Source organism: Trifolium pratense, linkage group LG3, assembly GCF_020283565.1.
Source record: "Trifolium pratense cultivar HEN17-A07 linkage group LG3, ARS_RC_1.1, whole genome shotgun sequence".
Classification (NCBI taxonomy): Eukaryota; Viridiplantae; Streptophyta; class Magnoliopsida; order Fabales; family Fabaceae; genus Trifolium; species Trifolium pratense.
Genome location: NC_060061.1, coordinates 48624339 through 48749014, shown reverse-complemented (window position 1 = coordinate 48749014; position 124676 = coordinate 48624339). Strand labels below are relative to the sequence as shown.

The 124676-nt window shown below is 32.9% G+C and overlaps 20 protein-coding genes across 21 annotated transcripts in view; 12 read left to right on the top strand and 8 right to left on the bottom strand.

Annotated features, from left to right (window-relative positions):
• Positions 1-4560: 4560 nt before the first annotated feature.
• Positions 4561-14157, top strand: LOC123916481. Its single transcript, XM_045967950.1, has 18 exons — positions 4561-5145; positions 5524-5663; positions 6605-6702; positions 6834-7018; positions 7373-8038; positions 8129-8277; positions 8388-8603; positions 8744-8893; positions 9065-9998; positions 10462-10610; positions 10707-10925; positions 11332-11481; positions 11580-11700; positions 11807-12454; positions 12567-12715; positions 12834-13052; positions 13270-13419; positions 13716-14157. Exons 1-18 carry the CDS (start codon positions 4995-4997, stop codon positions 14064-14066), a joined length of 4845 nt encoding a protein of 1614 aa, XP_045823906.1. The 5' UTR covers positions 4561-4994; the 3' UTR covers positions 14067-14157.
• Positions 14158-14417: 260 nt separating this feature from the next.
• Positions 14418-21430, top strand: LOC123918979. The gene is made up of 11 exons (XM_045971192.1): positions 14418-14811; positions 15946-16920; positions 17304-17531; positions 17941-18170; positions 18273-18566; positions 18705-18809; positions 18988-19113; positions 19195-19431; positions 19753-19933; positions 20015-20134; positions 20653-21430. Exons 1-11 carry the CDS (start codon positions 14794-14796, stop codon positions 21139-21141), a joined length of 3003 nt encoding a protein of 1000 aa, XP_045827148.1. The 5' UTR covers positions 14418-14793; the 3' UTR covers positions 21142-21430.
• Positions 21431-22339: 909 nt separating this feature from the next.
• On the bottom strand, positions 22340-25293 carry LOC123916931 (protein FAR1-RELATED SEQUENCE 5-like). The gene is made up of 2 exons (XM_045968522.1): positions 24388-25293; positions 22340-23941 (listed from the first exon to the last, which is right to left on the bottom strand). The coding sequence occupies exons 1-2, from the start codon at positions 25271-25273 to the stop codon at positions 22368-22370; spliced, it is 2460 nt and encodes an 819-aa protein (XP_045824478.1). The 5' UTR covers positions 25274-25293; the 3' UTR covers positions 22340-22367.
• Positions 25294-29481: 4188 nt separating this feature from the next.
• Positions 29482-30345, top strand: LOC123915298. Its single transcript, XM_045966435.1, has one exon. The coding sequence runs from the start codon at positions 29482-29484 to the stop codon at positions 30343-30345; it is 864 nt and encodes a 287-aa protein (XP_045822391.1).
• Positions 30346-32866: 2521 nt separating this feature from the next.
• On the bottom strand, positions 32867-38012 carry LOC123914090 (cyclin-dependent kinase C-2-like). Its single transcript, XM_045965084.1, has 12 exons — positions 37653-38012; positions 37043-37124; positions 35941-36031; positions 35809-35838; positions 35524-35633; positions 35366-35438; positions 35141-35261; positions 34900-35017; positions 34670-34809; positions 34467-34524; positions 33988-34058; positions 32867-33869 (listed from the first exon to the last, which is right to left on the bottom strand). Exons 1-12 carry the CDS (start codon positions 37760-37762, stop codon positions 33308-33310), a joined length of 1566 nt encoding a protein of 521 aa, XP_045821040.1. The 5' UTR covers positions 37763-38012; the 3' UTR covers positions 32867-33307.
• A 2960-nt stretch (positions 38013-40972) lies between these two features.
• LOC123916857 (RINT1-like protein MAG2L) lies at positions 40973-46039 on the bottom strand. 2 transcript variants are annotated; one of them, XM_045968425.1, is made up of 4 exons: positions 45576-46039; positions 45376-45474; positions 43313-43437; positions 40973-43214 (listed from the first exon to the last, which is right to left on the bottom strand). In XM_045968425.1, the coding sequence occupies exons 1-4, from the start codon at positions 45850-45852 to the stop codon at positions 41247-41249; spliced, it is 2469 nt and encodes an 822-aa protein (XP_045824381.1). In that variant the 5' UTR covers positions 45853-46039; the 3' UTR covers positions 40973-41246. The 2 variants fall into 2 exon arrangements, with proteins under 2 accessions (XP_045824381.1, XP_045824382.1); XM_045968426.1 differs by having other exon boundaries at positions 40973-43210; positions 43312-43437; positions 45576-45977.
• A 1334-nt stretch (positions 46040-47373) lies between these two features.
• Positions 47374-53989, bottom strand: LOC123917587 (protein AATF). Its single transcript, XM_045969349.1, has 13 exons — positions 53744-53989; positions 53389-53636; positions 51497-51569; positions 51190-51264; positions 50989-51099; positions 50378-50420; positions 50000-50093; positions 49655-49757; positions 49479-49574; positions 49356-49388; positions 48970-49069; positions 47858-47942; positions 47374-47760 (listed from the first exon to the last, which is right to left on the bottom strand). The coding sequence occupies exons 1-13, from the start codon at positions 53831-53833 to the stop codon at positions 47628-47630; spliced, it is 1284 nt and encodes a 427-aa protein (XP_045825305.1). The 5' UTR covers positions 53834-53989; the 3' UTR covers positions 47374-47627.
• Positions 53990-55866: 1877 nt separating this feature from the next.
• Positions 55867-58099, top strand: LOC123915297 (cyclin-dependent kinase C-2-like). The gene is made up of 8 exons (XM_045966434.1): positions 55867-56013; positions 56114-56186; positions 56267-56387; positions 56504-56627; positions 57056-57195; positions 57330-57387; positions 57481-57551; positions 57881-58099. The coding sequence occupies exons 1-8, from the start codon at positions 55867-55869 to the stop codon at positions 58029-58031; spliced, it is 885 nt and encodes a 294-aa protein (XP_045822390.1). The 3' UTR covers positions 58032-58099.
• Positions 58100-58431: 332 nt separating this feature from the next.
• LOC123916662 (probable serine/threonine-protein kinase PBL2) lies at positions 58432-61841 on the bottom strand. The gene is made up of 6 exons (XM_045968183.1): positions 61589-61841; positions 60316-60626; positions 60035-60170; positions 59670-59806; positions 59443-59566; positions 58432-59303 (listed from the first exon to the last, which is right to left on the bottom strand). The coding sequence occupies exons 1-6, from the start codon at positions 61641-61643 to the stop codon at positions 58921-58923; spliced, it is 1146 nt and encodes a 381-aa protein (XP_045824139.1). The 5' UTR covers positions 61644-61841; the 3' UTR covers positions 58432-58920.
• Positions 61842-65410: 3569 nt separating this feature from the next.
• On the top strand, positions 65411-72846 carry LOC123917886 (vacuolar protein sorting-associated protein 26A-like). The gene is made up of 11 exons (XM_045969767.1): positions 65411-65787; positions 65924-65998; positions 67489-67560; positions 67662-67734; positions 68088-68132; positions 68521-68632; positions 69259-69325; positions 70898-70942; positions 71170-71225; positions 71317-71492; positions 72471-72846. The coding sequence occupies exons 1-11, from the start codon at positions 65785-65787 to the stop codon at positions 72647-72649; spliced, it is 903 nt and encodes a 300-aa protein (XP_045825723.1). The 5' UTR covers positions 65411-65784; the 3' UTR covers positions 72650-72846.
• A 2229-nt stretch (positions 72847-75075) lies between these two features.
• On the top strand, positions 75076-77160 carry LOC123916152 (calmodulin-1). The gene is made up of 2 exons (XM_045967533.1): positions 75076-75278; positions 76389-77160. The coding sequence occupies exons 1-2, from the start codon at positions 75203-75205 to the stop codon at positions 76760-76762; spliced, it is 450 nt and encodes a 149-aa protein (XP_045823489.1). The 5' UTR covers positions 75076-75202; the 3' UTR covers positions 76763-77160.
• Positions 77161-80693: 3533 nt separating this feature from the next.
• LOC123916455 lies at positions 80694-83711 on the top strand. The gene is made up of 4 exons (XM_045967917.1): positions 80694-81176; positions 81944-82057; positions 82147-82437; positions 83316-83711. The coding sequence occupies exons 1-4, from the start codon at positions 80784-80786 to the stop codon at positions 83514-83516; spliced, it is 999 nt and encodes a 332-aa protein (XP_045823873.1). The 5' UTR covers positions 80694-80783; the 3' UTR covers positions 83517-83711.
• A 919-nt stretch (positions 83712-84630) lies between these two features.
• Positions 84631-87678, top strand: LOC123916454 (probable myosin-binding protein 5). The gene is made up of 3 exons (XM_045967916.1): positions 84631-85698; positions 85895-86668; positions 87271-87678. Exons 1-3 carry the CDS (start codon positions 84933-84935, stop codon positions 87291-87293), a joined length of 1563 nt encoding a protein of 520 aa, XP_045823872.1. The 5' UTR covers positions 84631-84932; the 3' UTR covers positions 87294-87678.
• A 2614-nt stretch (positions 87679-90292) lies between these two features.
• On the top strand, positions 90293-92712 carry LOC123916373. The gene is made up of 3 exons (XM_045967823.1): positions 90293-90380; positions 90650-91593; positions 92264-92712. The coding sequence occupies exon 2, from the start codon at positions 90652-90654 to the stop codon at positions 91591-91593; it is 942 nt and encodes a 313-aa protein (XP_045823779.1). The 5' UTR covers positions 90293-90380; positions 90650-90651; the 3' UTR covers positions 92264-92712.
• A 551-nt stretch (positions 92713-93263) lies between these two features.
• Positions 93264-95297, top strand: LOC123917867 (F-box/kelch-repeat protein At5g26960). The gene has a single exon (XM_045969744.1). The coding sequence runs from the start codon at positions 93576-93578 to the stop codon at positions 94836-94838; it is 1263 nt and encodes a 420-aa protein (XP_045825700.1). The 5' UTR covers positions 93264-93575; the 3' UTR covers positions 94839-95297.
• Positions 95298-95819: 522 nt separating this feature from the next.
• On the bottom strand, positions 95820-98057 carry LOC123915296 (cation/H(+) antiporter 4-like). Its single transcript, XM_045966433.1, has 2 exons — positions 97101-98057; positions 95820-96929 (listed from the first exon to the last, which is right to left on the bottom strand). The coding sequence occupies exons 1-2, from the start codon at positions 98055-98057 to the stop codon at positions 95820-95822; spliced, it is 2067 nt and encodes a 688-aa protein (XP_045822389.1).
• A 2217-nt stretch (positions 98058-100274) lies between these two features.
• On the top strand, positions 100275-102730 carry LOC123916796 (cysteine proteinase inhibitor-like). Its single transcript, XM_045968337.1, has 3 exons — positions 100275-100457; positions 101136-101343; positions 102545-102730. The coding sequence occupies exons 1-2, from the start codon at positions 100290-100292 to the stop codon at positions 101328-101330; spliced, it is 363 nt and encodes a 120-aa protein (XP_045824293.1). The 5' UTR covers positions 100275-100289; the 3' UTR covers positions 101331-101343; positions 102545-102730.
• A 13476-nt stretch (positions 102731-116206) lies between these two features.
• LOC123914104 (pentatricopeptide repeat-containing protein At1g74750-like) lies at positions 116207-120280 on the top strand. The gene is made up of 2 exons (XM_045965107.1): positions 116207-116558; positions 117468-120280. The coding sequence occupies exons 1-2, from the start codon at positions 116553-116555 to the stop codon at positions 120111-120113; spliced, it is 2652 nt and encodes an 883-aa protein (XP_045821063.1). The 5' UTR covers positions 116207-116552; the 3' UTR covers positions 120114-120280.
• Positions 120281-120908: 628 nt separating this feature from the next.
• Positions 120909-122288, bottom strand: LOC123914105 (transcription factor MYB35-like). Its single transcript, XM_045965108.1, has 2 exons — positions 121994-122288; positions 120909-121692 (listed from the first exon to the last, which is right to left on the bottom strand). The coding sequence occupies exons 1-2, from the start codon at positions 122127-122129 to the stop codon at positions 121028-121030; spliced, it is 801 nt and encodes a 266-aa protein (XP_045821064.1). The 5' UTR covers positions 122130-122288; the 3' UTR covers positions 120909-121027.
• Positions 122289-124329: 2041 nt separating this feature from the next.
• LOC123914103 (probable strigolactone esterase DAD2) overlaps positions 124330-124676 on the bottom strand; it is a 1683-nt gene continuing 1336 nt past the window's right edge. Inside the window, exon 2 of the mRNA XM_045965105.1 lies at positions 124330-124676. This exon is cut by the window's right edge and continues 178 nt beyond it. Coding sequence (XP_045821061.1) covers positions 124428-124676 — 249 coding nt within the window. The 3' untranslated portion in view covers positions 124330-124427.

Below are 124676 nucleotides of genomic sequence, written 5' to 3'. Positions count from 1 at the left end.
TCTTAAAAGAATATGCAAAAACCGAAGTTCACGCGCTTTCAACTACATCATGTTAATATAAAAGCCCCTCACAACCCTCCTCACTGTCACATATAAATTTAACCTATAGCCGTGGCCATATTTTCGCTATCTCTATCTTTATCTCTGTATTCTCACTCTCTCCTTCTGTGTGTGTGTATTTTAGTCGCAAAATGATTAATCAAGTGGGTTTACGAAGGAGAGTGGAGAAAAATGTTCAAAAAAGGGTTTGTAGTTACTGTGATTCAGTTTTGAATGGTAGAAGAGCTCACCGTAACAAAATCCACCTCACGCAAAGGAGGAAACGCCAATTAACTCAGCCCAAACGTCTTGTTCATGGTTGTGGCGAAGACATCATCGATCTAAGAAAATATTTGTCTGGGCTAAAATGGGGAGTTGGTCGTGATTCTGATGAAGACATTATCGATCTAAGAAAATATTTGTCTGGGCTACAATGGGGAGTTGGTCGTGATTCTAATGAAGAGATCATTGACCTCACAAAATATTTGTGTGGACTACGATGGAATGTTCGTCGTGAGATTGTTGTACAAGGTATTTATTATTTAAGTTTTTTACTTTTTGTTTTTTGAACACATAGTATATTAATCATTGATTGATAACATGCCATTAAAAAAAAAGCCATTGCTTGATAATATGTTATTAGCCACATAAGTTGAATCTATAATCTATTTATCACTCAAATTATTATATCAATCTACCAAATCAACAGCTTCAGTACTTATAATTCTTGTGTTCTTGTTTAAATTGATGCATGTGGATTTAAAGGAGAAAAACAAGTTGTGAATGGTTCTATTAAATCATCTAATGAAAGGTGGTGCTTTGAATTTTTTTTTTCTTGGTACATGTGAATTTTTATTGTTTTAAATAAAAATTATAGTAATTAGGATTTTTTTTGTTTTTTTGACTAAAGTAACTACGATGTTTTGACACCTCCCCCTAACCAATTTTGCAATTGCTCAATTTTTTGCCCTCCCAAGTTTCAATTTTCAATTTTAATTACGTAGACATTTGACTGAAAATTATTGATATAAATTTTTTATTTTAAAAACTATTTTTGGTTTAAAATGTGACCTAAAACAATTGTTAGTCAATATGTGACCAACAAATAGAAAATGAGATAAATTTGAGGAGTTAAAATCGAACAATTGATACTTGAAAAATCAAAATCTAGTAAAAATAAAATTTAAATGTCAAAAGCTTCATTTAAGCCTATTATTATTATTATTATTATTATTATTATTATTATTATTATTATTATTATTATTATTATTATTATTATTATTATTATTATTATTATTATTATTATTATTATTATTTAGTATGTTAATATGGTAGAGTTAAACTCATCATAGTCTCTTTGGCAATGCTTATATGTTCTTCCTTTCAAATCAAACCATAATTCACCTTATAACTCATTGTTTTTGAAGATGATGATGCTGGTGTAGTACAAGAAGGAGCTGAAATGGTGGTTGAAGAAAAAGCTTCAGAAGTTGATGATGGTGATGTTATGAATCAAGAGAACTCAACTTCAAAATCACTCAATTTTGATCTGAATGAATTTCCTCCAGCAGAGGAGCGGGGTGACTAAATTTTTTAAAAAAAGTGTCACTATTTTATTAGTTTACTTAAGTTGAATATTTATTTTGAAATACTATGAGTTATTTAGTTTTCCTTTTGGCATAATATTTAAGTGATGGTTAACTTGTCATCTTGGAAAATTTATGTATGGATTTTTTCTCGTTCTAGTTTAAATTCTTGATATTATGAAGCAATATTATGAACCTATATATATGCTTCTATAATTAACTACTTTGAAAATGTTCTCATATTTATATTTAATCTAGATCTAGAGGTTTATAATATACAACTCCCATTGTGTTTAAATGATAGATATACATGTTTCAAAAAAAAAAATGATAGATATACATATATAGGTATAGGTATAGGTATAATTTGCCTATTGTATTTGACGTTCTGATCTTAGGGCATAAATCATTTTAGAAGCGGCATATACACAAATTAAATTAGTATTTAGTAATGCTTAAACATTATTAAAATACTATGCAAGAAGAAGAAGGTCCTAACACAAAAAAAAAATATATGTAAGTATTATTTTTTTGACCATAAATTTTCTTTTATATTCATTCTATCAAAATTATCACTTTCTTAAAACCATCACTTTTTTTTTTAAGATAAAAACCATTATTACTTACTATTAAATAAGTTTTATGACTTTATAGTGCTAGCGAGTTTAAAGAGAGGATTGGCTCGTGAGTTCTGTTCTCTAGAGACACAATGGAGCTCGAAGAATGGGAAGTTCTTTGCAAATTAATGGACCCTTTGGAGATATTTTTACAAGTTGTGGGTTTTTTTGTTTGGGAGGAGAACTAAATCATGGTCGGATAACTTTACGATGTATTTGATTAGATAATCCGTGTTAATTATGACTTTTTTTTTAATGGCAAATAATATTATATATAATAAGTAAATAAATGAGATTAAATTAATTCAGAATACAAAGGGGCCGGGTACCAGACGCACACCTTGCCAACACCTAACAAACTCTAAAAAACATACGTAGTCCTACTAGAAGACGTACACCAAAAGCTAAACACTTCTAATCACCACCACAAGATCTGAAGACCCCCTAGAGACATTGTCATGATAAAAAAAATGTTCCTCAAATGACTTGCCTGCAAGAAAACCTCTCTTGAAATGCAACAGGCAACGCGGTGAATTGGAATAGTGTTAGTTAGTGCCAAATTTTGAGAATGAATTATGAGATGAGTACAACCATTTTGCCAAAATCAGCTGAATAAAATTTTTCAGTGTAATTGATCTTGTGGTCTTAAATCTAGGAAAAGAAGTTGGCACTATATATGGATTTTTTCTTTCTCAAAATATATGTCATGCATATCCAATTATTCCTCTTATAATTCAGTAACCGCAAGTGTGTTTTCACGGAAAACGATTCCCTGCTGTCAGATTATCACGTTGTTACACGCAGTAATTCATTTCTGCCGTTCGATCAAAACTGATGTGATCAATATTGCTGAAAAGACACGGTTTTAATATAAACCGTTCTATCTGACATTGACGGCTGAGATCAAACACAGTGTGAAACTGTGTGATTTTTATACAGCAGCAAATCTTAATCCTGTTTTCACAATATGGATTATGTGATAGAGTTTATAATAAAGTTTAAAACTATAAAATTTAATTAAACAAGGAAGAGGAATATAGATTTTAACATATAAGAGGATGAGAATCTAATTCAACCATCTTTTAAATGAGAAAATGAGAAGTGTAATTTTCTCTATTATGTTTTGTGATCCTTCCTGAATCTGACACATTTGGATGGTAAGATTGTATTAAGGGAGGGGTTGTACCTGCACACACTTTGACGATCAAATCAGTAAAGTGTCTAGTCGAATGTGAGAGGTATTATGGTTTAGATATTGCATACCTAGCCTAGACCATGAGTTAAGGTTTTTTATAGATATAGAATTAAAGTTTTGGGGACATGGAACCTTCTCTTGGAAACATGTCCCCGGAGACGTGTAGACGGATCACAATAGGAATAAAATTTGATGGTTTGCGTGTCCCAAATTAATGGGCGTAATCTGGTGCGTTTCTAGGGCGTGCCCATGATATATATGATTCGCACAGCTTTGCTTAGTTCGGGTACTTCGGTCCAATTCACAAACGGGCTTATCTCAGTTCGGAACATTTTCCGTAAGAGGAGAGATGAATATAATATTTTAACGAGGAGTGCTAGCAACACACTCTTTAACTAACACACTCTAACACACTCTCTTCTATTGGTTAAAATTTATATGGGTCCCATAAAAGTTATATGGGTCCACATTTTTTTATGGGACCCATGTGAATTTCAACCAATAAAAAAGAGTGTGTTGGAGTGTGTTTGTTAAAGAGTGTGTTGCTAGCATTATTCTATTTTAACATAAGATGAGAGGGTAGTGCAATTTAAATATATTTGAAGATATTTGAGTGTAATTTACTCAATAATTTAATATATGTGATTTAATCGATAAATATTCTTGCAAAAAAATAAATCAATAAAATCTTATATTTCAAAATGAAAGTAAGTAGTATTACTTATTTAGAGATAAAACAACAAACATAAAATAATCATTAGATTTGGTCTATTGATGAAAAATTTGGGTAGTATGTTTGAAGTTTTAGATTCAATTCTCATTAGTTCAAGTGAAAGATACAATTTTTTTATCATGTTTTACTTATTTCGTGGCAACACTCTGAATTACCGGACCTCATTCCAAGAACCAAGAGTGTTAATAAAAAATAAATAAACACACAAAAGGCCATGTCATCTTTGGTTGTAGTGAAAGATACAATTTTTGTATTGGCCAAAGTTGTGTTTTATTTTTGTTTTTAAAGTTGTGTTTTATACATATGTGTGTCTAATAGCCACATCCCAAGCAATTTCGTTTGCTTCTTAAAGCTTTATATATAATATAATATACCTAATAATGCAACCTTGTAATCCTGCATACAATATAACCCTGCATGTAGCTGTAATAGTAGTACCTTGTAAACTCAGGCTACTAAGTATTTTCATTACATAACCAAGAAATGCTTTATTTCCATCGATAGCTTCTACCTTGTTCTATGTCTATGATGACAACAACATAAGAGATAATGGTTTTTAAAATAGTATTATAACAAGCTTAGATTTTTTCAAAAGCATCATAACAAGACTAGCTATTTTGAAATTAATGGAACATTTACTTAGGATACCTATTAAGAACAAGAAATATTATCTTGACATATGTTAATATTGTTTTTTACATTTCTCTCTTATAACAAGACTAATGTTTTGATATGTGAGACTCTAGTGTTTCTTCTTATGTTTAAATTCCCTGGATTATTTTTTTACCACATAGTGTTACCAAGAGGTTGAGCCAGAATCAATTATGGCCAATACTGAACCAAAACATGTGGTTGTGATACAAGATGCATCTAAACTAAATTTTAAAGTATTTTCTTGGGTTATAAATGGATTATCACTCAAACCAGCAGATAAGGTCACCCTATTTGCAATCCTGTATCAGGTTTACAATCCTAGTAAGTAATTTTCTATAGAATTGAAGATTTTAAGAATTTTTTGTATATATAGCACCAACACTTCAGATTGAAGTCAGTGTTCGGTGTAAGACATGTGTACACTGACACGACACAGACACATGTAGTACTAGTTACATTCAATTATTTTATTTTTTTTCAAATTATTACTAATGTCAACATCATCATGTCATGGTCATATATGGTATTTGTTTATGTGCTTTGATTCTTGCTATGTCATGAATTGTTCATGCATATTGTCTAGGAAGAAAAATTGAAAATTGGAAAAGATAAAGATTTAGTATTGTGTTGAGTAATTAAGATATTAATTTCACTAATCAATCATTTTCTCTGTTTATGATTCAACCAATTCCTTTATAGTGGGGTATAAAAGCACATTAGACAATGGACTAGTTGGAGTAAACCAAAGGATGATTGAGGAAGAACTTGCAAGGAAGAAGGAAGAGTATCTGAACCATGAAGAGCTTGCAAGGATTGCTAAATTGTATGAATCAAATGAGGTAATATATCATATGGAACCATCATCAAGCATGGCATGTTGGAAGGTGATATATATGCATGGACTCTAATACAAACACCTTTCGCTGCTAATATCATTAAATAAAATATGAATATCATTTATAAAATATCTAAATTGAGAATCAAAATTTATGCGTCTAAATGACCTATTTGTTTCATTAAAAAATAAATCTAATACAAATTTAGCTTCTTCAAAAAAAAGATATGATAACCTTTCACCTTCATTAATCCAGTTGCTACTAAAAAGTTAAAAATTATGCAAGCAAATTTATTGTCTTTAACTCCGTCATTGATAATCGTTACTCAGACACATCATTAACTCCTGCAGATGTGTTCAAGGACTGTGTAAAGTGTGTCAAACTAAAGGAAAAATTAATTTTTGGACATTACGTGTGTCGTACCATTTTCAATCACAGACACGCCTAATTTTAGAGGTGCTTAGCCATATACCTACTGCATATTGCAAAGATCAGAAGAGATTATCTAAAGAAAGGGATTTCTGACATTTTCCCCACAGTTTCTCGTTTAGCTTTCATGTTCCTATCACTTAAATTTCAGTTTCTCTTTTAGCTATCAACTAGCTTTATTAAAGCTATAAGCTAACTTATCTGCTACCGGCTAGCATATAGCTTATTTCTACCAAACAAAGCCTTAATAGGCACAACGCAAAACAAATAATCTGCATATTTCTTGTGTTATAAAAAAGCTTATAAGACTACCAACTATAGTACATAAAATGGCAATGAATGAAAATGAATCAAAGATGGAAACTATTCTTTTGGCTATGCTATTAATATGTTACAATGTATCAGTATTTTTCCTAAAAAGAGAGAATCATCAATGAAAAATATTACTATCTGTGTTCTTAAACCTTATATGTTTTACTAATATGCAATTATGGAATTGTGCATGATATTTTCAGGTTGCATTTAAGATACAGTTGTATGCAGGAACTTCGCCGAAAAATTTTGCTATAGAAGGAGCTAAAAACCTAAAGGCAACATGGGTTATAATTGACAGGTTAGACAAAATCAGCTAATAATGTAATTTTTCTCTTTTAATGTGTTGTTTAAATGTAAAAATGTAAAATCAAACACCTTTGTTAGAACAATTCTTTAAATAGGACTTAAAAGAATGCACCTTGTTTACAGGCAAATGAAAAAATATGAGGAGTTTTTCCTGCAGAAGCTTTCTTGTGGTATATCTAGAATATTGGGTAAAACTCGCATCGAACGCCTAAGAGGACCTATTCAACTCGCTGTTGAAATACCATGCAACAGCGATCATCCTTCTGCCGACAGTTTACCAGAAAGTCTAGGTGGAGATGTCCCCAAGAGTGAGTACTAGAACTCTTTAAGATCTTTGTAAAAGCTCTTCTTTTTTTTGACTTAAACTAGGTATCATCACGCAACTACAGAGGCTAATTTCTCGAGTCTTGTAGGACCCAAATGGGCGGCAAACTCTCCATAGGAGTTTTAACGCTGCTGCATGCCTAACAGCCTAAGAGTTTTAAAAGATCTTTTTAATTAAGATCCTTATATCTAGTTTTAATTAAGACCTTTTTAAAAGTACTATTTGATCTAGCTTCTTCTTTTAAGGAGAAGAAAAAGGCAAAAATAAGTCAGGCCAAACATGGATCTTAAGCATCCAATATTATAAACTTACAACTGATAAGAAAATTTAATGATAGGTCCAATCAATGTCGAAGGGGTGAGTCAGATTCATTGCAGGCTCGATAACGTTGAGGGGTGCTCAACATTCAGTCCTAACATTAATGAAAAAAAATGCGAGACAAGTACTGATCATGCTAGCATGGATGAAACTGATATAAACAGAAACCAAATCATCGACAAAATAGAAGGAGATAAGCAATGCCAAGATCAAGAACATAATGAAAAAGTATCCCATGAGGATGATAGTGACACAACACTTGTGACTAACAATGATCAAACAAAAGATCTTCATATGAGCAAAACTCAAACAAGAAATGGCTCAGTGTCTTCTATGTGCTATGTTTGCAAAACTAGAAGACCTAATATTGAATGGCAAAGGGATTTTACTTATGAAGAGATTGAATCAGCAACAGATGGATTTTCATTGAAGAATTGTCTCTCTGAAAGTGGAAATCCATTCTCCACTTTCAAAGGCAAGCTAGAGGGAGAGGTGAAAATAGTAGTTAAGCAGCATGAAATAACAAACATTCAAGTAAGAGAAAAAATGAAGTCAGAAGTCCAAAACATTCTCAAAGCTAGACATAACAATGTGGTCATGCTATTAGGTTCATCTACGAAAGACCGTTTCATGTTGATTGTATATGAGCATGCATGCAATGGTTCACTTGACATGTATCTATCAAGTAAGATATATGGTTCAATAGTTCATGTTATGTAGAATTTGATACATTTGAATATACGACTCATTCGATAGTTCAAGTTGCATTATGCAGGTGAAAGATGCAGACCATTGGCCTGGAGTGAAAGGCTGAGAGTGGCAATGGGCCTTTGCAGAGGTCTAAAGTACTTACATGATAATGACATTATTCATGGAAATTTAAAACCAAGCAATATTCTTCTAACACATGAATTCAAAGCACTGGTATTTAACCTTAACAGCTATGTTGAATAATATTATACATTTTCAATATGAATATAAATTTTATCATTTTATTGAACTAACTATATTCAAAATGATAAACATATATTTAGCTTGGAGATTTTGACCTTGGAAAAAAACTCGAACCGAAGAAGTCCTTCAATAATAAAAGCATAGGGAATTCTGAATACATAGCACCAGAGTATCTGGAGAAGGGGAAACTATCGACTAAAACAGATGTATACTCGTTCGGTGTGGTGATTTTAGAGTTGATTACAGGCCGCAAAGCCGCAGATAAAATATCCGGAGAGAAAAGACTAGTTGGATGGGTAAGAAACACATGACAAAACTTTCACTTATTCTGAGAAAAGGTTTTATATATTTTGTGATCAATGGATACATATTCTTCATTTTGTTGCTTATGAGCTCCAGAAAATTTGATATCATTTTCTTTCTTTTTACCTTTCAGGCAAAGCCTCTTCTAGAAGGTAAGAAATATTCGGAGTTGGTGGATCCTATAATAAGCAGAGCATATGAAGAAGACCAACTTCATTGGTTGGTACAAGTAGTGTCAAAATGTCTCAAAAAGAAGCCTAAGGAAAGATATTCAATGAATATGGTAAGTCCTAAGTTCATGTGGTAATTAAATGCAGAAAGAAACATAGTCTTACGCGTTTCATTACCTCAAAGTTCAAACTGCAGAAAGAAGGGATAGTATAGCATCTAATACCTATTTATACACTAAATATTATATCATTTACATCACAAGTATACATTTGTGAACTTTCAGGTTGTTTCGGCATTACAAGGCATATCTGATAGCGAACAATTTACAGAAGTCTCAACTTCACCAACATCAGATTCTAGAATTGTGTTTGATACCAATGGTTCACAAGTTGCATTACAAGGAATGTCAGACAGCAAACAGTGCGACATGACGGAGGACTCTCTTCCAGTTGCATCAAATTCAATATTTGTGTCGGACGTAAGTGATTCACAAGGTAACAAAGAAGTATGTCCAAAAGAATCTGATTGCCAAAGTCAGAAAGTTAAGCAGATAGAGCCCTTTTCCTTTGAGGAAGAAAATAGGCCCCAAATTTTGGACTCAAAAAGCATGATAACAAATCACCTGAGTGAATTTGAAGAAAATCTGAAGAGAAAATGCAATGAGAAGGGAATTTCAACACAAGAAGTTAGTATTAACCACATGATTGGTAAGGATCAGGAAGAGAAGAGCTCTATTCAAGTGAAAAGAGGCTTAAGACCAGTACCTATTAGTGGAATTTTACTTCAAACACAACCGCAGAGTAGCTTCAATGAGAATTTACATGATGAACATCAAGATGAAATCATTTTAGAGAAATCAAAATCATCTGCATGCTCTATTTGCAAAAGTAAACGACCGAAAATCACAAGGATGAAAGACTTTACTTATGATGATCTCCTAGAAGCTACTAAAGGATTTTCAGTTGAGAACTCTCTATCAGAAAGTGAAAATGGACCTACTTTCAAAGGGTTGCTAGAGAGTAAAATGAAAATAGTTGTTAAGATACATCAAATTACTAGGTCTCAAGAAGAGAATATATTCAGGTCAGAAATCCAGTTGTTCAATAATGTTAGACACAAAAATGTGCTCATGCTGTTGGGATTATGTACAGAGAAAAGTCAATTGATGATTGTGTATGAACATTTATGCAATGGTTCTCTTGACCATTACCTTTCAAGTAAGCAGCACTAGTACATTTCCTGTCACTTCTTATCTACAAATGAAGTCTAAGCACACAAGACATCAGACACGACACTGACACGTCAACAACTTCAATAATTTGAGAAAATGAATATATTGAATGTAACCACATGAGTTGGTGTCTGATACCAACACGTGTCAGACACTGGACACGCCTTCAATCTGAAACACATGTCAGTGTCCGATACCAACACGTGTCAGACACCGGACACACCTTCTTATCTACAAATGAAGTCTAAGCACACTAGACATGACACTGACACATCAACAACTTTAATAATTTGAGAAAATGAATTTATTGAATGTAACCACATGAGTTGGTGTTGTGTCAGTATCCGATGCCAACACGCATCAGACACTGGACACAACATCAATTTGAAGTGTCGGTGCTCAGAACTTGCATGAATTTACTGATTAAAGAACTTAAAAACATTATGCAGGGGGAAGTTTCCAGTCATTGACATGGAAGGAAAGAATGAAAATATCAATAGGTACTGCAAGAGGTTTAAAATACCTACATGGGAATAACATAATTCATGGAAATTTAAAAGCAAGTAACATTCTTCTAACACATGACTTTGAACCACTGGTACATATTTCTTGAATCTTGGTGGATTTGATGCATTTTTCTCACTGTCTAATTTTCAGAAATTAAACTTCTATTTTCATCTATGTATATCTTTAGATTGGAGATTTCGGCTTCAGAAAAACGAAGGTTGAACAGAAGAAGTCCTACAAAGATAAAAGTGCAAAAGATTTTGGATACACAGCACCCGAGTATACGGAGAATGGGAAATTATCAGCTAAGATAGACGTGTACTCCTTTGGAGTGGTTCTTTTAGAGCTGATAACCGGCCGGAGGGTAACGGACAAATTACCAGGAGGCAAAAGCCTTGTTGGATGGGTAAGACATATGCTAACACTTTCATATATCATCATGCAAATGAATAATGTATGATTTCCCAAAAGGTGTCTTTGGATATCTGAAACAAACTATGCCTATAATCTTTCGCTCTAGCTATTTTCCTAACTAACTAACAAACTATTCCAACTAACTAGCTAAGGGGTTTACCTAACACTTGTTTGTCTATCAATGCAGCACTGTTTTCACCTCCCATTTTTGTTCATTGATGTTTTATATTGTATAGGCTATAGAGTCATGTAAAAGCAAAACTTCGGCAACTTAACGTTTATAATAAATTGCATATACAATTCATTATTTGGTTTTGGAATTTTGGTGTTTACATTTTAACTTTTTGCTTATGTGCCTCACACGCCTAGTTTTTTCTTCGTATTTTTTCTACTCCTAGGCAAAGCCACTACTGGGAGGAAAGAAGTATGCACAGTTAGTGGATTCAAAAATCAGTAACTCCTATGAACAAGAACAACTTCAATGGTTAGTCCAAGTAACAGAAAAATGTCTCAAAAAGAATCCTAAGGAAAGATATTCAATGAATATGGTAAGTCCTAACATAGTCTTAACTCGTTTCATTGCCTCAAAGAACAGATGTAAATTTCTATAAGTTACATATGGTGGCTAATTGGTGGATTGTTTCAGGTTATGTCTGCATTACAAGGCATCTCAGAATCAGATGACAGTTGTCTAATAGAAGATTCTTCTTCAGAAACCTCGTATTTACCAAATGATCAGCCGGTCGTGCCCACGATTAGTTCACAAGGTAATTTAGGAAAAATACTTGTTAAGTTCAATTTCTGCTATAGTTGCTTCTTTATTATATTTTATCCTTAAGAAGGCAAAGGGACTTAACAATAACTAAATGATAGGTGAAATGATGGTTGATTTGGTAAGCCGGGAAACAAAACGGATTGACACAAACACATACAAGGAAGAGACAAGCTTCAAAACAGAAACTACAACTAATGACATGATTGAAAATTTCAAGGAAAATCAACAAAATAAAGAAAGCTTCCACATGGAAGAAAAAGAGGTAGAGAAAAAACCGGAAGATATCCGACAAAAGATTATCCAGGACATAAAACAAATGCAAGACAGCTGTAATGATACAGGTTTTTGGAATGAGAATCAAGACAAAACAATTTTGGAGAATATTTCAAAGTCTACTTTATGCTCAATCTGCAAAAGTAGACGCCCGAATAATGAGTGGCAAAGGAAAATTACTTATGAAGAACTTCAAGCTGCTACAGAAGGATTTTCAATAAAGTATTCTCTATCTGAAGGTGAATATGGACCTGCCTTCAAAGGTTTGTTAGATAATAAGCTGAAAATAGCTATTAAGAAAATTCAAGTCACAAGCTTACAGGAAGAGAAGGAGTTTATGTCAGAAGTTCAGTTGCTCATAAATACAAGACATGAAAACATGATCATGCTTCTAGGTTCATGTATACGACAAAATCAATTGCTGGTCGTATATGAGTATGCATGCAACGGTTCGCTTGACCAGTACTTATCAAGTAAGGATAAATCTGTGAAAGTAAAACTTTGAACTCGTTATTATAAACGAGGTCTGAACGCAAAGTACATAGACTTTAAGTTAATACAAAACAAAATTTCTGAATAATGTAGGGCAAAGTGGTAGATTGTTGACTTGGAGAGAAAGGATGAAAATTGCAATAGGTGTATCAAGAGGCCTGAAGTATCTTCATGAGAATAACATAATACATGGAAGAGTAAAACCAAGTAACATTCTTCTGAATCATGACTATAAACCATTGGTAATTTTCTTGAACCTTAAAATCAAGAAGCTATTTTTATATTAAGCTAACTTTCAATATGAAGAGGCTAGTTTTCTGATATCTTGACAAACTAACTATTTGTTCATATATCCTTTAGCTCGGAGATTTTGTGTTCAGAAAAGACGGACGTGAATTGAAGAATAGCTGCAAGGATAAAAGTGTTTTGAATTGTGGATATACTGCACCAGAGTGTAAGGAGAGTGGAAAACTATCAGCAAAAGCAGATGTATACTCTTTTGGAGTAGTTCTTTTAGAGTTGATCACAGGCTCGATGGTTTCAGATAAGATGCATGGACAGAAATGTCTTATTGAATGGGTAAGAACCGTAAAACGATTTCCTTTAAAATTTGAGTTGGGTCTAATTCAACCCTACAAAACTGACTTAAAGTGAGAGATACCTTCCATGTATAAACCCATTTTTACGCCATATACTTTAACATTAAAAGGGTATTTCTTATAAATTTTAAAACCTTGTAGTAATTTCATACTCATACTTATTTCATTGATTATGTGTTTTGCGCAAAACATTTCAGGCAAGGCCACTTCTTGGAGGAAGGGAGTACTTACAGTTGATGGATCCCGAAATCAGCAGCTCATATGAAGAAGAAGAACTTGCTGCATTAGTCCTAATAACAGAAAAGTGTCTCAGAAAGAATCTCAAGGAAAGGTTTACAATGAATATGGTAAGATAAGTCATTGCATGTGTGTGTTTGAGTCCCGATTAAGGCATCATCATGATTCTAAATTGCGGTTGGAATTATTTCCACCAACCTTCATATTGCAATAAAAAGTGCGCACAACTGCAATTGTAATGTCACTGCTAAAAGACCTCTAAAACTTTTATATTGCAGCCACAATTGCGGTTATGGACCGCAATTTAGAAATATGAGCATCATATCATCTAATAAAAAAGTCTATATGAAAGTAAATTATTAATGAAAGATCATTCTACTGATATTATGAGCTTTATACATCGCAGGTGGTCTCTTTAATGCCGTATGTGGTTGATAGCAATAACATTTACGTAATTGAAGACTCTTCATCAAATTCAGATGAAGTATATTGCTATTCAGATGAAACAAATTCAGAAGAAGAAGATTTAGGCACAAAAATTGGTGAAGAAAGAGAGAACAACAAGACATGTAGAAAAGAGAATGAAACAAAATTTGATGAAGAGAGTGACTGGTACAAAACTAGAGGCAAAAAATGTAAGGAAACACAAGAGAAAGAAAGATGTGAATCTTATGGTGGAGCTAAAGACTTTTTTCTAGATGGAGCTCAAGAATATATAGCATGTGAAGAATTTTTTAGCTTTTGTAATTCAGTTTAAGTATTTCAATTTGAAATTTAGATTTATCTACTGAAAGTTCCTCCATATTCTATTGAAAGTTCAATATTATCTACTGAAACAGCCCTTTTCATTGGTAATATCTTACCATGATATTCTTTTCTTTCTTTTTTTTTTTGGCATAAATCACGTATCATCTACATGAAACTGCAGAGACATCTCTCAAGTCTTGTGCGACCTAAATGGGCGGCAAATTGTCCCTAAGAGTTTTAACGCCGCTGCATGCTCAAGTCAAGGATCGAAACCCCAGGACTTTGGTTAAGCTAGAACCCGCATCAACTCATCTAAGCGTTCATCGGTATCTTTCTATGATATTGTGAAGAGGGGTCCGGTTATTATACATAAACAAATACTTATGCACGCTGCATAAGTCCAGCCCACTAGCCGAGCCCAACACGCCTAGCCCAACCCATTCCTTCCTACAACGGCTTCCCACTAACGACGTTAACTCCAAAAGTAACGGTTATCTCGCAACTAACATTTTTCTGTCCAAAACCAACAACAATCGTTCATCATCACCATCGCCGGAATCAACATCATCACCGGAAGCTACATTCATCATCACCGTCACTGAAATCTACAATCATTTCCATCAGAGTTCACTCCTTCATCATCACTGTCACCGAAATCAATCTTCAAACCCAAATACTGTTGATTTCTTACACGCAAGTAAAGGATCATCATCAACGATTCACTTCCAAAAAGCAAAATGAAGAAAACGACACAGGTTTGAACTTCCCTAATGCTTTTGCAAGTGTAACTGTTAGTTGGAAAATGCTTTTGTTTTGTTTGGAAAGAAATTGCATTGGTGTAACCTAGATTCCAATTTGGGGAAAATCATAATCTGAAATGGTTATGGTTTTGTTTAGTTTGGTTGTTTTGAAAAAGAATTGATGAAACTAAAAGTAGAGATGATTTTGTTTAGTTTGGTTGTTTTGAAAAAGAATTGATCAGTGTCTCTTTGTGATAATTGGTTGCTTTGAAAAAGTATAATTGTACACTTTTAGTGTATCTGAAACCAAAGTAGCCCTCTTGTGGTTTCCATGAAAGAATTCTTACTAGTTTATGTAGTGATATGAGAAAAGTAGAGATGGTTTTGTTTAGTTTGGTTGTTTTGAAAAAGAATTGATCAGTGTCTCTTTGTGATAATTGGTTGCTTTGATAAGGTATAATTGTACACTTTTAGTGTATCTGAAACCAAAGTAGCCCTCTTATGGTTTACATGAAAGAATTCTTACTAGTTTATGTAGTGATATGAAAAAATAGAGATGGTTTTGTTTAGTTTGGTTGTTTTGAAAAAGAATTGATCAGTGTCTCTTTGTGATAATTGGTTGCTTTGAAAAAGTATAATTGTACACTTTTAGTGTATCTGAAACCAAAGTAGCCCTCTTGTGGTTTCCATGAAAGAATTCTTACTAGTTTATGTAGTGATATGAAAAAAGTAGAGATGGTTTTGTTTAGTTTGGTTGTTTTGAAGAAGAATTGATCAGTGTCTCTTTGTGATAATTGGTTGCTTTGAAAAAGTATAATTGTACACTTTTAGTGTATCTGAAACCAAAGTAGCCCTCTTGTGGTTTCCATGAGAGAATTTTTACTAGTTTATGTAGTGATATGAAAAAAGTAGAGATGGTTTTGTTTAGTTTGGTTGTTTTGAAGAAGAATTGATCAGTGTCTCTTTGTGATAATTGGTTGCTTTGAAAAAGTATAATTGTACACTTTTAGTGTATCTGAAACCAAAGTAGCCCTCTTGTGGTTTCCATGAGAGAATTTTTACTAGTTTATGTAGTGATATGAAAAAAGTAGAGAATTTAACTTATTATCTGCCATGTGAAACCATACTTACTAGTTTCCTTTGATCCAGGTGAAAAAATCAAAGAACGTACAGGAATTGCCATCCTTCAGTATCGGGCTGACACCGTCAGATGAGGATAAAAGGAATGACACCGATTCATCATCCAGTGGTGGTCAAAAAATTAAGCGAAAAACAGGAGCTGCAAAAGGTAATGAAAAGAAGAATAAAAAAAAGAAGGAACATAAAAAGGGTGATGAAAGCATTGCTTCTCGTGGTCGTAATAAGAAACCACAAATAGAGGCACAAGATTCCGATGAGACAAGTTCGGATGATGAAAATGAAAGGAATGGTAAGAAAGTTTCTTGTGCTGTTGAAAATGTGAAACAAGATATGGTAAAGAAAGATTCTGATGCAGATGCAAGACTGAGACATAAGATGAGTGTACCTAAGGTCTATGACCTTATGCATTCAGTACATGTCAAAAAAAGGAGAGACGAAATAATTGACCAACTAAACAACTGTGGCTTTGGAGGGATGCTACATATCTGTAACTGGATAAGGATCCACACCTTTTTTATCGATTGGGTTGTCAGAAGATTTGAAAAGGAACATATGTGGATAAGATTGAGCGATACGGAGGTCCTAGAGTTGAAAGAGGATGATGTGCATAGAGTCTATGAACTTCCAATGGCTGGAAAGAAGATAGACACTAATCTTTGCTCTGATGGAGCAATTAGAAGGCTAAGGAAGGAATTGGGATTGACTGGAGATTATTCTCCAGTTGTGAAGGTTGCTGAATTAGAAAGGATACTGAAGACTACAGAAAAACCTAAAACATGGGTGAAGGGTATAATTTGTTTCATCATTCATAACATTTTGTGCCCGACTAATAAAGGCAATGTGTCACTGCAGTATGCAGATATTTTAGAAGATCCAGCCGGTGTATCTTCATATAACTGGTGCTCACATGTTCTAGACTATATGAAAAAAGGCCTGCAATCTCCAGGAGTTTTAAATCCATTAGCAGATTTCCACTTCCTAATGGTAATGATGTCCACTCAATGATTTGAATTAAAAGTCAATTTTACAAACACATACTTATTCATATTTTATCCAACACAATCTTATAACTGAAACCATGAGTGTGGTTTAATGGTTTCTCTAGTTTTATATCTGTAACCAAAATAGTCCTCTTATGATTTCCAATAAATATTCATATTTCATATCTCATTTATGTCTTTTATTCTTAATACAATCAACACATACTTGTCACATGCATATTTATTCATTTACTTTTGAGCATGTCTTTCATTTGAGCAATATTTATACAATCAACACATACTTGCCTTCATTCCTATATGTCTATTCCTTTTGAATTGAATGTGTCATGTTTCCCAATTTGAGGCAATATTAACTAATTGTTGCAGATTAACTACATGGATAAAATGGGGAAACGAAGCCCATTTTTGACGGGCAAATACAAGCGGCCATCCCTTCGTGATTGGGATGTCAAGGCGGCAAACCAGGAACTTGCCAAGATCCATGATATCATGGGGCTTGAAAATGGATTGACAGCCGGGGTAACAAGTCTGTACAGACCCGCAGAAGGTCCGCTTGTACTGTGTTTTGATGCAGACACATGCCCACTGTCTAAGGTAAATGTTATTGCTCTTATGTTTGGATTATTTAGTTTAAGTTTTTATCGATATTTGTATACCAAATCCTATTTAATGGTGGAAATCGTGAATTATCGATACTCATGTACCGTCTTTTCTTTTCGAATCCTAATTTAACATAAACTTATTATAACTGAGACCAGAAGTGTGTCTTAATGGTTTCACTTGTGTTGTGTCTGAAACCACAATAGCCCTCTTATGGTTTCCAACAAAATATTCATATTAAATTTAACATAAAATATTATAACTGCAACATAAAGTGTGTCTTAATGGTTTCACTTGTGTTGTGTCTGAAACCAAAATAGCCCTCTTATGGTTGCCAACAAAATATTCATATTAAATTTAACATAAAAATTATAACTGAAACCATAAGTGATTGTCCTTGCAGGCAGAAATGTATCTTAATCACTGTAGGTCTTGTATAAATATCTATACTAGATCCGCAACAACATTGGAACGACGAATAGCTGAGGCAACTGTCGGAACTTCTGGGAAAAAAGATGCAGTCCCAGAAGAAACAAAAACTGACAAGGACAATCCAATGGAAGCCCAGGCTGAAACTGAAAAGAATAACAGTTCCAATAAAGACAATGATGCAGACAAGCACAATGATGAAGGGTACTGCATTTAGTCAATATCGCTTTGTCAAAAATCAATGTTGAAGCATTAGTTTAACTTTTTTATGTCAAGTGCTAAAACAAATCACATCAATGGTTTCAGGTTGAATAATGACAATGATGCAGAAGATGAGATCAATGCCAAAAGCATTGATGAAGATGACAATGATGAAAAGGATGAGATCAATGCCGTGATAATTGATGAGGATGACAATGATGAAGATGAGATCATTACCAAGATGATTGATGATTCAGTTAAGGCAGCAACCAAAATCATTGATGATTCAGTGAAGCTGACAATGACACCGGAAACAAACAATGTTGGACTCACATTAACACAGGAAACTATCATCAAGTTTCCGGAGTTTTTTGATGGGGCTGAAGCTTCAAACGCAGGGTAAGCAATGAATATGTATGATGTCTCTATTTAAAGGAAACATATTAGTTTAACATCTTAAACAATAACTTTAAAAGTGTTTGCCAATAGTTTTGATATGTGATTTCTGACAAACAAAATGATGTTTAATGGTTTCAGGTTCGATAAAAATCATTCAGTGTCACAAGGAACAGATTCAGTTACACAGGAAACTATCTCCAAGTTTCCAGAATTGTTTGATGGGGCTGAAGCTTCATATGCAGAGTAAAAATGAATATATATGATGTCTTTTAATGGTTTTTATTTGTGATTCTTATAATAACTTTGAAGATATTTAAAGGCAATATATTAATCTAACATCTTAAACCATAACTTTAAAAGCGTTTAGCAATGGTTTTGATATGCGATGTTTGAAAACTAAAATCATTTTTAATGGTTTCAGGTTGAATAACGATGATTTAGTGAAAAAAGATTCAGTGCCACAGGAAACAGATTCTGAGCTAGTGTTGGTACCACATGCGATGCATCAGGAGAACCCTACAAAATCTGACTCGAATGTAGTCATAAAGTAAGAATCAAACAGTGTGATAATTGTAATATTATTTGAATTTTGCAAAAATTAACACTATTATGTAATATTATTTCACAGTGCAATTCCATTAAAGTCAATACAGCCAGATGAAATAATTGACTTGGACAATGTCACTCCAAAGAAAAGAAAAAAGCATAATATGCTTTATTCTGATAATACATATCCTGAGCGTCGACGGGCGGTGAAGAAATCGAAATACCTTGCAAGCCCATATGATGACGCTGTCCACAAGTCTGCTGCAACGGAGTTGCAGAAAAAATTATCAACATATGCTTGGAACCCGGAGCTTGATGAGTAAGTGAAAATGGTTGTTTTATTTGGTTTTTAAGCTGTTGTTTTGAACAAAATTATTATCTTGGCTGTTTGTGAATTCAAAACCATTTTTCGCAATGAATGGTTTCCAAGAAGTTTCCCTACAGTAGTAAAAAGTTGAACATGATATTTCTCAATTATTAGTATTCTTAAATGGGTGAAACCATTACTAATATTAAATGGTTTCAAGATGTTATACACTGAAACCATTGGTAATTGGTAAATGGTTTCAAGATCTTTGCTTAAGATTGTTCTAGTAGTTTGTTTGCTTATCCTAAATACTTATACTTAATTATTGTATAGGGATCACATTATGTACTGCTCAGACAACAAGGCTCATTTGTATTCTCTACAAAGGGCTGACTTCTGGACCCTTCAAAAAGATGAATGGGTATCATGCTTTGTCATAAACAGTTGGGTTAATTGTTTAAATTGGAATCAGCAGGACAACATGACAAGACTAGTGACACCATTGGTTAATTATGTATGTATTATATCCCTTTAATATTAACAATTTCAATACTTTTACATAATCTTATTGATTTTACTCATTTTATATAACCAGTTTGACATGGAAAGAATGCCTCCTGTAACTAAATCAATTGCGCACTGGAGATTCGTTGACAGACTGAAAAATTTTAAGTACATGGATTGGAAGGCCATTGACCCTACAAAGCTAGAATACGTAAGTAAATCAATTTTGTACTGTTTGGTTAATTTGTTAATACATTAAGTATAAATGCATAATCAGTAATCTGAATGTTGGGAGACCATCCTTTAGTAGGTTTCAACTAATGCTATTTCAATACAAGTGTATATATATAACTGAAACCATTTATCAAGAGTAATGGTTTCAGTGTGCAAATTAATGAAACCATTTATCAAGAATAATGGTTTCAGTGTAAAAATCCATCATAGGCTAATAACAATTTGACTTTTTTATGTATACATTGTTGAGTCTCTAACATGTGAGTTGGTGTATGAAGAAAGAATCTGACTTTCACATTGTTGAAAATCAGTAATCTACATAATCTATCATTGTTTCTGGATTTGTACACTGAAACCATTACTCTTGTAAAATGGTTTCATTAATTTGTAATATGTTTGATATGATGATTTAAGTATGATAAATTTAGTTTAGTAATATGATTTTAGACATCGTTTTATTTTAATTTTAATAATATGTTTGACATGATGGAACAGATCATGACACCAGCAATAGCTGGCAATCCAGGAAGCCATTATGTCTGCTTTGTCGTCAATTTTAAAAGCCACAAATTTGAATTCCTAAACAGCTTGACGGGGGGAGGAGAGAAATTGCAGTTACCAAATGGTGAACCTAGCTTATACAAACAGATGTTTGATGTTTGGCTGAATGAGGTGGAAGCATTTGTGACAGAATTATATAAGTTATGGAAAATCAAAATGCCTTTCCAATTCACCACATTCAATTGGGATACACCAAAGGTGCCTACTCAAGTTGATTCAGACAATTGTGGAGTGTTTTGCATGAAGTTTCTTGATGAATGGGGTGGTGAAATGCAATCTTTCAAAGGTTGGTCCAAACTTAGGAAACATGGGGACAATGGAAAGATTGCAAAAATTATGGATCTCCGCATTGATCTATGTTCAGCTATATTAACCAACTCTAGCAATTCCAGAAAAGAACAAGTCCTGAAGGATGCAACTTGATGGTTTTTTTTTTTGACAAAGAAGCAACTTGATGGTTAAGCACTACAATTTGTAAAATGGTTTGATGCTTCTCTGTAAAATGGTTAGAAACCATTAGTGGTATTAAATGGTTTCAAGCTGTTGGACAAAGAAACCATTTGGCAACAGGGTTTAGGATGTTTTAAACATTTTAATATTTGTTTACATAACATTTTAGTTTTAATGGATTTTACTTTGTATGGTAAAATGTAGTTGTTTATGTTGATGCTATGATTAACTTCTTATTTAAACTTTATGGTATCCGGAGCGTTGTCGACGAAGTAGATACACTTCTTATTTAAAACGTAATGATTCCAGCATTCAACTAATCAATCTCTGCGTTATTCGTACCATATAATATACACAAATGACAGTGTAGTTTGTAAACCATTCTGCCCAATGAATGGTTCCATACAGTTATCCTACAAAACCATTTGATGTACTTAATGGTTGCAGACAATTATTTGGAAGCTGTGATGTAATTTAGAGTATGTCATTGAGCAATATGAAACAAGCTAAGATTAATGGGTAAAAGTTAATTAGTGGAACGTCAAGTTTTTTTAAGATTAGTTTAAACAAGTGTGTTGAATAGACTCATTGATTCATTGAATTTGATTTATGAATCAAATAAGTCAAATTTGAGCTAAACTTAAATTATATATAGTTCAATTAGTTTGATTCACGAGTTAGCTCGATTATATATGTACTAGTGTATCAGACTGTATTCTTCCTCCTTGGGTGTGTCTTCTGTCTTAATTTATTTAATCTTCTTTGGCCTACGAAACCATTCTGCCCAATGAATGGTTCCAGACAGTTGGCCTACGAAACCATTTGATGTACTTAATGGTTGCAGACAACTATTAGCAATATAACCATTATATTAGGAAGCTGTGATGTAACTTACAGTATGTCATTGAACAATAAAATTTAAAAGTAACATAATAATCAAATATCTCTTAGCAATAAACTTATAGTATGGTTTCCAATAAAATATAGTCGATGGTTATTGAAACCATTTAGCAATAACAATGGTTTCGCTGTATAATATTGGGGAACCATTTGATGTACTTAATGGTTTCAGTGTAGTTAAAATATAGACGATGGTTATTATAATACCAACAAAAAAACATGAAATGACCAAGTACGTTTAATACAAGTCTAATGCTTCTGTAACAAAGTCTAATACAAAATTATAACATGTAAAAATATCAATCAGCAGACTCTTTCCCCTTTAAATCCTCAGCCCCTCTCTGTTTTCTCTTCCGGTGTATAAGCAATTTCTGGTGTTCTCTAGCCAATTCATAATCACTTTTAAGTCGTTTCTTTGATCTAATTGGATTTGGTCTTTTTTTGAACTTTGGACCAGTCGACTTTTGAGCATCAGATGCTTCACTGACAGCTGTTGTATTGCAAGACTTAGATGGCGTAACGGAAGATGACTTAGGTGGCGTCACGGAAGATTGAACTGTATGAATACCTTTCGAATTAAGCAACTCTTCTGCCTTTCTCCCAGCTTCAAGAACACCATTAAGAAAAATTTGAGAAGCCTCAGGATCTGCACAAACACGTGTACAAAGGTTAACTGTAACAGCACAAATTTGTTGATATCGTTGTGCTTGAGTCGCGCCTTCAGTGGCAACATTGATAGTAGATTTAACAGACTGACGCACATCTCTACACCAACGCTTTAACACATATTCTGCAGGTATTGTCTTCAAACCATGATATTGCACAGAACCACCTAAAAACTCCAATATTTTGAAAATATGTCGACACAAGAAACCCCTGTTCTCAAACATACGGCATGTGCAGCTAATACGTTTGGCCCTAATATCAATTGTCACAAGCCGTTCATCAAGTCGATCATGCTTTTCAAAGTTTGGGGAAAGGTTTTCAGCAACTTCTTCATCCAAAACATCACGGTTTGAAGGCCCATCATTACAAGCATCATCATAATTAACACCATCTACTTCCTCAGGTTCATCAACATGTACAATTGTAAAAACTTTGAAAACCTTATCAATTGCAGAAACTTGGGGTGTGACCTCTTCATAAAAGTATTTGAAAGAAAAATCATACTGCCTATGAATGAATGCAAAGCAAGTTGGGGTGTATTTGTTTACAACTGACCGCATCAGTTGACTGTTGGGATAATTGTTTTTTGCTCTAGTGTTTGCAGCCTTAAAGTCTAACTCAGTATGATTATCCCTCATTCTCTGGACCATAATATTAAAATGATTGAAGAATATAACAAGTGAATGATCAGGCTGCAGAAAATGACGGAGAAAGGCATTGAAGGACTCACTTAATTGAGTTGTTTTCAAACCAGCAGTAAAATGATTTTTGACCCAAGCTGAAGACCAATGCATACGATTCCTGTAAGTTTGAACAAGCCACTTAAAGTCTGCAGTTGGCCTTCCATCAAAACAGGTTTTCATCATCTGATCCCAATTGTAATCAAAATCTGATTCAGTCTCAACATGTGAAATCAAAATATTCAACTCATCAAAAAAAGCACTATTTGCACGAGACCCGAGATTCTTCTTTGCATTCTCTGCCATATGCCATGAGCAAAGTCCATGAAAAACACCTTCAAAAATATTTGGAACTGACTTCAACAATGCAGTCGCCTGATCCGTGTATATCGATTGTGGTTTTTTATTGGACATACATTTCAAAAATGTTGTAAACAACCAGTCAAAAGTTGCTGCAGTCTCGTCATACAACAGGGCAGCGCCAAATAACACACTTGTACGATGATTGTCAAAGCCCATGAATGCAGCTGAAATGTAAAAATGAACCAAATCAGAAAAAAAAAAAGCATATATCAAAGTTACAGTATAGCAAAACCATTAGAGTGGTCAAATGGTTTAAACATGTTATACAGTGAAACCATAACTGTGGCTAAATGGTTTACCAATGACCTACATTAGAAATTATAAGAAATATATAAGAAAAACACCTCTGATAACATCACAAGACTACAAATCTCATAAGGTACAAATTTGGTTAGATGAAAACAATGATGGAACTACTATTCATATGTTATTCTGCTAGAAACCATTAGAGTGGTCAAATGGTTTAAACATGTTATACAATGAAACCATAACTGTGGCTAAATGGTTTCAATAAGTTCAAATTACCTATACTATTCATGGCAACACAGTGCATAACATAATGATATCAAACCAGTAATTTCAAAACCTGATAGAAGTTCAAAAAACTAACCTAAAGGGCGATACTGATTATTGGTTCGGTAAGTTGTATCAAAGCTTATAACATCACCAAATAAGGCATAATCAAGCTGCATAATCCCATCTGCCCAAAAAATACTAGCTATATCTTCCGCAACATCAACTTGAATATCATAATAAAAGGATGGTTTCGACAAAGCTTCATTTCTAAAAAAATCTTGAATCACGGTTGCCTCACCAACTAGCATCTCTTTTTGCCGATTTGTCATCAGATAATTCTTTAAATCTGAAAATCGAAAAGGCAAGTTATCTGTTCCTCCAACTCCCTGACCCATGACTTCATAAGAAGTTCTCATCGACATCCCGGCTTTCGAATTTATTACAGCAAGCTGTCCTTGCACTTCATTGACTTGTCTGAATGATCTCAAGTAACATCCATGTTCCGGTTTATGTAACGGATGACAATGGGGCACATCCCATTTGTATATCTTAAAGACATTCAGAGTTTCATCCAACTTCAAAGATATGGCAGCTGTACAACCAACCCTTTCCTCAGGTTTTTCTTTTACTTTCTCAAATTCAACCACAACCGGACTCTCTGATTTTGGCTTGTTCTTCGGATCAAGCAAACTTCCTTTCTTGTAACCTTGTTTGTTACATCCATATCGTAGATAGTGTATTTTATCAGTTCGCTGATTCTGTGAATTGTTTCTTGATTTCAACAAAATCCGAATTGAAAACCCACTTTTAAGTGCATAATCACCATAAAATTTTTCAACCTCTTCAACCGATTTAAAAGCAAGATACTCCCAAGTTTCTTTTTTAGTAGGAGAGTAGCATTGCAAACTATCAGCAAGTGTGTCTGAACTATCAACAACAGGCATTTGGGCAATTCCAGATGAAGTTGATGTCAAATCCATTGAAAACAGAAACAATACCCTATAAACGACAATCATTTAACATTAAATTAACCACTGAAAACACCAAGCAAAGTAACATGCATGCAATAGTATACTTAAAATACCATTTACATACACAAGCGTTGTTCTTTAAACCATTGAACAGTCTTAATGGTTGTACTGTTGCACATCTGGAAACCATTTAACAATAATAATGGTTGCATTTAATTTAAATCAGATGACAATAATGATGATGATGCTGATAATGATACATTAGAATTAATCCACTAATATGAAGACATACAACCCAAAAATTCATCAACATTACAATTAATTGAATAATAGTAATATGCATCACCAATGACTAAAGCAGCAGTTCATTGCCCTGTATAGAAGCTTGCAAACATAGAGAATGTGATACCATACTCTAGTTACATGATTAAGCAGCAGTTTATGCTAAAAAATAGACTAATTACATGATTAATAATTCAGTTACCATACTCTAGTTATACTGAATTCATTTATTTAAATGGTTTCAATGTGTTGTCTCCTGAAACCATTACTAGTGCAAAAATGGCTTATCAATGGCCTCCATGCAAAAATTGTTAAAAACATAAATCCATCAGAAAAAAACACCCTCCCTCTGATAAAATCAGCAGACTAGCAATTTCTTAAACACCCAAACTAGTGATTCTTGTACCTCTTCATGCAAATCAATAAATAACCACAACCATTCACAGATTTAACAAATACTGAAAAACACATAATAATCAAAATCAGTAGAAAAAAAGCTCATGAAACAACCTCCAAATCAAATGTGATCACTGTGATTTGAACTGTGTTTGAAGTAATGTTGCCGGCGATGTCGATTAATGATGAAATCGATTTCGGTGATGATGATTTCAGCGAATCATGGAATAGGTGACCGTGATGATGATTTGGATGATGATGATTCCGGCGAATGATGCAATCGGTGACAGAGATGATGATTCCGGCGGCAGAAATCGTCTGAGAAGGTTTGATAAGCTCGTGTGAAATCGTTTGAAGAATTCTGTTAATTTTGGTGACGGAATCCGTTAGCTCCTGTGAAAGAGTGTGATTATTACACGTGTCACGTAATCTGAAGGCTGAGGTTCAATTCCTTTGACAGGCTGAGATTGTAACACGTGTAAAAATGACATCTGGTGGTTGTCCTTTACTTATGCACCGTGCATAAGTATCAGGTTTATGTATTAGCATGTGAAGAATTTTTTAGCTTTTGTAATTCAGTTTAAGTATTTCAATTTGAAATTTAGATTTATCTACTGAAAGTTCCTCCATATTCTATTGAAAGTTCAATATTATCTACTGAAACAGCCCTTTTCATTGGTAATATCTTACCATGATATTCTTTTCTTTCTTTTTTTTTTTGGCATAAATCACGTATCATCTACATGAAACTGCAGAGACATCTCTCAAGTCTTGTGCGACCTAAATGGGCGGCAAATTGTCCCTAAGAGTTTTAACGCCGCTGCATGCTCAAGTCAAGGATCGAAACCCCAGGACTTTGGTTAAGCTAGAACCCGCATCAACTCATCTAAGCGTTCATCGGTATCTTTCTATGATATTGTGAAGAGGCTGAACAACACTGGCTCAATAAATGGTTTTGCCACCACACTTGTACTGTTCCAACATAGGCTTACAATCCTCAACATCAGCATCAATATTCTTATCAACTTTCAAACAATTGTGAACAGATTTTCATAAGGAGCATCAGCATAAAAATCATTAAACCTTCCCTATTTTAGTGTTTGAAGCATCATCACAAATTTTTCCAAAATTAAGAGTGTCAACAAGATTTGGAGGAAATCTAGGTAGAACACCAACATCATTACCACAGCTTTTACTACATGAGCTATATGTTTCCTCGAGAAGTGTTGACAATAATATGTTAAATATTTTTTTGAAAATGTTAGATTTAAATATACATTTTAAGTTCATATTTAAAATATATATTAATAGAATTTAAGATTTATATTACTGTATAGAATTTTAGCATATGCATGTTTAAAATATTTAGAATTAGTTTATTATTTAAAAGATATGATTTAGAAAATAAAAAAAATATATTTTTTTTTACTAAAAGTAAATATTCATTCATTCAAATTGAAACATACATAAATAATTACAAATTCAAGATAGCTAAAAGCTGAAAAAGGTGAGTCTACAAACAATTTTGCAACAAGGTATTGACTACAAATATGACAAAATAAATGTAACCGGAATATTCATACTCCCGGATCTGCAACGTTGATGTCCAGGTCTTCGTCAGATCTGTCAACGAAACACGATACCAAAATGAAAAACCAACAAACGTCGCACAAGACGACGATAGACCCAACACCGCACAAGACGACTACAAACACAAAGCCGCACAAGACGACACAAACATAAAAGTAAATCAGGAAAAAAATTAAATAGATGTGAAAATCACTTATTTGAACAAAAAGAAAGGAAAAAACAATTTAAAGAGGTGATTTGGGATCAAAAATTGATCTAAAACCACCCCTCTTTTGGTGGATGACGAAGAAGAGAAACTAGGGTTTGATGAAAAATGGGGCGGCAGTTTTGTGTAGGAAAAAAGTCTTTAGAGTATAAGAAATCAAAGAATATTCACACAACCAATGTACACTCTTATTAATGATTATTCAAACCTTACCCTCAAAAAAAAAATAGTTCTATATAAGAATCATACAGCCATAAATAAAACAGTGAATTAATAAGAAGAGAATTGGATTATTCTCTCTGTGTATAAAAATATATTTATATCCCACACGTAACTTTCGCTATAAAAAACACAAAAAATCTCAGCATTTTCTGAGTTTAGCCTATTCCTTTTTAAGGGGCAGAATTATATGAAGAAAGCAAGAAAAAATATTAAAAACTTTCACTTTGTGTTTAATAAGTACATTCACGCAAGACTTTTCTTCCCAAAAAAAATGTGATGAGTGGAAATATATCAATCCTTAACTAAATAAACTTGACTAAGCTCCAAAATATTTGCATAGCAATGATTAAATGAACATATTTCGACACCAAATACACTACACATTGAGTCTAAAAAACGAGCCAGCTTCTTGTAATCATCTTCCGAGTCCAATTTAATTAGGTATATACATATATTTGATAAATAATTTTGATTACTTTCTTTTTTTAATATAAAATAACAAAGAGAGATTTTTTATATATAAAAAAGAGTTTTTCTTTTTACAATAAAAAAAAAAAGAAGAGAGTTTTTAGGAACAAAGAAAGTTTTTGAATGTATTTATGTAAATTTTCATAATCTTAAAATACAAACAAGAGTATGTCAAAAAAAAAACAAAAAATACAAACAAGAGAGATGTGCGTAAAATGTCGAAAGAATTAGACAAAACACTATCGTTTATATTTCGAATATGAAACATCACAGTTATGTATAATTTTAGTAAATATTTATTGTTGTATATTTATACAAAATAAATTAAAGAAATAAGATAGAAACGAGAGATACTATAATTTTATTATTTTATAACTCTAGTTTTTAGGAAAATTGTTGACCTAGTAATTCAGAATTCTGAAGTAAAAAATATCTGACAAAAAATTGTTTCACCCAAAAATCGATTCGGGTTGTTTCAATCGATCTGTCTTTTAGTAAAAGCTAGCTCATTAATCACTTGAGTTTTTTTTTTTTTATAAAACCACTCGAGCATGTTTTGAGTTTATTACTCCATTTTTTTCATATAAAAAAAGTAAAAAAGGAAAGAATTAATTGGTCAAATCTTTTGTTGCATAAAATATCTCATTCAATTCTAATTCCTTAGAAAATCACACCTTTCCCTCTTCCTTCCTCCACTCCACGTTTTCAATCCTCTTTCCTCCATTCTTGTCACTTTCAAATTGAGTAAACCCTAGCTCACAACTATATCTTCCTTTCGACTTTGTTTTTTTAATCATCAGCTAATTTTTTTAATTTCTTTCTTCATCGTAAGTTTTAAGGGTTCATCTTTTCAGCTTAGCCAATATAATTAGCCCCTTCTTTCTTTATTTCATTGTTTGTTTTTTCTTTTTCTAATTTGTTTTTTTCTTATTCTTCTAGCTAGATGGAAAAAGATGATTATGAGAAACCCTACATAGAGACAGAAAAGAAGATGAAAAGATCAAGAAGTTCGCTCTCCAGCGATGAAGAAGAAGAAGAAGATGATGATGCTAATATGATGATGAAGAAGAAGCAAGAAGTTATTGTTCAAAAATCACACAAGTGCAATATTTGTGGCAAGTGTTTTAGCAATGGAAAAGCATTAGGTGGTCACAGAAGATCTCACTTTCTTAAGAAAAAACCTAATCTTCAAAAATCACCAGAGCTGAAAACCCCTAGTAAGACAATTAGGGTTAGGTTTTTCAATGATGATGAAGATATTGATTGCAAAAAGAATCAAATTACTCGTTGTTATATTTGCAATAAGAAATTTCCAACAAAGAATGCTTTGTATGGTCACATGAGATCTCATCCTGATAGGGTTTGTAAAGGAGTCAGCCGACCTTCAAATTATGATATTCAAAACTCTTCTTCTTCCAATAATTCCGATAAAAGAGAAGATCGAGATGATGATGATGATGACGATGGTGGTGATGGTAATTTTTCTTTGCCAAAATGGAAAAAGAGAGATAAAAGAGGTAGAAAATGTATTGGTAGTGCCGAGGCGGCTACAAACCTATTGTATCTTCGATCTGATACACACAACTGTGAGGTTTCAGGTTTGAACTCAAAGAATTCTGAATTTCCACTTCCAATTAAAAAAAGGGATTTTTTTATTGGTGAGTCATCATCAAATGGGAATGGTAAGAAAGAGTTTGTGGTGAACAAGATTAAAGTTGTTTTTGGTGGTTCATTGAAGATTGAAAACAAAAGTGATTGGAATGGTGATGATGATCATGATCATGATCATGATGAGAAGAAACTAATGGCAAGTGAAGGTTTATGTGAATCTAGGGTTGATGAGAAACCGAGTAATCTTTCTGAAGAACAAAAAAAATTCAACTTTGATTTGAATGAGCCATATGTTATGGAAGACTAAGCAAATTATTAAGGTGAATAATGCAATATATTATTATTAGTATATAGTTAGTTTCTGCTCCTTTTATTTTTTTTATCTGAATAGTTTCTGCTCTTTGTTACATCTATTACTCTATTAATCATGCATATTACTACTTCATTTTTACGTTTTTAATTTTAGATGTGTTCTTTATGTGCTTAATTCAATTTCTTTTTGATCGAGGTGAATTTCTAAATTCTAGGGTTTGTTTGTTGGGACTCCCTACAAACTTGGGATTTATTCTATAATTTCTTCAAGGTGATCGTCCAATTTTTTTTTTTTACCAAAATCATTACAATCTTTTATTTTTATAAAAGATGATGGAAATATTTTATTCTCATGTTAAAGAAAAAAATCTTATAACAATCTCGTGGAAGAGCAAAAATCTTATAACAATCTCATGGAAATAAGAGTTTGTAGATTTTTTTTTTTTTAATAAAAGAGTTTATATATCGATAAATAGAGTCAATCCAGATATCTCATGAGAATAAGAGTAATTTTTTTATTATTTAATGGGAATAAGGTTAGCCTTACAAGACTACACATGGTGTTGTAATGCTCTTGTTGTTGTAATGCTCTTTGGTGTTGTAATGCTCTTGTTTCAACACCTTTGTCTACTCACGTAAGGGAAAAATGATCTGTGGATTGGTTGAAATGCAACATTGACATAGCTTTATTCATGAATGAGAGGAAGTTTGGCATCGAAGTTTGCTTTTGAGATATCTCGGGCTCCTTTATCCAATATCATATAATGATTTTCCTTTCGAAGTCACAACCCCTGCCTGTGAAGCCACCACTTTGAAGTATGCTCTTTTTCTAGCTATATCGAATAGTTTTTAGAAGGTCATTTCCAAAAAAAAATTAAAATTGAAGTGTAAAAATATTTTGTCAATGTATTATAACTAGCATAATAAGTGTATTATAATTGTTCTTATTTTTATCTGTATGATAGAAAAACACTAATTATAAATACAATTTATCTAGTAACCTTGCACTCAAGTGTGTAGAAATATATGAGTAACATTACAAAAGAAGAAAAATGATTAACTCGTCATCTATATGTACTCTTAAAATCCTCTACTCAACAGGATTGAGACAATGTGTGTTCTCATCCTCTAGACAAGTATATAAATAGTCATATGAAGTCAAAGTCAACAATTGTCCTTCATCTAGACAACAACTAAAGACTTCAGGAGAAGAAAGTAATGGTCTAAGATCGTCATCTTCTAGATATCATTTGAACATGTGTTGGAGATTTCATTCAACCTCTACATATGATCATCCAATCATTTTCTTGGCAGCATATAGATAATCAAGTAATGTCAAAGTCAAAGTCAACATTTCAATCACACATGGCCATCTGTTGAAGATTTTGTCTTATATACAGTAATCATCGATGCAACAACATCAATGTATCTTGAAAATCAAAGAAACAAACTATATTGACATAATCCACTATAAAGTCTGAAATTATAGCATTAACAGCTACTAGTGAAGAAGCAAGATCTGAATAGGTCCTTTAAAGGAAAAAAAGGTTTGAATAGGTTCCTTAAAGACATCTCTGTTAATCAATTTGATCTCTAAAAAAAGGTCCGAATAGGACCAAACTGATTAACGAATATGTCTTTAAGGGACCTATTCAGACCTTTTTTCTTTAAGGGACTTATTCGGGCCTTTTTTTTCTTTAAGGGACCAATCTGAAACCAAAAATATATTTAAGGGATCATTTTACTAATTAAGCCATTTTTAATATGAATGACAACTTTTGTTAACCTTAATGTTAAAATTATTCTGTGCCAAAAAAAACTATCTATTTTTTGCAGTAACTTATTTAGTTGCCAAGAAATATTTAAATAAGAAAATTTTATATTTTAGAAAATACAAATATAACATTGCTTCAAAGTTTAAAGAGTTAATTTTTTATTTTTTTTTTATAAACTGGGAAGCAGATGAACTGCAACCCTAATAGATTAAAAGAAAAAGATTACAAAAAGAGAGGGACATAAAGTCTAAACCCTCAAAGCTATTTGAATCTAAACTTCGAAAAACCAAACTTATTACAATGTAAATCAACAGGTATAGGAGGAGGAGAATTCCACCAAATAAAACTAGAAATAGAGAAGCCAAAAAATTAGCTAGACTATCACCAGAGTTTCCTTCTCTATAAATGCGTGAAAGTGAAACAACTAAATTCAACATTCTAGCAATTACAACACAGTTAAGCCAGCAAAATATCAAACTTTAAAGAGAGTTAACTGTGTCAGTTTCAAATAGTTGGCATAAACTTGCATTCAAACTTCTACTAACTAATTTTCTCAGCAAAAAATAAAATAAAATAAAATAAAATAAAATCTACTAAACTCACCATTACAAATTATATTTTCTTTTAGAGGAAAACTTTCTGTTTCTTTTCCCTTTTTCTTATGAATGAAAACTTACTAGTTATCAGTCGATTGATATTTTATGTACCCAAAAAAATTGATTGATATTTTCAATCTTTATATTACAGTTGAAGCAGGGGGTTGTCATAAAATAAAATTGAAACAGCTAGTTACAATGTATCGTTGTCTGCATGTAAAGAAAACAAAATTCAGTACAAAGGGTGTATACTAATAAATTCTATTAACTTGAACAGCAGCTTCTAACATATATTGATGAAGCATATTGCTTCCATTCAAACAAGCTGCAGATATAAGGCATAAAACATCTAAAATAACATCAACAAGTTTTCTTCCATTACGTAGTCTCATAACTTCAAGGACCATTCCGGACAGATCAAGTAATAATCATATTGTTATAAACAATCTAAAATTCATAGGGAATATGTATTTTTCTCAAATACTCTCATTCTCTAATCCTATTATCACTTCTTATCAAGAACCAACCATCTCGCAGAGCATCACCAAAAGACAACAAATATCAATTGTCATGATAAGAAAGTGTCCTACTGCTGCCAACCATACTGTTGATTGCGATTCCCACCCATCATGTTTGACCCTCGACCACCAGCCGACCCACCATATGGAGGACCACCTTGAGGATAATTTGGAGCTCCAACTCCATAGCCACTGCCACCTCCACCACGAGGACCACCGCCGCCGGGTCCTGCAGGCATACCACTAGACCCATAAGGTGCTCCTCGCCCTTGAGGAGGATATGGTCCACTGCCATAACCAGCACCCCCTCCTTGACCTCCACGATTTGGATGATTGTATCCCCCACTAGGGTTCCCACCAGGAGGATATCTTCCTGGCCCACCAGAAGGCCCTCGAGGCTTACCATAATGATGGCTAGGTCCGGCAGCAACTGCTGGTTGAGAACCATGAACAGGGTGGGAAGGACCTTGCCGCATTTGGGCATGTTGTCCACCCTGCTGAATCGGCGGAAGACGGGTATGCTGCTGTGGATGCTGCATTTTAAGACGTTTGGCATTTTCTTCATTCAGCCGTTGCTGCTGACGCTTTTTCTTGGTCTGAAACTCATGTGATGACTCGTACTTGGGTAAACTAAGGAAAACATGAGGTTAGTAATCAGTTGAAAAAGCAGAGTAAAAATGATTAATTGATGGAAACAATAAACTTGAGAGTAAAAAATGAGAAAGTCAGGTGCATCAGAAGCCCGTACCTCTTGGGATCACATGGTAATGGATCAGTCCAGAAATACTCGGCATCAAGTGCGTCCTTGGCAGGAATTCTCTATTAATAGATCAAAATGACAAACAAATTACATTATGCAAATCAAGTTAATTATTCACCACAACAGAATGCTGGGAAATAATGTCAATGGGTTAACTTAAAAACAACATAATCCAATTCATTTTTGTGTCACCAACATTATGTTATCGACTTTTTATCAGATATTGGTCATGTTACAAAAGTCGCCCATTACCAAAAAAACCTAGATGTATAGCATTTTATCATAAGATGCATGATATTACTATAGAACAATGGTACACAAACCACCAAACTAACATGATCAAATTAAAAGAGGCCGAGTAATGTAAGATAAACTGTAGTAGCATGTACCCCTACCACATAAAATAACAATATACATTTATTTAGCAATTAATAGATGTAGGACCCGCAAGTGATGAAGTGATATACCTGAGCTGGATCAAGTGTGAGCATCTTCTCCAACAACTCCAATGCATGGCGATCAAAACTAGAATTCAAGTCACGAACAAAAGCTTGAATTCAGATTAACAACTTAAACCAAAAAGATAATGAAATAGAATACAACATTTTGTTACCATTTATTTCTATAAAAATGCATATATGAATAATCATGCTTGTGATCTTATACTTACTGTCTGAAAACTTCCCTCAGGCGCCTTTTCATCGGTCTTGTTGGCTTAAACTGATTGTACCAAGGAGTCTTAGTAACTCCAGGCCAGTTCGTCTCATCCGGTGCTCCACACAGCTCAAAAATCTTATTTAATTGCTCTGGCTACAATAGTTACAAAGAAAACAGGAATTACCCTCAAGCTGTATTAAACATTGAACCCTAAACTCCTATCTCTGCTCAAACTATCGCTACCTCGTCTTTTCCAGGAAAGATGGGCTTCCCGTGAAGAAGCTCAGCAAAAATGCACCCAACAGACCACATATCCACAGCTGGCCCGTACCTTGTTGTCCCCAGTAGTAACTCAGGGGGTCTAAATATATGATGAAATAATCAATATGTGCCATGGCCAATTCATAACACCACCCTCCCAAATTAATTAGGCAGGCCAGAGATAAAACCCAACACTAAATCGTGATAAATGAAGATCAATTACCTGTACCATAATGTGATGACTCGATTTGTAAGGTTTGCATTGTGCTCATTCGAAAATGACCGAGCCAATCCAAAATCTGCCAGCTTCAGATTACCTTCATTATCTATGAGAAGATTTGAACCTGCAGAGAAACAAAATACATCACATGTGAGTAATAGATTTGGTATGACATAAAATTAAAATCTAGGACATGTAATACTTTGGAAGAAATTCACAAAAGAGAACCTTTGATATCACGATGAAGAACTTGATTGACATGACAATAGTGAAGTCCTGTCAAAAGCTGCCTCATGTAACACTTTGGAAGGAAAAAAAACAACTCAGGAATCAATAAACTAATATAATAATTGCTAGTATATGAATTTATACTTCAACAGCCATACCTTAATTTGGGGGACAGTAAATCTCATGCCAGGCCGGTCTGCAAGACCTGTTAAATCATGGTCCATGTATTCGAAGACCATATATATGCCCCCTTTGTATTTGTTGCCATCTACGCATTCGCAAAACAAAAATGGAAAAGAAAAAAATGAGGCAGGAAATTACAGAAATAAAATAATTCAAAGGCAAGTGATGGGTATATTTTTTAGTCAAAACAAAAGAATATCATACGTTAGTGTATATTATAATAAAGCAATTGACTAATATCATGAAAATGAATAACTTGCCTGGCCTCCCTTGATCATCTTTCTCAGGACCTATAAAGAAAGAAAAAGTGTTGAGTCAATAAAAGAACCAACCAAACCTACATCGTCTTGAATAGAAATTAGAAAAACCAAAATTTTATATCATTGAAGCACCTGGAGATGTGACGATTTCCTTCAACTTGATTACGTTTTCATGGTGTAGTTTCTTTAGAATTTTGATTTCACGTATAGCAGTTATAGGAAACTGCAATGACATAAGTCACAGTCCAGTTGAGAGGAGAAACTCATTACAGAATTTATAGAAGATCGTTACAGCAAATTAAGTTTATGTTTGGTTCAAAAGAGGGGGAGGGAGGGATGGAATGGATTTTAATTAAATATATGTTTGGTTTGTTCACAAGGGGAGGGAAGGGATTTTAAAACTAATTTACATTTTTACCCTTAAAATCGTATGTGACATCCCAACATAACAATAAATAAACAATAACACACATGAGTTGATATACAGTTCATCGGCGCAAGTCAAACCATCTATTGATAGTAATTTTTCTATCTTGATGATTCATCTAACTCAATAAATATGCAAAATACTTTATTAGTAATAATATACGTATATACAACCAACTTGATGGCAAAAGAAGAACAACTAACACAAGAACGTTATTCTATCCAAAAAACACAAGAACGTCATTGCTCTTTCCAGCATAAAAAAAGGAGTGATATACAATAAAAAAAGATGAACATGATAAACCAATGTCATATATAACAAATAAAACAAGAATGTATACAATACAACATATAAAACCAAGTGATGCAGGGAAGTAAAAATTGTGTAACATAAAGAAAAGAAGAAAGAACTTATGAGCAAATGAGAAGCATTGACTCCAACTAAAATTTTATTAACTTGTCATAATAAGTATGATATTGAAATTAAGAAAAATACCTAAGGATAATTATGACAATTTAATAAAATTTTAATGAGCTCCCCTGCCCTCCTCTCCAAATCCCCCCGGTTTGGGGGGAAGCAAAGCGTTGGATTATGAGGGATTTTGCTCCCCACTTCTCCCCACCCCTCCTAAAAATTGAACCCAACACATAATTAAAAATAACCCCGCACCTCACCTCCCCTCCATTTACCCCGAACCAAACAGACCTAAGAGTTTGGTTCACAAAGTTGCACTAACGAATCAAATGTTTGAAGATGCACTCAAAATAGACATAATGAGACGTTCAACAAAGGTGATGAAAGATATACCCCTTCTCTCTCATTGTCCATTCGTATTTTCTTCAGGGCGACAATTTCACCGGTTTCGATCTCTCGGGCCATGTAAACCTGACTGCAAGGATAAATAAATATGTTAAAGCATGTATTTTTAGTTAAAATAGCTAGGCTATGTTTGGCACGTGCGTATAGCTTATTTTTACTACTTATAGCTTAAACCTTATGGCTCATCATTTTTTCTTCCAATTTTAACCGAACATATCTTTTTTATGCCATTTCATATTTATAAGCTAGTTCAATGATTGATTTTACCAAACACCTAAAAATTCAATCAGCTAGCTTATCCACTTATAAGCTATTATGTTTTTTTCTGCCAAACAGAGCCTTAATGGAACATAGAGTACTAAAGCAGCAGTTCCAATCGAAAGTAAAATAAATTCTAAGGAATTTTACCAAATAATAGCTCCGGTCCTTATTATAAGAAAAATTTACTACAGAGATACATCAATCATTCAATTGACCTCAATTAACCTAAAAGCAACGTTTTTCTTATAATAAGACTAGAGAAGTACTTGATACCAAAAAAAAATTCAAAGCAGAAGCATTATTAGCATTGAATGAATGAAGAAGGTGAGTGACTGACCCATAGGTTCCTTCGCCGATTTGCTCCAATTTCTCGAAGCAATCAACGCTGCGGGATCCACGGGAAGGAGATTCAGTGACGTTGAGATGCCCTGGGGCAGCCATTGTCATTCGCAAACCCTAAAACCTCAAATCGGACGCAAGCGTGCGAGAGAAAGAGAGAAAGTTAGAATGATGAATGATGATGGGTTGTTGAATTGAATATGAGAAACCCTAAAACCCGAAATCGATCGGAATAATTGCGAGGGAAAGAAAGATAGTGCGAAAGCGAAAGAAACAAAGTGTGATCGATGGATTGACGATGATGTTGGGTTTTTCGGTATACTGTTGGTCGGTTTAAATAAATAAATAAATAAATAAATATCTTCTTTTTTTTTACGGAAAATAAATATCTTTAGGTTCTATTTTTGGTATTAACTCAAATGGTCCAATAATTCAAGGTTCAGCTGTGATATAAAATTTGTTTTCGTCGAAATAAATTTTTGGATTCTTTCGAATGATTTGTTTTAGTTTTATGAGAGTATAATTCAGGAGAAGAGACTTCAATACACCGATCGTCAATAAGTGACGAAAGGCATTTGGGCAAATATCAAAATAATGAGAAAGGATCCTCTCAATTTTGTTTCTCTCAATTTTTCTTAATTTTCACATCTCAACCATCAATCAACTTTAATCCATTTCTTTTAGATTTAAATATTATTTTATATGTACAATCCAATGGTTCAAATATCAACATTATTTCCTCAATTTTGTTTCAACTTGAGAGAATCCTTTCTCCAAAATAATCACCTAGTTTGCTACCAACGGAATAACTAAAGTATGGTCATAAATTCTTTTCACTAAAAATCAAATTCGAATTATCCTGAACATTTCGAAGTTAGTAAAATGACCATAGATTATTCTTCATGGTAAGCCAAAATTGAGTAGGTCATATATTTTGCAACAAATTTTTATTTCATTTGTATCGTCTATTTTGTGATGGATGGAGTAGAATTTATTTTATATTTGTTTATTGTGATAACATTGAGAAGAGATCCGTTGACTCCAGGAGTAAGTCTCCATCGACTTACTCCACTTAATAACTCGATATCGGCATTATATTTCTTCAGTCCAACCGTTGAATTCAAAGATCTCATTGAGTAGATCAACTCCACAAAATTTTATAAAAATTCAAAACCGTTTGATATTTTTTCTGATAACTTCAATTGATCGTACGACAAACTTTTAAAAAAATCGTTGAATTTCAATAGTCTGAATACATAACTACATTTTTTGAATTTTTATAAAATTTGTGGAGTTGATCTACTCAATAAGATCTTTGAATTCAACGGTTAGATTGAAGAAATATAATGTTAATATCGTGTTATTAAGCGGAGTAAGTCAATAGAGACTTACTCCTAAAGTCAACGGATCCATCCTCGATAACATTTAGTTTTTCTATAAAAAAAAATCATTCAAATATAACAATATAAAAGTGATTTTTTTTAATCACACAATTATCTCCGCCTTTTTAGACATTTATTTTCTCCTTTCACTAAATAAATATATGTTCTGAGAGGACAAAGCATAAGCAAGGCTTATGCACCATGCATAAATACCCCATATTGTTTAGTGCGCCCCTCAGATTGCTTAGTGTGCCCCCCAGATTTCTAGCGCCCCTCAGATTGCTTAGCGACCCCCAGATTTCTAGCGCGCCCCCAGATTTAAAAAAAAATAATAATTAATTTTGATTAATTGTATTTTAGTTTATTGATTAGGGATAATTTTCAGAGTATTATGTATAGTTAAATGTTTTAATAGTTAGTTTTAAACTAAAATCATTGCAAAATCATTTTGCTGTGGAATAGTTTCAGAGATCTGTCCAAAACCATTTTGTTGTGGAATGGTTTCAGAGATATGTACTCCAAAACCATTATATGTACTTAATCATGCCAAAACAATTTTGTTGTGGAATGGTTTCAGAGGGTTGTACTCCGAAATCATTAGATGTACTTAATAGTTTTTATGTTAATCGTGATCAATTAAACCATAATTACATTACATGTTTTAGTATGTAATTTTAAATTAAAATATGGCTATATAATCATCCAACACAATTAATTTAAAATGGGTTCTTATAGTATGTACTTCAAAGGAACAAAAGTAATTTTTTAATTGGAAATGGGGGGGGGGCGCTAGAAATCTGGGGGAGGAAAAAAAAACTAGGGGGCGCACTAGAAATCTGGGGGAGGAAAAAAAATTGGGGGGCGCGCTAGAAATTTAGGGGAGGAAAAAAAAAGGGGGGTGCAAGAAAATATGGGGGGGCGCGCTAAAAAAAACTGGGGGACAAAAAAAAACTGGGGGGCGCTAAGCATATGGGGGTGCGTTAAGCAATTTTCATTATTTATGCATGATGCATAAGGAAAAAGTTTATGCACCATAACTACTCTCGTTCTGAGAAGCTACACACCAACTTTTCGTTTGAAATTGTTTTCTATATTTTTTAAAAAAATTGTAATAAATCGATGCAATTTCTTAAATTTAATTATTCATTTAAAAAAGTCATGACAAATAACTTTTAAGAGTACTCGTAAAATAATACTAATATCTTATTTCTTATCCTATGTGCACCGGAATTGAATTTGACACAGTAATTGCATCACACAATTACTGCTCTCAACTAGTTGTTTTAGACGAGTGGCTGAAATTGTTTAACCGTGTTAAAACTTATATGCATTCTGAATCGTCCGATCTCACATCAATGTTTATGATCGTACATGAAATCTATGAAATCCCTCTTTGGTTTGATCGTGAAATGCATGTATTTATTACAGCATAATTCAGACCTTTCAGTATTTTCAAGTTTTTAAAAGAAGCTATGTTTGATATTTTTTACCTCTTTCACTGAAAATATAGTTACCATTTTTTTCCCAATTACAATTCTACTATTTATAGTACTATTATGTAAAAAAAATTTAGCCCCCTTCAAAAATGGGGACTAGGGTGATCATTCAATCCAACCATATCTCAATACCACCATTGAATTGAATAATTTACAGCCAAATAATCACTGCCCTAACTAATGAACTTATCACTAGATAATCAACCAAGTTGAACTTGGGCAAGAGAAATATTCTAGCTGAGATTTAGCCACTGGTAGTTGAGTTTCAGCAAGTTTGCTTGGCATTTTATCCAATGCAGCGCTTAGTTCCATACACTTTCTCTCATCAACAAATTACTGTTTGCATGGTGTAGTAAAAAGCGGATCGGGATTCCCAATAGTCAAGGAACTATGTAGTCAGAGTGTTGTAGACCTTATGATTAAGATTGGACGGTGAAAGATTAATAACTCAAAAAATAAAAATTATATTACAAATCAGACAGTAAGTGAGATCACCATGCAGTCACTATTTGACCGTAGGGAATCCATTTTCGTTAAAAACCTTACATGTTGTGGTGAGAGCTCAATGTATCACAATTCCTAACAACTTTCTATACAGACAATAATGACTTGTCTTCAAAGGTAGAAGTATTTGCTTATTTCATGTGCTTTTTCTATTACATAAGAGTATTTGTTTACTTGGCCTAGATTTCTGCAACATTTTGATACCATAAATCAAGTGGCACAATTTCTGTATCTAAGAACTTTATTAACTTGATTAACCGATAGATGAGAAATTCCATGAAGATGTAAACATTTAGGTCCACTTTCATCAATGGATAGTAAACCTTGAATTTGATTTGCCTCTTCTTTTTTCAGCTTCAAAAGCTTAATAATCTCATTAATATAAGGGAAAAACGCATGCGGGCGAGCACAATAAGGCTTGAAAATATATATCAAAGCTTGCATATCAGCATCAAATTGACTTGTACCAATCTTGGAAAACCGAATCTCACTTGTTAAAATGCTGCTTGAAATGTAATGATCCAGTCCTTCGGCAATGCTTCTCCATAAATCTAAGAAGTCCTTTCTGTTGAGATTTATCTTCACAATACCGAGCCAACCTTTTAAAGCATCTAAAGCCCCGACAAAATCATTGGAGACAACTAAACTAATTGCCTCGCTTGCAACAACTAGATTTGTATAATCTTGTTTTTCCTCAAAGTTATCTTTGTTTTGAACATATTCCCAAGAAAGTATTTCAAATTGTCGAAGAATAACCGCAATAATTTCCACAAGCCAGTTGGTTTCCATTTCAAACAAGCTTTTTATTTCTTCATAAAAAAAGCAGTCACTAGCCACTGTATCATCTTGCGTTTTCTTGCTAGAATCTTTTTCAGCAATTTTCATCTCCAGAAACTCCACAGCATCATTCCATTCTTGCAGTTTAATCGAAATATACCTGGCAGCATTTATTAACCCGCACACTCTAACTATGGCAACATCATCAGAATTATGAGGAGATAATTCAGTTGACTTGAACCGCAAAAGCAATATCTTAAAGAAATACCAGATGAATCTTCCTGCTGCAGATCTAATAAACTTTGCACGCGACAAAATGGATGGCATAGTTTGGCAGCGTTTAATCATTTCCCAATTGATTTTAAGGAATAGCTCTGCAATAGGTGGAGCTTTGTGATCTTCTATAGTAGATAACAGATGTTCCTGATCAGTGTCAATCCCATTATTACATTTGCTAGAAACCACCCATGTTTTCTCATCTTTCAACTCTGAATTAAGTTTCTCCCACGCATTTTTGAATTCTAATTTTGCCCACATCTTCAGCCAATCATGCCTATCACAGAATATTGATAAAACTGACATACCTCTTGAGGGCCCTTCAAAATTTCCGGACTCCGCCAAGAAACAAGTGTCTTGATTGACAAGAGATTGCATCTTTTTGTCAAAAGCAATGATATGGTCTATGAGGTGAAGCCATGAAGATAATACATCCGGTTTTAAATGTTTTACGTTGTAACTTTCGGCAAGCGAAGAGAAAACTTTCTTTGCAAGAAAGCCAGAAAGCATTTGAACTATTGCATCGACCCATGCCTCCTTTGCACTACAACTGATCAGCCCCGCCTTATCAATAAGAGGCTGCAAGACATCGTCTACTCCTGTAATAAAACCCCGCGTAACTTTATATGCCAGCGCGAAGATATATTCTGGCTGTTCCGTCCATTTTCCAAAATGGTGTTCCATCCTTGATGCAATAGGAGAGACTAGTTCATCAATAGCCCAAAGCCGTAAATTCTGTGTCTCTCTTTTCATCTTAAGCTGTCTCTCTTCTCTTTTATCTTGCAGATGCTGTAAAGCACAAAGAACTATAAAACTTCGAGAGTAATTTCTTCTTTTATCTTCTTGCATTAGAACTAATGGATTAGGAAGGTTTGTGATTTGCTCGCGACTGTTTTCTGACTGCAGCAGTTTTGGTGGCCACCCAAAAGAGGCAAGAAGAGCCCGATGATCTGCAAAAATTTGTGGTCGGAGAGCAGCCAAGATTTTATCTACTCTAACATCAACAGACCTCAGAAGACACTGCCACTGAGGATGGAATTTCACAATAGTGACCAATACTTGTTCAATGTCATTCATGGCTTTTATAGCCTGAATCAAGTTGTCATGCTTCTGTTCATTATTATCCTGCAGCACAGAGCATTCATATAACAACAATCCATGATCAGTAGTTAATTCATCATTCCAACAAATGTTTACTAACTAAAATGAAGAATAGTATTTACATTGGAAATTGATGATATCGAGAGCTTTGATGAAAACATATTGCCTGCACGAGTGTGACTAGCCATGACAAAGAGAGCAGCATCTTCAAGATCTCCAACCAAAGCTTCCAACTGTACAGCATTCTCTAACAAAATAATACGGAAAAAATTTCAGCTAGCTTGGTTAAAATAGTACCACCTAATGAAATAATTGCATTTTTTCATAAACAGTAAATTACAATCATCAAGCACGGCTCAACTATACCGTGAAAGATTTCAACAATCAAACATATTGAAGGAAATAATCTATGGTCAGCCAATTTTGCAATAATTTCAAAGAAATCAACAGAAAAGGAAAATAAAATGAACACCATTATTTCATCAGAGTTTTTTAATGAAACTTATGATGGGAACACAGACTGAATCCAATCAACAATTTGTTCGTGAGATTGTAATGGTTCGTCTTTGATACTTAAAATTCACAAAATTCCAAAACAGTACCTTGAAGAAAGACTAATGTGATAAAAAAAAATCAATTTCAGTGACTAGTTGTAAACAAGTTAAAATTATAGGACCCGCAACTAGAAGGTTTAACATCTTAAAACCAAACTAAAACAATATTGGAGCAACCTAACCTCAGTTGAAATCCTAACAAAAACTTAAAACTAATGGTAGAGTCGGTGACATCATAAGTTTGAACCAACTGGAAGTGATAGATTAAGGTATGGAAACAACTGTGATGTAGCCAATCAACATCAGCACCAGAGGCAGCAAAAATGAGGTGTCAAAACCCGAGCAGCCGCAGATAAACAGAAAATAGAGCGCGTGAAACAGTATCATGATGATCATCGTGATGATCAGGAGCGGATGGACAACACTGATCGAGTAAATGAATTGAGCAAACGACCCCCTAGAATGAACAGAGGAAGCGCCATCAAGTAGAACAGCATCGACGATGTTGCAAACAGAGCTTCAGAGGTTGGCGTGTGTGTTGTAGGTTTTGAAAATATTTCTTGCTGGTGGTGGTATAAACCTCTGGAAAATTCTCCAGCAGCGGCAGAAACCGGTAACAGAAGAGGCCAAACAAGATGATACACGTTGAAGAAACAAAGAGAAAAAATAAACGGAGTTCAATTGAATAAATTCTAAATACAACAATTATTACATTCCTAAACTTTTGAAACTCAGGTAGCAGATTATATAGTGTACCATGTTGAATTTACGAGTTTTAGATAAAACGAGAAGCAAAATAATAAGAGCTTGAATATTATTGATAGTAATAACTTGATACAAAACACTGAATTATTTATAAGGATACAAGACTCATAATCCTAAATAAATAGAGAAATCAAGAAACAAATCATAACAAAATCTAAGTAACATTAAACTAATCATAAAGATAATCTAAGATACTCTAAAATTATAAGCTGATCTAACGAGATAAACTAAGAAACTACAACATAATAATCAAAGATATTATAAGATGTTTTCTAATATTTTAACGTAGTTAATGAAATTCAATAGATGATTAATAAGTTGTGAAACCAAAAGCCTATTTGGATTGACTTATTTGAGCTTATCTACCGACATAAATTTTGTGAGACTATTTTGGAGAACTTATGAAAACAGCCTATGACAATTTTCATTAGTTTTTTACAGCTTATTTTCATAAGTTCTCAAATATAACTTATGAAAACAGCTCATTGCATATATAAAAACAATTTATCATTATTTTATCTTTTGTTAGAAAAATGGCTTATGTAAGCTTATACATAAGTGCTTATCATGATAAGCACTTGTGCTATAAGCTACAAATAAGTTGTCTATCCAGACAGATATATTAACCAAATCTAACACGTCATTAAGGGTCTGTTTGGATAAACAGGTTATACAAATGCTCATAGCATTAGAGCTTATAACACACGAAAGCTTATATCATAAGCTCTTAAAATAAGCCAATCCAAATGGGACCTAACTACATATAGAAACTGTCTTAACCTAAATAATAGCTTTATGAACTAAGTTGATAACAGTAAAAAAAATAGCGGATAGCTGATAAGATAGCTGATATGAAAGAGACTCACGAAGATAGCTCCGAATAGACTCAACTCGATTCAATTCTTCGGCTAATCGCGGAAGCTCCTCACTCAAAACCCACCGAAATCTCTTGGAACCAACTCCATCTATAGTAGAAAAACAAAAAAAAAATTATCAGAACTCAACAAAAAAAAATACATTTTTATTATTAAATAAAAGAAAAATAGAAAGACATTATGGTACGAACGGGGAGAAGTGAGGAGGGAGAGATTTTGGAGGGAGAGGGAGAGTTGTTGGAAAGAGGAATTGGATTTGAAGGAACGAGAAATCCATGAAACGGTGCGTTTAGTGAGGTTGTTAAGGAGAAAAGAGTGAAGTTGAGAACAGTGTTTGGTGAGTGAAGAAGAGATGAGAAATTGAGTGGATTCAATAAAAAGGTCTTGTTTGGTTGTAAAGTGTTGATTTAGAAAATCTATGTCTATGTGTTTTTTTGTTAGGTCATTCATGTTTGGTAAAGACTCCATTGTTGTTTCTTTGTTTGTAACTGTTTGCTGTTTTTGTTTCTGATTTCTCAGACAGGGTTGAGACAGTTTCGGTTCAATTCATTCGGTTTCATTTGAATTTGTATGTTTCTAAATTCAGCTCCACGGTTTTAAGTGGTTAATGACTTTTTTTCAAAATGAATTATTGGAGAGAATTTGATTTTGATATATGGGAGAAATAGTTTTTTATTACATTTTATTTATGGAAAATGTTAACAGGTGCTCTGGATCACTAGTTAAAGTAATTAAATATAAAAAAATATCTTCGAATTTGTATAGTTAATATTTTAAAAATCTAAATTTTAGTTTATTTAATGCATACTTTTCTTTTCTTTCCTTTTTTTTTAACAAGCTTTTTCTTTCCATTTTTAGTTTTTTAATTAGTGTCTCGGGAGCACTAGTTAGTAAAATCTTTTATTTATTTCAAGATTGTTCGGCAATGTCAAATTTTTAGCTTAGATTTTATATGTTCATTTGAAAAGAAGAAAAAAAAATTTCTAAATCTATACAAGAGAAGACTTGATATGTGTTAAAGAGTTACCTCTAACTATAACTCAAAATTTTAAATTGGTATATGATGTGTGTTAAAAATGTATAAATGGGTCATGCTAGTTCTGAACTAGTAGTTCACATGCTAATGATTTCAAGGGGAAATTTTATCTTGAAAAAAATAAAGATTTATTGGAAACAATTTTGATTTTTAGTTTTTGAAAAGTGTTTTGCAAATGTATTTTAGAAAAAAAAATTAAAAAGAGAAAAGGACAAAACTCTTTCGATCTATTTTACTTTTGAGTTTAATTTTTATGTACCATCAATGTAAAATCCTTTTACACATGCATCCAATAACGTATTGCCATAATATTTAATTAATATGACACATCATGTGTTTATAAACACAATACATGATGTGTCAATATATAATTTGGGATTTGTGTAAAATAATTTTACACCGATCGTGCATATAAATTAAATTGATGTAGAGAAAACAATTTTCAAAAACATTTTATAAAATTGGATTACCAACAACTTTTTTAGTTTTAAATTTTTAAAAATTTTAAAAACATTTTTGAGAAGGGAATCAAAACAAAATATTTTAAAAATTTAGAAGATAAATGTACAATTCACAAGATAATATTTCCATAATTGATTCCATGTACCTAGTAATTAAATTCCACCCTTCAATTATCCACAAAAATAAAAATAAAAAAATCACTTAAAAGTAAATAAATGGAGTGTTTGAAGTTTAAACGGTAACTTCTGCAATGTTACTTTTAAAATTTAGCATTTTTTTTTACTTGAAAAACATAACATTATAGTAATGAGACATGGTTAATGCGGTCAACCAAGATCCAATTATTTGAATAACATCTAAATGTGAAAATCAAAGGATTAAGACCAAAAGAATAGAAAACGGACATATCTCCGAATTTGGATTTGATGCATTTACTGCGTCACGCAGTTTTGCAATGTCCAATCTTAAATTATCGGTCAAGACTCGAGATCGTTTTAACTGATTTTATAATTGTGTAATATAAACCATCTGATTTCAAATTGATGGCTGAGTACAACATGCAACTGCTTAAGCTTAAGGTGAGAAAATTGTATATTTCATGTCTATTTCCAAATAGATTTACAGCAAAACTGGCTCCTAAGGTGAATAGTTAAATTCCTCAATAATCAACTTCATGTTGGAGACTAATTAGTACAACACATACTAAGAAATAGAGAAATACTTTATGTCTGTTGACCAACCATGACTATGAGGCAGCAGCAGATGATGATCTTTGAGACTTCAATCCAAACAGATCCTCAAATAGCATTGGAGCCATCGCAGGAATATTTGCGGGTTGAGGAGCCATAAAGTTTACTATCTTTTCATGAACATTATACCTTCAATAACAAGTCATTCAAAAATTTCTTCAGTTCTTAAATGCAAGATATATATGACAATGGTAGAAAAAGGAAATTAGTTGTGGTCATTAAGTACCTTATCTTGCGACTTTTTGAGGCCCGTCGATCAACGATTTTTCTTTTTTTAGTTTGCATTCTTTTCAAGGCATAGAATGCTTTCTCTGTTCAAACGAAAATAGCCGAAAATGAGAAAATTTACTTACTTGCATACATAAGAAAAACAGCACAAGTAAATTCCAGACTTTGCATATGCTGATTGTTTGAGAATGGTACAAAGAAAAAAATGGAAATACTAGTAGATAATTACATATCCTTTACCTGTTTCTTAACATTCCAAATGTTAAAATATAGCTTATAGTTTAATAGCTATACTCTGAAGTATAAATAAGTTTAGCATAGATGTCCAATCATATCCATTTTATCACATCAAATTAGTTCTTAAAACTTGTTTAGTATGACAACATTGAGAAGACGAAATATGATTAGACATCTATATAAAAATTGTTTTCACTGTTTTATGATTATTTATATCTAATGTTTTCTTACGATCCTTGCAAAGGCATGATGGGGGAAATAGTGTTTTTCGGAGGCAAAAAGCATTAGACGATCATTGACATTTCAAAAACACAAGTGAAATGCAAGCGGTGCAAATGCAAAATATTTTTTCCTATAAGCTAAAAATATTATATATTAAAATAAAAGGAAAAAAAAAAACCAACAGTGACATAGACCTAAGCCAGAAAAAAAGATCAAAAGAAACGGAAAAGACAAAAAGGCAATAGCACATTAAACAGTGTTATCGGTTCCGACTCTAGAACAGGCATTATAAACATTAAAGTACAAGTCAAAATTGTCGTGTTAGTCTAGTACTCTAGTTAAACTCATTATATGTGTGAAAGATTGTTACTTCTGGAAGCCTGTACGCAACACAAGACTTATAAAACTCCTAAACGCCAAGAAAAATAAAAGCCCAAACTAGTCCATTGGTAGCAACACTCATTCTAACATATTATTTTAAATATTCAATCCCTTATTGGATGAAATTTATGTGTATCTCATCACTTTATGTAAGATTCGTTAACAAAGTGGTGGGACCTACATGAATTTCACCAAATAGGGTAGAGTACTGTTAAAATAGTGATAGAGTGAATGATACTAAAATTAATCAGCCAAAACAAAATTGTTTACCAGATGATGAAGGATCAACAGTCTCAAAAAATTCTTTCAATAATTGCTGATAAAATTCAGAATCGTCCAGCAGTTCAGGATCACCGTCAGCATGTGTTTCCTGAGTACAATTAAATTCAAAACTATGATGTTGAAAACTGAAATGAGAAGTATAATGAGGGGCTGTGTAAAGACAAAAGAAAGACTTATAAGGGGGAGTTGACAATCCAAATTTTGAATGTGGGTGTATCATAAAATACTAAAAATATTGAGAAGGTTTATATTTCAAGACCTAAGGCTGAGCAACAAGCTATCATCTCACAAAAACATATTACTTGGTGAACACCTAGCACATAAGTTATTATATAACTAACAACACTCAAACCATAGTGTAGTATAAGGCTTACCTCTTCATTGGAGCTATTATTAACCTCTGCAGCCTGAAGACATAAGCCAATAAGTGTCAATGACAAAGTTAAATAAATAAGCTTGTTACTGTTTTGAAACAGCTAAGATTAAAACTGACTTACTGATCCTAATATCTTAACGGCTGATCTTCTCAGTTGCATCTGCCTGATCATTCTACTGGGATCTCTCATATAAGCAGCAACTTGATGGCTAATATCCTGCAACAGTACAAGAAATTAAGACTAAAATAATTTTTGCAACGTATTGTAGAATTCTGAGTCCAGTCACAGAACGTTACCTGATTAAAAGCATGCAATTTTCCTTTAATTGCAGCAGCACCGGTTGTCACTTGGGTCATCCTCTGCCATTTATTGATGGACTTGTCTCTGAAAGCTGCCATACTGCAAGACACAATCGGGAATAGCATCAGTCAAGCAAACATGCAAAAATAAGAAAAGGACATGCTGAAGATAGAAATGCAGAGTAAGTATAAAAGTTTCTGTTTGGAGAAGTTTTAAGCATAATTTACACAAAGATAAGGATAATGATTCATGAAACAAAGATATAAGTATAAAAAATGCAATATCTCGAGAATATGAATGCCTGGCACAAAAATAGTGCACTTAGAAGATTATAAAAATACCTGTTGTGCATCCGAGAAATCTGTGACCACTCTTTGTCAAGATTATCATCCAAATCATTAGAAACTTCTAAATCTTTTGATGACCTTTCTGAACCTTTATTAAAAAGAAACGAGAATTTGGTTACTTTGGAAGTTGAAAGTCGCACATTACAACATTAGCATATCCAGCAAAAATCAATGTTTTCAACAAGGTTGTCTTAGAGTTTATCCCTTTCACATTCCTAAAGCAACTGCAGTACTGTACTAGTATTACCATTGCTTATAAATACAAAGATATAGCACAAACTTTGAAGATAAAAGGTCTCAATGGAGCACAAAGGATAACAAGACAGAAAAATAAAAAAGAAACCGAATGGGAAATAAGAAAGAGGAAATCACCATTAATGGTTTGGGTAACTGATGGATTCTTTGCGATCAGAGCCTGGAACAAGAAAAAAGATCAGTGAATAATGAATTGTTTTACATATGAAGATGATTGATAACTAATAAAATTAAAGAGATTGAATGCATTATCAATGTCAATGTCAATATAAAAAAATACTGACTTAATAGTTAATAGTCTTAATATGACATGACAAAGACCTGGTTGGAATGAATCTATAGTTTATGGGAGCTTCTCAATTAGAATAAGTTTATGGTTCTTCACTTACAAAAGAGAGCTTTAGTAAAAAATTGAGATGCATAGCTCGTCCAACTTAGATGAGAAGCTATTTTAGAAATAACTCGGTTATTGTAAGATAATTTCCGTATTTAGTAGAGCTTTAGAAAGAAAAAAAATTGAGATGCAATAGCTCATATGCAACTTAGAGGAGAAGCTATTTTTAAAATAACTCAGTTGTTGTAAGATTATTTTCATATTTATTATCTCAAAGGTGTTTGTTGAGAAATTCATCCAAACAAGCTCATAGAGAAACAGAGAAATAAAACAGCAGCAACAACATTCAACAATTCTTTTATTTTTTATTTAAATTTTGACACAAAAAACACACCTCTTGCAGTTCCAAAATAGAATCCAAAGTCTCCTTGGACGAAGTTATCAAATCTGCATATGCAACTCTAACTGTCTCATCTGATTCACAGAATGAAGCTTTTATCAATTCCTGCAGACAATTAACCATGTTTGGTTATGACATTTAGATATGATAAAATAGTAAATCACATTACATCACTAAAATGGGGTAGGAAAATACCTGGGGTAGCCTATTTGAACTTGAGAATGGCTTCTGAAGTAAGAATCTAAGCTCAAGAATTTTGTACCAGAGGGCCTTTAGTCAAACAAATTTTGATGATATTATTACAAACTCGTAATAGAAACCACTAAATAATACTAAAGCAATCATGACAGCTACAATTGACAACATCTATATATGAGTTAACAATTAATAAACATTTTTCATCCTACTATAATATAAAGCAAATGAGGAAACAGAAGATTAAATAGGTGACAGAAAATCACTAAACACAAAATTCCACTCCACAAAGAAACAGAAACCGCACCTTCTGGCTTTTCACAGCTTGTCCTTTCAGGAAATCTTCATCCTTATAATGTTTCAAGTTCTTCAAAGTGTTTCTGAGGTTAGAAAGATAAATTTCTCATATTTCAGAATCCACAAAATCTCATAGATTAAGCAAGGGAAATAATACAATAAGTTCACTGTAACTCAATTCCTCTATAATAACAACTAGTACAATGATTCGTGAGCCATCAGGTTGATAGCAAACCAGATCTCTCACATTAACATATTGCAAGGACTATGCAAAAGCAGGTTGATATCATTCCACATTAATGCAAAAGCAATATCATGCAGATATTATGCAATGCACAATATTAAAAGAAGCAAGAACTCTCAGTCACAAAAGCCAGTGTTATTGGTAAATGATACTAGACATTTTGGAACGACAACAACAAAAATTATCATAACTTGTTCAAAAAAACAAAAATTATCATAATTAGCTGATTTTTACTGATTAGATAGTCCAAGGATATGATTCAAATTAGGTAACACTCCTTCCTCTGTTCCTTTTAACTAATTGGTTTTTAGGAAAATTCAAGTTTATCTTTTGTTTTCAAGTTTCACGATGACATTCGCTAATTTGTTGTCAATTATGTCCTATCTTATCAACTATTTTAATCTTAGATGAATGAAGAGAGAATAAATGAGTGAGTGGGTCAATAAAAGGTAAGGGTTTATCTTTGAAATTTGCTTATTGATCGAAGTCATCTCTAGCACAACCTTAAAAAAGTTCGAATCTATGCAGAGTATTTTAGTAAAAACGTATATGTAATGCAAATTAAACTTATGCTGAACACAAATAGAACCAGTAAAACAAGTAAATTAAACCAGAAACAATTCAACTGAAATAACTTCAATTCAAGTTAGTAACATAATTCTGAAACTTCGAATCTACAATAAAGGAAAACCCACAACTACAAAGCTCCCACCATGATAGGTTCTATTCTATTGTAGGTAGTCTTAACTATTTTCAAATGCAACTGTGAATCAAGCACTAGTTACCTATCTAGCACACACTTCAGATTAAATGTATGTCCAACACGACACGACTTCATAGTATGTTCAATCGTTTTCAAGATTATTACTAGTGTCTATAAGCATTTGTATAGTTCCAAACTACTTTCAAGATTGTTGATAGTCCCCACAAACCAACAAAGGTCTTTTCAGCATTTTTGTCCCCGCTCACATACTTTCGAGAAACTCAAGTCAGTGTCTGTGTAGTATAGTATCCAATGTTTGTGTTTGTATCAGTGCTTCGTAGCTAACTAGCAATATAAATTAATAGTTAGCTGTGTGGCACACATCATGGTTAAACTACCATGATTAAGATTTAAGACTAGTTAGCTATGTAGCACACACACTTCAAATTAAATGTATGTTTGATGTCCAACAGGACACCAACACATGTCGTTACATTTAATCACTTTCAAGATTATTATTACTAGTGCCTATGAGCATTTGTATAGTCCCAAACTACTCTCAAGATTGCTGATAGCCCACACAAACCAACAAAGGTCTTTTCTTTTCAACATGTTTTATCTTCACTAACACTTTCAACAAACTCAAGTCAGTGTCGGTGCAGTATAGTCTCCAACATTCGTGTTTGTATCAGTGCTTCATAGCTAACTAGCAATATAAATTAATAGTTAGCTATTTAGCACACACCATGGTTAAGACTAGTTAGCTATGTAGCACACACTTCAGATTAAATGTGTGTTCGATGTCCAACACAACACCAACACATGTCGTTACATTCAATAGCTTTCAAGAATCTTCCAATGTCCGTGTTTGTATCGGTGTTTCATAGTTAACTAGCAATATAAATTAAAATAACATACACAATACAAACAAAAAGTGTATGAAAAGGAATCTTACAATTCCTGCTCCTTCTGTTGAAGTTCCCTTAACTCTTCCTCCAGCTCTTCCATCTCATCATTTTTCCATTCACTTTTCTCTTCTCTCCCATTTTCTTCTTCTTCCTCATCACTTCCCTCATCCTCTCCATCTTCTTCTCCTTCCTCGTCACTTCCCTCATCCTCGCCATCTTCTTCTTCCTCATCTGTTCCACCATCTTGTCCATTTTCTTCTTCTTCCTCCTCCTCCACTTCACTATCATCATTAACCTACATAATCAAAAAAAAAAAAAAATCATCTTTAATCAAAATTAAGAAAGAAACTAACTAAACCTAATAGAAAAAACAGAAATTAGCAATAATGAATAAATTGTTACCTCTTCATAGGACATATCATCATCGAATTCATCCAAATCACTGTCACTTTTTTGCATTATTTTCGATTTTTTCGCAGATTTACTACCCATTTTGAAACCTAAATTCAAATGCTTTTTTCAAATCTAGGGTTCGGAATTGGGGGAAAAGATATGGTTATTGAGTTTTGCAGAACGGGGGCGCAACTGAAGGGAAGGAAGACGAAGACAAGGGTTTAAGGTTCAGAGTGGTTTTTCAGATTATTAAAAACGACGTCGTACCAACACTTTTTATAAAAAGAAAAAAAATACTCTATTTTTTTAGGATTATTTTTGGGTTAGATATGTTTTTTCTTTACAATGACTTAAATAAACTCCATATATTTTTATTTTGCAATTTTAGATTCAAAAATAGAAATTACACGAAGATAATACGACTATACGAGGAGTAGAATCGTAGAATTCTCAAGGCATCAATTGAATATAATTGCTGATTTTTGGGTTAAATATATTTTTAATTTTATAAATATATCTCAAATTTTATTTTAGTCATTTAAAATATGTCTAGTAATATTATTTTTTGTACCTACCATAAATCTTTTTTTTCATCACTTTAAAAAATCACACCATTAGAATTTCTAACACATTGTCCATAACAATTTGGTGTCATATTGATCAATGTGTGTTTTGTGAAATTATTTTGAATGTGTGATATGTTGAACTACAAGTCATTGTAGGTTATATATAAAAATTTACGCAAGTTTTTACAAAAAGTTTTTATAAAAATTAAAAACAAAATTTGGGATATTAGTAATAATAATCAGAAACTTATCCATCCCTTAAAAAATTAGACTTCAATACAATTTTTGGTGCTTTTGCGTAAGTTAAAGTTTTATTACATTTTTTGTGTAGAATTTTGGTCTCCCTATTTTACAACTTTAAAGAATAGTTCTTGGTTCTTAATATTAAAAAAAAAAAGATAAATTGAATAATTGTCTAAAATATATTACTAGTTACTTTTTTTTTAAAGCAAATATATATTATAGTTACTTAATGCATAAAAAAAAAAAAAAATAGTTCTTCTATATTAAAAATCAAATAAGTATTTTCATTTCTTTGAATATATAAAAATATATATATCAAATGAGTATGTACCAAAAAAAATAAAAAATAAAATAAAAAAATGAAAGGAGTGAGTATGCATAAATGAAATTCAAAATAGGATTATTACAAAAATGACCATTTGATTTCCCTCCAACTCCAATATAAACAAACTATCATCATCATCATCATCATCATCTTGGTTAGCGTAGCGTAGAAGAAAGTGTTGTGATTTAGGGTTTGTGAATTACAATGACAGAGAAAGGGAAACTCAACGTGGTTGATTGGCCTCCATGTGTTTCCCGGAGGAGTGTCGATTGTTTTGAGAAATTGGAACAAATCGGTCAAGGAACCCATGGGTACTCACTACTTTCTTCTTCTTCTTCTTCTTCTTCTTCTTCTTCTTCTTCTTCTTCTTCTTCCATAAACTCTATATATGTTTCATTTCATTTCAATTTCCATGTAAAATACCAATCTTTATGCTTGCAGTCAGGTTTACATGGCACGAGAAATCCAAACTGGTGAAATTGTTGCTCTCAAGAAAATACGATTGGAGAATAAGAGAGAAGGGGTATGTATATCTTTCTTCACCTTTCTTATCCCTCTTTAACTGTATTTTCAATGTTATATATATTAGGTTGCTTGCTACTGTACTTCATTTGTGAATTGTGATGTATCTTGTTGTATCATTGCTTCCTATGAAGCATGGACACAGACACTTGACACGTCGACACTCTGATAATAATTTTAAGAATTTCAGTTTCCTATATCCGCTATACGTGAAATCAGAATTCTAAACAAACTACACCATGAAAATGTCATCAAGTTGAAAGAGATTGTGATGTCTCCAGGTACATTTTTCAATGATCTATCTAAATGTTTGTTTTAACAAGATTCCTTCATTTCACTTCTTAACATTTTTTCCTTTCTGATACAGGTCCTCAGATAGATGATCAAGGGATGCCAGGCAAGTTATCCATAGTCAATTACTTTATTCTCACTTTGCCTTTGGATTATTATAATATTTCCTTAATATCCTCTATCATATGTTTATTCCATTTCTGTTTTGCTATTTCACAGATGACAACAAATATAAAGGGGGGGGCATATATATGGTCTTTGAATATATGGACCATGACTTAACAGGTCTTGCAGACCGGCCTGGCATGAGATTTACCATCCCCCAAATTAAGGTATGATAGTTGGTGTTGGAGTGTAAATTCATATATAATAATTATAATTATTATATTAGTTTATTGATGCCTGAGTTGTTTTTTTTTTTCCCTCCCAAAGTGTTACATGAGGCAGCTTTTGACGGGACTGCACTATTGTCATGTCAATCAAGTTCTTCATCGTGATATCAAAGGTTCTCTTTTGTGAATTTCTTTCAGTGTTTAAAATCTCCAAATCTATTACTCACATGGGATGTATTTTATTTCTCTGCAGGCTCAAATCTTCTCATAGATAATGAAGGTAATCTGAAGCTGGCAGATTTTGGATTGGCTCGGTCATTTTCGAATGAGCACAATGCAAACCTTACAAATCGAGTCATCACATTATGGTACAGGTAATTGATTTTGATTTTATCGCGTCACTTGTGTTGTGTTTTAACTTCCATTTGGGAGGAGGGTGGTGTTATGAAATGGCTTAGGCATACATTGATATCTTTCATCTTATATTTAGACCCCCTGAATTACTACTGGGGGCAACAAGGTATGGGCCAGCTGTAGACATGTGGTCTGTTGGTTGCATTTTCGCTGAGCTTCTTCAAGGCCACGGGAAGCCAATCTTTCCTGGAAAAGACGAGGTTAGTGATATATATAATCTTATTGGCATAAAGTGTTCAGTGATTGGTATGAAAAAATTTATTTACCAGATTTGGTTTTATCCTTTATAATATCAATTGATCAGCCTTTCTGTCTTCATCTTAGTGGCTTTATAGTTATTATGCCAATCTGAATAATGGATTATGTCTGAAAATGTTCATTTTGTTAGGTAGATCAATGATGTATGTGTTTCCTTTATATGCTTAAACACACTTGTTAATAAGTAATAACAATGTTTAGAATGATTGCTAGATCTAACATATTCAATAGTTTTTAAAAATTGTGTTATTTATGCTCTCGCATTTATTATGTATTTGCTTTTACTATGCAAGGCTTACAGTGTATGCTTATGGTAAGTGTCTTTAATACAGCTTGAGGGTAATGCATGTTTTCTTTGTAACTATTGTAGCTTGAGCAATTAAATATGATTTTTGAGCTGTGCGGAGAACCAGATGAGGTGAACTGGCCCGGAGTTCAAAACACTCCTTTGTACAATCAGTTGAAGCCGACAAGACCGATGAAAAGGCGTCTGAGGGAAGTTTTCAGACAGTAAGTTTAAGATTACAAGCATCATTATTCATATATGCATTTTTATACAAAAAAAAAGGGGTAACAAAATGTTGTATTCTCGTTCATTATCTTTGATTAATCTGAATGGCTTTTATCTGTGACTTGATTACTAGTTTCGATCACCATGCGTTGGAGTTGTTGGAGAAGATGCTCACACTTGATCCTGCTCAGGTATATATCACATTGTCCCTTATTGGTAGTTTGTCTAGCATTGTTCTATAGCAATATCTTGCATCTTACTTGTTGGTGATTTGCTTTTAATAGAGAATTCTTGCCAAGGACGCACTTGATGCCGAGTATTTCTGGACTGATCCATTACCATGTGCTCCCACTAGGTGACCTCCCATACACTTGAGTTTTTCATTTTCGAAATAGAAATTTTACTTTATGCTATCTTCATGAAGAAAATGCAAAACTTCTTAAAATGCGTCATCCACAGCAGCATACCCGTCTTCCCCCGATTCAGCAGGGTGGACAGCAACATGCCGAAATGCGTCAAGGTCCTGTCCACCCTATTTCATGCTTTAGATCTACAGACTACAGCTTGTTTGAATGAATGCAATTTGCTTCATCAAGATATGTTACAAGCTGCTGTTTCTAGTTAACATTGTTTCTTGTATACCCCCCATTGTACTGATTTGGTTTTTGTTTTCATTACATGCAGGCTGCCATACATGAGAAGAACTAGCTGTTTCAATTGTACCATGAAGAATGAAAATATCAACTTACTTAGTTCTACTTGGAAAAGACGGATTTTGTGTCTGAATTGCTTGAAGAAATCCACTACAACGAACATGCACACACAGACAAAATGAGACAGTCTTTCATGTATATTTTTTTGTTAATGATTCTTAACATTGTTGGTATGTAGATTTGAACTCTGAATATAACTCAGATAGGTGATATTTTTTCTTGATTAGGAGAAACATTTTTCATGTTGGAACCTAGGAATTATGTGTACTCAAATAAAAATGTATACAACGTCCGCAATCTTAAAGTACACTTCTAAAACTATGCATTATTTCCACACCTCGTGTTTTACTAAACACATCGGCCTCCGCTGTCTTTTCATTTTGGAACATTAAACTAAGATTAGTTCCCTTTATTTCTTATGGATCTGTGTGCGTCCGACCCTCCCCTTTTATGTTTCTTTGGCGAAGGTATACTCGGGATACAATTGTTGATTAATATTACTGAAGTTTGAAAGACATTCTGTAACAAAGGAAAGAAATCATTCTCACACAATTGCTGATATTATACAACAGTGCAGATTTTAAAAGCACAAAAGAATCAAACAATGTAAGAAGAACCTATAACTGCTATGCTTCCACAAAGTAATACTTACAAAATGAATAATCCACACAAATGGTAATCACTCTCTCAGGAACAGAAATGAAAAAACAAAGCATTATTATTTGTATAATAATAACTCTGCAGTTCTTTTTCCTAGAGGGATGTAGAAGCATGTGTACAAAAAGTGGAAACAAAACAAGACAAGCAACCTATAAAGCACCGACACCAGACATGACACTGACCCTGACACACGACACACGTCAACACCGATAATTAATAATGTGAAAAAATGAAATATTTGAATGTAACCATATCTGTTGGTGTACTGACACATGTCAGACACTAGACATGACACGCCTTCTGTGTCGGTGCTACATAAAGCAGCTCATACTTGTTTGTAATCCTTCCATTTCACCTTACGGAATGAGAAGAATGTTTGATTGCAGAATTCTCATTTCCATGTTTTGGTGTTCTTTGGAATGAATTAGATGATTGAAGTCCTTGCAATGTTGCAAGAACTTCTGCCATTGGTGGTCTAAATTTAGGATCCGTGTTTAGGCATTGCAATGCAAGTGCAGCTGTAGCTTGTGCTCCTTTCTTAGAGTATTGACCACCTAATCTTGTATCCATGATTCTCAAAACTCTTCTGGAATCACTCAAGAAAGGCATTGCCCAATCCACAAGAGTTTCTTCAGAAAGTCCAGGTCTGGTGTCCTCTACCGCACGCTTTCCTGTTAGTAATTCTAACAAGACAACGCCAAAGCTGTATACATCACTCCTTGGTGTCAAATGACCTGTTTAATCAAAAACAACAAAATTTAGGATACAATGACACCACTTAGTAACAGTTCCGTTTTAGTTGTCTTTTTAAGATTATTTACAAATAAAAAAATCCATTAAATTTTGTTACTTTTGACGAAAGGTAATATATACCTGTAGCAACATACTCTGGAGCAGCATAACCTTGAGTTCCGATGACTCTAGTTGAAACATGAGTATTATCTCCGGTAGGACCATCTCTTGCCAATCCAAAATCCGAAAGCTTTGCATTGAAATCCTAAAGAAAGATTGGATTCTCTTTCAGAATGGATACATAAAGAGATAAACTATGATACATGGTCACTACATTTTCAATAAACCAAACTTTTAATGTTACATACCGAATCAAGTAGGATATTAGACGCCTTTAAATCACGAAAGATAACATTTGCATTCAAGGAATGTAAGAATGTTAATCCTTTTGCAATACCAACAGCTATGTTGATACGTGTAGGCCAGGGAATAGGTTGAACATTTTCTGCACAAATCAAAAACAAAATGTAAGGTACTGTTATTAATAAACTTCAATTTATCTCTCGGTTAAAAAAAAAAAATTATGCATTCAAGGTTTGACTGTGATTCTCTGCAATATCAGGCATCAAGAAGTGACTACGATTTAAAACCTTGGATATCTAAAGCATACAACATTTCCCTTCCACAACAAAGCATTTGCTTATACATCGACAATAGTGTGAAATGTACTTACTTCTGAATAAGTGATTTTCCAAACTTCCTTTTTGCATGAACTCATAAACTAGAAGCCTGTTTTTTCCTTGTAAGCAAAAACCAATGAGTTTCACGAGATTTTCATGGTGAAGCTGCCCTAGATAATTTACTTCTGCCTGCCAATGGAAAAGATATAAAATCAATCAGTCACTATATAGCCAAATGTCCCACCGACATATAAAGTAAATATAGAATATGAAAATTGGAAATGTTTTTAGAAAGTAAACCGAAGATTTGATGTACGAGTCTTGTTACACATACCAGCCATTCTTTGTGGCCTTGAAAGCTTTCTGGTTTGAGATTCTTAATGGCCACTACAATTCCAGTCCCTGGTTTTGTGGGAGCAAATGTGTTTTCATCAATCCATCCCTTGAAGATACGCCCAAACCCTCCCTCTCCGATTATATTTTCTCGGCGAAAGTTCTTAGTAGCCTCCTTCATATCATTCAAGCTGAAGGACTTAAGTTTACTGGAGATCGAATTTTCCACATTTTCCTGTGAAGTTTGGAAAGAAGCTCTTTGTTCGGAAGAATTTGAATACCGCTTTGCTGTGCTTTCAGGCTTCTTACTTCCTATGAGTAAATTAGAGGCGAGTTAGAAAAACAATCATGAGATTAACTTTATAAAATCTAGAATGTAGAACCACTTTCATGCAAGTTCTTGAAATCAATTGATGTTAAGTGCCAGAAACATGTGAAATTAAGAATGTAGGAACATAGTTCTAAATTGAAGTTGTGATTGCGAATTGCGATGTTGTTGCAAAAACCTCTAAAAGTGTGTTTGGTTTCCCAATAGGGAGAGCCAAAAAGTGATTCTAAACACATAAACTTGATTTTGACAAATTAGGGTGATGTTAATTGGAATTAATTATGCCTCTAGAATCGATTCTAACTTACGTTGGAATTTGTAGCTTTTGACTCCACACACTCAAATTTATTGTACAACTCACTTTTACGTAAATGTATCGAAGCATAAACCAATTTATGCTAAACACATTTTTAACTAAAATCAATTTTGCAAAGCCGGACACACTAAAACCTTTATATCGCGAATAGATTTGCGATTGTGAACTGCAATTTAGAACTATGATCCGCAAAGAACGGATTTTGGGAGGTTTATGGAGCTCCTAATATGTAGTTGACTTCCATTAAATTAAGATCTGTTGTGAATATTGGAAGGATAAACAACAAAGTATATAAGCTTTAACAACATTTCACAATATGTTGACATAATTAGCTTTAATTAGTACACTAATTTGTGTTAAGGTTCAAAATTTCATGGTTTCATTTCCTAAACATGCATCAACCAATTATTCAAAATTGTCTAACATTCTTAGAATATAAACAAATATTCTTTTTTCAGATTCATTGAATAACACATGTATTTGGTCTATAAATAATCTATGTATATTTGTGACCGGAGGGAATATTGAACATAACAAGCAAAAGGTTGAAATTAAGAAAAGAATTGGGAAAACATGTATAGTGACATCAAAGAAGAAAAGTTGAATAAAGAAATATGACAAGAAACAAACCAGAAATGTTTGATGAAGAAACATGAGCAACTGGTTTTGTACAAGAACTTCCCATGAAATAAGGTTGTTGTTGTTGTTGTTGTTGTTGTTGTTGTTGTTGTTGTTAGACAAAACAAGGAAAAAACAGCAGAGGAAGCAAAAGGGTGTGAAGAAAAAGTCTCAAAATTGGAAGTTTATTATGCAACAAGAAAATGTGAACGGCATAGCTATGACTGTCTGAATAAACAACTTGGTCATTGGTCAACATTATAATGAACCTCAAAACGACAATAATTAAGGTTTAAATAAATATCATTTTATCGACAATGACTAAGACTTTTTTTTTTAAGTTTTTTCTCTATAAGTAAATTTTACGTAAGCCAAACACTTGGATGAGATGGTAAATGATCTCTTACAACTTTATTAGAGATATTGAATTCGAATTCAATCCTAAAAATGAAGTATTGGTTCACATCTACAATTTTCCAATTCTCACAATTTAGAGTGTGACGTTGTTTTAGGCTCTTTGAACCTAAAAAAATAATTCATTTTAAATTAACACGAGTCTTTTCATTGTGTTTTGACGTTTTGTTGCCACCTCTGCACATTTTCACAAAACTTTTTAAAAGATCATCCATCCAAAAGTCCTCAAGCCAAGTTTCAGTTCATTCATATATCCTCCTAGTCATTGTCTATATCTTGTGCTAAGAACTGCTCATTCATGTGCCCTAAACATCATATACATCACACATTCTTTAGTCAACTATTTGTAAAACAGTAACAATAATTAAATAAAATGTATATCTAAACTATAGATTGAATAATAGTATTTTTGGTGAAATTAGGAAAGCTTTTTTGTCGTTACATGTAATAAACAAAAAGGGTGGGGACCTAAAATGAAATAAACAATATCTAGTTGCAGGCGGCGGCTAGTACTCCTATTTATGAGTGTTTCCTCTCAATTCAACTTCAATATCCAACAACACCTTCTGTTGACCAGCACTGAATCTTATTTTATTATTTTAAATTTAATTCAATACGTAGTTTTTTTTTTGTTACATAATTTTAATTTATGATGAAAGACTCATCTAAGAAAAATCTAAGACTCAATTTAGTGTTTCAAATTCCAGTGTTTGGATAAAGTGTTGAAATTTTATCAATTGTAAAAAAAATTGTTTGGGTAATGTAATTGAATTTCCTTCATTTAATTTTATTTATTTTAATAAAATTGACCCTAAACCCAAAAATCGGCGGAAAAACCGAAAAAATCGGCTGAAAAACCTAAAATCAACTATAAACCCAAAAATTGGGTCGATTTTAGGTTTTCAACCGAATTTTTTGGGTTTAGGGACGATTTTAGATTCTTCGGCTGATTTTTTGGATGTTGGCCGATTTTGGGTTTTCGTTCGATTTTTTATTTTTCAGCCGATTTTTTGGGTTTTCGGCCGATTTTAGGGTTTATAGTTGATTTTTGGAATTTTGGCCGATTTTAGGTTTTTCTGCCGATTTTTCGGGTTTCCGGCCGATTTTAGGTTTTTCTGCCGATTTTTCGGGGTTCCGGCCGATTTTAGGGTTTAAAGTCGATTTTTTGGATTTTGGCCGATTTTAGGTTTTCGGCCGATTTTTTGCGTTTTCGGCCAATTTTTTGGGATTTCAGCCGATTTTAGGGTTTATAGTCAATTTTGGTCGATTTTAGGTTTTTCTGCTGATTTTTTGGGTTTTTCGGACGATTTTAGGGCTTATAGTCGATTTTTGAGCTTTTGGCCGATTTTCGGTTTTTTCTATCGATTTTTTGGATTTTCGGCCGATTTAACGTTTATCGTCGAGTTTAGGTTTTTCGGCTAATTTTAAGTTTTACGATCAATTAGTAATTTTTAAAAATTTATAGAGAAGAAGAAATTTCAAATTCTTTGGTTTTAGGTGTCATTTTGAAATTCTCTAAATTTAACTTGAACAAAATACTTCATAAATTTCCATCGTTTTGAAAATTCTTCAAATTTTCATCCAAACAATGAAATTCACCCCAAATAATTTGAATTCCCTCAAAACATTACTTTACCTCAAAAAATTCCCCCATCCAAACACACTCTAAGAAAAATATAAAGAATTTTAGTACACGAGAAAAATAAATTGAAACAACTTGGTCTTTACATAGTCTCAATCTTCGAAACAAAATTGAAATCTTAAAAGAATTAAAGTTCAGGACAATTTTATGTCATTCCATCGTATTTTTAATAATTCAAAGGGTTAAATATGTTTTTTGGTCTCTATAGTTTCACAAATTTTCGTTTTAGTCTCTGAAATTTATTTTCACACTTTTTAGTCCCTGAAGTTTCATCACTCAATGTTTTTAGTCTCTGCCGTCCATATGGGTTTAATGGACGATGGCATGGCAGTCATGTGGCACTGCCACATGTATTTTCTTTTTTTTGGCTTGCCACGTCACCAATCATTTTTAAAAAAAAATATTCCAGATTTTTTTTCTTCATATTTAACCCTAATTCTGTAAAACTATAGGGACCAAAAACATATTTAACCATAATTCAAATAATAGAAGTCATTACATTTCATTCTCTTTCATTCCATCAATAAAAATATAGCGGAGATTATATAAAAACATGTAACATTGAAAAGCACTTCATTTTGACACGGGAATCCAAAATCCACACCTTATGAACATTTTATTTTTGTCAAAGTAGTCTAATGGCTAAAATTTCACTTTTTAAAGTGAATAAGTGGAAGTATCAATCTATCATTGTTCAAACTCTGGTCCAGTTTATTTCATTTCACATCTATTTCGTCGACGTATTGTATCTTTACAATAATTTGTGTTTTTAAGGTTTATTTGATAAATTGGACGCAAATTAAATGAACGTATCTATGTGAAAATATGCAAAAAAAATAAAGAATATTGATTTAATTAGATTGTTGGATATTTTATCTATCAATTTATTTTAAAGTTAAATGATAATTTTATTATTATTTTAATTGTGGTTATATCAATATTATTTCTACTTAACTATTATGTCAAAACTGCTTACCGTCTCTGCTTAAATCTTGTGTTGCATGATAGTTCCCTACGTGTGAATGGTGAGTGGCGCAAAATATGGGATATGCAGCTTCCTCCAAAATTAAAACACTTTTGTTGGAGATTGCTCTGAGGTTGTCTTCCCACTAGATTTAATCTTCACAGGCGCGGTATTCAATGTCAAACTGTTTGCGCTCTTTGCAATGGCGCACTTGAAGATGAATTGCACCTCTTTACATATTGCTTCCATGCTATCTCGTGTTGGAAGGAAGTAAATCTTTGGCAAAGTATAGAGCATCAGTTCCATCAAAATGGTAGTTTCTCCTCTATTATCTTCTCCACTATTTTAAGTATGGAAGAGACTAAACAATCTCTATTTGTTGTCGTACTTTGGAGTATTTGGCGTGCATGTAATGAATGCATTTGGGAGAATAAACAAGCGAACCCGATGACCTCCTGTAGGCTTACTTCAGTCTCCAATCAAGGACTTCCACCAAACTTGTCACCTTGATTAATTTACACATGATCTAATGACACTTAATAAGTGTCCTAAATACACCGGTTAAAAAAATTATTGGACTTTTTTGTCGATAAATAGATGAATTGATAAATCCATCATAAATTCACACACACAAATAATAGGGTTGAAGTTTGAACTCCGATCATAACGTGCTTTCAGTTAACAATTTTGATATTTTGTGACAATTCAACTAGAACGTGAGGATTTATTGGACTTATTTCAAAAACTTCATGAAATTGAATACACATTCTCAAAAAAAAATTTACTTTTTCTTATAATATATGTATATTTTTTTTATAATGACCAAAAGAATATTACTATATTACTCCTTTCGATTTGTGCTCATTAGGAGGCTCATTAACATATTTTCTAAGGAAAATAAGTGTTACTCCTTTCGATCTTGTTATAAGAAAATCGATTTAATTTTGAAGTTTATCAAACAAATGATATATGTGATCTATAATAAATACCGTTTCCCAATAAGCAAACTGAAGATTTAACTTCTCCACTGCATTTTTCTTGTTAATCAGAAATGAAAACAGCTTTTGGAAAAAAGCACGTTCCACATTCACCTTAAACCGTTATGTTGCTGATTTCATTCAATTCAATACACATTTCACAATCTTTTTCTGAAAACCCCTAAATCCCTTTCGCTCTCTCTGAAAAACCATGGTAGGTTTCTCTTTCTGTAATGGAAATAAATAAATCTGTTGGATCATCATCATCATCATCATCATTCATTGTTTTTATTAGAATTGATTTATGGATCATCTGCATTTGATTAATTGTTGTTTTCTACATTGATCAGAATCTAATTGTTGGAGCTTTCAAGCCTCCGTGCAAAATTTCAATCTCTCTTGCTGATGGAAGAACTCGCAAGCAGGTGTGTTTTACTGCAACTCAATGATAATAAATAATAATATTTGATGAAATGAAATTACCCTTTTGTTATGAGTTTAACACCAGATGTGCGATGACCTGAATATGAGTTTATAAATAGAAGCAATCATCGCTTTATAAGCCAATTTTGTCGGGTTGAGTTAGACCAATCCAAAATTATAAGATGGTATCAGAACCGGGTTCCGATCCTGGGACCTGTGGGTTTTGTGTCATTGCTATTATTTTGTTGATTGTTTAAACTTATAATACTGTTTGAGACTTTGAGTTAGACCAATTCACTTTGTTGATGGTATCTTGCGACAATTTTCACTTTATAAGCCGGTTTTGTCAAGTTGAGTTAGACCAATTCAAAATTATAAGATGGTATCAGAGTCAGGTTCCGATCCTGGGACCCGCGGGTTTTGTCATTGCTATTATTTTGTTGATTGTTTCAACTTATAATACTGTTTGAGTTTTGGGGTTTCCTTATATATGTCATCATTGTTGCTTTGATGCCTACCATTTCCTTTGCTTTTGTTTGTTAGCTGTGTGTTTGATCTATTATTTGGTTCGTAGACGAATTGACAATCACCACTATAAACTCACACACACAACTGTGAGGTCCTGGGTTCAAACCCAGGCGGAGGTGTCTAGCCTAACAAAATTTGCATTTGTCAGTTGAGCTAGGCTTTACACTTACAGACAGTTGTGTGTTTGATATTACTGTGACAAAAATTGATTTTTAATGAATTGATTTAAGTTAAAATTGAGTTGAATGCAACATAGTTTATGTTTGGATGTATTCACCTAATAGTGATTTCATCAATAAATCTATAAGACTAAAAATCATATTTGAAGAATCAATTTTACTCGAGAATATCCAAACATGTCAGTCAGTTTTTTGCTTTTAGAGTCATTTTTGTCTCCCTCTAAAGTGAAACCAAACTGAATACCTGGCTAAACAAGAGGGATTTTGTGTTTGTCAAATAAGAGTTTTTTTTTTCCTTATAAAATCTATGAAGTACTGACATAGACACAACACTGACATGTCGGTACCAATAATAATTTAAGAAAATAAATTAATTGAATGTACTCACATTTGTCCGTGTTAGACACTGGACACACCTTTGATCAGAAGTTGAAACAATCAACAAAATAATGATGACATACTATTAGTGAAAGATGACTCCTAGAGTCTGAGTACCCAGCTAAACATTTCACCTTGTAATGCATGGGCTAATTTATGACAAAATGTAGCTAGCCCACATTAATGACTAGAAATTTGAATACAAATATTCAATTTCTGAAATTTGATTTGAGTAGATATTTTGCTGTTTTTTTTTGCTTGTAGTAACATGTCATCGATACAAATATTACTTAGATTGTTAAAGAAAGGTTTTGTTTTAGCTTCCAGGATGTTGAAAAAGTGTTCAAAACCTTCAACAAAATGATTTTGATTGAATCTTTAGTGCATTGTCCTCGGTTGTTTTTTAGGTTCGCGTGAAGGAAAATGACCAGACAGTACTAGTTCCTCTCTTTCAAAGTCAGGAGACTATAATTGGGGAGGTACACAGCATGACATCGTCAACTATATTATTTCACCTTTGTTTATGGCGATTTGATACTATTAGTAAAGTGGAATTTATTGTTTCAAACTTTGGTAACAGGTTATTATAGAGCCTGCACGTGGGAAGAAGGTTGAACATAATGGTGTAAAAATTGAGCTTCTTGGTCAAATAGGTGCGCTTCTGTTTATTTTTTGGGTTTAATTCTAGTATTGGTTCTTGCAAATTCAATAGCAATTTTGACTGGTTGGCTAGTAAATGTATCCTGAAATGAATTTCTTTTTCAATTGTGTATTTGTCTGTAACTTTAAATGAAAGTTAATGTGTTTAGTGTGGATCCATACAGTAAGCTAAGCATTTCTATTTTCATCTATTTATTTATTTATTTATTATTTTTTCTTTATCATGATATGAATATATAGTTAAAGTATATGTCATCATTTTCGAGATGTATAATATTTGAACTTAATTTTTCTTCAAATATTTTTTTTATTGTTTTTATTATATATATTGTCTTATTATTTGCAGAACTGTATTTTGAAAGAGGCAACTTCTATGACTTTACTTCTCTTGGTAAGTTTAAGCTTGTACCACCGTGATCTTTCTGTTTTATTCTATTTCTAAACTCAGACCTTACTGTAGTGGCAATCAACTATACTACTCCGATTTTTTATATAAGCAAAAAGGTTCATGTATTTTGTCCAATTTTAGACCAAATACATGTACGTTGTTGCTTCTATAAAATACCAGAGGGAGTATTTGTTCATCAATTTTATACGCATGGCATACATCTTAACAATTTTTGCTTCTATAAAAAACCAGAGGGAGTATTGTCCTCTCATGTCCCTTCTGATATAGCTTTCTTCTTTGCTGGGATCTTCATTATGCTTTTTATATATCTCTGGTTAGGGTTGATATGATAATCCTCCGTAGTTTATGACTCTGTATTATTTATGAGCAGTACGCGAACTTGAGGTTCCTGGAAATTTATATGAAAGGAAAACTTACCCGTTCGAATTCTCCGCTGTTGAAATGCCACATGAATCTTACAATGGAATCAATGTTAGGCTTAGGTATGAAAATTATTTTACTTCTCTCGCAACTTTTAATTCTCAATTTTTCTATGCATCATGTTAACTTTTTATTTTTCAATGGAATAATTGGAGTTTGTAATGTTCATTTTTAAAAGATTATAGTTATTGAACTAGATTATTTTAAATACGAAGGAATCCATGTTTTCCTGCATAAGCACGGGAATAACTAGGGGTGATTTTGGCATAAGTTCAGCTTGATATATCAAATTTCACTCAAAATCAGCTTCACGCCTATTAATATTGTAGCTTTTTTAAAGTCAAGCTACATGTATAATTTAACTCAATGGTCCCGTTCTAGAGGGATTAAATAATAGTTAACCAAGAAGGGGAGTATGTTTAAAAGTTTGTGATTTTATTTTCCTCTCGGTGGCAAAGTTTACTTTGTTGCTGTTGGTTGACTTATTTGTACAGTAAATGTTCATCATGATAGCCTTTTGTTTGGGCTTCCAAGCCTGCCTTATCATTCTAAAAAAGCCGAAGACTATTGTTTTATTATGAATGACTAGTTCATATTGTTCACTTTTTTCATATTTCTTTCAATGTTGTCACTAGCCACTGACATAACTGAACACATTACATCCTTTGTTTTTCTTTTTATCTTGCAGGTACATTTTGAAAGTGACAATTAGTCGAAATTATGTCAACAACATTGTAGAGCACGTGGATTTTGCTGTGAGTTGATTTTCTACTGTATAAAATTACATAGCTTGTCTGAAGGTATTAATCTTGTGAAAGTTAAGAATAGTATGACCTATATAGGATTATATGCAATACGTTTCAACTGTCACAGATTGAGGGACGGAGGAAGTATTTTCATTTGTTCTATATTTTACTTAATTTTTTTTTCTTCTTTTAATGTCAATGTATTTGTGAAGGGCGTCACAATGATTTTATTTTGTGGTTCTCATATGTAGATAACTGTAGTTCTAATTATAATGATCCATAAAAATATATACTGTTTCCTTTTTTAAAAGGGAGTGCTTTTTTGTGTAAAAACTGTAAGCAGTTACAACTGTCTACTGTCTAGTAATTTAAGATTTTAGATTAAAAGGGAAGAAACACACAAACAGACACAATAAAATGTTGCTGTCTAGTAACTCTGTCAATTACTACACAGACGGATTGAGCCGCTAGAGGTTCTCTGGGTCACACCTCTTGGGGTGGTTTGTTTTGAAACTCCAGTGACACTATTCTCGGTTGTTTCATTTCTTGTTATGGAACCCATCTTTTCCGTAAAACAACTTTTCACGAAGGATAGGACTCCCTCTAGCTGGATTGTGATTCTAAATTAATGGTGGATGCTTTTTGTTTGATTTTTAAGATTCCTTGGAAACTTCAAAAAAGGTGGTGGAATGTCAATTTTATTGTCACCAGATGCATTTCAGGGTCTCATATATATAGCAACAGTTGTGCCATGGTCTTAAGACATCTGTTAGTAGACCTCCTATTGGAAATGTGTATGTTAGTCAAATGCCCATTAGAAATGGCCTGGCCTAGTTTAATTGTATGTTTTAAATAGTATAAGGAAGGGAACGAGGGATGACATTCAATTATTTAATAGTTTGTTGGTTAGGAGAGACTAGACTCCCTAATTTCTAGGAGTTGGTGACAGTTTACAACAGTTCTCATTCCTCTTTTAACTTCATTTGTATTTTCTGTATTCTATTGTAAACCAACTCCGCTGGAAGGTTATTCCCAGATACTTTTATTAATAAATTAGTAAGTCATATTCAGTATTACCAGCGAATCCTACAAGGTTCTATGAGCATCATTTTCTTTTTGGAATAATCAGCATCGTATTTTACTTGGTAGGATAATTCCTAATTTCATTCAGGAAGATATCTTTCTAGTTGTAGATTTGGATAATGTTTTGTTTTCTCAGTTTTGGCATTTGAGCCTCATGGTTTTCTTTCGTGATTTTTTTAATGCATTTTGGGGCACTGCAGATGATGGTTAGAGTCTAGGGTGCCAACATAGTTGAGATTCCTTATTGATGAGACAATAATTATCACGAGCAAACAATCCTAAAGTCGTAAGCTGTTATTTATGTTAAGACGAGTATAGTATCATACTTCCGTAACATTTAAACAAGTGTTTTTAGTTGCTGAGTAGCCGTAGGAGGTTTGAAGAATACGAGTTCCAAGATTTCGTATTTTGCATATTCTGATTGTTTCAGTAATTTCTGTATATTTCCTTTGTTACATCAGTTTTAATTAGATTTTTCTTACTGCAATTTCTATACAGGTGCGCAATTACGTTCCAGCTCCATTAATTAATAACAGCATTAAGGTGAGGAGCATACTAACTAAATATGTGTTACTCTTGTGGAAGCTATTATCAGTTTGCTCTAAAACCTTCATCTTCAGTCATTTTAAACTAGGGTGGTTGACGAAGTGCTGTGCATGGCCGTGTGATTTAGCTTACTAGTGATGTGTTTGCTAATCTAATGTGTACTCTGCTAAAGAATCGATATTATAATTAAAGCTTAACTCTTTGTTGTACTATGCCTCATGCAGATGGAAGTAGGAATTGAAGACTGCTTACACATAGAGTTTGAATACAGTAAAAGCAAGTGAGTCTGAAAAAGGTCATGATTAGTACAGCTTTGTTGTACTTAAAGAATGTTAAAGTAAACTTGCTTTTTAAAATTTTAAATTTAACAGGTATCATCTGAAGGATGTTGTCATTGGCAAAATATATTTTGTTCTGGTGAGAATCAAATTAAAAAACATGGAACTTGAAATCAGGCGTCGAGAATCAACTGGATCAGGGACCAATATGTATGTTGAGACAGAGACCCTTGCAAAGTTTGAGTTGATGGATGGTGTTCCAATCCGAGGTTTGCAATTACTCTTCACAGCTTTCTTAGTTTCTTCATTTGGAAAAATGATCATAGTTTGACTAACATGCATGGTTTTGCACTAATTTCTTGAGAGGTGAGGCCCGTGCGTGTGTGTGTGTGTGTGTGTGTGTGTGTGTGTGTGTGTGTGAGAGAGAGAGAGAGAGAGAGAGAGAGAGAGAGAGAGTTAGTTAGTTGAGGTCATAATATGAGAGGTGCAGTCCAACTTGTAGCCATTTTTAAGTTGAGTTAGAGGTGGGACCTTAAGTAAGAGGTTGGACTATATTATGTTTCGACCTACCCATTTATTAACTTAGTCTTATTAATTATTATCTACTTCTTTTATGTTTTGTTTAGTAAATGAGGATTGGAGCACAAGCTCTTTAGAAGAGCTGGATATGGCAGATGTGAAGTAGCTAGTTGTGAATGTTTGATTATTTTCCTTGTGTTCCAACCTCAGCAGTTGGTCTTTCTTCCAGACAAGTATCATATTTACTGTTTAAGATCCATCAGATGCTTAAACAGGCCTGATTGAGAACCTCAAAAGCTAGTCCAAGCAATGAGGATTGTTCGAGCCTTTTAAGGACTACTTTGTTCATATATCTAGTTAATGCGAGATCTCAACACAACACATGATCTCGTGGTCAAGATTGGACATTTGGAGTTTAAAGAAATGTCGTTGGCCCTATAAGAACATCCCCCACTGCCTAGGACTAGACATGTTGTCTCTAATACCATCCTGAAATTTTCGGACTAGATTTAACTCAACTGCAAAAGCTATAGCTTATAGGAACTATTTGACCATATCTCTAGTCGAAGTGAGATCTCAACAAGAAATGAGAGTATTTGTTCTTTGTTTCTCCACTTTCTGGTTTTCTGTTTTTGGAAGTGCTGCTTATACTTGCTGATTTATTTTCTAATCAATGATAAGATTAGTTCATCTAGAAATACAATATATTTCTGATATTGCTTTTTCAGGAGAATCAATTCCTATAAGATTGTTCCTCAATCCATATGAGCTGACACCAACATACCACAATATCAATAACAAATTCAGCGTGAAGTATTTCCTAAATCTTGTTTTCGTGGATGAAGAGGACCGGCGGTACTTCAAGCAGCAAGAAATCACAGTATATCGCCTACTTGAAAACTCATGAATATCTTTTGCTTGGAATAAGGGATTGTTTGGTAGTGTCTGATGTGAGTGGTAAGTTTCGTGTTTTACTGGTGTTACTAGAAAAGTGAGTAGTAGTACCTTTTCACTTTCTTGACAAGTATGTAACTATCCTAAATTTTGACATCCAACTTAGCTCCATTTTTAAAATGACATGCATCAAAACTTCATAATTTTCAATCCGAAGAAATTGAAGTTTTCTTATAGTCTTTAACTTCATATGATGATCTAAGCCACTAGGTTTGGTCTAGTGGTGAGGGATTTGGGTAGTACGTTATAGGTCATGAGTTCGATTCCCAGTTCATTGTAAACAAAATAAATAATTTCATATGCTGATCTGGAGACATGTCAACGCCAGCCATGTCTTTTATTAACCTTTGTGTTGATCACAGTTTTTGTGAATTGAAAATTGTAATAAACCTAATCTCCCCACTATGGCTTAAGTTCTCCAGATGATTAGCGCAACAATTAACCTCCCAATAAGTATGCTTCAACTCACAAATCCAATTTGCCATATCCATGAAGGTAAAGGTTTCTTGAAGAATGAGCTTCAAGTGAAGATTTTGAGTCTTTCTAACAAAAATCATGTTGGCACATCTCAACAATAATAGGATTGTAACCATAATGGTACACCACATTCAAGCCATGCAGCCATAACCGAAGTGGATCTACCGAGGTTACAAGTAAAACCTCAAATGTAGATGATATATAACTAAAACTAAAACTTGATTCGAAAGAAAAAAAAAACTAAAACTAATTCAAAGTAGATATATCGATATTCAAAGCAACTTTGAGGTTTTTGTTTGAATATGAAACTTGTTTTCAATTTTTAGATTTAAAATGCATACAAGTTTTTTTTTATAAGCAAAATGCATACAAGTATAGTATTTATCATGATCTTGTTTTTAAATCTTGAACTTTGGTGTTTAAAACCAATTTTCGCGTTTTGAGTTGTGTGGGTCTTCAACCGGATCGGCCTGACCCGTTTCAAGGTTGAAGATGAAGTAGAAAAAACATAAAAGAAAAAAAAAAGGCTTAATTACTAAAAAGGTCCCTTAAAGACATTTTTGGTTTCATATTGGTCCCTTAAAGAAAAAAAGGTCTAAATAGGTCCCTTAAAGAAAAAAAGGTCCGAATAGGTCCCTTAAAGACATATCCGTTAATCAGTTTGGTCCTATTTAGACCTCTTTTTAGGGACCAAACTGATTAACGGAGATGTCTTTAAGGGACCTATTCGGACTTTTTTTTCTTTAAGGGACCTATTTGGACTTTTTTTTCTTTAAGGGACCAATCTGAAACCAAAAATGTCTTTAAGGGACCATTTTATTAATTAAGTCAAAAAAAAACAATTTTAGGGTTCACAGGTTTCAAACCCTCGACGCATCATTAGAAAACGTATTAACCTATCATTGAGTTGCGATGGATGATTGTTATCGGTTTGTGTTTCAATATATATATTTTGTTAACATATGTTGTATTCAAAATTGACATGTGTATCTGCCACATCAGCATCTGTTAGTGAAATTTAATAGTAGAGACTAAATTGAGGACGAAAAAATCTATAGGGACTATTGTTCTAAATTGGCCCAAGGCCTATGATTCAATTATGTCTACAAGGCTACTTACCACAACACCCTATCAAGAAAGTCTATCCAACGCATGGCGTTAGATGCTTGGGTTTCCAACTGGCTCGTATACAACCATATTGTAACGCATCCTCAACAAATATTTGATTCCAACTTTGATTTGTTCATAACAACCTCTTCATCAATGTCAACAAAGTTTTTACCGTTGACTGTTGTATAATATATAGAATGGATTATCCCCAACTTATTTATCATTTGAATCAATTCAATTAATCATTATCTTAATATACAAAATTCAAATGATTATCTAAAATGAGCTAGTACTCCGAGCTACCCCCTCAACAGGTGGTCCACTGTGAATTAGTATTTAAAATCATCAAAAAGTCATAGCGACTGCATCTTAGAATTGAAAATTGACTCAACCCTTCAAAACCAATTTATAAGGTGATGATTGTTCTCACTTATAAACAAATATTCAGGCTATCTCGTAACCGATGTGAAACTTCTTAAACAAACACCCTTGTGCCCAACACTATTGGTTTGAAGCGCAGACATACATTGTGGATGACCGAATTAGAAATCTGATAACAAACAGTGCAACAGATCCAGATGAGACTCTAATACCATCTTATAATTGAGGATTCGGCATAACCCAACCTTACAAAAACGGTATGTTAGGTGATTTATAAACATATTCTCGACCATCTAACAACCCAACACGAGACTTCAACGTATTCCTACATGCCTAACACTATTGGGCTCGTCGACAAATATCTTTAAAAAGTGAAATATTACTATGATAGCTCCTACATGCCTAACACTATTGAGGGTGTGTATATATACGAGTGATAGCTCCTATCTTATTTTTCAACATTTGTTTTGTTCTCCATTTTATTAATTTCTGATTTTCACTTTTCTCAACCCAAACAAACGCGTTTCTCTCAGCTACAATGGCCGATCAGCTCACCGATGATCAGATCGCAGAGTTTAAGGAAGCCTTCAGCCTATTCGACAAGGACGGCGATGGTCTCTTTTCTCAGATCCCTTCTTCTCTATTTTTTTTTTCTTTCACTTCTTAGATCTCGCTATTCATGTTCTTTTCTACTTTTTGCATGTTTTGTCTTTGTTTTCTGTTACCCTTTTGTTTTATTTTTCGGAAATTTTAATTTTTTTTTTAGGGTTCCTTCCATGATGATTGACTTTTCTGTGTTGATTTGTTGCATTTCTTCTGATTTTGAGTATGGGTAGAAATGGATCGTGAGATTGTAGATGTTATGTTAAGTCTTTTTGAGTTTTGAAAATGGGGTTTGATGTCTTGTTTTCTGTATTTATGGGATTTTTGGAATGAGGTATTCTGAGTTAGATTTACTTATAGTATAGTATACTACATTTGAGTATGTATTGATGCATTTTGATGGCAAAATTAGACTGTTATAAGAAATTGATCCATTTGTGTGTGGTTGTGGTTAGTGAAGCACGGACACTACTCGGATTAGACATATCACAGTGGCACACACCATCACCGACACGACACTGACTTGTAATTAAATTGAATTATGTCATTTTATCCAATTATTATCAGTGTTGATGTGTCGGTGTCTGTGTCCGTGTTTCATAGACAGTGGTTATCTCTGGTTGAAACTTAGGATTTAGGGTTAGATTAGATGTTTTAAGTTTTGTCCTCTTAAGCATTACTGAATTGTATATGTGGTTATAATTTGAAATCGAGGATTGGTTTGTATGGAACTTTGTGATTTTTAGAGTTAGGGTTTTGCAAAAGTTCCTTATAAGTTATAACTTAAGATTTGAGATTTCATGTCTGACAACAGAAATATGGCAATAGTTTGTTTCATGTGCCTCTTTTGTTTTGATGAACTTTGATATGTAGAAGATCTTTTGAGGGAATAGGTTGTTTGGTTTGCTATCGTGAGATATTGGAATGTACCCAATGATGCACATTTGGATTTTATTATTTCTGAATACCTCTTCCACTATGTTGTTTTAAACACAACTTTGCTGATGTATTCTTATATCTTATATTCTGTGTTTTTTGTTCACATATTTCTTAAACTGTGTCGTGCAATCTTGTGAGGCTGAATCACTTTTATGTGTTAACTATTTTGTGACATGCAATAGGTTGTATTACTACCAAGGAACTCGGGACTGTCATGCGGTCTCTTGGGCAAAACCCAACTGAGGCAGAGTTGCAGGATATGATAAATGAAGTTGATGCTGACGGCAACGGTACCATTGATTTCCCAGAGTTCCTCAACCTGATGGCCCGCAAGATGAAAGATACTGATTCAGAGGAGGAACTTAAGGAAGCCTTCCGTGTGTTTGACAAGGATCAGAACGGTTTTATTTCTGCAGCTGAGCTCCGCCATGTCATGACAAATCTAGGTGAGAAGCTGACAGACGAAGAAGTTGATGAGATGATTCGTGAAGCCGATGTTGATGGTGATGGGCAGATCAACTATGAGGAGTTTGTCAAAGTTATGATGGCCAAGTGAGGACCAATCAACCGTAACCAGAATTTGAAAATCATATAAAAAGAAAAGGGACAGGGCAGATAAGTTTTGATGAGAATTCTATTTCCATTAGGAAATCTTTATTTGGGGTCATTAGTTTTTGTTCGTCGAGTGTCTATTTTCTTGTTTGCTATAATTGGTACTGCTCCTTATTAGTTTCCTGCTTGTTTGTTCTTCTGTCCCTTAGTTTCAGTAGTTTGGGTTAGCTGTTTCTTACGCATTGCTACTTCACTTTTCATCTTTTTTGGTATTTTTATGAACCTAGAACTATTGGATGCCATTTGTGTTTGGTTACATGTGGGTGACAATATGCTGTTAATATTTACATCCTTTGGCCTATGATTTTGGATTTAATGCAATCGGCATGAGTTGTTTTATAATCGTTATTGCATTGGTTTTCGTTAGGACAATAGAACCATGCACTTGCGGCCTATCAGTTGTTCACAAGTTTAAATTTTCAAAACCCTTAACTGATTCATAGTCAAATTTGTAAGTTGCTGCTTAGGTGTTAAAAAATAATGATTCATAAGGGTAACAACTTTATTCGCCAGTATCCATGTGCTGTCACAATCGAATAAAGAATGGAGAACTTAACTTTTGTTGTTGCTTCACATCAAAGCAAAGCATGAGTTGGTGACAGAATGAACATGGGTGAATTTGGATTTGATTTGGTGTCTTATATATATGGTGGGTATCATTCTCATTATGGTCCTGTTCTTTAGGCATGCGTATAACTCTTTCCAGATGGATTAAAGTTGAAAATACTGATTGGATTCAAAGCAGATGGGAGGTCAAAAGCAGTCCAAAGAATCAAGTATTTTAAAAGAAGGGAATCAACAAGGGATGAATTTTTTTTTTTTGTTTGTTTGGAAGTATATTTTGAAAAACTTTTTTTTTTTATATATACAATGAGGGCATAAGCCTAAAAACTAAAACTAAATAACCATTTTAGTGGCAAGGTACTCAACTTCGTAGGGCACAACTTATATATCTGCATAATAGACTCATGATCATAACTCAATTTAGCAAGTGCATCGGCACTTCGTCACAATAGTTTGATTTCTGATAGGAATGACACTTTAACTTTACACACTTCAATTATTGTAAAAATAAAATAAAATTAACACACTTATTACACACTTTAACTTTTCACTGAGTTGCAAGAAGACAGAGAATCTCTACATTCTAGAACTATTCAAAAAGTATATTTTACGATTTTAGAATCAAAATGTAATTTACCTTTGAATACATGCTCTCAATTGACGACCACTCCCCACAACTTAGTTAGATACTTCATCCGTCTCAAATTATAAGTATTTTTTTTTTTTTTGCACTTATTAAGAAATGCAAAATATGATATATAATTTGAAGTATGACTTTGTATTTTTTTTCACAAAATAAGTTTCATGGAAAGATCTAAACATAACTTTTATTATCTTTATAATAATAAAAGTTGGTATTTTTTGTTTATAAATTGGGATGGAACGACTCAAATTTTTGGAAAAACCACCTAACCATGCACCATTAGTGTCTTAGAGAAGACCACCACAACCAATTTGAAATCTCTCATTTTCTTGCTCCATCGGTAGTCAATCTGACCCACCCATCATCAGGCTTTCGCCAAGCTATTGAAACCTCTTGCACTAACCACATTACTCACATCTGCTTGCATGTAGCGCCTCACCCAACTCAAAACAAAGCTCTAAGGCTAGCTAGGTCGCACACAAGTGTCTCCATGAGTCTCTATTCCACCATGCGAGAGAAAATGGCAAGCTTGTGGACCAAACACACATCCACCTTAAAGATTGATCTTTACCAAGATCTTGGACAAGATTCATGTTAATCCAATCAATTAAATTAGCCGAGTCATAAATATTGCACCCATCATTATGAAGGACACACCTCCAAACCGCTCTAGCCAGAGGATAATCGCGTAGCACGTGAAGCGTATCTTCGATAATATCAACACAATGGCTACACCATGGCGAGCCTAATAACATCTTGCTTTTCTGATAGTTTGTAAGAAGCCTATCATGGCAAACAAGTCAAAGAAAGCTACACACTTGTTCTGGGATGTTAAAGGTGCCAAATCAAATCGGTACTTTGAAACGAGCTGGGGATGCTCATTGGGGATCATATTTCAATTGTTTAATAAATATGTATGAAGCAACTTGGTTTTTTTAAAAAATTACAAAGGAAGGAACAAATTATGCTACACGCGGGGATGCTTATAGTGCTTATAATTACTTGAAGTGATTTGATTTTATATTAATCTTGTATTTAATGAGAGAAATAAAAGGATAATAAACGTGCTTTGTCGAGCTTTAAAGCTACAATCTTAGGATAGAGTTAATGCTATGATTTTGGTTCGTATAACAAAAAATATTAGGCTTAAATGCAGTTTTACCACTTCTATTTTGAAAAATGCGGAATTTTACCCCCCCTATTTTATAATTTGTTGGATTTTGCCCCCCCACCAAAATTTTGCACAAAATCTACTTCTGAGCCTCAAGTTCAAAACTTCGCACAAAACTCAATTTGGATCAATAATTCACCAAACTGGTACCGAAACGATCGCAATCGAGTTAGTTTTCCACAGAATCAAACTCCACTAAATTTGGAGTTACGGAGAGAGATTAATTACCGTTTTAGTGAAGGTCTGTTCAAATTAATTATCGTATGAAACTACTACTGGTATTTTTGTCATTCCTCTCACCCTGCAGCTCATTTTTTAATACTATTTACATGTATGGAAATCTAACGAAATTACCCTTGTTGGCATTTAAATTTCGTCGAATTTGGAGTTACGATGTGTTCAGTAGACGATGTTGAATTTGAAGATCACAAGTAGATTTCTGCAGAATTAGTAATTGGACATACCTTCACTAAAACGGTAATTAATCTCTCTCTGTAACTCCAAATTTAGTGGGGTTTGATTCTGTGGAAAGCTAACTCGATTACGGTCATTTCGGTAGCCGTTTGGTGAATTATGGATCCAAATTGAGTTGTATGCGAAGCTTTGAAGTTGTGACTCGAAAGCAGATTTTTTGCAGAATTTTGGGGGACATACCTTCACTAAAATGGTAATTAATCTCTCTTTGTAACTCCAAATTTAGTGGGGTTTGATTATGTGGAAAGATAACTCGATTACGGTCATTTCGGTATCCTTTTGGTGAATTATTGATCAAAATTGAGTTGTGTGCGAAGCTTTAAAGTTGTGACTCGAAAGCAGAATTTTTGGGGGGGCAAAATCCAAAAAATTATAAAACAGGGGGGGTAAAAGTCCGCGTTTTAAAACAGGGGGGTAAAACTCCGATTTAATCAAAATAGGGGGGACAAAACTGCATTTAAGCCAAAATATTATTTAAGAATTGAGAGAAGATAGTTGAGATATGTTGTCTACTAACGTGACGTCTTTTTGAATAAGACATCATATTACGATTCTTGATCTCGATGATTTCAATTTAGCAACAAGATTTGGACACTCTCTTCTTAAAGAGAATAAGGTTTTAGAGTTGAAATATTTTTTACTACCATTAACAAAGAAATGAGTGTAAATATTTATTCATAATCTATTATTAATGATTTTAAGTCTATTGTACCAGTAGAGTATTATTTTTATATTTTTTAAAAGAAGAGATTGAGTTAAAATGCTTAATAAGTTTCATAAAAAAAATAGTTTAAAATAACCCAACTATTTTTTAATGAAACAAATTTTTGGTCAAATTACTTACCTCAAACTGAATTTCGAATTACCGAAGAAGATTCATTCTCAAAAAAGATGAAAAATATAAAATAAAATTATGGAGCTTAAAGAACATTTTTACTCCTTAATTTAAAGCACAGTAAAACTCAATTTTTATCTTTACTCTAAAAATAAAATACTATAAAAATAAAAAAGTGTTGTTATTGCTGTTAATGCAGATGGTTTAATTACTACTAGTCTGGGAGGAAAATCGGTGAAGAAAATGGAATTTGGTGGAAGAAGAAGAAGAAGAAGAATATGATGAAAGAAAAAATAAAAAAGAGAAATATGGTTGCAATTTCACTATACAGAGGTAATCTTCACCGTTCACCAGATGTTCCTCGTCGATGGTTAATGCCAAACCCTAAAATCTCTCTTAAAGATTTCAAATCTCTTTTAGCTCGTCGTTCAAAAGCACTTTCTTCTACAACTTCCTCCACCAACCCTAACCCTAACCCTAACGTTCTCGATGATGCTCCATCCTCTGTAAACGATAATCAACAATTACAATTACAGATTTCTAATCAACCGGAATTGCTTCATGGATCCGATTCGTTAACCGTTGATGATGCTTTGGAGATACCTTCTAATCAACCTCTTCCTCCTCCTGCTGCTCATGCTGCAACTCACATGGAAAATCAGCCTCTCACTGTAACGTTCTCATTTTTCATTTTTTTATTTTACAGATTAAACCGTTAATTCAGTTCAGAAATTACTTTTCTCTATTCCTACGGTATTTAGAATTGATATTAAGGTTCTGATTGGCAAAATAATAGCGGATAATTGATAAGCTGGCTTACGGTGGATGAACTTGTAGCGAATAACAGATAGCTGATAAGTTAGCTTGTTGTGAATAACCTTTACGCTAGTTTATAGCTTATAACGTATAAACTAGCTTATAATGGATGAACCTGTAGCGAATGGCTTATAAGCTAGCTTAGAGTAAATAACTTATACGCTAGTTTATAGCGGATATGACAGCTGATTGAATTTGTAGTGTTTGATTAAATTAACAGTTGAACTAGATTATAAATATGAAAATGTCATAAAGAACATACACTTAATTAACGCAATCGATGCCATAGTGTCTGATTGTGTATAAGTTGTCCTTTAGTGCCTTGTCAAATCTACACGACACGTATTAGTTTAGACCCACTAGTTTAAAAATCCCAATGGATTATCTTTTGTGACTGAGCAACAAATTACAGTTTTAAGGAAAATGCTACCAAGAGTCTTAAGAGTATTGGTTGAGGCACTAGTTAGCAAGACCTTACATTACCAAATATGTTGGCACAAATTCCAAATAATGTATGCAGCTCTAAACCAGATTTTATATACTTGATTTGCTTATACAACCCTGCAATTAGTTTAAATGGTTCTTGCATTGTGTGCTTATAGCATCATTGTTTTTGTGCCAGATTACTGGAAATGATGTAGATCTTGACGATAAAGAGAAAAGGAAAAAGGAAGTTGGGGACAAGTTACAAGTTTTGAATGCCAAGAAACATAATCTGGTGTTAGTGTTGAAGCAGGTAAACAGATGGTTTGCTTTGATGCTTCTTTATGTGTGTTCTTGCATTTAATTTAATTAATGATGATAGTTGGCTGCATTAATTGGCAGATTCTAAATGCAGAGGAGGAATTGAAGAGACGGAACAGTGTGCAACAGCAAGCACAAGGCCCTTCTGTTCCACTTAAAGCTGATGGAACCAATGATACCAGTTCAGTTTCAAGGTATATGGCTCCGAGGATCGGGTCTGAAGGAAATCTTGTTGGTGAAGTGGATGGTGGTGAAGCTGATGATTTTACTAATCATAATATGCAGCATTCTCATCTTGTACTTCGGACCAGTAGCATGTCTCCTTCTTCAGAGTCCCCTCTTAGGAGGACCCCTAGTGGTCAACAGAACATGGTAATGCACATGGTTTATCACAATTAGTCATGCCATAAATGTGTTTCTGTTTGTTTAGCTGTCTTTTTTTACTCCTTTTTATTGAGAATTGGTAGTTTGATTGGTGTTTCTGAAATGAATTTATGAATATTGAATTATAGGCTGCATGTAGGAAGATCAATTCTAACTAACTACTCATGCATGTGATGGATTCCCGAAATTATAAAAAACTGATATATTAAAAATGAAAGAGTAATACAGTTGTGATCTGATATATTAGACTCTGAACGATTTCCTAACAGCTTCCTAGAAATTTGAATAACAGATTAAAATTTAAAACATTTCAAATATAATCCTATATTAAAATTTAAAAATAAAATTGCAACATATAATAACTAGATAACAGATTTCTAATTCTATTATTTCGTATCTCTTCTAGCATAGACTCTCCAAACCATGGTCCCACTACTCTGTCTTACTCTTACTCTATCAGCATGCAACTAAATAGACCCAAATACTCACCATTCACCAAGTATAAAATTGTGCCTGCTCGAAGGAATTTGCACTTGTTTTAGCCCTGGTAGTTGTATCAAGTACCAAAATATGTTCAATTTGTATTATTTGATTTTTACAGTGGCTAAATTGAATTTGAGGTCATGTTTCATGATGTTCTCTGATATCTTTTATTGTTATGATGTGATGCTACAAGCCTCTGCTATCAAAATATTTAATCTTATCTTTCTCCTAATTTTAGCTGGTTACCATGTTAGTAGATACTCTCATCAGTAGATCAAGTCATTTTCAACTAAGTGTTATTCAAGGTCAATCTAAATTAAACACATAAATAATTGGTTCCCATACATGATATATAATTTATGCTGTTATGACTTTCTATGAAGGTTTCAAACCCTGCTCGGGGAAGTTTCACGGCTACTGGTAGTCCATCACGCTTTGCTCATTCAGGACAGCAGGGAAATCCAATGAACCTACCTTCTGTATCTGTGTCAGGAACTAGTTACATTGCATCATCCCCTTCCCCAGCGGCATCTGGTGGCACTTCTGTTTTTAGAGATGCGCGGCACCCGAGTCCATGGAAGTAGAAATCCTTTTCTTCCTCGTACCAATGTGAATGTGTTAAAGTTGTTGATCTCTGTACTCTTGTTTCTGTATATAATTCTCAGAACAAGCTATGCTACCTGTCTCCATGTACTCAAAATTCTGTGTATTTTGTTCTTAGTGTCCCCAGATTGAGATGGTCTAGTTTGATACAATAATGCCAAATTATTTTTTGTCTACTCTCTTTAACTTGATTTCAATGAGATACATAAAAATTAGATTTTCTTTTTTACAAAAATATTCTCTCACCTTCCTCCTTCTACACCACTGAATCTGCAATAAAATTATCCCTACACATAAAATTTTATTTTAAAGTGTGGGGCAATTTTGTAGAACTCTAATTATTTCCATCCAAATTTTGAATCAACATTCTTGAAGATTTATAATAGCCAATGCCAGAAGCACAAGACAAGAATTTCAAGGGAAACAAAAAGAAATAGAAAAAAAGGAGTAAAGAGAAATTATATATGATAACAAACTTGATAACATTATTTTATAATATCATATAATTGACACACCTTATAATTACATGATAGGATATATATCACATTTAAATGAGAAAAAAAAAAACTTAATCGAAGTATCATGAATATATATTCCATTTGGTCTCATTATAAACGTTTCTTTTAGATTCATTGAATAGATAGACAAGATATAATAGTTATCCAATAAATCTAAAATGATTTTTTTGCTTATAATAAGACCGAGTACGTTTTAATTTATATTTTCTCTATCCTTAATTATAAACAAAAGTTTCTTTTTAGATTTATTGAATAACTGATGAATCTGATTTTATAATACAGTCCATATTCATGGGTTTATTGAATGAATCTAAAAAGTAAGTTTTGCTTATAATTAAGGATGGAGGGATTCCTTCTTATGATGAACTTTATTTCTTTTTATTAGTTTTTGCTGGAAGTATGTCCTCTTTGTAGTATGTTTTTGTATTTTGAAAATATAATTGGAAAATTAAAAAAAAAAAATAAAGAAAGAAGAGGACATGATTGAGCGTTATTTCAGGTAATCTTTTGCTTCCCACAACAATTGTTTGTCTGTTGTTCTATTTAAAGCTAATTGAGTTCCACCATCCATAACTCTGAATCAATAACTTGTCTTCAAAATAATTAAACCATAATTAATAATAATAACAACAACAACATTTCACATTTTTGAAACAAACAACATTTCACATTAATTCTGTCTTCCTTTTATTTTCTCTTGCAGTCAGATGAGAAGAGAGAGAAAGATCCTGATCTCGTCCGCAAACAAGGTCATGATCTTCCTCCATCTTTCCACATTAATCTGAGGAGTTACCATCTCGATAAACAAATACACATTTTCTTAGGTATTGCATTCACATTGTTACATATAAGGAAGAGGAAATTAAAATAAAAAATAAAATGGCTAGTAGATCATTTTCTCATTTTGTTGAGGAAGAAATGGGAAAATTCCCACACTTTGTGATATATATGCTTCTTGAATGGGTGCTAATATTCATACTCTTCCTTGATGGTTTTCTAGCATTTGTTGCTAATGAGTTTGCAAGATTCTTTGAATTGAAAATACCTTGTTGGCTATGCACAAGGTTTGATCACGTAATGGTTCATAGAAATCCTGATTTTTATTACAACGAATCGGTATGCGAGGCTCATAAGAAAGACATGTCGTCTCTCGCATTTTGCCATAATCACAAGAAACTCTCTGACATAAGGAAAATGTGTGAAGGATGTTTACTTTCATTTGCAACAGAGAAGGAATCAGATTGTGATACCTATAAATCACTTGTGGGAATTTTGCATAAGGATTTGGAATGTTTTGTCGAGGATGGACAACCTATTCAGTTAAGTTTGAAAGATGATGATGGTTTCATGATGCAGTTTGACATGAATAGTAGCCAGAAATGTTCTTGCTGTGGACAACCATTGAAAGTCAAGTCGGCGTCTTCTTATTCTTCTTCTACTTCTTCCTATTTGCCAAAAACGAAACGCTCAGACTCATTTGCGCGAGCCCCGACTCCATCCCCAAAAGCTTTCCCATTTTCAACATCTAAAAATGATGAACCGAATGCTCTAGATTTGCCTCACATTGGGTATACTCCACTCAAGTTTATGACACGAAATGACTCTGAGGTTAAAGAGGAGAATGATGGCCGCCATAACGTCAAATGTAAGTATTCACAACATATATATGAATCAATATACCAATTTTTTTTGCATCTCTTTAATCTAAGTTTGGATAAGGGTCTAGGTTGCGATTTTAGGTTTTGCGATCTTACTATCCTCTTTCAATTTAAAGCAAACTCATGATTCTGACAACCTTAGATACTATGGTACATAACAATGGTTTTGTTCTATATGTATAGTGAAGGAAGACACGAAATCCGCCGTGCCTCTATTGGCGGAAGGGGAGGATATACACGACGATGCAAGCAAATACACACCAACATTTACAAGAGGCAATAAGTTCTTTGGAATCCCATTGTCAGATTCAACAAACAACAGTCCAAGATGGTCTTACAGGTTTAACAAGAAATCGCCATTAGAAAAGACAGAATTGGCCAATGAGTCGAACGAGGTAATTAATGCTATTCAAAATGATTTTGATGATGCTATGGTAAACAATTTAAAGAGACAAGTTCGTTTGGACCGAAAATCATTGATGGCATTATACATGGAGTTGGACGAAGAAAGAAGCGCTTCAGCTGTTGCTGCAAACAATGCAATGGCAATGATCACAAGGTTACAAGCTGAGAAAGCAGCAGTGCAGATGGAAGCTTTGCAGTATCAGAGAATGATGGAAGAACAAGCGGAATATGATGAGGAAGCATTGCAAGCAACTAATGAAATACTTGTAAAAAGAGAGGAAGAAATAAGAAATTTAGAAGATGAATTGGAGTTTTATAGAAACAAATATGGAATATTAACAGATGAAGGTGGTGGTTGTAATAATACTCCTTCATACAGGCACAATGAAGGAAGAGGAGAGGATCAGTTTAAAGATATCAGAGCAGATAAAACATATTTGCTTGGTCGCATGAAGAAGATAGGAAGTAGATCAACCTTTTCAGAAAATGGAGGAGCTCACTCCTTACACTCTGACTCTGAAAGTAGTGTTAATAATATAGACAGTGAGACAGGTAATTAACTAAATACAAACTATGTTTTATTTGTTCTGTACTATGATGCACGGACATTTCTCGAATTAAGCATATTCTGGTGTGTGACACAACACCAACACATATAATTACATTAAATTATATCATTTTCTTAAGTTATTATCGGTGTCGGCATGTCAGTGTCGTATTTGGTGTCCTTGTCGGTGCATGTGCTTCATAGGTTGTTTACAAACTATATATTATTTCTTCTGTATTATCAAGCACAAACACTTCTCGGATTAGGCGTGTTCCGGTATCGGACACGCATCAGTGTCCGATACAACACCAACACATATATGTAGTGTCATTTTCTTAAATTATTATCGGTGTCGGTGTGTTTCTGACCGTCTTTGTCGTATTCGGTGTTCTTTTCAGTGCTTGTGCTTCATAGGTTGTGTACAATGGTGCCTTTTTATTTTATATATAAAGTTTATATATAGGTAGTATTAAAATTTGAAAATATTTATCAAAGTGTAATACTATGTAAAAAACATGTTATTTGTATTTTTTTCCCTAACTCTAGTAGGTTATATATTTAGTTCATTGTAATTTCTCATGCTCATAATAATATTTGTTTTGTGCAGAAAAAGAAGGAAATGAAGCATAGGTAGATGAATAAAATTTAAGGTTGCTCCAGACAGGAACAAAAACATAGTATAGCAGGTTGAATCTCAAAGCATGTCCAGGCTTTCTTACCAGTTCCTCTTTTGCAAATTAGTTTATACTTTTTCCTTGCATGGAAAAGATTCAAGTTATTATTATATCTCAATTATTAAAAGAGACTATTCCTTACTGTAAACTATAGTTATTCACTATTTTATTATGTTAATTAGTTGAATATAGTTTGTTAGTCTTTTTCCTTATATTATAGGATAGTTATAGTTTGGGTTCCATTACATTAGTATATACACATTGGGGTCATCTTTCCCAATTCATATTGTACTGTACTTTCTTTCGATATGAATGAATAATATATTATTCATTTTAATCTTTTTCTTTGTTTCTCAATTCCTTAATTACAACATAAAAGTGTGTGTTCAAATTTTGAGTTCTATGTTTGTTCATCAAAAGAAAAAATATAACCAAATCAAATAACTATAAGTACATCTTGCTATCTTTGTATTTCAGGGAGACGACATTTGTGTTTTCATTCCGAATGAGCTGAATCATAAATTTGAAAAAGAAATCCCTATAACCATGAACAACACTTGCACAATGCAAAATAACTGATCAATTGCCTCATTATCAGATATTATTCACATACACGTTGTATGATACAAGAAACATTATTAGTAAAAGACAAAATTCATCAACTTAGTATTTCATGTTGTCTTCTCATTGTCATAAATGTACCAACAATGAATATTATGTCTTCTCATTAGTGAATCTTATTTCTTTTCACAATTTGTCCCCATGTTTCTTTTCCAAGTTTATAAACCATTCAATATTCACAATAGAAATCACAAATTTTCAACTAAACTTCAACTTCATTTCTTAACTTCAAATATCAAAAAATGACTTCAAGTAAACATGTCCTTCAAGGTGATCCTATTGGAGCTTTCTTAATTATACATGTTCCAAATGAGGATACAAATTTTCTAATTTAATCTTTCTTACAAAGTTTCTAATTTTTCCTTTCCTGCAAGTTAATATTTTGTTTACTTATTTTTTTAATAGCGATATGGTGAAATCGATCCAAATTCAATAAATTTTGTTTACACTATAAGTTCAATAAATTTTTCCCACATTTAATATTTATCTTCTTAACATGTGCCCTGAGGACACATGTTAGACACATGTTAATATTCTCCTTATTTAATTAAAAAATAAGGCTTAAATGCACTTTTGATCCCCCTATTTTCAAAAAAATGAAGTTTTGATCCCCCTATTTTAAAAATCAACTTTTTAGTCCACCAATTTTAATTTTTTTTGAGTTTTGATCCCCCATTCAATTTTAAGGCTAATTTTGTTAATGTGGCATTGCCACTAATGCATATCAGCGTCCACGTGGACAAATTTAATATCAATGTCATTATTTGTTTTTAATTCAATAAAAATTATTTTATAAAATAATTTCATTATTAAAATTATAGTATTTTTTAAAAAGAAATCAATCAAAAAATAATTCAAAAACATCAAAAATCACACCAAATAATCCATAGCTCCCATTATCATCATCCACTTATCCAGTTATCCTTACTCTTCTTACCAACCCAGAAAACAAAATAATCACGTTTCATCATCATATCATCATCGTAAACTCATTAAAATAGAAAATCCCAAAATTGACAACCTCTAATTTATTAAACCTAAGAAAAAAACAACAATCACAACATGGACATGATCCTCTTTGATTCAAATCAAACAATTGCATATTGAAAGCAAATTTTGTGTTTCAAGAACCTCCAACTTTCATCATCATCCAACTTTATATAAAACCAATCTAGATTAAACTTCAAACTTAAAACAATTTCTGGATTTTCATTCAAACTCATCCAAAGTCATAGATAGTTTAAAGAGTATGAGTAATTTCTATTGAAACACAAAATCATCTATAATTTCTTTTCGTTTTTAAAATTTCAAAAATTGTTGAGTTTGAACGGAAACCATAGGATCAGTGAAATCCATAAGGAAGGATTCTCTCCGACGGTGAATAAAATTCTAGTAGTTGAAGGTTTGATAATTAGGGTTTCAAATTTCATATTTTATAAGATTTAACAATTATTATTTCAGTTGAATATATAATTCTAATAATTAAAATATTTTATAAATAAAGTTTTATTAAATTTAAAAATATATAATAATGACATGGATATTAAATTTGTCCACATGAATGTTGCCACATCATTAGTTACAAGGCCACATCAACAAAATTAACCCCAAAATAGGATGGGGATCAAAACTAAAAAAAAAATGAAAATAGGGGACTAAAAAACTGGTTTTTAAAATTGGGGGACCAAAGCTTCATTTTTTTGAAAATAGGAGGACCAAAAGTGCATTTAAGCCAAAAAATAATCAATGGCTTGCTTGTACATTAGCCAACTTATAATACTCGAAAAATTCATACTCTAGCAATACGAAACTGCGTATGTAGAATAATATAAAAAAAAATTCTTAATTTATAACAAAATTTATATAAATTACTCGTATGTAAAATGACATAATAATAAAATATATTTGATGCAATTATGTATATTTTGTAATAAAAATTAAGATAAACTTAACTATACTTGCTCAAAAAAAAAAAACTTAACTACGATTATATTAATTCAAAATAGGTCTATCACCAAATATTCCAAATTAAAGAAATAATATTGTTATAAAGATGGGTAAAATTTGCAGTTTAGTTAAAATAATAATAGCTAGTTTAACTGTGGTAGAAACTTTATACCAACATAATGATAATATAAAAAAAAAATTAAAAGAAAAATAATAAGCTATTTAAAATAACATTCGAAAAATAAATTATAAGTCAGTAAAATAAGTTATGAACTCGTGTAAAAAAATATGTTATAATTCTTGTCAAAACAATATTTAATAAAATAAAACAAAAATAGACGGCCATCACTAGTCCTACTTACTTGTGGCAAAATCTACACCGTTAATGAACTGATGGCTCACAAAATCTATATATATCTATCTAACTAACTTTCATTTCAATCTTCATTCTTCTTCACTGATCTCAGATTCTCAGGTTCTTCTCTCTATTATCTCTCACGTTTTCAATTCATTTACTTATTTTTATTTTCGCACCATGATTGTTTGTGATCAATAATTAAGTTTTGATTTTTTGATTTTGAGAACACTTCATTTTGATTAATAATGTTAATTTAGTGTTCTCCTAATATGGATTTGGTTGCATTTTAGATTAATCTATGTGATTATGCAAGCTATTGATAAACAAAAGTTAAGTTTGTTTTAAATTTTAATCTGATTTATTTTTATTGGATTTGCTATATATAGAGATGTCAAAATCTGATAAACCAGAAGTAGTGAAAAGAGATGATGAAGAAAAAAAGGAAGATGATGAAAAGGGTGGTGGATTTCTTGATACAGTGAAGGGTTTTATTCAGGACATTGGGGAGAAGATTGAGGAAACAATTGGGTTTGGGAAACCAACTGCAGATGTTGCCGCGATACACATTCCTTCGATTAATCTTGAAAAAGCAGATCTTGTTGTTGATATTTTGATAAAGAACCCGAATCCGGTTCCAATTCCTTTAATTGATATTAACTACTTGGTTGAGAGTGATGGGAGGAAACTAGTTTCGGGTTTGATACCGGATTCTGGTACAATCCATGCACATGGAGAGGAGACGGTGAAAATTCCGGTTACTTTGATTTACGATGATATTAAGAATACATATGCTGATATTAAACCGGGAAGTGTTATTCCTTATAAGGTGAAGGTTGAGCTTATAGTTGATGTTCCTGTGATTGGAAGGATTACTATACCTTTGGAGAAAACAGGAGAAATTCCGATTCCGTATAAGCCCGATATTGATCTTGAGAAAATTCAATTTGAGAGTTTCTCTTTTGAAGAGACTGTTGCTATTCTTCATTTGAAGTTGGATAATAAGAATGATTTTGACTTGGGACTCAATGCACTTGATTATGAGGTATGGCTTGGCGAGGTTAGAATCGGAGGTGCTGATCTTGCAAAGTCTGCAAAAATCGAAAAAAGTGGGATTAGTTCAATTGATCTTCCAATTACCTTTAGGCCTAAGGATTTTGGGTCTGCACTTTGGGACATGATTAGAGGTAAGGGTACAGGCTACACTATGAAAGGACATATCGATGTTGATACACCCTTTGGAGCAATGAAATTGCCTATTAGCAAAGAAGGTGGTACTACTCGTCTCAAGAAGAATAAGGAAGATGGTGGAGATGATGACGATGACGAATAGGTTTTTTTAACTTCTTTACTCTATGTTTCTTATTTGCTCTTACATATAATTTAATGCTTGTACTCCAGAAAGAAATAGATTCATGAGTATTTCTGAACTATTCACTTTGCTTACGTTCGTTTGTATAATATGATTTTCCTTCAATCATGAATAACGGTAGGTAATCTTTTTCATTTGTTTTTGTGTATGCATATGTAAGTTTAGGTTTGATTACAAAAATTTGTTTTAATTCTAGGATGTTTTACTCGAGCATGATAGTAATAATTTTAATTCACTCACTCGTATCTTGCATATGTGCCTAAGAGTATAGTTTCCAGACTATGCTTAATTGAAGCTGATAATAGATTTATTGAATAATCAATAGTACTGTGTCTACTACTAAAACAACAGAAATAATTATTTTTTTAAGAAAAAACAAACAAGATTCAGGCTGTCGAAACACATTTATTTTACTTGATTGACTGATCTTATGTCATGTAAAAATTGTTTGCATACCTCTCACCTCATGAATAGTTTTACATGATGAAGTCGTATGAAATTTTAACGCTATGATATTTTATTTTGAAGAATTTATTTTTATGGAAACTAACTTTTCCCAGCATCTTTAGTGTATTTAAGTAGTATTTTCTTATTCTATAGACTTAAACCATTAGTTGTTTTTCTTTTGTAGAATTGAAGAATATGCAGTAGCAAGTTATTAGTATCAGTTCTTATATTTACTGCTTAGAAAGTTAAGTAAAAAGGGACATGAACTTAAGAGACATTATTCAAAATGGATGATCATGTCAGTTGCAGTTTGGATTTTGCTCTTCTTCTTCAAGCAAAATTCCTGTTTTGAGTACGTCTACTCGTGATCAAATTAAAGACATACTCGTTGCACACGGGATAATGATGTTTTGTCAAATCTTTTCGGTTTTAGATGAACTTTGTGTGTGGTTTGTCCCATGTTTTTTTTATTTCCTTATTTGAAGGAGGGTTGTTATTTGCTTTGTCTTGTGGAATTGATGATGTATTATTTAAGTCAATAAACTCTGATAGTAATACTCACCAGTGTATAATCTGTAGATGTTATTCAAACTTTAATATATTATAAAATATAAATAATGTTACATATTTTAATTGCATGGCACATATTTGTTGTCTCTAATAGATGTGGTTTAGCAGAAAATTGTAAATCTCCTTCTATAGCACGGAAAGAAGGTAGATGCCATTTAAATAAAAAAATGCATTCTGTAATCTCTTTCAAGTAGTCTTCAAAGCTATCAACAAACATTTGGTCCAAAAATAAAAAGCTATCAACTAACATGGAAGATTTAAAAGTATATTGTCAAAGGATAATGCTATAACTTTGTATGATATGACTCTTCTTTTTTCAATTTTCAAGGATTAGCTCATATTTTATCCATGACTCAATTTCGGATTTTATTGTTATTGTTTATCAAATTCAATGCAAAGGGCTTGTCTATCTTATTTTCAAAGACCATTTTGTAGGTAAGCATCTGTATATAAAATGTTTGTGGTATTTCTAACTTCTTCTTTTTTTTTGGTGAATTGGTATTTCTAACTTTCAATTGGTTGATTGGTGCCACTAGATTTACCCTATGTGAAGTTGTCTTTCGTAGTATATAAGTGATAATATGAAAACTACACTTTGAAATGTCTCCACATATATTATTATTATTATTATTTTGAACAGCTTATATTTTATTTAGGAATGTTAATTTACATCTATTAACGGGAATCTCCGAGAGAATTATCTATCCGTGACTTCAAATATCGAGATTTTCCCTCCATGAAAACAAAAATGGGGGGAAATTTTTTCTTCGAGTACACTTGAAAACAGAAATCGACGAAATACCACCACTCTGCAGATTCTTCCTCGAACCCAACCAAATTTCTCATATTTTACTTTAAGAGTGAGAGTTCATGAAATCTTGAATCATTTTCACTTTTCAATACTTTTCTTCTCTCTTGGTTCTCAAATGAGTGGTGAGAGAGAAAGCTGCAACTCTCGACACTTGACATGGCTCATCAAATCTTGCTTCCCAGATCCTCCTAATCATACCACAACAAAACTCACTACTTCTTCTTCACATTCAAAAACGCAACCCCACCCTACTTCCCCTACACACCCCACCACCATATCCTCCCTCCCAGACGACATCGTTTTAAATTTCCTCTCTCGTCTCCCACCCTCTTCCCTCTCTTCTCTTTCCTTCGTCTGCCGTCGCTGGTCCCTCCTCCTTCATTCCCCTCATTTCTCCGACCTCCGCCGCAACCTCAATCTCCTCCGCCACACACTCCTTTCCCTCACCGCCACCGATTTCGGATTCTCATTCTCCACTTTTTCGAATTCGAATTCAAACCCTTCTCTTTCCCTCCCTTACTACGACGCCGTTTCACTCTTATCACAAGCGCGCGTCGCTTCAATCGGTCCAAGGATTTTCATCGTCGGTAGAAATGCTACTGTCAAGTACGACACATGGACAGAAACAGTGTCTCCTTGCTCCGCCATGATTTTTCCGCGAAAAAAATTCGCGGTCGCCGCCGTAGCCGGAAAAATCTACATCGCCGGAGGAGGTTCGAGGACGGATACGGTTGAGGAGTATGATCCTTTGACAAATACGTGGAGCGTGATTGCTCACGCGCCGAGGAGGAGGTACGGTTGCATTGGTGCTTCATCTGACGGAGTGTTTTATGTGATTGGTGGATTGAGAATTGGCGCGTCGGAGAAAAATGAATTCTCCTCACGCGCTAATTTGGGAGCTGAGGTTTATGCAAGTTCAATGGATTTGTTTGAGGTGGAGGGACGTACGTGGCTTAAGAGTCGGACTGTGCCTGGTGGTGGTTGTGTGGTGGCCGGGTGTGCGGCGGCGGGAAAAGTGTACGTGCTGACTAGTCATACGGTAGAGGTTTCCTTTTGGAGTTTTGATGCTAAAAGGAAATGCGGTGGTGGTGGTGGTCGTGATGGCGGTGGAGCATTTGGAGAGTGGGTTAAGTTAGAGAGTCCGCGGTTTCTGGCTCAAGTTAGGGTAGACTCAAGAATAAGGTTTAGCTGTGTGGGAATGGGAGATAAGGTTGTTTTGATTCAAGTTGGTGGGCGTGTTTTAAATGAAGAGAGGAGGAGGGGGTCCTCAAGAGAAGGGTTTGTTTTGGTGTATGATTGTGTGAGTGGAGAGTGGGAAAGAGGGGATGATTTGCCGGAGATTTATCGACGCGCCGCTTATGTGAGTGTGGAATGTTGAAAGTGGAATTTCATTAGTATTACTAGACGAATGAGTGAGATTAGCGGGAATTGGATCCTCTTCGGCCACTGAATGATCCTGTTTGATATCAGCCATTGATTTTAATTAAATATTAGCAGCCAACACTATAGTATTATTGATGGACGGTTCAGATCTACACAGGACATAAAATTTGAGAGAAAGGACAAGAGAGGATCCGGATCCGAGATTAGTGTCGGATAAGAAGCATTAGAGAAATGGTTGGAGAAAATTTAGATCTATAGGGTGACCAGCAGACAATGCTCCGTGAAAGAAAGAAAAGTCATTGGGATAGGGGTAATCTAAGGTTGGGGTCCCTTTCTTTGCAAGAAAGAGATTAATTATTGGTTAGTTAATCTTTGGAAACGCTGTCATTGGCTTGTTTTGTCTTCTTTGTATTTTTTGTCTTCTGTGAAAAATGATTCTGTCTTTCTTTATTGATTTTTTTTAGTAAACTGATTGAATTTGAACTTTCTTTAGTAAAGTTAGTGGATGAAATAGTTTATACATCTAACATGATATAAAAGAGATACAGCATGTAATTAATATTAATATTTAATTTTTTAAATAACATGATACGAATAAAATTGGAAGAAAAATGATAAACTTTAAATTATAAATTAATTAAATTAACTTATCAAAATAAATTATAAGTTAAGAATTTAATGCATATAAGTGCATTTTCTTGTAAACATTTAAACTTTTATCAAGGATAATCAATAGACTTTATACAGATTATGTTTACAAAATCATGAGCCTAAAGATGGCTATTTAAAGGTTACAGAATGTGATCTAAAAACTAATGAAAGAGTATTTGATAAGCATCACTTCAGATAGGAGTGACTTGTTGAATAGGAAGATTGAAGAAAAATGAGCTAGAACATTAGTACCCCTAAAGTTAGAATTACCCCTAAAGTTAGAAAAAGCATAAGCTTGAAACAATTAGGAGTAGAAAAAAAATGGTCATTTAGAGGTAATGGACTTGTTTACTTGTTGTTGTTGTTGCACAACTAAAATTGAAGCTTTACATTCCATATCTCGCGAAGCTAGCAAATCACCAATTACGCCTAATTCAGGATATTCAGTCCAATTTTCTAAACCAAAAGTTTGCGGAGATTTAAGTCCATTACGTCTCCCAACTATAATAAAATCAAATTTATTGGCTATTTCCTTTATAAAACTAGTTGTTTGAGATGCATCCTCTATAGTTTTTTGTTCATACTTGACATTTTCATGTCTAACATAAGCTCCGCGCACTTCCCTTAACTCCTCATCATCGATCATTTCCTCCCAACCCGTTGAATTGTGTTCACAAGAAAGCAATCTATAAACAAACAAAGTGTTGTCCAAATTTTTAGAAAACCTTTTAGCTAAACAGAAAGCTTCTCTATCATCCGGCCCACCGAGGAAAATCATAGCTACTTTATAAACTTGTGAAATGTTGGTTGTCGAACCACGGTCAACCAAAATCCCAACTGAACAAGGTGCTCTTTCCAAAACCTTTAAATTCAATGATCTTACACTGTTGTCTTCTGATTCAATTGAACCATTTTTTAACCATCTTATGTGGAATGGTAGAATTATAATAGCTGCATTTTTATCTAATGCAAGGTAACAAACATCTTCGGGCATAGATGTTGTCGGTGATATTGATGTGTATGTGTTAGCTGTTGCTGAACCAGCATGGTCACGCTCGAAAAGGTCAAATGTAACAACTAACTCTATCGAGTAGTTTTGTGTGGATCGTTTTCTTTGCTGGAGACGATGTGATATGAAAATGGGTGTTGTTCTTCCAATTAATTCCATCAAATATAACACGTCTGCAACGAGTGCATTGTCTGGCGCGGGAGAACAAAGGTTTAAGAAATCCTTAATGTGAACCATGTGAATTGCTCTGTGTACAACTGCAACTAACCGAAGCTCGGTGTTTTGTTTCAGATTCATTATGTTTCTCTTTTGATACCCTGCATATTTTCTCGATGGGTCGTATAATAATTTCACTCCTACTCTTGAGATTGTTGCCAAGATTAAGGTTGATATTACCATAGCACCTATTGCTTTTTGAGATCGTCTCTACAAATCAAAATCAACGAAATTAGACATATTTTTGCCTCAATCTTTTTTATACAAGAGTCAACAAAAATTGATGTATCTGGTCAATAACCAGACCAGACACATACATATATATATATATATACATATATATATCTTTATAAAAAAAGATCTATCAGATGATGAACTTACGATTCCGTCGTAGATAAGAACGAAGGAGCAAGTATCAATGACACCTTTGCAACTCAAAATGAGAGCAAGACAAAGACCATCACTTGAAGGCATATTGCAATATTTGCAAACAATGAAACACTGAAATAGCTTAATAGTATGCACCAAAATGATGAATCCAAAGATAACAACAATAAGGATAGGAGGTCCACACATAGTTAGATTCACTTTCATCACACAACAAGTCACAAAAATGGGTGTGAGAATCCATGTAGAGAACAAGTCAAATTGATTAACCAACTCTGACCCTAATGGTGGTCCTTCAGGAACTGCAAGGCCTAATACAATGGCACCTGCAAAAAAAGGTTGGTTGAATTTTCCAGCTAATATACCTAACATGAATAATGCAAACACAATGAAGTGTATGTATATCTTGTTAATTGGTTTTCCTTCTGGTGTGTTTTTCACCATCAACATCATTATTGGTCGCCCGATTAACGGAATCCCCACGAGGAAAAAAAAGAATTGAAATAAGTTTTTAACAGCCATTAACAATCCTCCCTCAATGGCACCCACAATGGCGGTTCCTATACCTGCCAAGACATTTTTTGAGATGTCGATCAGGAAAGCCGATGACAATGCAAGGCGGCCAAGTTCGGAGTTGAGGATTCCAAGGTCACTTAGGAAAGAAGCAATGACCGCGAAAGAACAACCGCTATGAGCCATAAAGACAAGGGGTAAACCAAATGTTTCTTCCTCGCCAATTAGACTTAACCAAATATTGTGGGTAAAAACAAAGAAGATAATGCTAATTACGGAGGTTCCGATAAATGATAGAAGTGCAATTACCCAAGCTTTTTTGCCTGTTTTTGTTATTAAGGTCAAGTCCATTTTAACAGCATTTAGAAATAAGAAGAATATGTAACCGTAACATGATATGGTGTTTAGTATATCTGGACCACCAAATGGGAATAACATCTTTTTATATTTTTCCAGTGGTCCTGTCGGTATCGACGGACCCAGAAGAAACCCAGTCTGCAAAACAAAAAAAAAAAAAAACAAATTAGAGATTTGAGATGAATGTTATTATTTGTAAACATAACCAAAATAAGAATTCAAAATTTTCTATAACAATTTGTTCTTCTCTTCTTAATGTGTTCATTTCAAGAAAGAAAACAAAATGTTGTTGATCTTGCTTGTGAAAAGGGTAAATATGTAATGGAAATTTTATGGTTTTATTATTATGCATGCATATAAAATTATAATGGTTTATCTTTGTTGCATACATGATGACATTAATAATTGTATCTAATTAAGTTTAGGAAGAGATCAACAATATGATGTAAATTAGAAAGAAAGAAAGAAGAAAAGAGAGGGAGAAGGTATATACCATGACTTGTGAAATAAAATAAGAAAATCCAAAGCGTTTGAGAAAGAAATGTATGCATTGTGTGACCAAAACAATGGTAATTATTTGGATTTCCAACATTGTAAATGCAGATTTAACAGGGAGTGTAGTGTGATTAGCCCATATCCCTTCAGATATTAACATTTGTGGTTGTTCAATGCATACATTGTATGTTTGATAATGTGAAAGGTTATATGGATTAGGCACTTGATTTATTGAAGTGAAGAAAGTTTCACCAAAGTTCATTTTTCTTGGTTGCACTTAAGATATATTCAAATGCTTCCAGAAAAGAATCATATAATCATCAATCAATTTCTGGTTGCATTTGATAAATTCAAGTGATCCCAAAAAAATATAATATTATGATCATTCAATGAAATGAGAAGATGAAAAGTACAAAAAGAGAACGAAATCCATTTTTAGTCCAAAAAAAAAATGGTTTAGGTAGAAATTCTTATCTTTTGTTTCCCTTTATTTTTTTAATATTTTTTTTTGTGTGATTAATATGTTGCCAAGAGATAAAGATTTTGTTTTAATGTCGAGATAAAAGATCGAACTCAAAATCTCTAACATACTATTTAAATATTTTACTATTAGATCAAATTTAGTGGCTTATTTGTACTTCTCTATTTGTGTAACCTTAATTAATTTATTTTTTTGAACAAACCAAAAAAAATATGTATATATATATATATATATATATATAAGACAAAAAGTAGACGTGCCAAGAGAGACTAACAAAGGTACAATAGAGTCAACATACAATATCCAAAAAGAAACTATACAAGGTTCAAACAAAGCAGATGACTAGACTATCAACTATGACAGTTTAAAGCTAAAGTACTACTCTTCGCTTTCAACCACCTATAGGAAAAAGTCTTGATCTTGTCCAACATATGATGTAATGAATTTGTTGAGCCTCCAAATAATCTATGGTTTCTTTCGGTCCAAACAACCCATGCGCAAGCAAGCCATATGAGTTGCATAAAAGAATGACGTGCTCGAAGACCTCTTGGTGAAATAGTAAGCTGAACGAAATGATCTGAAATAGTTTCAGCAGTCACCAATGAAGATCCAACCCAAGAACTGACAAGAGACCAAAAGGAACTCAAAGTGCTACAAGAGAGGAACAAATGCTGAGCTGATTCAACCTCTCCACATCCAGAAACACAAAAATGAGCCGCCAGTGATAAAATGCCTCGAGTGACCAGGTTTGATCTGGTGGGTAACCTGTTCCGCAAGAGTCGCCACACAAAAATAGAGACCTTCAATGGAACCTTCAATAGAAACCATCTCTATCCACTAGCATCCTCCAACACCACTTGCCTAACAGGGTCAAGTTAATCTCTCTCAACTGCGTAACCCCCAAACGTCCATACTCCTTTTGTAAGCATATAGTTTTCTAATTAATCCAAGAGATTTTTCTAATCTACTATAAAATATTAGTTTAAATTAGTATTAAATTTATTGATTTCGTGCTAATTTAATATAAAAAATTGAAATGTGCAGCTTTGTTCCACATGAAAAGACATGCCCCACTATAGTAGATCTTCCAGGAAAATGGGAATTAGATATCGTGAGTTATATCAGGAGTCGGGTAGTGTCGTCGTATAATATGTGTAAGAGTCAGAGTTTGAATCTAGACACTTTATTTATTTATTTTTAAGCTAAATTTTTTTAATTATTAGGCTATCTGATTTAATTAGATAAGTTAAAAAATAAGTCAAAAAGTTAAATAATAATTAAATAATTAAAATAATAAAAATGAATAAAATGGGTGCAGTATAAAAGGAGGCAGATCCATGAATAGCAATAACAATAATAGCATCATCGAAGAAGAGAAGAAAAGAGAAGAGAAACAGAAAAGAATGACAACACTTGGTGGAGCTCGCGACGTGCCTGGAAGCCAAAACAGCCTTGAGATCGACGCTCTCGCTCGCTTTGCTGTTGAAGAACACAACAAAAAACAGGTTTCTTTCTTTCTTTTCCAACCAATTCCTGTCTTTTCCCTATTATTATGTCAATTTGTTTATCATAAGGGTATTTACTTAGTCACAATTCTAATCAAATAACTGTCTAGGAACCCTAAACTGTTTTGATTTCGTTGATTTTGAGGATATTCGGCGGAGTTTCCAGGGATTTATTAGATTTATTAAATAACTGATGTATCCGGTTTATATTGAGTCGACCGAGTTTTGAGGGATTTATTAGGTTTATTGAACAACTGATGTATCCGGTTTATACTGAGTCGACGGAGTTTTGAGGGATTTACCAGGTTTATTGAATAATTGATGTATCTGGATTATATTGAAACTACAGACGAAGCATTTGTTTTCACTCCCAATTTCCATATCGTCAAATTATGACGCATGATCACTATCACGTCAGCCTCTGTTAGCCATGTCACTGATTTTGTAACGGGAGTTGATGTCGGAGACAAAAATTGATGGTCTCATGAAATCCAAACAAAAACTTACATAAACAGACGTAAAAAAGGTTCATATTTTTCATGGACCAATTCGGTCTTAATTTTATTATATTTTCATAAACAAAGTAATTTCTCCGAGGTTCCAAAGTATTCATTTCAATTGCAATTTTCTTTAGTTTTTTTTGGATTTTTCATCATTTAGTTGGTGATTGTTATGCAGAATGCACTTCTGGAATTTGCAAGGGTGATAAGTGCAAAACAGCAAACGGTTGCTGGTACCTTACACCACATCACTCTGGAGGTAAAAGATGGGGCGAATAAAAAGGTTTATGAAGCCAAGGTTTGGGAAAAGTCTTGGGAGAACTTCAAGGAGGTGCAAGAGTTCAAGCTCATCCAAGATGCTCCTGCGCAGTGAAGTACTTAACTAGGTATTTTATCGCACTGCACTCTCTTGCCTGTTTCTTAAATATGAAGTACTTATGAAATTATAATGAATGCAAATCTTCAATATTACTTATTAGTTTTTTGTGGACATATGAATGAAGAAATGAGTTTAGAATGATTAGGGGAAGAAATGAGTTTATTAATGATTATGTGATTTCCATATAGATGGATAGTGTTGATGATATGTTACTGATATAATATGATGTGTTGAATGTTGATTTTTGGTTATTTGTTTGTGACAAAGGGTCGGTGAATGAAAGAGTTAGTCCTAAAGAAAATTCCGAGTGTTTTATATTAACTGAGAAAGTTTTAATTTGACCCTTTTTATACTAAAAATTATTTCTTTCTTTTATAAAAATTAATTAGAAATACAAAATAAACATTTTTTTTAGGACAACAATCCTAGCTTTGGTTTCTTGAGCCTTGGCCAAGCCTAGCCTGTATGTGACTAATGCCATAGAACTTTCGAAGTGAGATTGTAGTTGTATTAATTCAAAAGATCACAATTTTCCCTTTCAATTTTGTGCCAACTTTTTCATTGAGTTTTGCTACTTACTAGTGTTAATATGAAATGAGTTTTGCTCATACATGAGAAAGGAGTAAAAACAAACATTGTGGTAGAGAATACATTTGCTTTCACAAATGAACTTATGTTGGTACAAAAGTTAAAAATATAATATACCAGCAATGGATCGATTCAAGTGATACGAGACTTGAGCCCCTTAAGAAAGTGGTAAGGAGTTTGATCACTTAGGAAATTTGGTTGGGATAGAAGAACTTATCTTGTGTGACCTCCAAGTTCCTCGACAAAGATTAGTCGCCGCTAAATGGCAGTGGAAACTTCATACCTATAATGTAACAACAAAAAAAGTTTAAAGTATAATACTATGGTGGATAGGTAAAAATGTGAAGAAGTGAGTGAGAGAATAACTTTTGTTCTTACAAATGAATGTTGTTCGTTCAAAGAGTATAATATTATGGTGGAGTGGAAAAAAAAGAAGTAAAAGAGAGAATATGTTCCTTCAAAAGGTGTGTAAACTATTATGGTGGAGAGAAAAAAGAGTGAAAGAGACATAGAATAATTGTTTTTTAGTGCAAGAGATATAAATTGCTTTTGGTACCAATCAACATTATCTTTTCACATTATTAACTTTACATAATGCCATATGCTCCTTGATTTTTCAGGTGACTAAAAAGAATAAGCAGTATGTGCCCAGCATCAGCATGGCTTGAAGGTGAAAAGCCTAAGGATCATGTTATGTGTATGTATGGAATAAATCTAAAACATTGCTTTTGTGATTTCTTTCTTGTCAAGAGTGTTGGAATTTTAGTTTCATCACAAATCATATATGAATGAAATTAGTTTCTTAACTGATTTTAGTTTCAATGAGTAAAACATGACTGTGATTGGCTATAACGAGTTTAAGTATATATAATAACACTATCCTCTCTTTGTGTACGTTTATGTAACCAATATATCCAATAATATTTGATCATTTTACGCTGTCGGCCGAGCATCTTGTTTTGGGGATTAAAATGAGTCTGTTGCTATCATTCAATGATTTAATGTTCAAGATTGGTTCATATATACATATAAAATAAAATATTTCTCGCAACAATGGCGCATTTTCCTCTTCCTCGTCACAACTTTCTCACAAGTCACAACCATCATCTTTCCTTTCCTTCTTCATTTGTATGTTGAAATCTTATGTGACACCTACCTGTAGTCAGTACTTGCTTAACTATTTGGAGATGTTTGATTATTAAAATTTGACCCTTAATAAAAGAAATGCAAACAAAATTCAAAAGAATATCCTCTCTTGGAGGCCAAGACCGATGGGCACTAAATAAATTTTACCGATATTCAACCAAACTTTAAAACATTAAGAATTTAGCATTATTGTTTTGGTGATCATAAACAAATAAAAATACATTCCCGTAGGTAAAAAGAATAAAAATACAAGGAACTAAAATAGGTTCTACAAAAGTAGAACTAATCTTTGCCGCTCATTTAGATTCTAAAATTCTCGAGATATTAGTCTCTGCAGTTACATGCCGATGATATTTCATTTACACAAAAAAGTACAATAGAATCAATCTTACCAACGAGTACCCTAGGATGCTAGGCCTTAGGGAATTGCTTAAAGACTTCAAATAAATAAATTATTTAATCAAAAAATTAAATTTTTTTAATTTTCAATATATAATAAATACACACATCCTCGTTAACAGCCAATTTTTAGCATAACCCTTTACAGGACGTACTTACTGTTCAACTTCCAATACTAGTACTATTTGTCACAATCCTCGTTAACAATGGCAACCTCATAATCCCAAGATGACAAGTGAATTGCATCAGCCACAACCATTACTCCCCCTACTACTTTTTGTTCTTGGAATGCCATCACATTTTCTTTCATTAATTCTACTGTATTCAGTTAATACTACATCATTCATTGTTTTGGTGTACGCAAAATCTTTAACTATATTAGTATTAGTATAATATTATTGCTTGCCCCTTCATGTCTCTCAAATCTCACCTATTTAACCTTCTTCACCTGCACAATTCTCCAATATCATTTCCATCCAATCCTCTAAAATAGATAGTATTTTCCTTTTTACCCTCCTTAGTTCAATACAATGGATGTGGCACGACATGCCGAAGAGTGTGACGACTTCGATTGGACAACTATTGCCTCTCTACTACCAGCCTTTGAAGTTGTGTACCTGAAGTCTGATCAAAGGCTCATGATTCCTATGGGATTAGGAATTAATCCTGTCGCGCCTGCTACAGGTCGTGTGAATCTGTGTCCTGGGCTAATTACAAGATATTGGCAAATGACACGAATGTCATACGATCGGATGAAAGAACTGATGCAGCAAAACAGTCCTGCTGCCACTGTGCTGGCTGAAATTTCAACGCTTGAGTCTACACCTGGGACAGCTTTGTTTACTGGCTGGGGTACCGGTCCAGCAGTTGGCGAGGCTGATCCGAAGAATGTTGTTGATTGTGTTTACATGTTTGTTAGTAAGAAAGCTGGAATGAATTTCGATGTACGTGATATGGGTATTTTGAATGCAGACAATATGTCTGTCACTGATGTTGCTTGGAGGAATCTTGACGATGTCACTATTGATAGGTTGAATTTGAAGATAAATGAATACAGTTTGCAACAACTTGCTGCGCTGAATTTTGTTCCTTGCGCTGGCTCAGCATTAGCAGCCTGGACTAGAGCCTATGGAGTCGGTTGTGGCATTATGCCACATTCGACATCAAGAATGATGAAACAGTATTCTTGGACTGTTTCTGTTGCCAAAACAGAAGATGTAAGTGCTTGTATGGCTTGGGAGAAAGAGAACTACTGTTCTGAAAAGCCGATTAATGTGGTTTGCTTGAATATTATTGCACTGTTTGGTCTATTTCATCTAAATAAGGATCGTACATTTCGTAACAATGATTCTAATATGAACCGTATATGTACTTCTTGGCTTAATACTCTTTGTTCTATTACAACAAAGAGACTGCAGAATGAGATTCTTAACCAGAAAGAAGCACTTTGTAGGACTGCTGCTCATCCATTTGGACTGGCACAGACATACTGGCTCGGGCAGGTGCTTGGGAGGATGACTGATATGTTGGCATCAAACCTAAAGCTCCGGATCAACGCGTCGCCTCCACTAGTCCAAAGGATTATGATCTGTGATGCTACTTTTACCGATTGGGGTAAGTTTCGTGCGAGTGAATATGTTAACACTATGTATCGAAAGAAGATTGAGTTGATTCGTCAGGGTGTTGGATTAGTTAGAGAGTGTCCTCCTGCGTATTCGGAGCTGTATAAATATTATGGATTGGATGAGAAAAATGTTCTAAGCAGGGAAATAATGGAAGCTGCAGATACAATGATGCCAGCAGTATTTGGCTTTGCTGAGTCAAAATATGGTGATAAACGTATAACTATGGCTATGTGTTTTAATAGAGTGAAGAGGAATTATGGAGGAATCATTAATTTTTGGACAAAAAAGTGGAATAATGACATTGATTCAATGGATCAGAAAGAGGGTAAGAAAGCATATTAAACATTCATTTTGGGTTAAGGTTACTTGTTTGTCATTGATTATAGTGGATTAAGTCATTTGAGTGAAGAAGGAAAAATCTCTTTGTAAGGGAAAGATAGTTTTGATAACAATTTGTTGTGATCGAACTAAAAATGCTTTTGTATTCTTCTTTCCCTTTCTCTTTACTATTTTAGTTATTTACTTTAATTTCTTTTAAAATGATTTTCTAAATAGTTTGTTTCAAACAAAGGATTGACCAATGCTTTTGGATTTTTTTATCAGTCAACATAATCTCTTGTGGTTTTAATTACTTGAATAGAATAAAAATAATCAAACTGTAACTCTTGTATATAAATACGATATTTTTACTAATTGATCTAAATTTACATAAACTTGTGACAAACAAATTTTACACGCAACAAATCAGTTATGAGCTAAACAATGCAATTTATGTATATAATCAAGTGGAAATACAGGTTGTTTTGTGGGTTGAAAATGGAAAAAAAAATAAGTAAAAGAGAGAATATGCTTTTTTACGAATAAACATACGTTCCTTCAAAAGGTGTGTAAATTATTATGGTGTAGGTAAAAAAAAAAAATACAAGAGTATAATCAATCCTTGCCGCTCATTTAAATCCTACAATGCTCGAAAGATTAGTCTCTGTTGTTCTGCACAGAGGATATCCGATTTACATAAAAAATAATTGTCACATTTTATCATTGCACACTTGCCGATACACAATTTTGATACACAATTTTGATGGTGAATATCTTTTATTGTGTATTATTAAAAATTATGAAAAATTAATATTTTAATTGTACTCATCGAGACAAATCTAACAAGATCTCATATACTAATATTTATCATTATACATTAGTAAAAAAAATTGGTCAAAGTAGCTTATATGAAAAGTACACACATTCAAATTGTGACAATTATATCGAGACTGAGGGAGTAGATTAGTAGAATCAATCTTGCTGACGAGTACCCTGAGCCCTAGGGAACTGCTTAAAGATTTCAAATAAATAAATTATTTAATCAAAAATTTAAATTTTTCAATTTTCAATATAATAAATACACACATACATTTTTTTTACTCTTCTTTGATTTACTACTATACAACCACTTTTTAGCATAACCATTTACGTACTTACTATTCAACTTCCAATACTAGTATTTGTCACAATCCTCGTTAACAGTGGCAACCTCATAATTCCAAGATGACAAGTGAATTGCATCAGCCACAACCATTACTCCCCCTACTACTTTTTGTTCTTGGAATGCCATCACATTTTCTTTCATTAATTCTATTCATTTAATATACTAAACCATTCATTGTTTTGGTGTACGCAAAATCTTATTGCTTGCCCCTTCATGTCTCTCAAATCTCACCTATTTAACCTTCTTCACCTGCACAATTCTCTGATACCTCTTCCATCCAATCCTCCAAAATCGATAGTATTTTCCTTTCCTTGTTATCCTCCGTAGATCAATTACAATGGATGAGGAACGACTTCCCGAAGACTGTGACGACTATGATTACTATGATTTGGCAACTATGGCCTCTCTACTACCAACTAGTCCTAAGGTACAAACTGATGAAGTTGAGTACCTGAAGTCTGATCAATGGCTCATGATTCCTAGTGGATTAGGAATTAATCCTGTCGCACCTGCTACAGGCCGTGCAAATCCGTGTCCTGAGCTGATAACAAGATATTGGCAAATGACACAAATGACATACGATCGGATGAAAGAACTGATGCAGCAAAACAGTCCTGCTGCCACTGTGCTGGCTGAAATTTCAGCGCTTGAGTCTACACCTGGGACAACTTTGTTCACTGGCTGGGGAACCGGTCCAGCAGATCGTGAGGCTGATCCGAAGAATGTTGTTGATTGTGTTTACATGTTTGTTAGTAAGAAAGCTGAAATGAATTTTGATGTACGTGATATGGGTATCTTGAATGCAGACAATATGTCTGTCACCGATGTTGCTTGGAGGAATCTTAACGATGTCACTATTGATAGGTTGAATTTGAAGTTAAATGAATACAGTATGCAACAACTTGCTGCTCTGAATTTTGTTCCTTGCGCCGGCTCAGCATTAGCAGCCTGGACTAGAGCCTATGGAGTCGGTTGTGGCATTATGCCACATTCGACATCAAGAATGAAGAAAGAGTATTGTTGGACTGTTTCTGTTGCTAAGATTGAAGATGTAAGTGCTTGTATTGCTTGGGAGAAAGAGAACAACTGTTCTGAAAAGCCTATTAACGTGGTTTGCTTGAATATTATTGCACTGTTTGGTCTATTTCATCTCAATAAGGATTGTACATTTCGTAACAACGATTCTAATATTAACCGTATATGTACTTCTTGGCTTAATACTCTTTGTTCTATTACAACAAAGAGAATGCAGAATGAGATTCTTAAGCAGAAAGAAGCACTTTGTAGGACTGCTGCTCATCCATTTGGACTGGCACAGACGTACTGGCTCTGTCAGGTGCTTGGGAGGATGACTGATATGTTAGCATCAAATCTAAAGCTGCGGATTGATGCGTCGCCTCCATTAGTCCAAAGGATTATGATCTGTGATGCTACTATTACTGATTGGGGGAAGTTTCTTGCTAGTGAAGAAGCTAACACTTTATTTCGAAAGAAGATTGAGTTGATTCGTCAGGGTGTTGGATTAGTTAGAGAGTGTCCTCCTGCATATTCGAAGCTGTATAAGTTCTATGGTTTGGATGAGAAAAATGATCTAAGCAGGGAAATAACTGAAGCTGCAAATACATTGATGCCAGCAGTATTTGGCTTTGCTAAATCAAAATATGGTGATAAACGTATAACAATGGCTATGTCTTTTAATAGTGTGAAGAGGGATTATGGAGTAATCATTAATTTTTGGACAAAAAAGTGGAATAAGGATATTTATTCAATGGATCATAAAGAGGGTAAGAAAGCATATTAAACATCCATTTTGGGTTAAGTATACTTGTTTGTCACTTGTTATTTTAGTGGATTAAGTCATTTGAGTGAAGAAGGAAAAATCTATTTGTAAGGGAAAGATAGTTTTGATAACAATTTGCTGTGGTGATCGAACTAAAAATGCTTTTGTATTCTTCTTTCCCTTTACTATTTTAGTTATTTACTTTAATTTCTTTTAAAATGATTTTCTAAATAGTTTGTTTCAAACAAAGGATTGACCAATGCTTTTAGATTTTTTTATTAGTCAACATAATTCAAACCTCTAATCTCTTGTGGTTTTAATTACTTGAATAGAATAGAAATAATCAAACTCTAACTCTTGTATATGAGCTTAACTCTAACTCAAACCTCTAACGATATTTTTACTAACTGACCATAAACTTGTGACAAACAAATTTTACACACAACAAATCAGTTATGAGCTAAACAATGCAAGTTATGCATATAATCAAAAAGAAATTATTCACAATTACAAAGTTCTGAAATCAGTTATGAGCTAAACAATGCAATTTATGTATATAATCAAAAAGAAATTATTCACAATTACAAAGTTCTGATTTTTACCCTTAAATAAAAAACACTTGGTTAAAAGTCACATCTCGCAAAAAGACCAATTTGATACAAATTACTGATAGATTTTAGTTTAGGCTCCTTTATATTTCTTTAGGCCCAAAATTCAATTCTAAGATGATATTAGAGTATGTTCGATCCTTGGACGCCGGGATCGAACTGGAAGAACGAACCCTATAAAGAAATGGGAAGAATGAACGTCGAGTCTTTTCACGATCCATTGGACCATCTGTTATCATGTTTCTTCTATCAGGCCGCACACCGTTTATATTCAGTACATCGGTTGCGAGATGACCTTAATATGTTTTTATAAAGTGAGGGCAATCACCATCTTACAAGCCGGTTTGTATAGGGATGAGTTAGACCTAATACCCGATTCTATTATCGATACGTACAAAAAGAGAGAGATTTTCATTTCTATGAGAATTTTAGTGTGCAATTTTTTTATCCTTAAGAATAGAAAACTTTCCTTTTCTAGAGAATCACAAATTGCAGAATTAAAGAGATTATTATATGGTTTATAAGAAGATACCAAATAAATACCAAATGTATAGATTAATAACTGGAACATCGACCCGTACGATGCATGAGTCTAATTAGCGGTAAGATATGTAATTATAAACTACGATATAATAATTGCAATAATATAAGGTATATGAAAAAATTTTAGTAACATTAAACGATAGTTCAACAATAATTTTGGATAAATATTCATACAAAGTAAGGTATATTACGGAATACTTCCTTATAGACCGCATTCGAAGTTTTAGTCGTATTTTCGCCGTCATCGTCGATGATCAATATTTTTAATTCTTCTCTAGAAGTAACTTTTGAAATCGCAACATACAACTGACCATGTGAAAACACTGACGACGGAAGATATATCCCAACAACCGGTGTTTAATTGTTGTATGAAATCTTATCTATGAAAATCGATAGTGCTTAACATAATTTTAATCACAATTGGTATACTTACCATAGTGGTTGAAAATATTGTCTTGTATTGAAGGGTCGCGGGTTTGAACCCTGGTCAAAACAAAGTTGTATTATTTTTTAAAAGTGGAGGAAAAATAAATTAAGTTTAGGGTTTGCTTGTGTATAAAAGCTTATAATATAAGAGATTTTCGTTCTTTTGTTAAAAAAAAAAAAATCGTTCTAGCTTGTGGCATATTCTAGTTTGCTCATAATGTGCGACATAATTAGCCACTAGTCAATTTCTTTGTTAAAAACAAAAAAGTTTAGTCAATTTCATTTATAAGAGATTTTGGCAGTATAAATAAATTCTATGTTGATCATGAATAACCAAAATTCTAAGAGATCGAAAACATATTTTACTTTTTTATATTCTAATAAAAATTGATGGTATTAATAAAAGACTAGTATAACTTACCCGTGCTATCGCCCGGGTTAATCTTCTATGAAAAATATAGATCATTTTTTTTCACACATGAAAAATATGGATTATTAAAATTTTAATATTGTGATTTTTTTAATTATTTGGAAAATTAATTTTATATTTAATGTAATAGTTTATTTAAATATGATAAAAGATCCAAATTTTGGAGATTTTAAGGAGAAATGACATAATGGAGAGTGATACTCCACTCCTCGTTCCCAACTCACATGTTCATATATTTGTTCTTTTATTTTCATAAAAAAAAAAGTCATTATGCAAAAACTAATCTAACGATTAATATATTTGTTCTTAATCGTCATCTCTCTCCTTTAGACATTTGTTTTCTTCAGGAGTATTTTATCTCATGTCCCCGTGTGAAAAAATTTCACATTTGAGAAACAAAATGGGGCGATTTTAATTTTAATATTATTTATTTAAAAGTAATGAACAGTAGAATTGTTTGTCATTTGCTTGACACAAAAAAAATTTATATAATTTTTTTAAGCATATCTCATTTGTTAATGTGCAAATTTTAAAAAATGTATCTATTTGTTTTTATTTTTATTTGTTTATTTCACAGTGATGTATGGAGAATAAAAATAAAGTAATACATGATATTATTGCTTTTAATTCTTTTTTTTTATATATAAAATCATTGTTACTTTCCCTCCCTGCTTTCAATTGATATCGTATTTTTTATATAATAAAATCTACAAATGTATGTCTCACCCCGTGTAAGTTATTTTTTGCTTAATACCTCCATGTAGGTTTTTTTTTTATCAATACCCCCGTATTTTAATATTTTGTTTGGTACAAATCACTATGTATTTTTTTTATTATAAAAACCACGTTAAGGTAAACCATAATTAATAGAATAATAAAATGAAATAGAAAAATAATCTATGAAGTCAATTACTTCATTCCTTTTATATTTCAGACAATGATACCTTTTTCTCTACTTGATAAGTATGAAGTTTAAGAATAATTTTTTTTAAGCATATCAATTTCTCAATTCCACATTTTTCCAATTCATTCTATAGTATAGTCATTTGAGGAGTTTCTATTATTTTATCAGTGTATTTGTTAAATATCACATGAAAAATTAGACAAATAAAAAAATAATGAGTAAAAAAATAGAGTACAACATTTATTTATAAATAATAGTAAAAAAACATTTATAAGCATGATTTAAATCCAATAAAAAATAACATGAACAACAATTCTTTTTTAATAAGTAAACATATGATTAAAAAAAATGACAATAAAATATAAAAAATATAAATAAATACTTAAAACTCTAACATCAATTGATAATACTTAATACTAATTTGAATAACAAACAATGTTGTTCTTCCGTATATGGACCTGCAAATAAAGAATTATAACTCCAAATTAGTACAATTTTCTGATTGTAGACTTAAACTTGAATATTTTATCCACTCCTCTGTTCCCAATCCACATGTTATTTATCCCTCGTAGTCATCTTCATCAGTCTCTGCAAGAATCCAAATAGTAAATAAAAGTTACAAAGATAGATGAATAATATTTTGGCTTCTTAAAAAGAAGTTTACAATTTCTACCAAAAAAAAAAAGTTTACAAAATATTATTGACTTTAGAGAAGAAAATGATTTCTCTTTTTTATGTTGAATCCTCTTATTGTAGCCTAACACAAGTAAACAAAATACCTGCAAAGAAAAACAAATAAAATTTAGATTTCATTCCACTTGAGAGCAACAAAAATTATATTGAACAAATAAATAAGAAATAACCAACAATAGCAATGAATTTTTTATTTTAAAAAAAAAACCAACAATAGCAATAGATAGAAAAAAAAGTAGTGATTCTGTCAAAAAAAAAAAAAGAGTAGTGAAGGTGAGAAGAGAAAATAGAGAAGGGGCGCTGAGACACTTAATGACCCTCACTCTTACATGTTGACCCGTATATATAGAAACTATAGTAGATTTTTGGTCCTTAATTTTTAAAATTTCCATACATTTCAGCATTGATTTAATTTAATCAATATATATTCCAAAAATGAGTTGGTCAATAATCAAAAGTTTCCATATGTAAAATTTCAATTGTATCAAAATATTAATATATAGACATTTGTTCATAAAACCTGATTGAGCAATTTCTGTATTTATAATTGAGCAAAATAAATACTATGAGTTGGTTGTATATGAGTAGTCTCTAATAGGTTGACACATAGGAAACCTATAAACAAAAAGAATTAAGATTAAAAAAAAAACTTAAATAGGAGTTTTAAATGTGATAAGAAGATCAAAAACTACCAAAATTGTGAACATAAAACTCAAAAAGTTGTAAACAAATGACACATATGCAACTCATGCTTGAGAAGATGCCATGTAAGATGAAAACAAAGTTGGCTAAGCAAGAGAATGCCACATAAAAAAGTTTCCATGAGAAAAAACTCCTAAACATATAAATAACTAGTATAACTTACCCGTGCTATCGCCCGGGTTAATGTTCTATGAAAAATATAGATCATTTTTTTTCACACATGAAAAATATGGATTATTAAAATTTTAATATTGTGATTTTTTTAATTATTTGTAAAATTAATTTTATATTTAATGTAATAGTTTATTTAAATATGATAAAAGATCCAAATTTTGGAGATTTTAAGGAGAAATGGCATAATGGAGAGTGATACTCCACTCCCCGTTCCAAACTCACATGTTCATATATTTGTTCTTTTATTTTCATAAAAAAAAGGTCATTATGCAAAAACTAATCTAACGGTTAATATACTTGTTCTTAATCGTCATCTCTCTTCTTTAGACATTTGTTTTCTTCAGGAGTATTTTATCTCATGTCCCCGTGTGAAAAAATTTCACATTTGAGAAGCAAAATGAGCCGATTTTAATATTATTTATTTAAAAGTAATGAACAGTAGAATTATTTGTCATAAATATTTTTTTAATTGAATTTGAAGACCATAAAAATTATTATATCCAGCTGACAATTATACCTAATTATTATATGCAGTTGGCAATCTTCCTTTCATAAAAAAAATTTAAAAACAATTGCTTTGGTACAAAAATAAATTTTTTTTGATGAAATTGGTACAAAAATAATTATTAGAGTAAATTTATGATTTTCGGTCAACAAAAATAATGACTATATAATTGCTTGCTATATATAGTACTTCAAAAACAATTCCTTTTGTAATAATGCAAAAAAAAAAATGAAAAATCATATAAAGCATTTAATTCATTTATGGCCAAAAATATGGGAGAAAAATGCATTTGAGAACGCCATGTGTACATAATCCTTCTATCAAACCCTCTCAAATAATATAATAATAATAATAATAATAATAATAATAATAATAATAATAATAGATAGATAGATAGATAGATAGATAATAGATAATGGGGAATGATTTGAATTTATTTTTTGGTAACAAATGATTTGAGATTTTGAATTCACATTAATTGAGAGATCGTGTATTAATGATTTTGAATTACTACTTGATTTGATTTAGTTGAAATCATTTGATTGATTTGTGGAATTGATTTTTCTTTTTAATGTTTATTTTATTTTACGGTGAAAGCAACCTGTATGCATGTATTAATAATAATAATATGTTAACATTATTTCTCTAAAAAATATATATTTGAAGTTTATATTGACGGTTGTTATTTATTTATTTTTTTTTATTTTGTGTCTTTCAAGTGTGCTTAATAATATGAAATGAGTTTTTTTTCTAAAAAAATAAAATGGATTGGTAAAAAAAATAAATAATAAGAATTCATAATGATTGTAAAGAGAATTGGTAATGTTGTTAAAAAATTAAAACGTATTCGATTGTTTCATTTTGAATGATTATTTGTAAATTAGCATTAAATTTTGATTCAGAAAAACACTAAAGAAAAAATATTCCTTATATGAGTACCGCACAAAAATTCTATTGAAGATGCTCTCTAAATTGCCATATAGAAAAGATGTTCTCAATTGTTGCCACATAGATTATGATGAATGAGAGGATGCCACATTGGATTAATAAAAATTAAAATTCATAAGAAAGTGATACGCAGATTTGTTTCCTTGAGAAAAAACTCTTAAACATATAAATAATAGATAGATTCACAAAAATAAAGATCTCCTTTTTTTAAAAAAAAAGAAGTATAAAATAAAAATTGCAATAGAAAAATATACAATAATGATGAACTTAATACTATTGAAAAAATACATCATTTGATTAATTTGTTAATAGATTCATCAAGTAAATACATCATTGATATTCCAACTTGTATCCAAGACATCATTGATATTGATAAAGTGCTATAAGCAAGATTTTATAAAAAAAATAAAACTACAGTTGTTAAAACAGACTCCGAGCTCTCAATTCAATTCATTTTGTGAGAATGTGATGGATTTCGTCTTGCCTCTCAATTATTTCCCTGTCACGAAAATAAATAGGATTAATAAATAAAAAGATGACCAAAAGAAAATAATCTAAAAGGTAAAACAAACAATATATTAAAATTATAAGAAATATCGAACAAAGAAGAAAAAATAAAGAAATTTAAAAAGGTGACAATATACAGAAAAAATAGTGATTATCGAGAGAGATGAATAAGAGATAATGAAGATTGAAAAATTGTGAGTTTTAGAGTTCAGACAAATGTTATATATATAGTAAAAAAAAATGGACAAATGAGTAATTTTGTCTTTAATATGAAATTAAATTCATTAAAGTCAAATATATTGATTCCATTTTTAATTTTAAAAATATATTAGTAAATTAGTAATTAGTAAATTAGTAAATAAGACATATTCCATTATATTATAAATAAATTAAATAAATTAATGCACATGAATATAACACACATATTCCAATTTTTTTAAATAATAATAAAATATTAATTATATTATAAGGTCATATATATATATATATATATATATATATATATATATATATATATATATATATATATATATATATATATATATATATATGTGACCTTAGTATTTTGATACACGACCATTTAGAAAAATTTTTGTGAGAGAATAATTTGGAGACCATAAAGATTTAATATTTTTTTAATTGAATTTGAAGACCATAAAAATTATTATATCCAGCTGACAATTATACCTAATTATTATATGCACTTGGCAATCTTCCTTTCATAAAAAAAAAATTTAAAAACAATTGCTTTGTTACAAAAATAAATTTTTTTTTTGACGAAATTGGTACAAAAATAATTATTAGAGTAAATTTATGATTTTCGGTCAACAAAAATAATGACTATATAATTGCTTGCTATATATAGCACTTCAAAAACAATATTTATTTAAATGGATTGTCCAACCAAAAATCAGAAAGTAAAATGTTAACATGATTTTGATTCAGAAAAACACTAAAGATTCTAAGTAAAATTATTTCCTTTTAAAATTATTTTTAATAGGTGCATTAAATTCGATTTATAAACAATAATTGAAAAATCATTGAATTTCCAAATTAGCCAAAGATTCTAAGTAAAATGATATCATCATGTATTAGAGAAATTGCAAAGGCCTTCATAGGTAGCCACATAGGAATTGGAGAAATATTAGAATGCCACATAAGACATGGATCAAGGAAATGGTGCCACATAGAAATAAGACCATGAGAGAGAAACTCCTAAATATATAAATAATAGATTATAGTTAAAAAAAATTACATCTAAAAATTTATAAGAGATCTTAGTATTTAAAGCGAATTTTTTTTATTTCTGTCAAAAAAATAAATAAAGTTGGTCAAAAAAAGAAATAAAGTTTTGATTTTATTATAAAGAAATTTGATAGTACTAATTAAGAACAGAAGGAAGGACAAGTATGGTTGTTTGTTTCTATAAAATTTCCGACCAAATAGTAAATTTTTGCAAAAACCAAACTTGCGGCCCAAGTTGATGACACGCATCTTGTAATAAATAAATTAAATAATTAATAACGAAAAAGGAGAGAGAAAGAGAAAGAAAAATGTACTAGTATGTGAGTAAGGGCATAGCATAGCATAGCAGCTTAACCTCAGTATACAACACAACATAGTTTGTCTCTCTGTTTGTCCTGTCTGTCCCAATTTATTTGGAAAAAGTCTCTCCCTTTCACGCCGCCGCCACCACCACCCTTCTCCGACGATCCTTCTTCTATGGTTCCACAACCCCCTTACTAAACCAACAATATGCAGGTACTACTTTCATTCTTCATCTACATTCGTTAACTCGGCTTGGTTCATTTTTATATGTACTATGTTTTTTCTCTCTAAAAAAAAAGGTTTTTTTAGGTAAAGTAGGATTTTTTTAATTTTTTATTATGCCCCTTTTTTAATATGATGACCCTGTTAATAGTCTGTGTTTTTATGAGTAGGATAGGAAGGGAAACAAATTAAAAAAAATTTATAGGTTTATTTTTTAATGAATTGTTTAAAAACATAAAACTATGATCGTTAGGTTGGACGTTGTGACCGGGGTTCGAATCTCGGTCTGTCCATTTTGGGTGTGTGAGTTTTTGGTGACTTGTCATTTCATGTATCTACCAAACAACAAAATCAACTATGATTACTCTTAGGATGTGTTTGCAAGTTGATTTTTGGAGGGTTTTTTTTAGAGGACTTTTGAGTGTTAAGTTTATATTCTGATATGTATTTTATATTTAAAAAGAATGAAAAGAATGTGATATTATTTGTTATTCATTCTTTCAATTTTTTTAAAGTATCAAATATATATTAGAATATAGATCTAGCCCTCCATAGTCTTCTCTTCTAAAACCCTCCAAAATTTAACTCAAAAACACACCCTTAGTGGTTGTGGCTTTCGAGATTAAATGTGATTGCACCGACATTTTATTTGTGTCAGTGGAATCGTCTATTTTCAACTGTAGCTGATTTGGTGTTGGTACAAGAATTTGTTGATGATGACGATAATGTACACATGTTTAGAGTTTGTCTTAGGTCCGTAGTGTTTCATAGCCAATGATTTAATGCCAAAAAAATAGTATCTTCAAGATGCTTCAGATGTTTGTATATGACAGTAGTTATATTTTTTATGATGTGAAGAAAGTTCCTCAGAATATTGACATCTATCTGCTAATGCCACAGAATATGTTAAGATCAAAGCCAATTAGTAACCTTTCTAGCAGTGCTCGGAGCTTTTTCCTTGGTGGTACGCGATGTAATGCACCAGAAGCCAATTCGTGCACTTGCAATGATGACGAAACATGCGTGTCAGTAAAACAACAGAGGAAGAATGAAGTTTTACTTGCGCAGAAGCCAGCCTCTATAGTATCCAAAACTACATCTCGGGTAGAAGGAACCTATGTTTCAGTAAAACAGGCAAGTGGAACAGGTTCGCACAAGGTTGAGGGTGTTAATCAATCTGGCAGTGTACAACAAGTCAGGTCTACTTTACTTCCATCAAGTAAATCAGACACTGTAACATATTCTCGTGCGGCTGGTGATATTCAGAATCATGTTACACAACCATCGCCTCATGACGGTGAACAGTTTTATAGGTCAGGTATTGCGGCCGTCAATTACATTTCTGATATAGTTAATTCTAAGATTCCTGTATCAGATGGGATGGGTATACTAAACTCCTCTACAAATTCTATGGTTGAACCTCCCTCTGTCATATCCAGCATCAGATCTTCCAATGTGAAACAAATTAGAAAGGAGAGCTTTATTGGTGTTCATCCCAAACCACATGTTTCTACTCAACCGGGGCCATCAAACAATACAAGTAATTATCATGGTTCAAAGTGGAAAGGTGATAAGTCAAAGATAGGTAAAGGCTTTAAGCATGCTGCTTCTTCTGGGATGGAGAGGTCAGAGGTGGCTCCCAATATTCCTTTCAATAATCATGACAGCAGACCCTTACCGCAGAGGACAAGAACTCATTCAAATCGATTTGTCACTAAACTTGATTCCAACATACAAACTTCAAACTCACGAATGTTGGGGTCGTTCAAGGAAAGCTTCAATAAACAACACCCCAGGGATATGAAATCATCAGCAGGAATTGCTTCATCGAAAACACAATATACAAAGACAGGCCGCCGCGGTGTGGAAATCGTTAAAGATATACTGCAACATTTAAAGTGGGGTCCTGCTACAGAGGAGGCTCTTTATAATCTGAATTATTCGATAGATGCATATCAAGGCAACCAAGTCCTAAAGCAACTTAATGACCATTCAGTTGCTCTAAGCTTCTTTTACTGGTTAAAGCGACAACCGGGCTTCCGGCATGATAATCACACTTACACAACCATGGTTGGTATCTTGGGGCGTGCAAGAGAGTTTGGTGCAATGAACAAATTTCTAGAACAGATGGTCAAGGATGGATGCAATCCTAATACTACAACATATAATCGTGTAATTAACAGCTATGGCAAGGCAAACTACCTAAAGGAAGCGATGAATGTCTTCAATCAAATGCAGGAGGAGGGATGTGTGCCTGATCGTGCCACTTACTGCACTCTCATGGATATCCATGCAAAAGCTGGATTTCTTGATGTGGCCATGTCCATGTATGAAAGAATGCAACAAGTTGGCCTTCCTCTCGACACTTTTACTTACAGTGTGATGATCAACTGTTTGGGAAAATCTGGTAATTTAGCTGCTGCTGACAGACTATTTTGTGAAATGGTTGATCAGGGCTGTGTTCCCACTATCGTCACCTACAATATCTTGATTGCTTTGCAAGCTAAAGCAAGGAATTATGAGACAGCATTGAAATTATATCGTGACATGCAGCAGATTGCAGGATTTAAACCCGACAAAGTTACATATAGCATTGTAATGGAGGTGCTTGGTCACTGTGGGTATCTTGAGGAAGCAGAAGCAGTTTTTGTTGAGATGAAGCAGAGGAATTGGGTTCCAGATGAACCTGTTTACGGTCTTCTGGTAGACTTATGGGGAAAGAAAGGTAATGTTGAGAAGGCTTGGGAATGGTACGCAGAAATGCTCGGTGCAGGTTTGCTTCCAAATGTACCAACTTGCAATTCACTCCTCAGTGCATTTCTTAGGGTGCATCGATTGCCAGATGCGTATAATCTTCTCCAAAGCATGGTATCTCTTGGCCTAAGACCTTCTTTGCAGACATATACTTTGCTTCTCAGCTGTTGTACAGATGCACAATCACATTATGATATGGGATTTTGTTGTGAGCTGATGAAAGTCAGCGGCCATCCTGCTCATTCATTTTTACTGTCAATGCCAGCAGCAGGGCCTGATGGTCAAAATGTGAGGGATCATGCAAGCAAATTCTTGGACCTGATGCATTCAGAGGATAGAGAGGGTAAACGAGGGCTTGTAGATGCAGTGGTGGATTTTCTTCACAAATCTGGGCTCAAAGAGGAGGCCGGTTCAGTTTGGGAGGTGGCTGCACAAAGAAATGTATATCCTGATGCTGTGAAAGAGAAAGGCACCTGTTATTGGCTTATAAATCTTCATGTCATGTCTGATGGAACCGCCGTGACCGCATTGTCTAGGACACTTGCTTGGTTTCGCAAACAGATGCTGATATCTGGTGTTAGCCCTACCCGGATAGATATCGTGACTGGATGGGGCCGAAGGAGCAGGGTGACAGGTTCTTCACTTGTTAGACAGTCGGTGCATGAACTGTTGCAAATATTCAGTTTCCCCTTTTTCACTGAAAATGGAAATACAGGTTGTTTTGTGGGTTGTGGAGAGCCTCTTGGTCAGTGGTTGCTCCACCCTTCCGTCGAAAGAATGCATTTAATTTAGTTATTTGCTTGCTTGTTTACACCCCAATTTTGCTGTGTTGGACTGTCATTCTAGCATTTAACTATTTGATTTATCACAGTACCCATTATTTATCTATTATTATTCTTCCAAGTTTATGTAATTTTTGAATGGTATAATCTTAATGATTCATTTCAATGTTTGTTTCATGTTTATCTCTTGTTTCATTTTCAAAATATCTGTGATCTGTGTTGTGTTGCAATCTGTGATTTGGGACATATCAATCAGATCTGCATTCACTATAAAAAGGATTATATAAACCAACATACAATACTGACTGACTGCCTTTCATCTCATGTATAGTATATAGTCTATTTATTAGAGATATATTTTTAGTCCCAACAAATCACGAACTTTAATTTAGTCCCTCCAAAAAATTATTCCACTTTAGTCCTTTTTTACATTTTATAGGAATTATTTTGAGTACTAAAAGTATCTATTTTTTTGTAAAAGTTTTTAAAATATGGACTATACTTTTATTGGTAAATTCTAATATGTATCATCTCTAAAAATGATCTAGTGTGAATCAGTACTTAAAAATATTTAAAATTTTAAGGACGACATACGTCGTTGTTTGGAAGTATAAGTTAATGGTCATTCTTATTTTTACCGTTGAGATAACGACTTAATTGATACTAGTTTAATTAAAACAAGGAAAAATAAATATGTAATTTGTATTAAACCGAAATCAATCATGTCACTATTTTAGCTGTAACGATGAAGAGAGTCATGAATCTTTACTTCCAAAGGATTATTAAAACACACACAAGATGTACATGGTTAAAGGATTAAGAACTTGCATCATAAGCTAACAATTGAAACATGATCACTGTGAGCTTGTTAAATGATACTTACTAGTACCTTATTGGAAAAATATTAAGAAAATTTGAAGTGAATCAGTAATTGGATGGTTCCTCTAAAAGTTCAGGAAAGCTTAGAAACATCTCATTTTCTTGATCAAGTATGGCTTCAACAAATGAAACATCTGAGGATGATGACATAACCTCTTTCTTTTTCTCTAAATATTGTTCTTCTTGCAGGTTATTAGTAGGTGCTGCAAAATTAGCATCTTCTGTAAGAAAATCATTCCAACTAAACGGTGCAACAAATGTTGTTCCTTGTGTTGAAGTTGAAGAACAAGCAGATGAGGTAGATAGTGTTGATGACAAACATCCTTCCTCAAACATCGATGTTTCCATTTTCGTTCGCAATTGCATTGATCGGTCGTTTGTGTTTCTGATCAATCTTTGTTGTGAATCAGTAGCAGTAGTAGTAGCACCTATATTTCCATAATCAGCAATGAGTTTAGAGAAAGGTTTGTGAGTAACAGGATCTATCCCCATTTGAGAAAGCTTCTTTTTCAGCTTTGTGTTCCAATTGTTCTTTACATCATTGTCTGTTCTTCCAGGTAGTTGTTGAGCTATTATAGACCACCTACTACCGATGGCCGCGTGAAGCTTAACGATTAAATCTTCTTCTTCTGATGTAAAGTTATCATGCTTAAGATCAGGTATGTAGCTACTTAACCTAAGCCTGCAACTTTTTCCACACCTCTTAACACCTGCATAAACATATTCTTCTCTACTTGAAATCTATATTTTCATTTTAAGTCTACAAGGCTCGATGGATTAGTCTGTGCAGTTGCACGCAGGGAAAAAAATGATTTGTTTTTTAATACTTTTCAAAGTAACTTAACATCTATATTTTTACTAAATTTGGTTGGATAAAAGGTAAAACCAACTGTGACATTCTCTTTAGATTAATCAAACACAGAAAAACAAAGAAACCATAATAATATGCATAAGATAACAATTTCATTTTTTAACATATAAAGTTTTCTTGAAACAACTCCTAACTCTAACCTGTTTTTTTGGGGACAGAAGTCCAATTACTAGAACCATGCTCCGATACAAACGTAGGTGTCTTTGCATCGTCTTCTGCGATCCATACACCGCTTTTGACGACACTGGTTTTTTCACAACTTGCAGACCTAACCATGTTATCTGCCAATCCAAGATCACATGGAACTCAAGGGCTTTTAAAAATGCATAAGATAATAAAATAAACACTCTTTGTAAGGTAAGAGAAGATGAGTTTATAGGTATCACAAGTATGGAAGCAAGAAAAGCATGTTACAAATGCAACATCATTTGCATGATTACTATCAACATTCACATGCAAACAAGCTCATAAGAAATATATAAATAAATTTAAGAACAGGTTTAAATCCGGTGAACTATTTTGTTAAAATTAGATTCAATTTAAGTGAATATATTTTATTTGAGACACCAGTGCAAAATATAGAATTTCATGACCACTTTCTAGATTAATTAAACTAGCCTGTTTGGTTAAACAATTTATTTGCAGCTTATTGCATAAACGCTTATTATGATAAGTGCTTATGTACAAGCTTAGATAAGTTATTCTTATTGGAAAAGTGAAAATAAAGATAAATAGTTTTTATGGATGCTATGGACCTATTTTCATAACCTATATTGGAGAACTTATGAAAATAAGCTGAAATAAACTTATGACAATTGTCATAAGCTGTTTTCATAACTTATATCGATAAGTAGACTCAAATAAGTTATCCAAATAGGCTCTAAGGTAGACGGTAAAAATGTTGAAATTATATTTTTAGTTCCTTTAATATGGTCACTATCTTCGATTTTTTTTACATCGATTGAATCAAATAGACCCCTATAGAAGCTGTGTTGTAATGAAAGTGAAGTTGTATCCTTAAAGAGTGATGATTTTTTATGTGTTTGCTTGCTACAATGTTTATTTTTTTCATGTTTGTTCGTTTGCAACTAGGCCTGTTTGAATTGACTTATTTAAGATTATCTACTGACATAATTTTGTGAAACTGTTTAGGACTTGGGAGAACTAATAAAAACTTATGACAATTTTTGTAAATTTTTTTCAACTTATTTTCATAAGTTCTATAATATTAGCTTATGAAAATAGCTTGTAACATCTATAAGAAACAATCTATCGCTTACACATAAGTTCTACTAAAACTTACTTTAATCAATCATTCAAACCAATTTACTAATTGTTGCACGAGAAAAAATCAATTCACTAAAATCAAATATTCCTTTTCATTTTATTTATTTAATTAAATTATTATTATTATTTTATTATAATAATATTTTTTTAAAAAAATAATTTTGAATTAAAAATATTACATTATTATTTTTTAAGTTACTATTTTTCAGGGATTAGATATTCGACAATTTGAACAAGAGAGCAGGAGAGAAAAAAAAACAACGAATAGCAGACTATTTTCATGGTCACTTGTTGGCATTTGTGGACGTGGAGAAATAAAACTATCTTTGAAGATACTTTCAACCGCCCCATCAATCCAACTCAAGCAATTCTTAAGATGTCACGCGAGATTGATAGCTATGAGAAAACAAAATTGACTTGCATGCCCCAACGAATGGATACTATTTTTATTGGCTGGAAGCGACCTCGAGAGGGTTGGGTCAAGCTCAGTTGTGATGGCACACACAAAAGCTCAGTTAACCTTTCAGGTTGTGGAGGTCTTCTTCGAGATAGTAGCGGTGTATGTCTCGCTAGTTATGCCCGCAAACTTGGAACTTGTGATGCGCTCCATGTTGAGATGTGGGGCATGTACCTCAATATGGATTTGGTTATGAGACAAGGAATTACACATCTTCAAATTGATAATGACTCAAAGGTGCTAATCGATATGGTAACGGGAAACTTCACCATTAACGGAAAGATTCCTACATTGGTTCGACGTATTCGTGATCTAAAAAATATGAATTGGCAGGTTCACATCAACCATACTTGGCGTGAAGGAAACATATCGGCTGATTGGCTAGCTAACTTTAGTCTATCGTTAAACTCTTTTGATTTGCATGTTTTGGAGGCTCCTCCTAGAAATCTTAAGAGACTCCTTTTTTATGACATATTCGGCGCTTGCATGCCAAAGTGTGCCTTTATTTAACTTTATAATTTTCCTTTTCCTTCTTGGGGCTCTGCCCCCTTTGTATACCAATTTTTTTTTCAATAAAAACATAAGAATATATACAAACATTACGAGACAAAATTAGGTGTCCACAAATATATTTTATCATTTTACGTAAAAGTGTGAAAAAAATTTATAGTAAAACTATAACTTATTGTACAAACCAATACAAACATATATTCCACACTTTTTTTTTTTTTGGTGATGTCACATACATACTTGAGAATGAAACTCTTGACAAAAGGGAAGATAAATTTAGATGACATGCACCAAATTCATTTAAATAAATAAAATAAAGCTTAACCCACAATACCCTTAAGCACCTCAACCAACTTAATATGAGCTGTTAATTGAGGAAAATGACCAATCATATCTATAAACTCTAAATTAGACACCCCTTTAATTTTCTCATTCAAGTAGTGCCCTATGCTTAGTGGAACTCCCACATCATTACTTGACTGAATGATTGTGCAAGGTATCTCAACATTTTCAACCATATCTCTATAGTCACTCAAAAATACAGTTTTTGCCAAGGAAATTGCAACTTC

Excerpts from the sequence above, each read along its gene's own strand:
- LOC123916152 (XM_045967533.1), top strand. The coding sequence starts at position 75,203 with ATGGCCGATCAGCTCACCGATGATCAGATCGCAGAGTTTAAGGAAGCC. Across the intron at positions 75,279-76,388 it reads ATTCGACAAGGACGGCGATG|GTTGTATTACTACCAAGGAA; the intron begins GTCTCTTTTCTC and ends GACATGCAATAG.
- LOC123918979 (XM_045971192.1), top strand. Across the intron at positions 19,432-19,752 it reads TGGAACCCGGAGCTTGATGA|GGATCACATTATGTACTGCT; the intron begins GTAAGTGAAAAT and ends ATTATTGTATAG. Across the intron at positions 19,934-20,014 it reads TGACACCATTGGTTAATTAT|TTTGACATGGAAAGAATGCC; the intron begins GTATGTATTATA and ends TTATATAACCAG.
- LOC123916373 (XM_045967823.1), top strand. The coding sequence starts at position 90,652 with ATGTCAAAATCTGATAAACCAGAAGTAGTGAAAAGAGATGATGAAGAA.
- LOC123916931 (XM_045968522.1), bottom strand. The coding sequence starts at position 25,273 with ATGGATTTGACATCAACTTCATCTGGAATTGCCCAAATGCCTGTTGTT. Across the intron at positions 23,942-24,387 it reads TAATCAGTATCGCCCTTTAG|CTGCATTCATGGGCTTTGAC; the intron begins GTTAGTTTTTTG and ends TTTACATTTCAG.
- LOC123916481 (XM_045967950.1), top strand. The coding sequence starts at position 4,995 with ATGGCCAATACTGAACCAAAACATGTGGTTGTGATACAAGATGCATCT. Across the intron at positions 6,703-6,833 it reads ACATGGGTTATAATTGACAG|GCAAATGAAAAAATATGAGG; the intron begins GTTAGACAAAAT and ends CCTTGTTTACAG. Across the intron at positions 8,039-8,128 it reads ACTTGACATGTATCTATCAA|GTGAAAGATGCAGACCATTG; the intron begins GTAAGATATATG and ends TGCATTATGCAG.
- LOC123917886 (XM_045969767.1), top strand. Across the intron at positions 68,633-69,258 it reads GGAATCAATGTTAGGCTTAG|GTACATTTTGAAAGTGACAA; the intron begins GTATGAAAATTA and ends TTTATCTTGCAG. Across the intron at positions 71,226-71,316 it reads TTTGAATACAGTAAAAGCAA|GTATCATCTGAAGGATGTTG; the intron begins GTGAGTCTGAAA and ends TAAATTTAACAG.
- LOC123917867 (XM_045969744.1), top strand. The coding sequence starts at position 93,576 with ATGAGTGGTGAGAGAGAAAGCTGCAACTCTCGACACTTGACATGGCTC.
- LOC123916455 (XM_045967917.1), top strand. The coding sequence starts at position 80,784 with ATGATGAAAGAAAAAATAAAAAAGAGAAATATGGTTGCAATTTCACTA. Across the intron at positions 81,177-81,943 it reads TGGAAAATCAGCCTCTCACT|ATTACTGGAAATGATGTAGA; the intron begins GTAACGTTCTCA and ends TTTTTGTGCCAG. Across the intron at positions 82,438-83,315 it reads CTAGTGGTCAACAGAACATG|GTTTCAAACCCTGCTCGGGG; the intron begins GTAATGCACATG and ends CTTTCTATGAAG.
- LOC123916662 (XM_045968183.1), bottom strand. The coding sequence starts at position 61,643 with ATGGGAAGTTCTTGTACAAAACCAGTTGCTCATGTTTCTTCATCAAAC. Across the intron at positions 60,627-61,588 it reads TTCTTCATCAAACATTTCTG|GAAGTAAGAAGCCTGAAAGC; the intron begins GTTTGTTTCTTG and ends ATTTACTCATAG. Across the intron at positions 59,567-59,669 it reads CTAATATCCTACTTGATTCG|GATTTCAATGCAAAGCTTTC; the intron begins GTATGTAACATT and ends ATCTTTCTTTAG.
- LOC123917587 (XM_045969349.1), bottom strand. The coding sequence starts at position 53,833 with ATGGGTAGTAAATCTGCGAAAAAATCGAAAATAATGCAAAAAAGTGAC. Across the intron at positions 51,265-51,496 it reads AAGCTGTGAAAAGCCAGAAG|GCCCTCTGGTACAAAATTCT; the intron begins GTGCGGTTTCTG and ends GTTTGACTAAAG. Across the intron at positions 49,758-49,999 it reads ATTTCTCGGATGCACAACAG|TATGGCAGCTTTCAGAGACA; the intron begins GTATTTTTATAA and ends TGTGTCTTGCAG.
- LOC123916796 (XM_045968337.1), top strand. The coding sequence starts at position 100,290 with ATGAATAGCAATAACAATAATAGCATCATCGAAGAAGAGAAGAAAAGA. Across the intron at positions 100,458-101,135 it reads AAGAACACAACAAAAAACAG|AATGCACTTCTGGAATTTGC; the intron begins GTTTCTTTCTTT and ends ATTGTTATGCAG.
- LOC123914090 (XM_045965084.1), bottom strand. The coding sequence starts at position 37,762 with ATGACAATGGCTGCCCCAGGGCATCTCAACGTCACTGAATCTCCTTCC. Across the intron at positions 35,439-35,523 it reads TTACTGTCCCCCAAATTAAG|TGTTACATGAGGCAGCTTTT; the intron begins GTATGGCTGTTG and ends TTCCTTCCAAAG. Across the intron at positions 33,870-33,987 it reads TTACCATGTGATCCCAAGAG|TTTACCCAAGTACGAGTCAT; the intron begins GTACGGGCTTCT and ends TGTTTTCCTTAG.
- LOC123915297 (XM_045966434.1), top strand. The coding sequence starts at position 55,867 with ATGTTTATTCCATTTCTGTTTTGCTATTTCACAGATGACAACAAATAT. Across the intron at positions 56,628-57,055 it reads TCTTTCCTGGAAAAGACGAG|CTTGAGCAATTAAATATGAT; the intron begins GTTAGTGATATA and ends TAACTATTGTAG. Across the intron at positions 57,388-57,480 it reads TCACACTTGATCCTGCTCAG|AGAATTCTTGCCAAGGACGC; the intron begins GTATATATCACA and ends TGCTTTTAATAG.
- LOC123916857 (XM_045968425.1), bottom strand. The coding sequence starts at position 45,852 with ATGGAGTCTTTACCAAACATGAATGACCTAACAAAAAAACACATAGAC. Across the intron at positions 45,475-45,575 it reads CTCCCTCCTCACTTCTCCCC|ATGGAGTTGGTTCCAAGAGA; the intron begins GTTCGTACCATA and ends TTTCTACTATAG. Across the intron at positions 43,438-45,375 it reads GTCTATTCGGAGCTATCTTC|AGAATGCTGTACAGTTGGAA; the intron begins GTGAGTCTCTTT and ends TTATTTTGTTAG.
- LOC123915298 (XM_045966435.1), top strand. The coding sequence starts at position 29,482 with ATGATGATGAAGAAGAAGCAAGAAGTTATTGTTCAAAAATCACACAAG.
- LOC123914105 (XM_045965108.1), bottom strand. The coding sequence starts at position 122,129 with ATGGTTAGGTCTGCAAGTTGTGAAAAAACCAGTGTCGTCAAAAGCGGT. Across the intron at positions 121,693-121,993 it reads TTCTGTCCCCAAAAAAACAG|GTGTTAAGAGGTGTGGAAAA; the intron begins GTTAGAGTTAGG and ends ATGTTTATGCAG.
- LOC123915296 (XM_045966433.1), bottom strand. The coding sequence starts at position 98,057 with ATGTTATTCCCATTTGGTGGTCCAGATATACTAAACACCATATCATGT. Across the intron at positions 96,930-97,100 it reads TTCTTATCTACGACGGAATC|AGACGATCTCAAAAAGCAAT; the intron begins GTAAGTTCATCA and ends TTTGATTTGTAG.
- LOC123916454 (XM_045967916.1), top strand. The coding sequence starts at position 84,933 with ATGGCTAGTAGATCATTTTCTCATTTTGTTGAGGAAGAAATGGGAAAA. Across the intron at positions 85,699-85,894 it reads TGGCCGCCATAACGTCAAAT|TGAAGGAAGACACGAAATCC; the intron begins GTAAGTATTCAC and ends CTATATGTATAG. Across the intron at positions 86,669-87,270 it reads TAATATAGACAGTGAGACAG|AAAAAGAAGGAAATGAAGCA; the intron begins GTAATTAACTAA and ends TGTTTTGTGCAG.